At 41.4% G+C, this 135,000-nt stretch overlaps 2 protein-coding genes, 1 long non-coding RNA gene and 1 pseudogene across 4 annotated transcripts; 3 read left to right on the forward strand and 1 right to left on the reverse strand.

Annotated features, from left to right (window-relative positions):
• The first annotated feature begins 19,271 nt into the window (after positions 1–19,271).
• LOC146498694 (uncharacterized) lies at positions 19,272–23,253 on the forward strand. Its single transcript, XR_014870331.1, has 2 exons — positions 19,272–21,656; positions 22,043–23,253. It is a non-coding gene; the product is annotated as an uncharacterized LOC146498694 (long non-coding RNA).
• A 17,015-nt stretch (positions 23,254–40,268) lies between these two features.
• On the forward strand, positions 40,269–64,486 carry nap1l1 (nucleosome assembly protein 1-like 1). 2 transcript variants are annotated; one of them, XM_085137822.1, is made up of 16 exons: positions 40,269–40,412; positions 44,375–44,413; positions 45,414–45,502; positions 49,095–49,197; positions 51,290–51,431; positions 52,592–52,672; positions 53,000–53,128; positions 53,262–53,333; positions 53,406–53,545; positions 53,960–54,105; positions 54,204–54,223; positions 54,697–54,819; positions 54,941–54,973; positions 55,049–55,099; positions 58,809–58,845; positions 62,634–64,486. In XM_085137822.1, exons 2-15 carry the CDS (start codon positions 44,397–44,399, stop codon positions 58,812–58,814), a joined length of 1,152 nt encoding a protein of 383 aa, XP_084993948.1. In that variant the 5' UTR covers positions 40,269–40,412; positions 44,375–44,396; the 3' UTR covers positions 58,815–58,845; positions 62,634–64,486. The 2 variants fall into 2 exon arrangements, with proteins under 2 accessions (XP_084993948.1, XP_084993947.1); XM_085137821.1 differs by lacking the exon at positions 58,809–58,845.
• A 123-nt stretch (positions 64,487–64,609) lies between these two features.
• On the forward strand, positions 64,610–69,663 carry phlda1 (pleckstrin homology-like domain, family A, member 1). Its single transcript, XM_085137823.1, has 2 exons — positions 64,610–66,252; positions 67,408–69,663. Exon 1 carries the CDS (start codon positions 65,761–65,763, stop codon positions 66,211–66,213), a length of 453 nt encoding a protein of 150 aa, XP_084993949.1. The 5' UTR covers positions 64,610–65,760; the 3' UTR covers positions 66,214–66,252; positions 67,408–69,663.
• Positions 69,664–116,177: 46,514 nt separating this feature from the next.
• Positions 116,178–135,000, reverse strand: part of LOC146498697 (general transcription factor II-I repeat domain-containing protein 2 pseudogene) — a 28,357-nt pseudogene continuing 9,534 nt past the window's right edge.

The raw sequence follows: 135,000 nt of genomic DNA on the forward strand, positions 1-135,000 counted from the left end.
CTTTGGATCCTACCAACTCTATTTTTATATGTGAAAACAAGGAAAGCTCTCCTTCACCACTAACTAAAGTTCTGCTGCTCATGTTTATGTTGTGTTAAGTTTGATATACTGTATATTTTTAAGGAGAGTTCTTTGTTCTAGGATTAAACAAACTGACAAACAAATATGTACAAACAAGCTGCTGACCTTCTTCAAATGGATTTTACTCTTACCAGGACACTGACATCTGGACTACATTATCCAGAAAGAGTAAGGAACCACCACTGCTTTCAGTCTTTATCTATTAGCACAGCCTTTCTGTTTTCTTCCCAACCAGGGGACATTTTTAATGCTTATTCGAGCTAGTGAGAATTTCTTTTCAGATCTTTGGAAAGAGTTGTTTATTTGCCAGCAGGAGTTCCTGTTCCTGCAAAAACAAACAAAAAGTATCTTTGGGTATTATGCTTCTGAGGTAATTATTTCTTTGCTTAGTGGTTACTGTCTTATGCAAAATACTGAACAAGGGATTCATGGACTAGGTTTAACGAAAGCATCTGAGGAAAGCTGCCACCCATGCAGCGCTGTTGAATGCTAAGATTGAAGATGGGGTACTGACATTAAAAGCTGATCCCTTCAACCCCCTCCTCTACTCTCCTTTCCACTCTGTCCAATCACAATCTCTTCCCTCTTCATCCAAAAATTAATTTTGGCTCATCTTGATGCTGAATGGGTGGGATGTCACTGTTGCTAGGATACATCATTCTGGCAACTGGGTGCTTTCCTTGGAGGCTCAGAGGAATAAGAGAGGAGGGAATAAGAAAGGGCAGGTAATGATTGCAGGCGGAAAAGAAGCAAGGAGGACAGCAGTAAAAATAATCGTTTAAAGGAGATGAGGGGTAAAAGCAACAAAGAGAAAGTAAGGAAAGAACAAATGACCTGACAGAAGGAGTAATCGGAAAGGAAGGAGGGCATAAAGAGTCTGAAAAAGCACTTGCATTATGATGCTTTGGCAATTTTGTCCTGCCATTAAAAGCCCTGTTTGAGAGTGAGAGGTGGAGTAGGACAAAAGGACAAAAAAAGGAGTGATTAAATAGTAAAGTGATATCAGAAGCAGGAAAAGAACAAAGTGGAAAGAGGGGGAGGTGATAAATAATAATGGAAACAACTTGTGTTTGTTTTATCATTATGCAATCTGCCTTTGTGTAGTCATCATCCTTGTCCTTTGCACAGAATCCTCCCCTTTGGCATTTTCCTGGCAACTGGCTGTCAGACTGATGTTGCTGAGAGTGACTCAACAGTAATATTTTGCATTGCTAAGTGCTGTGAAACAGGTCAGGTACACATGCTGGCTCGCTGGATTGAGATTAGAAAACCACTGATGCTGTTAAAATACAGTGGGGAAAATAATTCATTGATCCTGTAATGAATGTGTAAGTTTTCTTACTTACAAAGAAATCCATCCATCCATCTTCTTCAGCTTTTCCGGGGCATGGAGAGACATAATCTCTCCGTGTGTCCTGGGTCTGCCCCGGCGCCTCCTCCCGGTGGGACATGCCCAGAAAACCTCACCCAGGAGGCATCCTTGTGAGATGCCCGACTCAATCCCCTCTGCAATTCGCTTCCTTATCGTGGTGAAGGGGTTTTCTTCTCCCAGGAATTCCATGGGTTACGTTGTCTCGTGTAGGGTTTCCCATGGCAAACTGGTCCTGAGTGAGGGAACAGACGAAGAATACCCCAATGAGTAGAACACCAAGGGAGCAGTTCACCCTGCCCAGGATAGGGTTACTGGGGTCCTACAATCTTGAAAAAACACATTGCATAAAAGTCAGATATTGATTTGCATCTCATTAAGTATGAGAACTAAGTATTTTAACCTAGAAAGAACTACTGATTACAATCAATTACAGACATCCCTGATCTCAGCCCAGTATGTATTTAAATCACACCTGTCCACAGAATCAATTTCTTCCACTGTAGACTCTCCACACCACAGGACAAGACCAAAGAGCTGTCCATGGACAACAGGGACTGTAGACCTGCACAAGGCCAGAATGAGCTTCATGACCAAGCAAGATTATTGGTGAGAAGGTCACAACTGCTGGTACAATTATTTAGAAATCAGTTGCTCTTGGTGTGGAGCAACATGCAAGATCTTCTCTCGTGAGGTGAGAAAGATCATGAGAACTACATAGGAGGAAATGGTTAATGTTCTGATGGCAGATGGAACCACATCGGTAACCAGTGTTGGGGAGTAACGGAATACATGTACCGCCGTTACGTATTTAAAATACAAAATATGAGTAACTGTATTCCGTTACAGTTACCGTTTAAAAAGGTGGTATTTAGAATACAGTTACTTTGTTGAAATAAATGGATTACACGGCGGTACTTCCCTGTTTCATATTGTGGCGGGTCAGGACTGTTTGGGTTTTGTTTGACAGCTACGTTCTGTTGTTCCAGGCAGCGTTACAGTTGCCATGGTTACAGGGTGACACTCTCTCTCTGCGTGTTTCCTGGGTGAGAGAGGCCTTTTTGTTGTTGTTGTGCTAAGCTAACAGGCAGAATGCTACAGGTATAGCTCTAAAGAATGTAGCATCATAGGCAGTGTAGTCCGTGCTGCAGGGAGAATGGACTGCCATACGTGTCTGTGAGCGAGGGAGGGAGAAAAAGGAAAAGTACGAGCTGTCATTGAGCAGAAACGGGAGCTGGAAGCATGTAAATATAATAATAACCACTGCAGCCAAGAAGAGAGCCTGACGAGCCCAGTTGTAAGTAAGCTATTAAAACTCGACTGTACACCGTGTTCGTGTTTTCCTCTGAAACAATAAGTTCTGTTGGAGCAGCCTTTCAACGCCTCTCTCTGTCTCTCGCTAGCAAAGTTGACCCAGACAACAAAGTAAAGCTAGTTTTCAGCTACGAGCCCGACACAGAACCCACCGTATTAGCCAGAGGTCCCTTTACTACGGTTCGGAGCCGCGGACCTTCAGTAACAGTAATAAATCACAGCAATAGTACATTCATGTAGTTGTAAACAGCATGATAATATATTAAGTAATCCAAAGTATTCAGAATACGTTACTCTCATTGAGTAATGTAACGGAATACGTTACAGAATACATTTTGGGGCATGTATTCTGTAATCTGTAATGGAATACATTTTAAAAGTAACCTTCCCAACACTGATGGTAACACATTTCACCGCAATGGACCGCACGGTCCTCGTGCTCAAAAAGACACATCTACAAGCCCATCTTAAGTTTGACAGTAAGCATTTAATGATTCAGGGAAGGCGTTGATCTGTTCTGGTCAAATGAAACTACATTTGAGGTCTTTGATGTCAGCAACTCCTGTTTAGAGGAAGAAAAATACTGAGAATGACACAGTACAACACAGTCAAGCACGGAGGTAGAAACTCTCTAAACACCTGCAAATAGTATCAGTGCAAATTAGAAATGAAAAGAAGCTTAGTAGCTGGTAAGCGACTGGAGTGTTGTGGCAAGACGTCTTTGCCTCAATACTGTATTTCAAAAATATAATAGTAAGAGCAGAAGCCTAATAGAAGCACAATTCAAAATAATACTAGAACCAACAGAAACTCAAAGCTCATGAGTTAACTAAGAATTCAAAATACAAGAACACCACAAATAATCGTATTAAAAAGTTGTAGTTGTTGTCTTTATGCAGCTTTCTGTGTCATTCTGGAACAAGATCTGTATCACAGCTCACAGTCAGTCAGTGTAAACGGCTAAAATAAAAGCGGTGAGCGGTGGGAGACATCAAGCATGGCCGCCAGAGGGTGTTTTCCATCACCCGAGCCCCCTCTGCCCACGTTGGCAGCTGTACTAGTCAGTAGGCTTAAATGGGTTAACAGACATAAAATGAGGTAATCTACAGTGTTTGCAGTGCAGCGGGGTTGGTGAGGTTGCGATGGGTGCTGGCTCAGCGTTGTGTTGATCCCCCTGTGCTGTCGACAGAGCATAAAAGAACTGCTGCAGCGAGCCGCTCTCATTCACCGCCGGATTAGTGGAGCATTTAGTCGTCGTTTTATTATGATTTTTTCCTTCTTTCTTTTTTTTCTTTACCCTGCGTGGCTTGACAGCACACAGATGAATACATTACTGAGTGACCTAGGCAACTAGAGGCAGTGCTGTCCATAACACCACCTCTGTATGCTCCATCCAGCTTTCACATCTCCTCCTGAAACATCTGGGGCAAAGATAAGAAAATGTGACATTACATTCCAAATATATACATATATATTTGAATATATATGTATATTTGAAAGTCATTTTTGTAGAACTTTTTGTAGATTAATATTATATATACATTTTTCTTTGACAAATGAGTTCAGGTCCTGCCTCTGTCCCTCTCTCTCTCATTTGAATGCATGCTTCGGATAATGATTTTCCCCCTCTTGTCCAGGTTGGCAGAGCTGCAGCTATTTTTAGAAAGAGGAATTGCTTTGGGGAACCCCTGTAAGTACAGCTGCCTTCCTCTCCATCTCTCCTCTCCCTCCCTGAACACAAAGTATACTCTCGAGCAAAACCCTTCCTGGGATTTCTTACTTTATGCAGCATAAAAAAACACCACCTAATAAAAAGGTTTGTTAAACCTGCAAAATGCAATGTATTGCATGTACAATGTTTGGCAAAACATATGCATCACCTGAGGACCGTCTGCTCCGAAGCACAGACGATGTTTATCCTCCTGAAAGTGTTGGACTGACTGGCTGAGAAAGCTGTCGGGCTAATAAGTTACTCAGACGTTTCTGCTTGGCACACGGCTGCTCATGAACACACACCAGCTGCTGTGAAGCTGCAAAACGTTACGCTGCTCACAAAAAGAGTTTGTCTGCAAAATAGCAGATGATGGAAATAGTACACACAGTAAATACACTGGTGAGAAATGGCAAAGAATGATATAGATATTACGCAGATTCATATGTAAGATTAATTGCTTAAAATCTTATTTTATAATGCAAAACACTGTGACTGTTCTCCCTGAAATGTGCTATATAAATAAATTACTTACCTACATTACAGTATTTGATTATCATTCATTCATTACACTTCAATGTAACATTATTTAATTTATTATAATGACACAATGAGCTGAGAGCACACATGCAGGAGAGACGACGGCAACAACAACATCAATGACGAGACAATGAACTGATGAAACCGAGGAACTTAAATACACAGAATGATTGGTGTTTAGAGACCAGTGAGTGAACAGCTGAACTTAATCTCACTAATGACACATGGAAGCAACTGGAACAGCAAAACAGGAAATGTGAACGAGTGAGAAATAAACTGAACACGACTGAACCGAAAACACTGGGTCAGCGACACAGGAACCGGTCAATGTACTTCTTTAAAAAGCTGAAGTCAATTTATAACCCATCACCAACTCCATGGTGTTGGGCATTAGTGCGTAAAAATGAATTTAATTCTGTGCTAATCCATCAAGTAATCGGTCTCTAAACGTTCAGCATTGACCTGTTGGTTGTGATGGTTAAAAAGTGAAGGGATGCCCAAGTTATTAGAATTTAATCAGTCCTAGATCAATGCTGCGAGCACTGCCAAACGGCCATCTTTTTTATCATTTTACTTCCATTTCGACAGGGAATCCATAATTATTGTGTCATGAACTACATCGTTCATTCCTGTGCTGAAACAGAAACATCACCGAAGACAAAATCTTTGCATACATCGTCATCCTCTCTGTTTCATTAATAGACTCCTGGCTCCTTTCTCAGGTTTCCATCGTTTAGCTTTGCATAAGAACAAAAGCTGACCTAATGTTGGCGTAAAGGCAGAGATCATCAACGCTGCACAGTTTGCTCAGATTGGGTTTCACTGCTCCAGCATTTTAGCAGAGGCCTTGGACGGTGTGTTATACCTGATCTGCATGTCCACAACCGGGACGGGATTTTGCCTGGCTGGTGAATTTTAACCTCTGAGGATGCTGGAGAATGCATACAGACACAGATGCTCACTTGCTTTTTCACGCAGCGCCGGGCAGATTTGGTTTGAAAACATCATTTACTCGTTTGTCTAATATTAAACATGTGACTGTGATGAGTGAAAAGAAACGCTACTTTGGTACTGTTTGCAAACACATTTGGAATGAAGCTCATTGGAGTAAAAAAAGTGTCAGAAATCAAATCATTAGAGATCACGATATTATGAATTTCTTCCCCCCCCCCCCAAAACACTGGCTCCGACAATTCCCATAATGCAACATAATGTCACACAACACTGAAATCAAATGCTTTGTCATCGTCTGCCACATTCCTTTTGACAACTAGAATATGTGTAATTTCCTGTGATAAAAAGTATGTAAGCTGGAGGTTCTTGCCTTATGCAAATATAAGTCTGACTCTCTCACAGGGGGAATCTTAGCCCGAGTAAACACTTTCTTTGTCTTTATCTCGTCTTTCTCCTGGCTGGCAGTCAGTGGCTGCATTAATGGAGCATGCTGCTATAAATAGACCAATCGCTTTCACGTCGCTGGTGATTTTGTCTGTGTTTGAGTTGTTGACATATTTTGTGTGGGTTCGCACATCGTTTCCGCCCCAGTCTGTGAGAAAAGTGGAATCTGCTCAGATTTGTATCTCCCATATCATTTCTTAATCCAGACCTGTCGAGAACTACTTAATGACAGAAAGGTCAGCTTGCTCTTTTTCACCAATATTCTGATTCCCATTCAGCTTCAAGTATTTTTCCACTGTACTTTTGGGCTTTCTTTTCTCTGCAGAGTGCTGTTCTCTCGTATGACAAAGGATATAGAGATCACTACACGCTTACTGCCGTTAAATCCCTGCTGTGCCCTTTCAAACCTCTCACCCCGTGCCCACTCTGCACTTGCTAATGAACTGCCTGAACTGTCAGAGTTGTCTCTGTTCCCCTCCTCTACTCATGCGCGCTGAAATCTTCTCCCAGTTAGCTGATGTGCACGGCTGCTGCCTGACTCCTAACAGCTCTATCTGCACGCGCTGTCAGTGAGACTGATGGCTGACACAACAGAGAGGGATCGGGAGGAGGGGAGGTGGTGGTACTGTTTGGAAGTGTGTGTGTCTGTGTGTGTGTGTGTGTATGGGGTGGCAATCAAAGGAGGCCAGGCGATGACTCAGAGATTTTGAAGCGCAGCCTCCTCTGGTTGCCAGCCTGCCTGTCTGTGTGGCTGACAATATGCTGACTCCTCGCCACCTTATCGGATACCCTGGTCGGTCTCGGCTCGGCTTGGTTACGCTCTGTCCTGACCCAGAGCCTTTCTTGCATGCTCACATTTTGGACCAATTTAGGGGCCAACTGTGTTGCTATAAATACAGGAATATATGATGTATGTTATCGTCTGCATATGCTCATAAAAAGTTTAGGCTGACCCTAAAAGGAAATTTCTAAGCTACATCTGTCACTGCTGTCCAGACATTACACAGCATGTTATCATCAAGTATCGGTGCATCTACCTGTGTGTTTAGTTTGGTGTCAAACATTGTTAGGCTAACAATATTTAAGTTCCTTTTGTAAAAAACAATGTGATTACATTTCTTGCAGTAAGTTAGATGAAAAGAGTGCTCTCCCATCTAAGCACAAAGAGATGGATCTTTAAGGTAATTATCTTAGCTTATCTTAGCATAATAAACGGAGCTAGCTAGGAACAGCTAGCTTGGCTTTTTCCATAGATCAACAGTACACCTGCTAGCACCTTTAAACTCACTATTTCAAACACTGAGTCTTCTGTGTATAACTCACACACTAACACAAACACTAAAAATGACTGTTTGTCATCAGCTAAGAAATGCTGTGGGGACAAAATTACATACTGGCATTCTGTACAATGTAAATGTTCACTAATGTGTTAGCTTATCTTAGCATAATAAACGGAGCTAGCTAGGAACAGCTAGCTTGGCTTTTCCTGCTAGCACCTTTAAACTCACTATTTCAAACACTGAGTCTTCTGTGTATTACTCACACACTAACACAAACACTAAAAATGACTAAAAATGCTGTGGGGACAAAATCACATACTGGCATTTTGTACAATGTAAATGTTCACTAATGTGGTAATAGGGCCAGGCTACTCCATTATGCTTTTTATGCTAACATACCCTGTCTTTCTACTTTTTTTCTAGAGTGGTATTGATCTTTCATGACCTGTCTTTTAAACACTCACTCCTGGGAAGTTTGAAAGAACTGCAGGTGGTCTGAACTTTTTATTCTCTTCATTATCAGGGAACTGACCTCCCAGTACATTGTTCCTTCAGCAGTGCTAGTTTCAATCATTATGCAAATGTACTTTTTATAAGATTGGGGAAACCTGCAGTTAACTGAGACTTCCTTACAAAGTGCAAAGACATGCATATAAGATGCATGTAAAGCTAGGACTTAGCAACAAATGCCTAGGGATCATTTGGGAACGATCTGGCAAGCATAGTCTTGAGAAAATATATGGTATATTCTGGCCAGATGACCAGTGGTTGCTGGAGGATGCTGGCAGTTGCTTGGATGAAATTGGTTCCAAACAAGTATACAGCGGTGCACAGAAAACTTCCTTGTGATTCCTTTGGTCACCAGTAGATTACCGCAACCACCAGCAGAATGCATGCAAGACAATGAATTGTCTGCAGATACTCGCTAATTAACCCCCAATTGGTACTGAAACTGTGAAAAGTGTGGCATAAACCAGAAATAGGGAACCTTCAAAATAAAGCTTGTACCTTTTGAAATGTTTTGGTTGTAATGGTAAGGCACAAGCTTTACTTTGAAGGCGAACATGCTCGATTTCTGTTTTTGTCACACTTTTACAAATTTCACTACAGCTTGGAGAGTGTGCCAACAAGTTAGCGTCTCCCATGCAAACTGTGGGTGACTTAAGCCAACTTTAAGTTGGCTTAAGTCACTCCTCAGAAACAGAAGATTTAAACAACAGGTGGGTTGGGTTTCTGTGCTCACAGCCAGAGCTGTGTGCCTTGCATGAAATGTTAAACTTAGCTGTTTATTTAATAATTACATGGATAATCTTTTCAAGTACTTACTTTTCAAGTAATTGTTTCAAGTATTTCTTGTTCTTTGGAATTAATTTACTTCCAAACAACAAGTTTGTCAGTAAAACAACACAATAAAGTTAAAGTTTTAACTTAAAGGCTTTGTCTGACCCACTACAAAACATATTGTTTTAGCAGAAATGTCAGTAGAAATGCAGTGCAGTACTCCTCATAGTATTTAATATCCTCATAGTAGCTGCAAAGTAATTGACGCCTTCATATACAACATGTGTTTTCCTTTCATTTGAGTCTATTTAACGGAAACATGAACTATGATCAGTTATGTGTATGCAGCATCTATGTTTTTATATTTAGGTTCTGCTTTGGCTCAGAATGAAAAATATCACATATCACACACGCAGAGCATATTTTCTGTACACAGTGTTATTTCCCAGGTGCCATGGTTACTAACAGAGTTATGTTTACATAACCACCTTTCTTTTTCTCACCAAGCTGACAACCTGTGAAAGAAGAAAATGGAGCTTTTCAGTCTACTCTCCTGTCTAAGGTATTCAACAGCAAGGTGCCACCTGTCAGGCTGTGAAATCATTATTACTTCATGTTTGATACAAGGAGAGAAAAGACTGCTAAAGACGTGGACTTGTTGCAAGAATGGTGTTTTTTTGTGCCTGTTAACGACTGTACAGGTGTCCATGAGGGAGGTGCTGACAGCAAGGAGCCAGACAGTGCTACACCAGGGATGTCCCAGGTGTAAGAGACAAGTGTTCAGTTAACTTTTCTTTGATTAAAATTTGGATTACATTAGAAGTGGGTTCAACAAATGCAATTTTTGCACTCTGACCACAAGGTCCTTTTCCACAAATGATGAAAACACTTGAGACAGTGACCTGCAAGGTGTAGTGCTGAGATTAAGACACAAAAGAGAGAATGCAAATTTAAAAAAATCTAATCTCCAGTGACACTCTGAGTGACTCTGCTGTCTGAACCAGAATATAGCGAATTTAGCAAACATACTTTTCTATCCATCCATCCCTCCTTTTGTCCCACTCCTCCTTTGCAGATAGGCTCAAGCCCATCCCAGCTGCCATAGGTTGAGAGGTGGGGTACACCCTGGACAGGTTACCAGTCTGTCGCAGGTCTACAGAGAGACAGACAACCACTCGCACCGACATTCACACCTATGCACAATTCAAAATGACCAGTTAAACTAACCCCACTGTATTTTCTGTACTTTGCACCACTTCCCTCAGAGCACAGGCTCGCAGCATCATCCAGCCAATCCAGTTCTGATTTCTTCAAGAAGGCCAAAACCAAGCGAGTCTGCATAGATTCCCATGTTTAAAGTCTAGGTTTGTGATTACATCTCGTGATGAAAAAGCTGATAGGATCTTACCCACAGCATGCACTTGAAAGGTTGTGAATCTCTTTTGGTCTTTTTGTGTTTCCTGGTGGTCATTTCCCAACACATCATGTTCAGGCTTTTCCTGGCTCAAAATGGGCCTTTGCACATATGCACTATGCACAGTTATGGCATCTGCTACCTTGATTAACAAGAACCTATACATTTTTCCACCATTTTTAACAGTTTTCTTTGCAAAATTCTCAGTTGAATGAGTGTATGTTTGTTACTTGCATTAAAGAGATATAGAGATCTGCCATTGTAGGTGGAACACTGTGAGCTCAATGGGCAGGATGACTCAGTCAGAGTGGAGGAAATCCATGTGGGAGGAAAGGTTGGGAGAGGACACTCCTGTGGACCAGGGAAGCTTTTCATTACCAAAGCTCCAGACGCTTCTACAGTCCTGCGGCAAACAGCAGCATGTTTCAGCAGTATCAGTGTTAGAATTTAAGAATCTGAATATTATTTTTGATTAATTTGAGCCTTTTTTAGGCAGTGGAGAGTTTCAGAAGGTGGGTGTAGATACAATAGAGAGAAGTTCCAGACCCCTAAACTATCCGTGTGTCTTGTTTGGGTGGTATGCTATGCAGTATGTGGTGACTGATGATGGGCACTTATCTCACAGGTTGAGGGAAAGATAACAGCAGCTCTAAAAGAAGTGTTGGTTTGGAATAGCAGGAACTATTTTTAACGTGGTGGGTGTTGTGGAAACAGATACAAATCCATCGTTAGCAGCTGAATATGTAGGTGCTTGGCTTAAAGACTGCAAAATTAAATTTAACAACTTCTCATTACTGAAATATCAGCACCACATATTACTGCTGTGTATAGTACATATACAGGGAAGCAGACTCGTTTTATCCCAAAAGATTTCTTTTAAAGGACTTTAATAATACTCTTTCATCCATCCATCCATCTGCTGCTGTTTATCTGGGTCTAGTTTGCGGGAGCAGCAGTCTAAGTAGAAACGCAGGCCACCTCATCAGTCTCTTCTGGGGGAACACTTAAGCATTTCCAAGCTAGTTGTTACAACCCGGCACAAAAGCTGCAACATAAATAAGGAGAAGAATGCCAGCGTATCTGTGAGAAGAGGTTTGATCTTAAAATGCATAGCAGGTTGGCTCAAATGGCTGGTACCACCAAGGCAAAGACCAGCGAGCCTTCTTGAAAGCCTGCTTCAGGTATGCTTTTATCCACACCTGACTAGGTGTGGTCAATTAGCACCAGCTGAACACACTGAGGAGATTAGGGGCTGCAGAGGGGCGTAACACTAGTCAGGAGATATAATCTTTCCAGTGTGGCTTGGGTCTGGCCTGGTAGGACATCCCTGAAACACCTCACCCTAGGAGGTCCCAGAAGGCATCCAAGTCAGATGCCTGAACTACCTACCTTGGATGTGGAGGAATGACTCTGAGTTCCTTATAAATGACGCAGCTCCTCTCGCTATCTCCAAGCCAGGTGCCAATTCTTATCCCAAACACTTCTCACGCAGCTGGATGAACCCAACAGAACCACACTATCCTCAAAAAAGCAGACACAGGATCCTGGTCTTTCTCAGGTCAAAAATGTAGTCCACAAGAATTCTGTACTTTAGGCCAGTCCGAATCGGTCATTGTGGACATGTAAGCATAACAGCCTCCACCACTCGCTGCCATGTTGTACAATATTTACACCACAGTGATGGCTAGTGAAAAACAAACCATGGGCATCATGTCAGTGAGTGCACATGTTGCAAGCTGCTTTGTTAAACGTTGAATATATCAGAGAACCTCATTAGCGTTTGTTTGTAGCAGTAATAACAGTGATAAATGTGCTCTCAGGTGTTATCTCTGAAACGATAAGTGATGTTTTTCATAAAAGAAAAGGCCTTGGTGGGCAGCTGTGCCATCTGTGTGAAAACAGTGACTCATTTTTCCCTGTTTGACTCTGACCTCACTCACTTCCTGCATTACACAGCTTTACACTTTGCCTTTTTTGTATTGATTCAAAAATTGCACCTATACTTGTGCATTTTTCCGATCCTTTTTCAGGAGCCTTTTTGTGTACTTTACTTACACAACAGCCTGCATGTTTGCAGTGTTCAGCACCAGCTCTGGATGTAGCGTGAGAATACTCTCAACCAACCAACCACAACCCACATGCCACTGACAATGACATCGCTCTGCCCGAACCAGCCGATGAAGCGCTTTTCATTGAACATGAGGATTAGAATCCAGTGGTCCCTCGCTTCCTCAGAGGCCCATCCAACTCACACAACACACATAACATCACATAAGACCAGTGGGAAAAGCCATAGATGGATACAGTGTTGCTGTGTATTTTATTTGGCTTAACGCTTTTAAAGAGGGTAAAAGTGACTTCCAAGTCAGAATGTTTGGATATATTTCTGTTCCTTCTATTGTGACACAATTGTGTGTAGTATTAGGTACAGCTAAATGCTTGCTAACAAGTTAACATCCCAGTGTTAATGTAGTAGTAGTGCAGTAGTGGCATGCAGAGATTGGATTTTCTGCTGCAGAAGAAGAAAAACAAATCTTCCTCCACTGATTAACAAGACAAACTGGACCAGATGGAAACAAAACTTGTCCTGATTTTGTGCTGCCCGTCTTATTATTTTATGTGCTGCACTGCATGGATATCTTCATTTTTTCCGCTCCTTCTGGGAGCTAACTAATTCTCTAACAATGGCAAGTGCAGGAAAAAACATCAAAAGTTTTTTCATCAAATATATAAAGCAAGATATATGGAATTATGTAGCAAAAACAAATTCATAAATAACTCTAAGTCTTATATTTTAGATTCCACAAGGTAGCGACTCTTTGCTTTGTTGATAGTGCTGCAAACCTTCGGCCTTCTCTCAATGAGCTTCATGTTGTAGTCACCTGTCAGGGTTCTTGTCTTCTTAATGGGGTTGGGACCATCAGTTGTGTTGTGCAGAAGTCAGGTTGGTAAACAGCTGACAGCCTATTTGACAACTGTTAGAATTCATATTATGACCTAGCAACCAGTCAACTAAGTAAAGACAAATGACAGTCCAAGAACTGAAGGTCAGTCAGTCGGAAAATTGCTACAACTTTGAACGTGTCCTCATGTGAAGTTGCAAAAACCATCAAACTGGCTCACATGAGGACCGCCCTGGGAAAGGACGACCAAGAGTCGACCTGCTGAGGATAAATCCATCCAAGTCACCAGCCTCAGAAATGGCAAGTTCTATCTGTCAAACTCTTTTTTCACTTTCCCCTCATTCCTTGAACAAGACCTCAATATACTTTAACTTTTCCGCTTTGCATAGCAATTAGTTCCCGAACTGGAAGGGGCACTCCATCTTTCCATATCTGCACCTCAGATTAGAGTCCAGATAAATGCCACACAGAGTTCCAGCAGCAGACACATCTGCACATCAACTGTTCAGAGGAGACGAATGTGGTCTTCACGGTCATATAGCTGCTAAAACACCACGACTAAGGAAAAGCAACAAGCAGAAGAGATTTGTTTAGATTGGTGGAAATGATGAGTCCAGATTTGAGATCTTTGGTTCCACCTGAGGTGTGTTTGTGTGATACAGAAAAGGTGAACTGATGGTCTCTACAAGCATGGAGGAGGAGGTGTGATGGTTTGCTGGTGACACTGTTGAGTATTTATGAACCAGCATGGCTACCACAGCATCCTGCAGCGACGTGCCATCAGTTTGTGTTTAGTTGGATCGTTTATTTTTCAACAGGACAATGACCCCAAACACACCTCCAGGCGGTGTGTGTGAGGGCTATTTGACCAAGAAGGAGAGTGATGGAGTGGCCTGGCCTCCACAGTCACCTGACCTAAACCCAGTCAAGATGGTTTGGGATGAGATGGACCGCAGGGTGAAGGCAAAAGGGCCAACAAGTGCTCAGCATCTCTGGGAACTCCTTCAAAAGTGTTGGAAACCATTTCAGGTGACGACCTCATGGAGCTCATTGAGAGGATGCCAAGAATGTGCAAAGCAATTTACACACACACACACATCTATATATCTATGTATATACACTACTACTACTGTTCAGCTTGCTGCTTTGGGAGTTGCCATCGTTTTTTGGTTTTTTTTTTGCTTGTTTGTTTTTTATAACCAAATGTGACTATATTTGGATAAGATGGTATTAAGTAGCGCTAGTTCTGGGTAGCTGACGTGTGACTAAAAGCAGCAGCTACATACAGTTTGTAAGAAGTGGGAAAATAGATTTCTTAGGTTTTGTATCAGATTGTATATTTTGTTTTTTGTTTTGTTTGTTTTTTGTTCTTTTACTGTAAAGATTATTGTAAAGGGAATTTTAACATCTGGGCTGTGGGGACAAACTTTAGCATAAATTTGCTAATTTTGTGTCAGTTTTGTTTTCATTTTTGAGGAACTACAGTTTCACTGACGTTTTCTCCATCCCGAGGTTACTGCTTGTTAAAAAGCAATCCAAATGTAATGATCTAATCTTGGTATGAGTTTTTATTATCAACACTATAATTACACGATCCATTAATCAGCCACAGCCAGGTTAAAAAAAGCCCAGCTGTTCCTCATTGTTGTTATTGTGTAAGAGGCTTTGAATGGATTCATGTGCCTGTGAGGCGGCTTATAGATGAGCCTTGGCACTTCACCGTTCACGGCTAATGGATTCACGAGTGGCTCTAAATAGGCCATGGCACACGAGCAGTCCAATGGCAGCAGCCAGGCCATGAATAATGCATGGAGGTAGATTCAAAAATGACTTCCGGCTTCAAGGTTTTTACTGAAACACTGCTTTTGAAGAAGTAAAGAGGCAGAACTTTTAATGTTCTTGTTAAAAATGCCAGATACATTTTGCCATCATCAAATGATTCTTCGCTTTACTGTCTTCTTTTATTATTTACACTGATATATGAGGGCGTTTAGCAAGTATCAGTCACCACAACCTGCATTGCTTTTTAAATCAAATGATTTTCATCATGTTTTCCTCTTACTGGTTTGTCTGTCTTCACACTGCAGCTGGAAATAACCGAGCTGAAAGGGCTTAAACCCTTCTCAAGTACATAATATGCATACACACACACACACACACACACACACACACACACACACACACACACACACACACACACACACACTTCAATCATGGCTTGACATTTTAAAATAGCAACATCCATAAGGTCATTTTAATATTCTCACAGTCATCCTTGTCGGCTTCACAGATTAATGTCAGTGGAGCAGGGCTTACAGGAGTGACGCCGGCCTCTTATTCCGCTGGCCAGCGATGATGGAGGCAACTTATTGTAGTGACAGTGGTGAATAGGATTACAGAGGAGCTTCGTGGCACAAACCAGAGCTCTGGAAGAGAGGGTTTTTCATTTCACTGAAGAGCTATTTTTAAGTGTTGTCAAACCTGCCTGCAAAGAGCGCAGTCCTCTGATGATTATGAAAGCTGTGTTTTTGTAGAGATGACAGTGAAAAAAAGGGATTTTTTTGTTGCCATTAGTCCATTTTTCTTTCTTATAAACTCAGAAACATTGGATTGGAAACATTGGACATAATGGCATCTAGTGTCTGATAAAGTCATGCCAGTGTGCACAAAAGAGCAGTGAGATCAAACTGGTACAGTGTTATCAGATAATATCAGCCAACATTTGCTTATTATCGTTAGGCAGGAACAAAGCAACATCAGCATTTCTTGTGTCCGGTACAATCATCAAATGTACTGCAGCTCTGACCTATTCTGTGAAGTTTATTACCTGTTGCCAACAACAGATTCTAATTAAATGCTAATTTCTTTATTATTCATTCAGTAATTGTTAACTTTCTGCATATATTTCAGTGCTGGAGATGTAGTATACAGAAGGTAAGGCTTCTAGGTAGATCAATATTTTACTTCCTTTTAACCCCTGAAAGAATTTAGGTCTTTAGCTGCTAAATGTTAGACTATGTTCATCAGTCAGTCATTATCTTTACTGCTATTTTGGTTTCTCAGTGGGGTTATAAGACGCTTTCGGGGGGAAAAGTGGTAAAAGGACCAGTTCTTATGTAACGCTTTTCTACTCTAACTGAGCATTCGAAGTGCTTTATACAACAACAATAATGTATGAATAACACCGTTGGTGCAAAAACGTTAGTTGCCTGTCAAACTGTGTTACCCTCAGCATTTGTTATAGATTCAGCTAAACAAAAACCACAAAACAACCACAAGATGTGTTTTGTGACGCAATTTGTTTCTGTGTTAAGCTGTCATCCTTGTAGTGCATGTAGATATAACACTGGTTTATCATTTTAGTTTTTTTATGCTTCAATGATTCATATGTCAGTGTTAAGCACTTTAGTAAACAAGCACACAAACAAACACTTTTTCACTGAAAATGAGTGAAAAAGAAGCCAGTAAAAGCCTGGAGAACTATTGCTCAACACCACTGTAAACATGAAACATACAAGAAAGTCAGTTTCCTTGGAAGCAGTATATGTAGTATATACAAGAAATATAGATCATAGACTGAATTTGTCACGGCGGGGTGTGTTTGTGATACAGACCCAAAAGCAGACACTAGAGAGATGAACTGCAGTTTAACGCAAAGGCAAGACTAAAACCTGAACTGGGATAAACTAAACTCAACATGAACACATTGACCGTGACGTGAATCTGAACGGGCACCTGTGAAAACTATGACTCGAAATATGAACAAGGACCCGAACAAACGCATGAAAACAATCCTGAAACCTACTGTGACGTGAGATAAGCAGACAGACCAACACTGAACAGAGGAAGACAGAGGACTTAAATACACAGAAGGGTAATAAGGGAAGTGGAAACACCTGGGAAAACACAGCTGACACAAATAATCATGACGTCACAGGGAAAAGTAAAACTAAGCACATAGAACATAATTCAATTCAATTCAATTCAATTTTATTTATATAGCGCCAAATCACAACAAAAGTCGCCTCAAGCCGCTTCATAGATACAGAGAAAAACAGTGGGAAGGAAAAACTCCCTTTTAACAGGAAGAAACCTCCGGCAGAACCAGGCTCAGGGAGGGGCGGCCATCTGCTGCGACCGGTTGGGGTGAGCGAAGGAAGAAGACATAGAAACAAGACTTTCAAAATAAAACAGGAAACATGAAGAGACATGAACTGGGACACAAGAGACAGAGGGAAGGAGAGAGGGACACAGGAGAGAGACACAAGGGGAACCTACATAGATGAGGAAGCAAACCCGTCTAAAACTCAGCCAAGACAAACTAATAATAAGAATAAGAATACTAGCACATGATTTTAACATAATATTAACACAAGAGATCAACAATACAAAATAACACAAAACACTGGGTCACAGATCCAGTTCAGTTCATTTTTATTTCAAACATATACATTCACCAACATTTCATAATATCTTTCCATGCAGTTGTTTGAAAAGGCAGAAGTGTTTAGCCCCACTCCCTTATGTTTACATTATTTCCTCATCATCTAAATTTGAACAACAAAACTAATACAATGGTTTCAACTTAGAACATAACATCACAAATAATATTTTCTCACATTCAAATAAAAACATGTTTAGATTTACTGATTTGCAAAAGAAAATAAACATCACTTTGACTGCTGTCTTGGGTTAATTGCATTTTCTTATACTTATTTAAAATTTATTTTTTGAGTTTTATTTTAAACTGGTTTATATCACTACTGACCTTTATTTCTTCTTCTAACTCATTCCAGAATTTAACTCCTGCTAGAAACAGACATCCTTTTCAAAGTTGTTCTTACTCTTTGTATTTTTAAATTCCACTTCCCTCTAAAATTATACCTCCCTTCTCACTCTAAGAACCATTTACTTATTTCGATTGGGAGCATCCCTTTCCTTGCCTTATATATTATTTGCACTGTTTTAAACTTCACCAGCCCTATACCCCTCCTGATTTATTAATCTAATAGCCCTTTTCTGCATTATGATTATAGTCTGAATATTACTTTTATATGTATTTCCCCAAACCTCTACACAATAACTCATGTATGGTGATAGTAAAGCATAATATAACATCTACAATGTTTTCCTATCCAGGAATTGTTTTGCTTTCCCCAAGACAGCAATGCCCCGAGCTAACTTTCCCCTCACATGAGTGATGTGTGATTTCCAACAGGCCTTATGATCAATGATCACACCAAGAAATGTTATGATTGATAGATAGATAGATAGATAGATAGTAGGGGTGCAACAATACTCGTATCGATATTGAACCGTTCGATACAGTGCTTTGTACGCATATGTATCGAACAATACAACATTTTTGAATTTATTTTATCAACTTTTCTTCTGACGATGCTGTTTGTGTTGAGCGCTCAGTGGATCTGCGCTCGACAGTGCAGCCTAGGCGGAGTAGTCAAACGCAGATTCACTGAGCGCAGTGCAAGCTAGTGAGACAGAAGCTAAGCTCGTTGCAACATGGCAAATTGAACCTCCCCCACCCTCATTCAGATCTGGCGTTTGGAACTATTTTGGTTTTCATGTGAGGTATGACCCTGAAGGTAAGCGAGTCATGGACTAAAGTAAAACAGTATGTTGGATGTGCCACGCAATGCTCAATTACATGGGTGGGAACTAGTGTGTTAGCGCAGTTAGCTCGTTAACGTGTTGACGCAGTCCAGCCCCACGCACGGGGTGATCCGCGGTAGCTCGTTAACGGAGATTTGCCGTGTTGTGGCGTTAACATCATTTCAGATTAACGCTGACAGCACTAGTGGGAACACAACGAATATGACTGCACATTTACTCCGACATCATCCTCGTGCAAAGACAAGTGGAAGCAGACAACAACAACAAGCACGCATGCTACAAGCTTTACCCGAGTCATTTAGACAGCCGTTAGCACATGATTCTCCTTATGGGGACCTGATATGTAGGGATGGGTACCGGTATCCGGTGCCATCATGGCACCGGTTCTGACATAAACGGTAGTAACCAGACCGAAAAGCAGCGAACATTTCGGTGCTTTATTTCGGTGCTTTTTTTTCCTGAGCTGTGATACACTTTCTTCTTCCTTACATTTGTATTGGCGGTTGGCAAACAACTGAAAGGTGCATTACCGCCACCAACTGGTATGGAATGATACACTTTAGATTCTAGCCAATCATTTTACGTTTCCGAGGATAGTAGGCGGGTCCAGGTACGTACGTTCTTTTAGAGCAGAGCTACAGATTAAAAATGCCCAAGGCGAAGCGGTCAAAAGTCTGGCTGTACTCCACAGCAAAAGATGCAAACTCAGCAGCTGCAACAACTGCTTTAAGGTGATACTGTGATACTGTCAAAGGAAGTAACACCTCAAATCCGATGAAACACCTGGCGATGCATAGCGGGTTTTTTTAAAGCCGAGAAATGCACCGTATTTGATAGCTTGCTGCGAGACCTCACACCGAGCACATCTACTGCGGGTGTGGTGCCTGTTATCGGACCAAGAGTTAGCAACATCCCCCAAAAACCCGAAGAGGAGAGTCCTGGCCCCTAGCCCTGCCAGTGTAGCAGAAATGATGAGGATGATGATGCAGCAGCAGCCGTTCTTCTCTGCGTGAGTAGCTTAATGTTGTTCATGTGTAATTTACGTTGAGTAGGCTAACCACGTTATTACATTAATGCAGTAAGGTGAACTAGCAAACATCATCATAGCTACATGCGGCTGTCTTCTTGTTTGATGGCAGATACTCCCTTCACCCTGGCCAAAAAGGCTAAAATGACCAAAGAAAAAGTGGAAAACAGCTAAACATGAGAGGTTTTTGGACAAAGTTTGTGTTTTTTCCATTGTTTAAACACTGCTTCCAGCCAAGAGTGATACCATATATGCCCCATAGCTGCAGAAAAGGCTAACATTGTTATCTTTATACAAAAAAACAGCTGAACATGAGAGGTTTTTGGACCAATTTTGTGTTTTCCATTCTTTAAGCACCGTTTAAGCACCGGCACCGTTTCAAAAGTACCGGTTTGGCACCGGTATCGGATAAAACCTAAACGATACCCATCCCTACTGATATGTTTAATATGCTGCTGAGAATATAGCCCAGAAGAAGCGTATAGTATAGCTTTTATTTTGGAAAGAGCCATTTCTCTGTAATAAACTCTCTTTTCCAAAGATGAGGGATTCCTCAATCAGATTTATTTTTTTTTATTACTTTGTTGTTTCAGCAACATTAAATTAAAAAAACTGTACTTTTGAGTTAAAATATATATTTATAATTTTAATAAATGACAAATTAAAAAGGCATGAACATTTTTTTTGTATCGAAAAAATATCGAACCGTGACACCAAAGTATCGAACCGAACCGTGAATTTTGTGTATCGTTGCACCCCTAATAGATAGATAGATACTTTGGGAAATTTTGTTTTAAGTGGACATTACATGATCATTACATGTGGCTTTTCTTATTTAGTTTCTGTACCTGTTAGGTTTGTTTGTGCTGCTGCAGAGAATCTGGTGATTATCGTGGTGCAGGCGTGAGGCTGTGATGCAACATCAGAATAATGTCCTGAAGATCACAGCTGGAAGCTCTGCACAGACACAAACAGGCAGAGGATGTGACACAGTAGATGTAACCTCTCAGAACATTTCCCCCTCTTCCTCGTCCCTGACCTGCACCATGCTGTCAGCCTCCCGTGCTTTATTCACTGATTGTTATCCAACAGGGGTTTATGCCATGTGCTACAAGCTAGTTAAGTATTTATCAAGCTTCTTGTGTAAGCTGCGGATGGCATGCACCTGCCAGTTGCTTCTCTCTCTTCTATGTCTCCTGCCAAGCTCAATCTATTTTTCTTCCAATTTGCTGACTATGTGTGTGTTTACAGGATACCCAGATGTCACCACCAGATCTTCCAATTCAGCTGCGGTGTGTGCCGCCGCATGTGTTGAACTCAAGATGTGATATTTCATGATAATGCTTGATTCTGATGCAGCATCATAACTTTAACCTCCTGCCGTCCTCTGAGCGATGTGCCACGTTCCTCGTAATGTGAGCTTAAGCCCAGCTGTAAATCACCACGGGACAAGTAGAAGCCGAGACAGAAAATCTAACAAGTAGTGATTGAGCTCCTCTGCTGCCACAAGTCAAGGTGGTTTTTACAGCGCTGGTTTGTGATGAAAATCTCGGCTGGCAGATCAAACTGAAATTCCCATTGTGCTCTGTGGTGGTAGATGGGGAGAGCAGGCCAGGATCCAGTCTGTCAAGAGACCAGTGGATTATACCCATCACAAGTCCTGTCAGCAGAGCCATTTGGAGAAGGGGCAGAGCAGTGAGTTAGAAGGTAAAACTCATCCCCAGGGTTCGGCTTCGTCTTATTGATGCAGTATGAGCAAGGCGAGGACAAAGGTTGTCCTATAGGAGCATTTGTAGAGGAATTAAAACTGTCTTGTAAAGATGTGGGCAGCCTGGTTGACCAAAGAAGAGAAAAAAAACAGAACTAAGTTGTTAATGGGCTAGTTTAAGGCTCTACTTATGTTTTCACTCACTTTATAACTCTTATACCTCTGTGCATCAATCAGAATTAGGTAATCATGAACGACTGTGTGTCTGTACCTGCAAAATAAGACTATTGGAGAATAATGTGGCTATAATTCATCTAGCACATTACTGTGCAAGTTTTGAGTCATGCCACATTTATTTGCAAAAACACTGTACTTCTCTGTATAGCACTTCCAGAACCAACCTGAGGAGGGCATTAAACAGGCAAAGGAAGCCTACAGGAGGAGGACAGGGGGGTTCTTCACTGATAACAACCCCCACCAAGTGTGGAGTGGCATCCAAGCATTCACCAACTGCAAAGGCCAAAGCCCTGCATCCTCCAAAGCAGCCTCAAACTCACTGAGAAGCTAAACACCTTCTTTACGTGGTTTAAGACCACCCCTCCAGCTTGATTCAAGTATTAAAAAGGGCACCTTAATCAAGGGATGGACCAATGTTCTGTCTACTATCTTGGGATTTATTGGCAGCCTGCCAATAAATAAAAAAATAAATAGAATTTCTAATGTTTCCCATTTCTTTCATTGTATCTATAAAATATGCCAACGATACCACAGTCTGACAGCCACTAAATAGTATTTATTTGAAAACCTAATGTATGTCAACACGGTGTTCAGTGTGAAGAAGAGATAGCTGTAATAAAACATCTATAGCAGATGAACAATATTTGAGAGAAATAGGAAAAAACCAGCAAAGACCTGACACAGGACCTAAGAGATGATTCTGGCCTTTCCACTGATCCATCTGCTTCTTGCTAAAGCCACATCAGTGATGGTCTCAGTGGTCAAGTAGCTGTCAAGAAGCAATTATTAAGAAAGGCAACTGGACTAAAAACCAGTGGTAACAGAAAGTGATCAATGTAAATGTAACTTTTTGGTTTAAATTATCATCAATATGTACAGAGGAGGTCTGAAGAGAGGTGCAACAGTTAGTCTACAGCTGTGTGTAAAGCATGGTAGAGGCTCTATCATGGTTTGGGACTGCCTTTCTAAATAGAGTTAGGAACACAGAGTACAGTCAGATTTTGATCCACTGTGGAATAGCATCTGGAAAGTGTCTGTTTGTCCATGGCTGGACAATGATTCCAAACACACTGGCAATGGAGTAAACGCATACTTGGATAATGGAACATCGGTCATGGATTGGCCACCCCAGAGACCAGGGCTCAACGTTACTGAAACAGGATTGGATCATCGTGTGAGGTAACAGAACCAAAGCCAACATCCAAAGAAGAGTTTTGTAAAGTCCTTCAAGACAGAATTACACGTTACTTGCTTAAGAGAGTTCAGGCTGTGTTGAAGAATAAAGGTGGTCATACCAAATGTTGACTCTGGGGTTGAGCCATGAAGGGTAAGTGCAGCCAGATGAAACATGCAGACCTACCTGTTTGTGAACCGGGGAACCGAGAAAAGTAACTGCTAAATGAAGTTTCTGCTTGATAATCTGTGTTTGCATGTATGTTTGGACATGTTTCAATAAATAGGTCCACCTATTTCCCATTTCCTAGCAAAATATCAAAAAATGAGGGATGGGTCCAGTTTTGCACAGTACTGTCGGCACAAAAGCAACCTGGTTACTGATGAAGGAAAGATCAAAGTTTGGTTAATAGATATAAACGTGTGAATGGTTGCCTGCTTGTCACAGACTCCTGACCTGTTGAGGGTTTACCCTGCCTCTCGCCTCATGATAGCTGACATATGTTCCACCTGTTCAATTTATAGCCCTAAATAAAGGGACGAAAATGAACGATCACTCAAGGTTTGGGTTAAGATACTGAACACATGTTGTCATATTTTTACAGGTTACAGGGCTTTCATGATTAAATGGGAGACCAAACACCTTCTCTGTTGAAGTTTAATGTTTTGTTGACCCATTCATCCACCCCCACCCCAACATAGTGAGTGAGTTTGTCACTCTATCAATAGTCCTAATAGCTCTAGAACTTAGTGAAGTCCTGAGATGAACTATTTCTGACTTTGGTGACCTCTTGGCTTATTATAACACTACCAAAATATGTCGTTTTTAGGTTTTAGACTGTGATACCACCCTGCTATTGTTGAGATTTTGGATTTGGGGGAGATGTGCTCGTTGCCTTTTAGGTGAGCCTCTGCACCCTGTGGTCACACTCTGATCTGTGTGTAAGTTTCTTTGTTGGTTTTTTAGTTCAGGCACAATTCCATTGTTAAACTTGTATGGTTGCATCTTAATCTCCATTAATGAACCAAATAAAGTTAATTACTAAGAATAAAATGAAGTTAATTTATTGTCTATGAAGCTTTTAAAAGTTCAACTTTGGCCATATCTACATATTTCAATATGTAGTTTTCAAGGCAAACATTAACCCTTTAAAGCCGGCCGGAGCGGGCACGCTCTGTTTTGCGTAACTATTTTTAAATCCCGGTAGCTCTGCAACCACGTGAGCTAGCGCAATAATTTTTTTGGAATATGAAACCGGAGGAGTTGTACTTACATCTTATGCCATCAGCTTGTCCTCGGTCACAGTTTTCTTCCACATACAGCTTTGCAAAAACTGCATAAAAAGCACTTGCAGCAACAAAAACATAATATTCCAGAAACACGCTTTGCCGATCCGATCAGCTGTTTGTAACACTTCCTACGTTGGAATAGACATCAGCGTGAACTTTTGCATGTCCTCCATGTCCTGCCCGAAACCGGAAGTGACGTCATTTTGTGGAAATGTAGTTTCTTACCATCAGGGCCTCATGAGCCTATACTGGTGTTTTTAAAAGTTATGTTTGACTTTATGACTTTCTGTGTCGTTTCTGGGATGCTTAGGACTCATATTGCACTGCTGGAAATAGTTTATTTTGATGCATATGCTGCTTTTTTGATAATTTGCATTATAATATTTATTTTCGCTTTTCCTGCAGTATATAAAAATTGGTGTATTTCAAAAATAAAACTATGAAGACACTCAAAATAAATTTCCTGTGGTGGGAAACTATTTTGTGCAACTTTTTTGTATTTACAGTTTTGAGGGATAAGCCTCTTAAATTTCTCTAACTAGAAATATATGTAAAAAAAAACAAAAACGATTTTCAATTTTTTTGTAGTTTATTGCACTTTTTTGCAATTTATGTAATTACTATGCACTTAATGCAGACATATTATTAAAATTTAGGCTGTAATGGTTGTATTGATGTATATCAACTTAAAATGCTCCGAAAAATGGCTCCACAGCATGTAAAAATATAATATAAGCTCTGGCGGACTTGGTTCTATGGTAGGTCTTAAAGGGTTAATATAATAAAAAATCTGCATGTCCTACAATTCAACCTTTCCTGCCCTTAGTGGGTGGAATTCTTGTGGTGGATGCTTGTCACTCATCTTAATGAGATAAGTGTTCAGTCAGCTTGGCTGTGCCTTGTGGTTTTTGGTATCCATCTGAATAAGTTTGCAGATACTTTGTCCAGATATTATATAGAAAATCTATTTCATTTTTCCAAGAGTCCATTTGTTTTTGTTTTTTTTAAGCATCCATTAATGAACTATAGGGCTGCTGCTGATAACATAGCACCATCTTCATTACCTCCTGCTTGTTCATTCAGCAAATAACAGGTTTTCACCAGGCCAGTAATATCTATTATTGCTGTGGGAAAGAGAGGACGTTGAAAGCTGGGGGAAAGGGAGCTTTTAATTGCCATTAATATTTAAATATGCCTCGTCAAAGGCCATCTCTCCTTACAGCATCCACGAAGACGTCGAGTGACATCTTTGCACTCGATGACAGTGGTGTCATCAGTTCCATCCTGCAGAGCCAAAGACCAAGACTCTAAAAATAACTTCTGTTTACCAAGACTGACCTGTGTCACTGTGCACCCTGTGTCAGGGTTTGTATCCTGAAACGTCCTGAAAGTATAATTGTGAAAATGCACTAAAACATGTTGGACTTAGCTTACCTTGATGCCATGGTAACAATAATTAACATGCAGTTAACGTTGTTTTCTGGGTACAAACCTAATTCAAATACCTCATTTTTGTTCACTACTTGCCAAGACGTTGATATACAGACAGAAACATGGCATGCAAAGTCAATTTTTGCCTTATAGTTACAAACTGTGGAGAAATGTTGGAAATGCATAATTTTATATCAGTTTATTTGCCCACAGTTATTTGTGATGTAGAGTTGTGTTTTAACCATTAGCTGCTGTCCATTTAGAGCGACCTAAATAAGTAATAAGAGGTCATTATTAGCAGCAATGCTGATAACAAGTTAGGTTAAGATAATATTGCTTCGATATTTAATGGATATAGCTGTTATTGTGTTATTTTACCCATTTACCTAACGTCAAGAGATCTTCTGAGCTTTATCATCTGTACATGTGTATGCTTCCACAGCATGTCTTTATCCTGTCTTCCTTCTCTCACCCCAACCAATCACAGCAGATGGCCCCGCCCCTCCCTGAGCCTGGTTCTGCTGGAGGTTTCTTCCTGTTAAAAGGGAGTTTTTCCTTCCCACTGTCGCCAAAGTGCTTGCTCATAGGGGGTCATGTGATTGTTGGGTTTTCATTGAGCCAATTGTTGTTTGGTGCTGTATAGATAAAATGTTATTTAATGGAATTAAACATTGGGTTAATAGAGCTAATAAGCAAGTGTTAGCATGCCAGTACACCAAGAGGCAACCTTCAGTACTAGATGGGTACTTCCGGGCCCCCGTGGTCTAAGGCATCATGACAAGTACAGACCATCATCTCAGCAGATTAATAAAATTAAACTTTTATTTTATTTGCTTGATGTTTATGAACAGCTGTTGTTGCCATCTCTCACTATATACAGTGATATAATGAACATAAAAATAATTAACATAATAAATTAATATACATGTCTGTGTCTTCATACATGATGGAAGTGAACAAGCGCTTCTGGCCTGGCAAAGCTTCCAGTGGGGAGGTAATTTATACAGACTCGATGAGGCATTTTTTCCCCAGGTAAGAAAAATAGAAGGCTGACTCTAAACAGACTGTGAGCAGATGGTGGATTACTGTGTCAAGAATTAGCACTGCTAAATTTTACAAATGAGATTCAACACACACACACACGCTCGCAGATAGGCTACTGAGAAAGATGCTAGCTATCGATCAGCTGGGATTTGAGTCTTCCTTTATGATTACTGTGACAGCAGTGCTTATCACTGTGCAATAACACCAGTCTGTGCTTCCCACAGTAATCACTCTGGAGCCAAGTGTTATGTCTACTAGCTGAATGGAAAATTGCAGAGGTGGAATATTCACCCCCACACACTCTCGAGCAGAATGCTTTGCCTGGGTGCTCAAGACTCACAACTAAGGTCCCATTTGCATTTGATGGTCTCATTAAACAGCCCATTAGGAAGCCTTGCTATGCGGACAGGAGACTTTTCGTGGCAATTTGCAGTCTGGTGGCCATGGTGTGCTCTACCAGGTGACCTTGAGAAGTTGATGGCATTTCTCCTCCTGATGAAGCTTCACAGTTAGCATTTGGGAACAATGTTTAGTCTGAGAGGTTAATATCAGGCTGCACTTTGGACACAATTACAAATTCTGCCTCTGATAATGATGTCATCTAATTAGCATTAATAAATATATTATAAAGCTGCACTACAGCCAGGCTATGACAGTGCTTTTGTACTATCTTCCTCTAGATTCGAGTAATAGCCCAAGTTCTATATTTTAAGTGTGCTTGTGGCAGAATTTGAGTCCCATTGTTAATCCATAATGTTTAGCATGATGCCGGCCACCCTTTGTAGCTATAACAGGTTCTACTATTCTGGGAAAGCTTTCCACTAGGTTTAGGAGTGTGTTTGTGGGAATATTTGACCAGAAGGCATCCAGAAACTTTAAATAATGAAGTTATGAGGACAAAAAAAAGCCTGGCTTACAATCTCTGCTCTAATTATTCTGTATCGGGTTTACGACGAGGACTCTGTGCAGGCCAGTCAAGTTCTTCCACACCACACCAAACTCTCTTATCCATGTCTTTAAGGACATTTGCTTTTTACACTGATGTGTATTAGGAACATATTGGAAGAGGAATGGGCCAGGCCCACACTTTTCCCACAAATTTGGGAGTCATGAATGGACTTGTTGCACAGGTGGCATCCTATAACACTGGAATTCACTGAGTTCCTGACAGCGATCCCGTTCTTTCCCAGATATTTGCTAAACAGTTTGCTTGATTTTTATACGGGCGACCGTGGCTCAGGGGGGTTGGGAAGCGTATCTGTAACCGGAAGGTCGCCGGTTCAATCCCTGGGCTCTCTGTCCTGGTCGTTGTGTCCTTGGGCAAGACACTTCACCTACCGCCTACTGGTGTTGGCCAGAGGGGCCGATGGCACGATATGGCAGCCTCGCTTCTGTCAGTCTGCCCCAGGGCAGCTATGGCTACAACCGTAGCTGCCTCCACCAGTGTGTGACTGTGAGAGTGAATGAAAGCGCTATATAAATCCAATCCATTATTATTATACACCTGTGTCCATGAGAATGAGTGGAAGCACAGTTAAACTGTCTCTGTGCTGTTTGGGTAATCTAATGCAGAGGTTTTGTACTTGAACTAATCATTTAAAGTAACTACAGATCTCAGATAATTGCAATGAGTTAAAAATGTTTTAAATGAAATATGCTTGCACCAGACAGTTTATTAATTGCTCGTGGCAGCAAATATTTAAACAGCCAATCAGCATGCATTTAGTGGACTTAAGGCTTACAGAAATTGTCTGATTAATATCCACTGAGTGGTGGTTCTCTTTGTTGGTGGTGGCGGTGAAAGAGGAAAGGTGAGACACATTTATGCTGACAGAAAGGCTACACTCATTACAGTCAATTTATGCCAATGAGCCTACCAATGTACAACACATTTAACCCTTAAGGAGGTAGGCAACAGCAGCAGGTGCCACTTTTTCAGATATGAACAGGAAACTGAAGGTACCTGGTCTGATACAGCTTAATTTGTGCTGTACGAATAGTTCAGTTAGTGGATGAAGTTCTAATCATGTGGTGGATGACCAGTTTTGCACCAAATACTAATCAATGCCTTTACGGCTTACCCAGCTTCTATTGGTTATTTTCATTAGGAAATCATCTTGTGTCATGCATGACTGACCTCCACAGCCACCAGAAAAATGTCATGGTGAGTAGTAGTGAAGGGACAATGAACACAAAGCGAAGCCTGGAGTCAGGGTCACCTTGTTAGATGCCCTTTGCTCAGGGAGCAGAACATTTTCGTGTGGGTCACTGCTTTCAGCCAATAGCAATTAATTCATGGGAGGAAAAAGTTCACATCACAGGCCGACTTGTCAAACTCACTATTCTTTCTCACATAATTAAAGAGAGCTTAATTTTTTCTTGTAACCAACTATAGTCTAATACTTTTTTGTACAAAATTCTGTAGAGCAATGCCTTAGCAATAGAATGAAAGACAGAAATACAGGGAGAAACTTCAAAAAGCATCACTGTGTCACTTCTAAGAGGCCATAGTAAATAAGCAGCATTTGAGCTGTAAACTGCCCATCTGGGCCAGCACATGTGACAAGACACATGCTGGGAAGCAAAGCAGCGTAGAAGAGTGAGTCAGGCCTATTAAGAGAGCAGTTCTTTAGAGTTTTCTAAGTGGACTAGGTTAAGAAACACATCATATTAATTAGGCAGGTCTCTGAAGTTGTGAGAAATGCCACAGCAGCAGTACTTCAGTCAGTTCGTCTCTTTTTTTAGATCCACTATCATATTAATGACAATTCAACAGAGCTATCAAGTGTTATGTCTGTGAAGAGTCCTGCTTTGTTTGCACACACTGACAGTGAGCTGACTGTGCGAGGAGGGGAGTGCACACCAGTTAGTTACTGCAAATGCACTCGAGTTGAAAATTAAAGTTCCACCAACCCCCACAGTATTACTAACAGAGGAAGGACACCGTGTGACTGAGAGGAGGCACGCCTGCAAGCTTCGGCAGCTAATTATGCATCAAATGAAGAATAACGTGTTGACAGTGTGCAAAAATTGTGACGTTATTCCTCTCCAATAAGCAGTAATATAATTACTTCTAGCAAGAACAGCCCTCTTATCTGGCTCAAGAGTTGAATAGCTTCAGCCTATAAAACACTCACAAGTTTCACAGATGTATAGTATATCTGTAGTTATTAAGTAACTTTTAAAATGCATTGTTAAAAATAAATTACCCAGGTTTTAACTTGGGCCCTACTCACACAGGTATAGATACCCGTCAGTGACGTTTATGGGCGGTTGCTAGGGTGAAATTGCTTGCAAAGCCTCCTTGCAGTTGTTGGTAGCCTTGGTCACCATCGTTAGGAGACCTGGGTCGCTGACCCAGAGTTTTGAGTTTTCTTTACTATTGTACTTTGATTCTGCCATTATTTATTGTTTCTAGTCTTTTGCTTTCTTTGTTGATGTTCTGGTTTCTGTCTAAGTTTCTTAGTTGCTCTGTCTGTCCGTCTTTGGGTTATGTTTCCTGTTTTACTTTGAAAGTCCGTGTCTCATGTTAATGTATCTGGTTTTGTTTCCCTTGTCTCATTAGCCGTGATTTGCCCCGGCTGTGTTTCCCTCCTGTCTCTCATTCCGTGATTGCTCCCTCTGTGTATTTAAGCCTTGTGTTTCTCTGTGTCGTGATCCATCCTCATTCATGCTGTGTTTTGGCTCCCTGCCTGAGTTTATTCTTTGTATTTTGAAGTTTATTACTTTTCAGTCCATGTTTTGTCTCTGGAGTCTGCACTTTAGGTCTTCCATTTCACCACTCCTGCCTACACACAGCCTACACATGACACCAGTAGCTTGCATGGAAGATGCCGACTTCTTTGCAAAAACTTACAAACTCCTCACCAAGCGGAAAAAGACCACTGACTCTTTGAAACTGATTTATCTGCAAACTCCAGAAACTGGTCAGAGAAATCATTTTTCCCATCAAAAGGAGATTGGCGGCCAGTGTCTACGCCTGACCATGAAGTTACTCTATTTCCATGATTGTGGGGGGCTCTTGGGGCTTGTTCCAAATATGAGTCACTCTATGTGCCATGTTGAAATGCCCAATATTAGAGCAGAACTAACTAGGGTTTAAAGTGGTCAAAGGAGCTTGCAAAGAAAAGCGTCTGGACTTCTTTAAGTTGCTTGAAGAATTTGAACTTAGAACTGAAGAAGCTTCTCGGATGAGAGGTGATACATCTTCAAGCAACTTAAAGAAGTCCAGACGCTTTTCTTTGCAAGCTCCTTTGACTACAATGACCTGGATGACTGAGAACCTTCACAGACATAGGGTTTAAAGTCTTGGAACCCTAAGAACTACTGTAGCAGGTAAAATAACTTGCATCAAAGTAACAAACCTGTGAGTTCTGGCTAACATGTGATCTGTGCTACTTTTGGGACTTTTAGCGATTTATCCACTCCAACCCAATCCAATACAGTGTATTTACAGATGTTACAAGAGCTATTCAAACTGCTGAAAAAACCATCAGCTCATGTTAAAATTAAGGAACAAACCTCTGACTTATTGGGAAAGGTTTGGAGTCCTCTTTTTCTTCTTCTTCTTCTTCTTTCTCTATAATTCAGAGTAAATACCCTGAGCCTAGCTCTGCTGGAGGTTTCTTCCTGTTAAGAGGGAGTTTTTCCTTCCCACTGTCACTAAAGCCCTTGATTATAAGCGGTCATATGATTGTTGGGGTTACTGTAGGGTCTTTATCTCACAATATAAAGGGCCTTGAGTTAAGAAGTTCAGTCTTGATTTGTGATAGTGTTGTGATTTGGCGCTATATAAATAAAATTGAACTTCTTAGCTATTCTTACAGCGGTGATGCTTCCTGGAGATTTTTCATAAATTTTTCTGACATTTTTAATTTTTCTTTTTATGCTTGTCTGGTTAACTTAATGACGTTTTCTCAGTGAATAAAATCAACTGTTAGTTTCACGAACTATGTTAGCATCTGTTTGTGTGCAATGCATCCCAAGGTTACAGTGTATATATAGTCCTTACTAAAATAACATTAGAAAAATTAAGCACATCCTCACTTTAAGAGGAAAAGTAGCAGCTGGTGTATTCAGGTGTGTCTAAATACAGGGCAATAATCTTTCCAGAAGTGGACATTCTTGCAAATCCAACCCAAGGTAAGATTGTGCAATGCTTAGAAAAACTGCAAAATACCTAAGAGCTACATCTCAGATTCTGAGGGCCCCAGTTAAACTAGAAAAGGTCTGAACGAATATGGGTTGTTTGGAAAGACTGCTGGGAGAAACAGACAAAAATGCCAAACTTAAGGCTTCAACATCTGGTCCCCTCCCCAATCAGACCAGGAGTGACATGTTTAGCCGCATGTTCTCCTTAAATTGCTGGCTGTCTGAGTGGTGTCCCAGAAACGATGTGGGCTTCATAGATAATTGGCAAACCTTCTGGAGGAAACCTGGTCTTGTTAGGAGAGATGGCATCCATCCCACTTTGGATGGAGCAGCTCTCATTTCTAGAAATATCGACAAATTTATTAAACCCCTCAAAACATGACTATCCAGAGTTGGGACCAGGAAGCAGAGTTGCAGTCTTACACGCCTCTCTGCAGCTTCTCTCCTCCTGCTACCCCCCCAAAAACCCATCTCCATAGAGACTGTGTCTGCTTCCAAAAAGACAAAAAACAAACTAAAAACCAGCAACAAACAACTTAAACAATCACAAAGAAAGAACAATACAGTATCCACATCTGAACCAAAGAATAAAACAGTGAAATGTGGATTATTAAATATTAGGTCTCTCTCCTCCAAGTCTCTGTTAGTACATGACTTAATAATTGATCAACAAATTGATTTACTCTGCCTTACAGAAACCTGGTTGCAGCAGGATGATTATGTTAGTTTAAATGAATCAACACCCCCGAGTCATTCTAACTACCAGAAATCTCGAAGCACAGGTCGAGGGGGTGGTGTGGCAGCAATTTTTCACACCAGTCTATTAATTAATGAAAGACCAAGACAGACTTTTAATTCATTTGAAAGCCTGATGCTTAGCATTGTCCACCCCAGCTGTGAAACTCAGAAACCAGTCTTACTTGTTATCATCTATCGTCCACCTGGGCCTTACACAGAGTTTCTGTCTGATTTCTCAGACTTTATATCTAATTTAGTTCTGAGCTCAGATAAAATAATTATTGTGGGTGATTTTAACATCCATGTAGATGCTAAAAATGACAGCCTCAACATGGCATTTAATCTGTTGTTAGACTCAATTGGTTTCTCTCAAAATGTAAAAGAACCCACCCACCACTTTAATCACACTCTAGATCTTGTTTTAACATATGGCATAGAAACTGAACATTTAACAGTGTTTCCTGAAAACCCTCTCCTGTCTGATCATTTCTTGATAACATTTACATTTACAATAATTGATTACGCAGCAGTGGAGAGTGGACTTTATCAAAGTAGATGTCTTTCTGAAAGCGCTGTAACTAAGTTTAAGAATATAATCCAGCCACTGTTATCATCGTCAATGCCCTGTACCAACACAGAGCAGAGCAGCTATCTGAACGCTACCCCAACAGAGGTCGATTATCTTGTTAATAATTTCACCTCCTCACTACATACGACTCTGGATACTGTAGCTCCAGTGAAAACTAAGGTCTCTAATCAGAAGTACCTGACCCCGTGGTATAATTCTCAAACACGTACCCTAAAGCAGATGACTCGTAATCTGGAGAGGAAATGGCGTGTCACAAATTTAGAGGATCATCATTTAGCCTGGAGAAATAGTTTGTTGCTTTATAAGAAAGCCCTCCGCAAAGCCAGAACAGCTTACTACTCATCACTGATTGAAGAAAATAAGAACAACCCCAGGTTTCTCTTCAGCACTGTAGCCAGGCTGACAAAAAGTCAGAGCTCTGTTGAGCCAACCATCCCTTTAACGTTAACTAGTGATGACTTCATGAACTTCTTCACAAATAAAATTTTTATCATTAGAGAAAAAATTACCAATAATCATCCCACAGATGTAATATTATCTACAGCTACTCTTAGTTCCATTGATGTTAAGTTAGACTCTTTTTCTCCAATCGATCTTTCTGAGTTAACTTCAATAATTACTTCCTCCAAACCATCAACGTGTCTTTTAGACCCCATTCCTACAAAACTGCTCAAAGAAGTCCTGCCATTGATTAATTCTTCGATCTTATATATGATCAACCTATCTCTAATAATCGGCTATGTACCACAGGCCTTCAAGGTGGCTGCAGTTAAACCTTTACTCAAAAAGCCATCTCTAGACCCAGCAGTCTTAGCTAATTATAGGCCAATCTCCAACCTTCCTTTCATATCAAAAATCCTTGAAAGAGTAGTTGTCAAACAGCTAACAGATCATCTGCAGAGGAATGGTTTATTTGAAGAGTTTCAGTCAGGTTTCAGAGTTCATCACAGCACAGAAACAGCTTTATTGAAGGTTACAAATGATCTTCTTATGGCCTCTGACAGTGGACTCATCTCTGTGCTTGTCCTTCTTGACCTTAGTGCAGCATTCGATACTGTTGACCATAATATTCTATTAGAGCGATTAGAACATGCTGTAGGTATTACAGGTATTGCACTGCAGTGGTTTGTATCATATCTATCTAATAGACTCCAATTTGTGCATGTAAATGGAGAGTCCTCTTCACACACTGAGGTTAATTATGGAGTTCCACAGGGTTCGGTGCTAGGACCAATTCTGTTTACATTATACATGCTTCCCCTAGGCAGCATCATTAGAAGACATAGCATACATTTTCACTGCTATGCAGATGACACCCAGCTCTATCTGTCCATGAAGCCAGATAACACACACCAATTAGTTAAACTGCAGGAATGTCTTAAAGACATAAAGACTTGGATGGCCACTAACTTTCTGCTTCTTAACTCAGATAAAACTGAGGTCATTGTACTCGGCGCTGAAAAGCTTAGAAATATGGTATCTAACCAGATTCTTACTCTGGATGGCATTACCTTGGCCTCCAGTAACACTGTGAGGAACCTTGGAGTCATTTTTGACCAGGATATGTCCTTCAACGCACATATTAAACAAATATGTAAGACTGCGTTCTTCCATTTGCGCAACATCTCTAAAATTAGAAATATCCTGTCTCAGAGTGACGCTGAAAAACTAGTTCATGCATTTATTACTTCCAGGCTAGACTACTGCAATTCATTATTATCAGGATGTCCAAAAAACTCACTGAAAAGCCTTCAGTTAATCCAAAATGCTGCAGCAAGAGTACTGACAGGGACTAGAAGGAGAGAGCATATTTCTCCTGTTTTGGCTTCCCTTCATTGGCTTCCTGTTAAATCCAGAATTGAATTCAAAATCCTGCTCCTCACATACAAGGTCTTAAATAATCAGGCCCCATCTTATCTTAATGACCTTGTAGTACCATATCACCCTATTAGAGCACTTCGCTCCCGCTCTGCAGGCCTACTTGTTGTTCCTAGAGTATTTAAAAGTAGAATGGGAGGGAGAGCCTTCAGTTTTCAGGCCCCTCTTCTGTGGAACCAGCTTCCAGTTTGGATTCAGGAGACAGACACTATCTCTACTTTTAAGATTAGGCTTAAAACCTTCCTTTTTGCTAAAGCATATAGTTAGGGCTGGACCAGGTGACCCTGAATCCTCCCTTAGTTATGCTGCAATAGATGTAGGCTGCCGGGGGATTCCCATGATGCATTGAGTTTTTCCTTTCCAGTCACCTTTCTCACTCACTATGTATTAACAGACCTCTCTGTATTGAATCGTATCTGTTATTAATCTCTGTCTCTCTTCCACAGCATGTCTTTATCCTGTCTTCCTTCTCTCACCCCAACCGGTCGCAGCAGATGGCCGCCCCTCCCTGAGCCTGGTTCTGCCGGAGGTTTCTTCCTGTTAAAAGGGAGTTTTTCCTTCCCACTGTCGCCAAAGTGCTTGCTCATAGGGGGTCATATGATTGTTGGGCTTTTCTCTGTATCTATGAAGCGCCTTGAGGCGACATTTGTTGTGATTTGGCGCTATATAAATAAAATTGAATTGAATTGAATTGAATTGAACATTTCAAATAGTACAGTCAGGTTCATCTGCTGGTGCTTTTACTGGAAAAACATGCATTCAAATTCAGAAATGCCACAAATTAAAGTCTTAAGCTGGACCATCCCAGGCATAAAGATGCTACTGTGCCCCATCTCTGGTCAAGGTACATGTTATGCTTTGGAATAATACTTTTTTTGGGGCAGATCAACCACAGCTATCATATGGTTCCTTCAATCAATCAATCAATCAATCAATCAATCAATCCATCAATCAATCAATAAGCACATTTAAAAACAACACAGGTTGGCCAAAGTGCTGTACATAGTAAAAAAGTAAAAAGTAGATCAAACACGCACAAAGAACAAAACAAAACTCAGTCACAATTAAAAGCTAGAGAGTAAAAATGTGGTTGCCTCTAACTTGTGTCTGATGCTGACTTGACTTGCTCAGGTGTGCAGTTCAGCCTGTTTTTACTTTTTCTAGAGGAATGATTCTCAACAGCATGTGGTGGGGTCAGTGGTCTGTGGGTTTACTTTGTACTGTCTGGATCTGCATGGTGGCTCAAAATCTGATTGTATTTTTCTGCATTAATAATTCTGTCAATTTTAAAAGATCCCTCAAAATCACTGACTGAAATGCAGACAGACTCTTCACCATATCTGTAGACACTCTCTGCTGTGTCCTCTCTCCCAAACTCCTCCATACATATTGACGACAATTTAAACCAAAAGTTTCAAATTTGGATTCATCACTTCATAAGACCTCTTGTTTATATATAATCTTTGCTGAGATTTTTCCCGAATCTTAATGCCACGACTCTCAGATGCTGTAGAATCTTAGGCCTGCCACTTCCACTGTCCTCTACTGCACACCCATGATGAGATATGCCAAGTTTTTATCAAGAAGCTCTTTGGGAATCTAAAATGCTATTTTATGCCTGTCAAATTCTGTTATTTTTAGTCTTAACCTCCTAAGACCCAAACTCTTCCATCGCATGCATTTTTAATTTCTCTCTGATATTTGGGCTGATTGGCACCTGATAACTGTAAAAACAAAGAATTACCAGATTTTTTTTTTACCAAATTTTGTTTCTGAGAAAAATGAGATCCAGATATGAGCATATTTGTTTAAAATTTTAATAGAACAGTGGCAGTATGATGTCCTCGTAAGTGGATATCAGGCCCTTGTAGAGCAAAATGCAGTATTTTTGTCTGTGATGTGATGTCCACATTTGTGGACGCCAGGTCCTAGGAGGACAAAAAAAAAAGATTTAACTGAAGAAATGGGAACAAATGTGTTTTTGCACCAGGCTGCTAATGACATAAAAATAAAGTCTCCTTGGAAGCAGGATATGAAGAAATGATGGCTGGCTTTTTCACAATACTGTATTCCTACTGACTGGGAAAAATGCTAAAAAATGGTTTGGGTCTTATTGACTGGTGGATATGTCAGCAGATAACAGTCAGTGGTGTGAAAAACGATGACAAGAACAGGGCAGTTTCTTTGCAAACTCCCATTTGTTGGAGCAGATTTGCGGTCTGGAGTCCCATATCCACACTCCAGCTAAAAGAGCATGTGGTGATATATTCAAATGTTAGTGAATAATCATTCCTGTACAACATAAAATGGATGAATAAAAATATAATGAAATGTAATTATTGTTTATAGAAATGCTGCTAACAGCGCAATGGAATAAGACATCATAGGACGCCAGCGGGTCAGCCCCTGTTGGCTGGTTGACTACAGTTTTTAATGATGACCATTTTTTTGACATCAAAGCTCACTCGCTCGGCTTTATTTACTTTTAAGGCAATAGTAGAATATTTCGTATATAAACATAATGTAGGAGTAGGAACTTAATATTGATTTGTAAATAACTGGACATGAATAACTTGAGTTTATTATATAAAATGATACTACAGTATATTTCTAGGCAGCTCATTCCCTAGTCAAGGTTCTCTTTAAGGATATGACACATTTTGGGATCAACGTGACAGGAAGCCAGAAATGGTGAGGTCAGAGGTCAAAGGTGACATGATATTTGGATGTAAATTATGTCTAATGTTTTAAAAATAAAAGGCATTTCATGAAAGTTTGACTTTATTTGACCTTAAAGAAGATGTAAGAGGTCCAAAGTAATGTGATATTTAAATTCCCCTATATGCCTTATGCCTATATGTTGTAATTACAAACTATGGGAGTAAGAATTAAATAGCTTTACATCTAATTTATATAGAATCATTTTGACCTTCGGATTAATCTGCTGACCTTGAAGGAGAGATAAGAAGTCAAACACTCATAGTTTCTAAATTTAAGGCTTTTTGTCAATTTTTGACCAATGAATAGTTACGCTGCCCTTGAAGACCTTGGTGGATGTAAAGCAAATTTTAATGGAGTTTTAACATCACCCCACTCTACAAAGTTTACCAGAATTAATTTAGAACTTTTTGAAATCCCACATTTACAGACAGAATGAAACACATGCACACAAACACGACCAAAAACACAACCTCTCTGGCAGAAGTAATTGCTAACATTAATGGTGGTTACATTCAGGGAGCAACTTTAAGGCCCCTGGTGTGAACTGTTTGTATAAAACTAGTAACTTAAGACACTGCACAAAACAGGAAAAAGAAAAGTCTTCAGCAGTAACAAAGAAACACAAGACAACAAACTGGAAAGCAGTAGGCAGGGCAGAAAAATAGAAGGACACACAAGAGGACAAAAACAGAGACACAGAGACAGGAAGGAAAAGCGCAGAAGATGCATAATGTAAGTGACTTTTCAAAAGATGAAGGAAGTCACTGAAAAGAGAGAAGAAACAGAAAATACAAGCAAAGCACAAAAGTTGCAAGAAAAAAGTAACACTAGAAATAAAAATGAATTAATATAACAGAAACGGATATAGGTGTCCTTAGGGGGGAAAGGCTTTTGGTAGGTTTAGACAATAAAAATACACGTGTTTCAAAGTGGGCTTTACCTGGCAGCTCTCGCGTGGAACTACAATGTGAACGCTGGAAAACAATTCCTCTCACTGTTTTTATCCGCTTTCTGTTCCTGCGCTTCTGGCTGGCATGACTCAGGGAAATATTCACTTTTGAGTTTTGTGCTGTCAAAGACACATGTGGGAAGGCTTTGTCTTCTGGGAAAGTGTGGAATGAGAGAGATCCGACCTCTGGGCTGGTGCCAGGTATTGCTCAGAGGAGGGTAGAAGCCAAGCAGTGTGCCTGGTGTTAGTAACACTGAGTCCGGTGCTGCCTGATGGATGAATCACAGTGAAATCCTTCCAGTCTTTGCTTCTGGCTTCATTATGGGTCACTGGGAAGAGGTTTTCTATCCAGCTGTCTCTGTTTTGAGATATGTCATCACTCAAATGTTTGTAGGCTATTTTTTTAACCGGTATACACTTTCCCTTGAAAACCACCTGATAAATTTTCGCTTATATGGTGGGACATTGATAGACAGAATCAACACTGGACCTAACCCCACTAACTGCATGCCTTTAGACTGTGGGAGGAACCAGAGCACCCAGAGGGAGAACTCACACAGACAAAGGGAGAACATGCAAACTCCACACAGGAAGGCCCTGGCCAGATGGTGGATTTGAACCCAGCACCTACTTGCTGCCAGGCAAGAGTGCTAACCACCGCACCCCATTACCTATCTCAGATTTTAAGTCCTCAATCTATAGAAAAAACTTTTTTGGGTGTGCTATTGTTCAGTGTAACAGCGGTGTACACACAGTTCATTTTTAAGCAAACCACCATAAAGTGTGAGTACGTTGTTGGGTCACCATGTAAGTGAAGTAAAAAGTAAGCAAAATTTTTTGCATAACACCTTTCAAGATACAAATGACAAAGTGCTTCACAGAAAAGCTAAAACATAGCTAGAACAGCTGAAACACACATTAGCATTGAAGTCTGAGAGTTTTTATGACTAAAACAGATACCGCCAATAAAAGGTCCCAAAGTGTGGTTTGTTGTAGTCAAAGAGGCTGGGATGCTGGTGAAGACGTGGTGATTTAACAAGGGGAGCACGAGTCTTGCTGGGGAAACTGAGAATGAAGATTATGGCAAAAGGACGAGCGTCACAACGTCCATGATGAGTGTAATCAGTTCCCCAGGTAGTGATGATGAAGACAATGGAGCTGGTAGCTGCTATCATGACAATCGTGGTATAAGATAATAACAGGAAATGACATGGTGAAGAAGTTTAAGACGCTGATTAAGAGAGAGTTGTGACGATAATGAATGAATGAGGTGATGAAGAGCAAAACCAGATGATTAGAAGACTATAAGGAGGACTGGAACGATGTTTCCTCATCCTCTGCTTTCCCCCCAAGGGGCAACCTCACCGCCGCCCCTCCCATGCACAGCGTTGCCCCGGTGATTGCCGGTTTACGTGATGACGTCGGATGTATATGAGCGCAGGCGGCGGGATCTCTCTCCCTTTTACCGCCATCGGAGCGGAGTCTCTTTCTTCCTCGAGACCGCTTCACTGCGTAGCGCCGCTAACCAAACCAGCCTCCGGCTAGACAGCGAAGGTAAGAGACGGGAGTTGGAAATGGCTTCGGCGCTAACGCCCCAAACTTGGTCGTCGTCCCCGAAGTTGAATTTCAGTCCCACTGTATGAGCGAACGGTGGCAAGAGGGTGACAGCGCTGCTTTTGCTAATGCTAGTCAAGTCAGACAGTGGCAGCAGCCATTGAGACTGGCTCCACCATGATGTGTGTTAACGTTACACGCGATTTGGAAAAAACAATAAAACAGCGTTTATGTTCGTCCGCTTCCACCGGACTGTTTGACCGGTCATTGCATTCGCAGAGAGGACAAAACGCTGGCCAAGTCCGGCACTTGTCGGCGTTTTTCGACATTTGTTGACACGTGTCTCCTATCTTGTAATTTTGGACTTGACCTTATTTTTATTTTTGTGGAGGATGGGTGGGTGGAGGTGGAGGGGGACTGTTCACGAGACTGAGCTTTACTGATAACGGCACGCGGCGTTTGGTTGAATTGGATAGTTGTTTCTATTACATAAGGGGAAGCTGGTTAAAACGTGGTGCTGGAGCGTTGACACCACTTCCTAACTGGCCCATATTTTCTAGTTACAGCACCGTGTCTGTCGAAGCTGTTCCTCCCACTTGCTCTGCCCGAGTAGTGCGCATCGAGCTAGCAGCACGCAAGCTAGCTTTAACTAGCAGCGCACACACAAGAGCTCTTTGATACTAGACTGAGGCAGGCCGGCTAAAGTTGGTCTGTACACTAGCCGGGGTCCGGCTTGTTTTATGTAGGTAAAATGAGTAAACGTTTCAACAGGTTGGCTGCCAAATGAAGCCGAAATGTGGTTTCAGCAGGCAGGCATCCACCCGGGGCTTTTTGTTAGTCATGAATGGGTCGACATGACTTCAGCATGCAACACGTGGTCGCTGGGCAGGGATAGTAGAAATGGCTATCTTGAGTAAGGGTCTGCCTTTGGGCCAGTTTGATGTTTTTAGGAGAATGTAATCAATTAGCTGCTCCGTGTTGCCATTAGTCTTCTCTGGGAAGACGTAGGTGGGTTTAAGTTGTCTTTTTTTAATGGCAATTACACACTAAACAAGGTGGCAGCAGCTTAAATCTGTTTTTTTGTTCAAATGAATCGCCACATATAGCTCTGGAAGCGCTGATGTTGTTATCACTTTTCACAGTGAAAAAACAAGTTGAGGTATTTTAGGGACTTAAACAATGAGGCATGCTGTTGATATTGACGCAGGTCGGCCTGGGCAATTTGATAGAAAATGCTCCAGACTGGTATTATCCTGTGCGTAATATGCCCAGGTCTTTTTTTCGTGCATTATAAGCCAACTACCCCAGCTAAAAACACTGTCATCTCATTCTGCACAGTGGAAGTTTTTTTTGTCCTAAGAGCTTTCTCCAGTACTTATCAATAATTTGGAGAAATAGAGAGTTGGTAGGGATGGTGGGTGTCATCCTAGAGTCCCATAAAGCACATGTGCTCTTATTATTCCTAGACACTTTCCGATTTATTCATTTGTCAGTGTAAACTTAAAAAGTGAAAGCCTGAAAAACGTTTCTTGCTATTCCAAAAGTGGCAGCCTGCAGGTTTCATTTGAAAAATGGGATGTAATTAAAATCACAAACCAGCCATCAAGGCAGGCTTCTCCCTAAATCAGTTATCCTCGGCAAGAGGGAAGAAACACATTGATCTGTCATGTGACTTTTCCAAGCTAAAAGTGTCACACCAGCTCTGCAGCTGAATAATCTTGGCGTATCGGCTGAATATAGCCCACCTGAGATAAACGGTTATGATATGCTGCTTTGTTGAAATAATTTCCTTGCTCGGTTGAAAGACCTACATAGATTTTTGGTTTCGATTCTAATTTGTCAAAAGTTAAGTGTAATAGATTATAAGCTCCTGGGCTTTAGTTCTTGAAGCCCTGCAGCTGCTAGTGTTACAGGCTAACAAGGGACAGATTTGCCCCTGGGATGACAGGTGAATGTAGTTAATGAGCTGATGAGTTGGGACAGCAGCAAGAACATGGCAGTCAGGAAAAGGATTATGGAGCTTTTACCATCATCTGCACTCTGCTGAAATGCTGTCGTGTCATTCATGTGTTGCTAGGTCAGTGATGATTCTTATAAAATGTGTCTTGTAACGTTGTCATGATAAAGTAGTGGTAGTCAAAGTCCATTAGACTTTTAAAAAATTGAATTTTTTTTTTCTTAATGGGGAAAAATACTTTGGCTCATGTGTTCCTCCATGGCACTCAGCTGCCTCTTCAGTGAGTCTCGGGTCCATCCTTTATGGGTTTTAGCAGTTCTTTTCCTGTTCCCTGGGACATAATTGCATGCAAGTCGCATCCTAGAGCTGGTGGAGAACTGGTTCCTGTAGTGCTAAGCCAAACTGTACCAGGCTACAGGAGTAGAAAAGGGACTGCTGTCAAGCAGCTAAACTCCTAGCTGGTGGAGTTGGAATATGTCTGTAGGGAGAGGCAACTGAATTGCATCACGGACCCCTAATCAGTCTCTCAGGGGAAGGTGGCCTTGGCTGAGTGGCAAGGGGGTGGGTGGCTAACAGCCAGGGTTGATCCCATGTAGACTGGGATGGGACTCTTAAAATAAGCATGTGATGGATTTAGACAAATCCTGAGTCTTTAATAAAAAAAATTTGAAAAAAGATGTTAATTATTTATTAACTTAATTATTTGGGGATGGGTGTGTTTGTAGAGATTAGTAAAGTTTATTTGAATATAGATCATAGCAGCTAATAGTAGCCACAGTGCTAAACAGACGGCTGTACTGATCGGCAAAGGACTAATGAGGGAAAATGACATTCATATGCACTAAAGTCATTTTCAGTCTTTTGTTTTTAATCAGTGTGTGAATGCCTCATAAGGCTCTGCTCTCTTTGATCTTTCATGAGATGCTGTCAGTGCTGTGTTGACTGCAGCCCAGGGTTCCTTTTATATGCATTTTTCATGCATTTCCTCTGGAGTGGAGGGTAGTGCTGTGTGTGCACTATTTTCAGGAGTAGCATTACTTATACAGCCAGTTTAGTTTCATTTGCATCAAAATGGTGAGGCTGCAGTTTTACATTTTTAAAATTATACAATAAAAACTATATCACTTTAGTTCTTTTGTGGCAATAAGAAGGGAAGAGGACTTGATATGAAGTAACTCGAGTTTTTGTGGTTTATTATTAGCGTTCTCTAACATCATTGTGGGGCGCTTATTGCAGAAATTTGTTTCTATTTATTTTTTTTTACTGTGGAGGTGCTCAGTAACATTCCAGTAGCTGTTTAACAACACGATGAATGACTGTTAAATTTAAACCAGTATCTTTATATTAGCTTAGTATTTGGTTGTAAACAGTGTTCAACGGAAATCTTAGTGTACTAATTAAAAACATGAATGCACATTAATATCCTCAATGCGCCCGCAGATACCTTTCCTTTCTGCAAGTTCTTAATATTAGTGGAAATGCCAGGCTTTTTGTTTTTAAGTATATTACATAAAATTGTTCAAAGTGATGGTATTCACCCTTTAACTGCTTACTAGAAAAAGATGTGTAAAGGTAGAGATGAGGCTCAACAGACGGATGAACTACTAAGAGCCGTATTTTGGTTGTGGTCATCACTCCTGAACTTTCCACTGTGAGAACAGAAGTTGCATAACATAAAGTGTGCTATAGCTCAATCATGTGTAACCTCATGCATGTCTCTTTGGTGCCCTCTGGTACTTTTACTAATTGCACTACACCTTTGTGTATGAACTTTCTGCCTATTGTCATTAAATGATTTACTCTTTGCAGCCAGTTTTTAAACTGAAACTAGTCATTTTGAGCAGGTTGTGTTAATAAGTTGTCATCTCCTAACCTGGTTAGGATAGATGCAGCTTTGCCTTTAGGCTGAACAATGTTGCAAAAAGCCTGTGTAGTGCACCCCTCTGGTAACAATAACGTTTCATCCAGGATTTCTAAGCTAACTGGTTCTGTTCTTTCTTTCTAGCATCACTTGAGACTCGGTTAATATGGCAGACATTGACAAGTAAGTACATTATGTGGTGTTGGTAACTAAAATTAAACATTTGGCCTCTCTGTCAACTCGTTTTTTTCTTTTCTAAGTTGAAGGTGACATTTTTGCGCTTGTAAGGTAAACCTTGAATATACCAAAAGCAGAACCATGGAGGGGTCCAGATTAGTTGCGGTAAAGCCTGACAAAGGGTTTGCTACAGGTGCTTCTGTTGGGACACCTGTCAAAGCATCCACACCCCAGCCTTTTATTCTAAAATTCCTGTGTCGTGGTTACAAAAGATATGAAATCGGACTTTTTAACATGAAGCCTACAGTAGTTGGACTTGTTTTTGGAGCCAGCTTCATGTGGTCATTGGAGGAACTGCAGTTTCTGGTACTGAGTTTTCAGATTCAGAAAGTGCCCCTCAGGTTAACTCTAAGGGTGCAGTGCAGTAGGAGCTCCTCCACACACCTCTCCAACAGCTAGGGCTACTTTTTTTCCCCCTTTAAATGTGTGTTTTACAGGCCACCTTTAAAACATGTATGGCTCTGTAACAATGGCCCAATCGGATGGAAGCTGTCTCTCTGACTCTTAAATTCTTCCACTCTTGGGCATTGATTTTTCACAACAGTCTGCAGCCTGATGGAAGGATGAGACGGGCTAGTGAAGCTGTGTTATGTTCAGTATTGAACTGTGATAGTGCTGCGTCTTGAAGTTGGGCATCATGTTTCACTGCTTTGAGCAGCATCATGGGTAAAGGCAGACTCCAGTTTTGTTTACTAGTGAATTTTTAGAGCTGCACCGCATCACTGCTGGCCCTCACTCAGTATCAGGATGATCTTGGGCAAGGTGTGTCAGCATGGCAGTTGGCTCTTCGTTGTTAGTCATGCTATTACTGCCACATGTGGCTGGCATAGTGGTCAGCCAAAAGATGCCAGGAGTAATTTGGCCAATCTTAAATGTTCCTTCATAAGTACTGCTTTGTTTTGGCTAACATTTCCACCTTCTGTCCTCCCCCTCTCTCCTTGAGCAGCAAAGATCAGGCTGAGATGGACCCAGCAGATATGGAGGATGTTGAGGAAGTGGAAGAGGAGGAGACGGGAGAAGATGAAAACAGCAAAGGTAAGGCAGTCTCAGTATACTTACAGTCTAGAGTTGAATTGTGCATATTCTGTGGTTTGGGTGAAATGTAGAAGTGGGGGAATGTGGGGTCACATGTGCCCCCCTCCCCCCAAAAAAGCTATTTAGCCAGTGCCAAAGGAATATCAATAGCCAAGTGATAACATTGAGAAGATGACAATTCAAACACTATCAGTGGGAGAACAAAGTGCCACATAAACTTGAATACAGCATAATAGACTTAACAGTTGAGAGCGCTGATCCGTTTTATTTTGGGATCTCGATGCTGTTTATGTATTCTTTGATCCTCAATGGATCCGACGACTCCACATATTGGCCTACTCCCAGCTTATTGTGGCTAGATATAGATTGCTGCTCGGGTCTATCTTTTTATAGCTAGTTTGAGCAGTCTTTTAAAAGCCAGACTTGAAAGAAGACTGATTCTGGCTGCCTACGTCTGATCTGTCACAGCTGCCGCACTTTAAGGAAATCTGTACACAAGACCTAGAAGCTGGGGGTGGATTATAAATGCGTGAGTAATACATGGTTGCAGCCTGCTGGCGTTAACATGCAGTGTAGACCCTCATTAAGAAATCTTTTGAGGTTTCACACATGCTGTTGTGGAACACCTGTAACTTGGGAATCACAAGCTCTGAACATGTTTGAGCTGAATGTAAATCTATTGATTACATGAAGCACCCCACGCCCTGCAGATACTCCTGTGCTTTATTGGAGGGTTTCAGTAATGCTGTAGCTTCTATCTTCAGTTTATCTGTAGTGTGTGGATGCACTATAGAACAGTTCCTGTGGTTGGTAGATTTGGTAATGATTAAAAACAAGTTTTTATTGCTGGTTGTGTATTAGTGGCACCTTGGTTGAAATTCAGTTACTACTACAGGTAGGGCTGTGCGATATGACCAAAATCTCATATCCCGATATAAGACATCTATCGTCCCGATAACGAAATAAATCACAAAAATGTAACATTTTCTGTAACTTCTGTGAATCTCGGGCAGCTCGACTTCCGTTAAGTGTTTCCAGCTGCGCGTCATGTAGCTGGAGTCGAGTGTTTTAACTGATGCATGAAACGATACATTTTTAGACATAAGTTGTAACGGCCGCCGTTTCCTTTGAGTATTTATTACACGGCGTGCTGCGGGGAAAAGCCTGTTCTAACGTTTGAGTCTAAGGTTTATTTTTTAGCACCTGGCGGCTCTTTTTTACTTCATCTGTAAATAATCTGCTCTTTAACGTGATTCAGTTTATTTTGAAAAGTCTCAACAGGATCTTGAGCTTTATTGTGAAAAGTTTATGTGGAACATAAACAAGCGGACATGCGATGGTGTTGCTGTCGTTGTTGCTAACGACAACGCATAAAAACAGGCGCTTGTCCGTCCGTAGTGTGGTTATATAAAATATAAGAGAAAGAAGAAATTAATGTAGCCACTACAGTGACCATCAAAACGATGAAAAAACATCGCCATAAACAGTTTATTTTGTGACACACGAAACAAACGATGGCGTAAAATGAAACGATATACGTTTTTATATCGTCATCCGATATATATCGTTATATCGAACAGCCCTAACTACAGTCGTTCCAGTAAGCTGAGCCGATAGACTTTGACTTGAGGTTTTGTTTGTTTTGGTGTGTTTAACAACATGGGCAGTTATAGTTGCTGAACTTGCCCCTGCATTTACATAACTTGAGGAATGTGCTACAACTGCTAGTTAACTTAATTCTGACAGTGCTGCAAATGGGTTTTAACATAATTCAAATCCCCCTCAGTGAGCCAGTTTAAGTGTGTATCCTCAAACCTCAAATGTAACAATTGAAGACTACAGGGGGATCAGTGTGTAATGGTGTAGTGATGCTTCTCTAAAACAATCTAATGTGGTGGTTTACACACAGGTCAGTGGTTCAGTTTCAGCCAGAGACACAAATCCATTTTCAGGTTTCTTCAGGAAGGTTATCCAGGGTTAAACTATACCAAATAAAAACATGTGGCGCTGCCTGCTGCGGTGACCCCTTGTCACAAGGGGAGCAACATTTGTTTTGTCACTTCATAACAGCCCCCTTCTTGTGTTTTTGCTCTACTACAGAATTCTACATTAAAGCGTCTGCTTAAGGAGCTGACTTTGTCTAAATTCAGAGAAGCTTATTTCTTTATTTGACTCAGTGCAGCATCCCAGACAGCTCACTGATTTTTGGCTTGTAACACAAGGGACATGTCCAGGATGTGCCAGCAGAGAAAAGTGACTTCCAGTCTTTTTAATCTTCTCACCTGCCAGCAGCAATCTGACTGAGCTTTGATAGGTGTGAGCAATGTGTCGGACACTTGGGTTGTACCATCTGTCACCTGTCTGGCTGCACAAAGGAAGAGCACTCTTTGACTGCTGAGCATATATGTATATGCAACATTCATAATGCACATAACCACACATCAACCTCTGTTTCCACACTTTAACCCTTTAAGACCTACCATAGAACCAAGTCCGCCAGAGCTTATATTATATTTTTACATGCTGTGGAGCCATTTTTGGGAGCATTTCAAGTTGCTATACATCAATACAACCGTTATAGCCCAAATTTTAATAATATGTCTGCATTAAGTGCATAGTAATTACATAAATTGCAAAAAAGTGCAATAAACTACAAAAAAATTGAAAATCGTTTTTGTTTTTTTAACATATTTCTAGTTAGAGAAATTTAAGAGGCTTATCCCTCAAAACTGTAAATACAAAAAAGTTGCATAAAATAGTTTCCCACCACAGGAAATTTATTTTGAGTGTCTTCATAGTTTTATTGAAATACACCAATTTTTATATACTGCAGGAAAAACAAAAATGAATATTATTGTGCAAATTTGCAAAAAAGCAGCATATTCATCAAAATAAACTATTTCCAGCAGTGCAATATGAGTCCTAAGCATCCCAGAAACGACACAGAAAGTCATAAAGTCAAACATAACTTTTAAAAACACCAGTATAGGCTCATGAGGCCCTGATGGTAAAAAAACTACATTTCCGCGAAAATGACGTCACTCCCAGTTTTAGGCAGGACATGGAGGACATGCGATAGTTCGCTCTGATGTCTACTCCAACGTAGGAAGTGTTATGAACAGCTGATCGGATCGGCAAAGCATGTTTCTGGAATATTATGTTTTTGTTGCTGCAAGTGCTTTTTATGCAGTTTTTGCAAAGCTGTATGTGGAAGGAAACTGTGACCGAGGACAAGCTGATGGCATAAGATGTAAGTACAACTCCTCCGGTTTCTAATGTAAAAAAAAATTATTGCACTAGCTCACGTGGTTGCAGAGCTACTGGGATTTAAAAATAGTTACGCAAAACAGAGCGTGCCCGCTCCGACCGGTTTTAAAGGGTTAAAGCATACAACAAGCAAAGTACTTAAGAGCACTCCCCCGAGCAGTGATGCAATGGTTACAAAAACATTCATAAAATTGTTATTGTGCAGCTCCTGATTTGGGTTTCAATTATAAATCTGTATATTTGAGTGTAGTTTTAACTCAACATCAGTTCTGAGATGATGCTCAAGTTCTGCTCAAAGATTTCTTTTCACTGTTTTTCTCTTCAGCTCGTCAGCTGACTGTCCAGATGATGCAGAATCCACAGATCCTGGCTGCGCTGCAGGAGAGGCTGGATGGTTTGAATGGCTCACCATCAGGGTACATGGAGAGGTGAGGGATGGCTCATTTGTCTTGCCTGAGCAGCACACAGGCAGCTCTGAATTGAGAATAATGTACAGACTTTGTTTTTATATAAAGGTTTTTATGCAAGAGTGGTATTCACTAAATTTTGTTCAGTAGATCCTGCTTTTTTCTTTAAGTCTGGCTGTTGGCAACTGTTGCTGTGGGCTTTCCATCAGTTACAGCAATCACATCCACCTACAATCTACATGCTTTAGCATACTGATGAGTATCTGAAATGGTGACTACACCTTGTTGAGTAGAAATGCAAATGAGATTGAAGTTGAGGTCAGCCACACCAGCGGTTAGCATCATCGGTACAGTCAAAACAAGCGAGTCATGAGTTGATGAGCATCTACCAGTGTGACACTACATGGCCCAAGAAATCCAACCGGGTTTCAGTGTGAAGCAGGTGGGCTTCTTACATTGAAGTGGGAAGCCTCAGCCCCTGGCGAGGTCAGCTATTATCATCTCAGATGCAATGAAGGAAGAACGCATGTTGAGTTTCAAACATCACTTTGTAAGGACAGCTGGTTTTAAATTGGGTATGCTGAGGCACATTACGGTGAGATGTATGGTAATAGGAAAACCATTTTAATGTGTTGGACCACTTCCAGACTGTAGGCAGTGAAACATTAAACAGAAGTTCAAACAAGACAAAATTGTCTGTTCGTATTAAAATGCAAAATCCAAAGTCTAGCACTGCTTTCTCAGTGTAAGTGGCTGTGAGCACCTGGTGTCCTTCAGAAAACAGCAAACCAGAGAGCCTTTAAAATAAATGCATACAAGGATGTTGTGGAAAAAGGACAGTGGGGCACTGCATTTCAGGGCATAGTACTGACATCAGTTGTAAATGAGGGCTGCTTTAGTGGGCGAATAGCTGCACAATGACTTTATTTTGTGTAGTCACTTGAGTTAACATGGATCAATTTGTTGCCTGAGTCCAGGAAATGTGATCACAGCTGATGTGAGTCATAGTTAAAATGAAAATAATCCAAGTGGAGGAGATACTTTTAACAAAAACCACTCTGAAGGATGCTTGCTGAAACGGCCACAGCTCAGTCAGTGGATGGGGCTTCTGAGATGCTAGGTTGTTAGCGTCGCTGTGCGTCTTGGCTACGGGGCTGAGCCACCCACTGCTCTCTTCAGCAAAACCATCAGCAAGCAGCTCTTTAATCAACATGTCGAGTGTTTGGCAGTCACCAAACTCACCGGTTGCATCCCAGTACTTGGGACTCAAACACGCGTTCCCCTGCCAGGCTAGTGCAGGCGTCTCTAATTTACCACGCTGCAGAGAAACTGGACTCTCTCTCTGCACTTCTGAGTCTGGTTAACTGTTCTGAGATCATTCAACAGATTCTAAAGATATAATTAGGATGTTAAAGTTGCAGGGTGTCCAAATGGGACCGCAGAGATGTGCACCTTCAAATGCAGAAACATGTGGTCTGATGTGAAAGAACAAGCAGAAAGAGCAGATTTGCAGGAGAATTTATTCCACCATCAGATAAATGCACTATATTGAAAGCTAGCTGAATGGAATCGGTAGCATCCTACAAAATAAGTCTGCGACGAGAAGCATGGATGTGATGAAATGGTTTCATATTTATTTCAGTTTACGTCTTAAAAATATAAACTGTCTGTCATTAAATGCAAACATGGAAGTGACCTTGTAAGACATGAGGAGGAACCCCTCCGTCTACAGCAAGAACCAGGCTACAAGTTCCCCAAGTGTCCACCAATAAATCTGCTAAAAAACGACGCTGATGTTAAGTGAAGCAAATCTGAATAAAAGCAGTTCTCAGCATCGTTTTACTGTGTTTAAAATGTTTTCTTGGAAGGCCATCCTGACTCACCATGGATCCTCTGGGGAGAGTATGTCTGTGCACTCTCTGCAGATTAACTTCTGAAGAGGGGGCCACTATTTGCCTCAATCACTTTCCCCCCGTGACTTAAAATTTTTTGTAAGGGCTCGAAAACGAATGCCAATCAAGTTGATATCCATTTTTTTTAACTTGGAGTTTAAATATTACTTTTCAATAACCAGGATTGTCCTCATGTCTTCTGTTCATGTGTCCTCCCTCAGTTTACCAAAGGTCGTAAAGAGACGTGTCAATGCTCTCAAGAACCTGCAGGTCAAATGCGCCCACATTGAAGCGAAGTTCTACGAGGAAGTACATGAGCTGGAAAGAAAGTATGCTGCCCTCTACCAGCCCCTCTTCGACAAAGTATGTTTTTGGTCTTGTGTATACTATGTAAAGAAGTCATGGTTTGTCACCACAAAGTCAAACTTACTGCGTATTATGTGTTCCAGCGTGATGCAGCCACTCTTTAGTCACTCACAGTAAGACCAGAAGCCTAATTTTGTATGGCTCTTTACAGAGACGTATGACATAAATGACAATTTAAAAACGGTCTTTTTAGAATGTATTTATTTTTATGAAGAACTGTTGAATCACAAATTCTGCTCTTCAGAAGAAACTCTCATAAGCCTACAGGTTGCATATACATTTACCTAAATATTGATTAAATACAAGAATCTGCTGAGTGCTTGATGAGGGCCAAAGCACTCGATTTGAACAAGACTTGCAGCTCTCACGTTGTAACTGGACATGAGTAGGTTTAGACCTGCATTGATGCCGATGTGTTTGACGCTTTCTCCTTGAGCATCATTTGCCTCGAGTGCACACTTCTGTGAAGCTACATCAGGATTTAGAAGCAGCTCAGGGAACTTAGAGCTTGCATAGAAAACGTATGGCTCTGGTCTGCTGTTTGAGCACGCTCCATGTGTGTAAGTGTATCTATAGTAACCATAGCTCTTTCATCATTCTTCCATCTGTGGTGGAGCCAAGAAAGCGGCTTTTCTCAGATATGCTGCAAACCTTTGATAATCTGGGACCAGAATTTTTCTGGGAAATGAAACGAGTTGTTTTCTCAACTATAAAAACAGTTCCTCTTAAATGTTAACTGATAGTGAAGTAAATGCTTTAAGCTGACTTGTGTTGAAAGGTTTGCTTTGTGTTGCATCAGAAGGTGATGAAAGAGGAGGTTGTAAAAAGCCCCTTTATGGATTTGGATCACACTGTTGTACTGCGTGTAACACAAGTGCACGATCCTTCACCTTTGCAGTGAGGTCTGCTTTCAAGCTGCTGTTCTGGGTTTTTCTGATGTCACTAATGCAGTGTTAAAGGCACCTTTTCCTGTAAAATAACACTGTTTGAAATGACTACTCTGCCATTAGCATCCAGAGGTCGCTTGTTCTCATACAACTCACAGAATGCAGGATTTGTTTATTTTGTAAGGACTGATTTGCTGTGGTATAACTTGCAGTGTAAAACAAATGCATGTGTAAATTTGTAATTCAGATGGTTCTCTCGTTTCCTCACAGAGAAGCGACATAGTGAAAGCAGCTTATGAGCCCACAGATGAGGAATGTGAATGGAAAGCGGATGAAGAGGAAGAGCTGACAGTACGTAAGCAGGGACAATGACAAACACACCTGCATGCTTACTGCATTTTTCTGCTTTCACATTTCGTACGTGGACCCAATTGTCTTCCCAAAGTGACGGCACAGCATCCAACCATCACTGATTTCAGACATCTGCTCTCAAAGAGTGGATTAAATCTGTACTATGGTGCTGCTTGTGAAGCTGGGTTGTTTTTTTTAAACATCCCCTTTTGGTCATTATTGTTCAGTGCTGTGTGGTTGTATATGTGGACAGGGCGTAAAATATTTTTTGGTTTGTTTATTCACCAAACACACACAAATATTTAGAAGAAACCCTCTTTTAACCAGGATGAGATGAAGGAGAAGGCCAAGTTGGAGGAAGAGAAGAAGGATGAGGAAAAAGAAGACCCCAAAGGCATTCCTGAATTCTGGTTAACGGTTTTCAAAAATGTGGACCTGCTCAGTGACATGCTGCAGGTATGTTTGCACACACAGAAAATGGGTCACAGACAGCGACGACTTCTCTAATTCAATGATCAGGGTTTGCTTCCACCTCCTGGCCATTAGCTGTATAACAGCTTTTCTGTGTTTGCTTCTTCCCTCCCCTCAGGAACATGATGAACCCATCCTTAAGCATTTACAAGACATTAAAGTAAAATTCTCAGATCCAGGACAGCCAATGGTAAGTGTGCTTCATACTTTAAATTGCTGAAACCAGTCTGTCTGTTTGCTCATCAGCCTCTTGTGTTCACAGAGCTTCACATTAGAGTTCCACTTTGAGCCAAACGACTTCTTCACAAACACAGTGCTGACAAAAACCTACAAGATGAGGTCAGAGCCCGATGAGAACGACCCCTTCTCCTTCGACGGGCCAGAGATCATGAGCTGCACAGGGTGAGTGTCGGCCATTCTTTCTTCTTTGCAGGTTTTTGTTTTCGAAACAACTTTCGATGCACATAATGAAATGCTGCCAAAGAGCTTATCAGTTCTTCAGTTTGGCACCTCAGCTGTCACAGGCTGATGGAGTGGTGCTGTTGAGTGGGCAACGTGGCAGCTTGTGAACTGACAGGACTTTGAAAGTCATACCATAGGTGCATCTACCAAATATCTGAGATGAGTCTGAACTCTGTGACCTCGACGTCACAATTTATAAATCAAATGTATACCAAACTGGTTGTTCTCCAACCAGAGAGGCAGAGGATAATTGAAAGTCCTTACTGGATAACTCATCCCAGATGCTTTTTAGATTTGCCACTTCCAATGCTGCCTCCTGACCTTGTTTCCATTGCTCCTTGTTTTTGACAACAGCTGCACGATTGAGTGGACAAAGGGCAAGAACGTCACATTGAAAACAATCAAAAAGAAACAAAAGCACAAGGGCCGCGGCACGGTCAGGACGGTCACCAAAACGGTCCCCAACGACTCCTTTTTCAACTTCTTCACCCCACCAGAGGGTAAGAGTGACATGGCAGAAATACCGTTGCTATGCAGAGTTTGCTCCAGTCTGAGTTTTGTTTGCATCGTTTCATTTTGATCTGTGCTTTCTTTGCAGTCCCAGAAAACGGCGAGTTGGTAAGTTGGTGCTTTTACACTGTTTCACCTGGGATGTCTTTTGATATTAACTTGAGCTTCTTTATATGAGACACTTCCATTAACCTCAAACATCATGTAGTGACTTAAAAACATGATTTGGTGACCCAGATAAGTAACTACAGTCAAGGTTGCCAGAGGGGCTGTGAATCTTAATATTGAGTAATACTAGAAGCAAAGCCGCTAGAGTTTGGCAACAAACTGTTTTCTCAACTTTTGATTTTGACAAAATTCAGATTTGATCACAAACTAACTCCAGCTGCATCCTGGCACATCTTAAAGGCAAACCTTAGAGACTGACAGGCCAGAGGATTTGTAATCATTTCTGTACCCCTTCTTCCCTCCAAGGAGGAAACGCACTTCAGATGCCATTTGTATAGAAATGCTGAATCAGGGGGGCTCTGGTTGCTTCTCACTTTGTTCAGGAAATGCATGAATAAACTGTCTGATTTCAGGATGAGGATTCGGAAGCCATTCTGGCTGCTGACTTCGAAATCGGCCACTTCATCCGCGAACGTATCGTACCCCGAGCGGTGCTGTATTTCACAGGAGAGGCCATAGAGGATGATGACGATGATGTGAGTGTGGGCATTTGATATCTTGGGTGGGGTTACAAAGTGATTGAGTTGTAAGAATTAATTCAACTTAAATAAGCATTTTAATTTGGCATGATCCTTAACAAATGTTTTTCTTTTACAGTATGATGAAGAGGGAGAGGAGGCAGATGATGAGGTAAAACTACCACAGCCCACTAAAGCTTACATTTTGGAAGTTGTAGACTGAAGTTGCCCTGTGCTGTGTGTTCAGGAAGGTGAAGAGGAGGCTGACGAGGAGAACGACCCCGACTATGATCCCAAGGTGAGAGGACATGTCTAAAGATCTCTGGTGCTGTGAGAAAAGACCTTACTCAGCAGTTCTCAACTTGGATGGCTCAGGATTTTCTTACTTAAGGCGATGGGTAGCTTCATGAGTCACTGCGTTCAGAATCTTTCTGCATAATTTTCTGTCACTGAGGATCCTGAGCTGCAGGTGGAGAACAGCTGATTTCAACATACAGAATACATACTGTCAACAAATGCATCTCATTTTACACCAGCTTTAATTTGCTTCAGCTTCTGTTCTGTTGTGACCTTGGTTTGGTCCTCTGGTTAAGACACAAAATGCATCCAGTTGATATTTTGTCTTTTCAGTGCTCCATTTTGACTTTTACAAGTTGTTGAAATTTGAATGCTGCATGTTGTTGTTAAAGCTGAAGTAACACAGAGTATGCCAGAAACAAAAGGACACGAGGAAAAAAAATCCTTCAAGTTTGTACAGAGTTTTAGCCAATAGGCTTTCTGCCATTTTTCTGCCACATTTGGACAAGATTTTACCTCATTTTTTGGTCACTGCCCAGAAACGTATCAAAATCTGCCAGTAAGCAGTTTACTTCATCACCTAATAAACAAATTCATCTGGAAACCACGTCAATCTTAGTCTAAACCAGGGGTCGGCAACCCTAGGCCCGGCACGCGACGGGTTTACTGATGGCACGACCATAGCTGCACTGGCCAGATTTTTATTTTATTTTTTTGTAATGGTGTAAACAATGAAAGGTGGTGGATGCTGGCCGGTGTGTAAAAATAACTCAGTAGTTTGGTGGCATCGCGGAGCTTCCACAGATTCAGTAACATTAGCAAGTGGTGGAGGCAGCAGGTGGATGAGGGAAGGGGAGGCAGGAGGAGAGACCCAAGGCGGTGAACTGAACTTCAGGTAAGAAGTTATGACCTGCAGTCTATCTGGGTCAGATATAAACCAAGTTTAGGTGGAGTTTATTTTCGTTGTGCTGACTTTTTACAGTCGGTTACAATAACTCGTACTGCGTGCTAGCTAGCATGACGGAGTTTCTATTCAGCTGGGTGGTGCTGTGATGTTACTGATAGTGAACTTTATTTTATTCATAAGGTTAGTTCGTAGAGTTGCCAACCGTCCTGTACAGACGGAATCATCCCGCATTCAGAGAAAATATTACGCGTTTTGTGTTGAGCTGAGAGGGGACGCAGTTTGTCCCGGACTTCAGCTACAATGAAAAAGACACAAAGCTGGAGTTTTTCTGTCGTTACGCTGCAGCTGTTCTTCTCTCTTTCTCTCCCCCTCCCTCTCCTGTTGCTACTTCAACCATAAAACTGATCAATGATCAGCTTTTCTCTCTTGTTTGTTTATCGCCCACTTTGCGCCAGAAAGAGGAAACCGGATGTCGCACTAAACAGCAGCATGTTTGATCAGCTGTTGTTAGAATTTATTTAATATTAATTTCAAGTATCAGCTGATGTTTGCTGGAGCCACAGCTGTAAAGCTGCTGGTCATGATATCGGTTTGGATATGTGGTGAGAGGGAAACATGAAGATGAAACCAGGAGATGTCCTTACTGAATCATCAGAGCTGAGCAGGTGATGGAGAAACAGGTTTACCTTTTAGGTGACATGGATGAGTTGAAGGGAAGTTATGAACTATTTCTGAGAGACAAATAACACCAGGATCCTTTTCTAAGTAGCTGACAGCTGGTAACTGTGCAGGGGCGGGTCTAGCAAAGTGTTGCCAGGGGGGCCAGGTAGGGCATTAACAGGGAGAGGGGGGCACAAAGAAATACTTTCTTATTTTCATTTAAAAAAATGTCTCGCTGTTATTAAATAATTATCTGAAGCTTACAACCAAAGTTTTTATCTGATGTAAAATGTATAGAAATCATACACATACCAACACGACTGAATGAAAACAAACGCTGTTGTGACAGTGATGTACAAAGGCTTTATGGCTTTCCTATAATACCTGGTGGGCCGGTCTCTAGTTAAAATGATTTTTTGTCCCAGTCCTTAACTAACAACCCCAACTACCAGATTCAACTTGTAATTGGCTAAAAATAACTTAGAGGGACGTTGTTAGCTTTCCATATTCCGACACTTCAAAAGCTTCAGGAGCTGTCCGCTCAGCACAGCATCAGCACCGCGGAGATACACGGATACATCCGTAGACTTGAGACACAATGTGTTTTTGGGACTTTCAGGTGTTTAGACCAATGTTTTCTTTTCTGATCAAACCAGAAATCTTTAATGAGCAGCTGGATTTGTCTCGCATTAACTGGCTGAGTTAATGCAACATCGAAGCAGCTGGAATCCACAGCTGTGCGTGTTCATGGAGCTGCATGTTCACCTGCTGGACATCACTACCTGACAAGTTTAACTGTCTTCAGAACATTGCAGAGGCCTTATTGACAGTATTTGGCTCTACATATCTGTGTGAGCAGATTTTCTCTCACATGAGTCCTCAGGTCTGAATGCTGGACACTGGGAGACCAGAGATCACATTAACATGTGTGTCTCTGTATTAACAAACATGCCAAATTGGCCCAGTTTATTTTTCTTATCATTGTTGTGAGGAGACCATAGATAGCATTTGAATTTTATGTTGTACAGTTCATTTGTTGTTATGGATAAAAAGTATTTTTTTTGTTTTTATTGTGTAACTTCATATAGTGTTATTAAATTTATTGCTAATGGAAATTTTAAATGGCACTCGCCATCAGAAAGGTTGCCGACCCCTGGTCTAAACCTTAGACTGGATATAAAACATTAATTTAAGTCACAAATGACTGCAATATTAAAGTCATAAATCAAGTTAAAGTAGGTGCTTTTCCCCCTCCTCATCCCATAGACACAATCAGACATCCCCCCCTCCCCCCCCACCCAGAGCTGCTGATGCTGCCTACGCCCCTGAACACACCAGCTGTGTTTATTGTGACAGTCCAATTATTACTACTATGTATCTTCACTACATTATGGTTACTCAGCACAGCGGTGAGCCAGACCACTTTGACTGAGAGTGACTGAGAGCCAGGGGTCCTTCATCACCTGTCAGTAAACATTCACTGCATTAGAAATAAACTTGAAAATGCATTTAATGTAAAGACAACATTATACAGTATTTATCAGTTTAACGTTGCTTGAACCAGCCGTCATGGTCAGCAGCTTTTAATGGGCCAGAAATTCTGTACCCATCTTTAACCATTTGAATAGAAGTGGGCATGCACACACCAAATGAAGTGCAAATCTGATGAGATTTGGTCCCACTGAGACACAATAACAGGTTGTCTCCTGCGGGGCTCTTTGTTCACTGAGATTCTCTGCATCCTTCTTGATGAAGGTAAAAAAACAAACAAACAGAGTAAACAAAAGCACTGGAAACGGCAGCAAGATGCATGAACGTCTGTGATCAATGGACTCAAAGTGTCCTTTTGTAGGTAGTCGTATTTGTAAGGCTGGGTTTTTGAGGGTTACCTGCATGACCTTGCGTGTTGACTCATTTGGCCTGAGACGAGTAACTTTGAATTACACCAAACTGAAGAAGCTGAGTTTGACACCACAGCATGTAAACAAGCATGAGCTCTGCTGCTGCTTTGCTCGACTAAAACATCTGACATTCTGTATTCTGCGAGTTTGGCTTTTTTTTTTTCTCCTATTCATTGATGTGTCTTCATCACCTGTCACTTTGGCATATTTTGTCAGCTACTCTTTAAATTTTTCCTCACTAGGTTTAAGTGGTGACTGTAGAAAAATAACCCTATCCTGGTAGGTACAGCTCATTAATTGTCAGCTTTCCCACCATCACACCCCCACCACCCTCCACCCCCACACCTTTTGGTTTTGGGTTATGGCTTTTCCATCTTTGTCTCTCTCCACCCTTCCTCGGCTGCTGTGTTAACACTATCCTGACTTACTAACTCACTGGTTTGGCTTTTTAAATTTTATTTTCATGAAGTTTAACCCATATTAGAGCTCTGCATTTGCACCTGTATCATTTCTGTATGTTGAAGCGAGCCCAACCTGCTTTGTTTTGTCCTCACCATGTTGAACTCTTCCCATGCACAAACACAGGCTCGTTCATCAGGGTGATGATTTGTTTGGCAAAAATGTCCTTTTTGTTTGTGTGTGAGTTCCCATTTAAATGTCATTGGTCTGTTCGTCCATGAACGTCCTTTGTTTTCCTTCATGACCTCTGTTCATCTACATGCCCCCAATACAAGGCTGCTGTGATGTCTTAATGTCTGGTTAAATGGCTCTCAAATGTCCCCAAAAGTGCTTTTAATTCTAAAGGACCTGTTACAATCCATTAGAAACTGGAGCTCCGGTAGTATGTGGAGAAAGAAGCTCAGTGGTGCAGCAGTGGTGTTGTTACAGACACGGCATTCGTTTCTTGAATGCGTACTTTGAATCGCTCATTAAAAGCCACGTGTGTTGAACGGTGGCAGCAATGACCTCACTCTGTAGTAATGTGTGTGGCATCAGGCCATGAACAGCTGCAGCGTGCCATCATCACCTCTGCAAGTGTGTAATGTCTACTCCAAGGACGTCCCACCCTGAGTGTGCCGGGGGCTTAATCATCCTCTGTGTGCTTTTTAAACCTTAATTTTTCCCAGTGTTTCATTTATTTGGCAGCTAATTGATTTGATCTAAAGTCCCTGAGTTTGTTTAAAGTGTCGACATTTGTTATTTTGAAAGGGCTAATGGAAAACGGGCTCCTATGGCAGATGTTTGGGTCTCTCCCAAGTTTGTACTGTGGATACGGAGTCCCATTATTCAACTTTGCTGCTTTAAAAATATATATATATTGGGGATGCACCGATACGGGTATCGGGGCCGATACTGTAAAATGTGTGTGTACTCATACTCGTAAAAGTTAACCGATACCATGAACCGATACCAACTTATTTCATTAGTCAGAGAGTGGCTTGTCATTTCTGTTGTAGTTGTTTAGATTGGCCACTAGGGGGACATCCCGCGCTAAACAGGCAAGGTTAGGCGAGTGAGACTGGCAGCTCCAGATAAAAAAGAGAAACTGGAGGCTGCTGTAGCTAGGCTAAACAAAATGTCAGCAGTGTGGAACAGCCAACTTTAATTCAGGTTTTGGAAAAGCGAAGAATTTATTTATTTATTTTTTTTATGTGGTCATTTTTTATTAAGATTTTATTTTTTATTGGCAGAGAATAAAATAAAACTTGTCTGCATTTATGTGTGTGTTAGAAGTATCGGTTTTTGTACTCTGTATCTGCAAGTACTCAGATCCAAGTATCGGTTTGAAAAATCCCAATTTATGCATCCCTAATATATATACCCCAACCATTAATTTAATTAACCAGTGGAGATTTGGAAGCTAAATTTTCAGTCACTGAATATCTGGCAGTTAGCTGGTTTGATGTTGGTATATCAGCCTCTAATCAACAAGTTACACAGAAATGTCTGATTTCTTTTTGTTTTAGTGAACAAACATTCTCATTATTTTGTCCTCCACAGGACTCATTATGAGATTATCTCACACGGTGATGGAGGCCTCGAACTGCAGTATTTGTCTGCATTTGTTGAAGATTACTGAGCTGAGTTTCTTTCCTCGCCATAAGTTAAACTGAGGACAGCAGATTGTTCTGTTGACACACCCCATCAAGAAGATCCACCAGCTCGTCTTAAAATGAGATCTATCATGTCTGTAATGTTTCAGAGAGATCTGCAAGCTGTCATTTCCTAAAGCACCAAGATACATTTCGGCGTTCTCAAACGGCGACGTTTAAGTCTCAGAAAAATGAGCAAACTGTTTATCTCATGAGAAATTACCTTTACCGGTCGTTTCTGGTTGCTCAGAATGCATCAAGTAGATGAGTAGAAATGCGTTTGCTGGATGAATGTGCTGATAAATGGAACAGAATAATCCTTTAATCCTTTGGCACAGCTGACAATAAGAATCAAAGTGTATTCTATGATGTTGGAAACTCTAAGATTTTAGGCTCACACTGATTTCTGAAGTGCTCAGTAACATGTGAGGGCTGAAAGATGGTTAATGTCTGAGGGTTTAAGAGTTGCATTAGATTGACATGCTCCTGGTAGATGCCGACTAATGTGCGTTAAAGCAGGAACTGTAATATTGCTGAAACTAGCAGGTTAGGCTGGCGTGTTGGGGATGCTGGCAGCTGATGGTTTTTGTGCAGTAGAGGCTGGTGGGTGGTAGTGGTCCTTACTCAGACATGAGCGCACAGCCCCCTGAAGTTTCCCAGCCACGACTGGGGTGAAGTAAAAATGACAGGAACCTCCTAGCTGTGTAAAATAAACACTTGCAATACCTACAGCTCACTCAGGGCTCTATAAGGCTACGTCCACACGTACCCGGGTATTTTTTGAAAACGCAGATTTTTCTATGCGTTTGCACCTTTCATCCACACGTAAACGGTGTTTTCGGTCACTGAAAACTGAGATTTTTTTAAAACTCCGGCCAGGGTGGATATTTTTGAAAACTCCGTTTTTGCATTTACGTGTGGACGAGAAAAACGGAGAAAACGCAGCGTCAAAGGTGTGCGCCTTTTTTGACGTCACACTGTACGCCACGTTATTGTTTCGGTGAAATGAATTTCTACAATACTGTTACTGTTAATTGTTCTCTCTGCAGTGTTTAAATGCTTACATATACACACACAGTTACTGTCCCTCCACACATACGACTCAGTTCTGCTTTTATGCCCCAGCTTTGTTTACTTTTTCCCACCGAGGCTTCTAGACTTCTGATTGGCCAACATTTCTGCACGGTTAGGAATATAGCGCCACCTGCTGCTTTGGCATGTTCCTAGCAGCGTTTTCCTTCATTTCTGCCTTTACGTGTGGACGGGATTATTTTTTTAAAACGAAAAATCTCAGTTTTCAAAAATACCCGTGTACGTGTGGACGTAGCCTAAAACTCCAAGCCATACACGTCGGGCTTTATTTGATCCATTTAAGCACTTTATCTGATCCATTTAAGCACTTTATCTCCCTCACACCTGTGGTCAGCTTAGCTTTCATCATGAGTGCTCTTACTCTTACACTCCAGAAGAAAAACTTGAAATGGCCATCTAAGGTTTGTCATTATTTTGCCTCATGCTGATACAAAAAGACATGGGGAAAGATTTATATGAAGCACTTAAAGGTCACAAGTTGCATATGATAATTAGAAGAAATGTTAGCTTAGCAGAGCCAGCCTGCTGCTAAGCTAACCTGCTGCTGGAGCGTCCCACGGGAGCACGCGATCCTCTGAAAGTCATGTCGCTTAGACTTTCAAATGTCTCACCAGCACCCTGAAGAATCCCTGGCCTGATGTTTATTTGCATCGATACTGTTTAACGAAAAGTATTTTCACACTGTCTGTCTGTGAACGTGTCAGTCATCACGTGAACGTGTCAGTCATCACGTCCGTGTCGTTTCTGTTGCATTTAAAAATAGCTGAGGTGAGAAGTTTGTAGCTGCTTGAGTGGTGGAGTGGCGTGACTGCGTACGTGCCATTTGAATGAGTCTGTGTGGAGCGGCCTTCATCTTAACACCCACCATCCTGTTTCTTACAGAAGGATGCAGCCCCCCCAGCTGAGTGCAAGCAGCAGTGAAGCCTGACCCGGCTGCCTCGAGGATCAACTGCACTGTAACGGCTTCTCAAAAGAAGAAATATATAAATAAAAAATTAAAAAAAATAGTTACTTACCGCCTTATAATGTTTTGTATTTTTCTTGGTAGAGAACTTGGAGAAAAAAAGGTTTCAAGATTTTTGTTACAAAAACTCATGGTAATATACTGGGAGCAGCGTGGCTCGATATACATAGTATTTTACTAGACCTGTTTTCCCCTCTCTTCCTTCTCTGTACAATAGTTAGACTGCAGGAAGATAACCTCCCTCAAAAAGCATGAACTTGTTTCTTCACTGCTAAACTAGTTTGGGTTCTTGTGAAGTCTTTTGTTGTATTTGCTCTTAGACAACAGCTGTGGTTTAGACGGTCATTGCGGCGACTCCGGTCTATATATCCTCTCCTCCGAGCTAAATTCCAGGTTGTCCCAGTGATTTATTTTAGCTTTTGTTTTCTAAACTCTTAGCGGGACTTGAGCACTTAAAAGAGAACACACAAAGCACTGTAGCATTTCCAGACAGGACGGATGTGTTAGCTGCACCTGAGTGTCCAGTCCAGTTTATTCTGTGGGATCCACAGTTGCCACCCCCTCACCTGACTTTTCTTTTTCTCCCACTCCCCCACAATTTCTTTGGGAATTCCTGTGCCACCTGTCAGCTGCTTTTGCTTAAACATTCTGGTAAACGGACTGGCTGGCCCCATTAGTGAACCTCTTAAAGAGTCTGCCATTCTTCCTCCGGACGGACTGTTAAAATGATATCAAAACTGACGTTTGCAGTGACGACTTCGCTCCTATGGCTCTCTACAGCCGACTCGAACATTCCTTATCTTAAGAAAACTCTGGAAGGTGGGGTGAGTTTGTCAGGATGGCGTCGTTTGAGGACATAGCCCCAATAACCTCACGCTTCAGGCTCCTCGAAGGCTCGCAGTAGTGTGGCTGTCGTCTTTTTCTATAGCACTTTGTTACTCGTGTGGTGTACCAGTGGTGTCCTGTCCAATTATTCAATGTGAGCAGCCCTTTGACTCCTCCCACCCCACACCTGAGGGGATGTGAGGGGGTGCTGCTGTAGCCCCGCTCTGTAGAGTTCAAGTTGTGCTATTTGGTTTAAAGTGCATTACCGTTGTCGAGGGAGGCACACGCGTCCCATTCAGGGAAGCTTTATAGGAACAGTGTTGGGCAGATGTAGCGCAGTGGATGACAAGGGGAGGGGGTGGAGTGTCAAGATTGGGCTCACGCCTCACTTTTTCCCTCTTCGGTTTGTTTACCCCCCCCCCCCCCCCCCCCCCCCCCCCCCCTGTAACCAATTCATGTCTCATGTGAACCTGAGCCCAGTAGCTGAGGTCACGGTTCATTTTTATCACTGTGAAAGAAAGGGGGGAGTGTGATAATGGCTCATGACCCACCCTGCCCACCAAACCTGCTTCCTTTGTTACCCAGAATGCCTTGGAAAAGGTTGTCTGAGCAATACTTAAAGCCAGGAGAGGAACTGAAATAAAACAGTAGCCTTGCTCCCCCCCAGTCCTTCAGCGTCCCCCCCCCCCCCCCTTTCTCTCCCCTCGGTTGTGAGAACAGCCATGTGTTGGTTGTCATTGGGGCATCATCATGTCCACTGTGGAGATCCAGGGTACTTGGCATTTTGCAGGGAGTATCCAGATCATGTTCATTGGAAATGGACTGACTGGATGTCTGTGGGGGCGTCCTTCTGAGCAGCTGTTGTCAAGGCAAAATGCTATGCTACAAAATACTAATGTACTCAATAACTGTACGTGTATGTTCATGAATAAATTGGTTAAACATGTATGTGATGGCTGGTTTGTAGAATATTTAAATCTGTCATTCACATCAACACAATGCTTTGCTTGTTACAGCATGGTTATTAGGCTGCCAAAGTAAATTTGCATGCCCTGGCACTTTTATTTTAACTTGTTGCGCATCATAAAATATCACAAATGGTCCTGACAAAGTATTGTGTGTTTAAAATAAGAGTTCCAATTTAAACTGTCTTATGCACGCGAGTTGGCTTCATTTAGTGCCTTGAATATACCTGTTCTTTGGGAAAGTGACTCGTATTTCCTTCATTTATCCTGTTAAATTCTCATTGACATGAAAAAATGTCTTTTGTCAAAACGGATTTGGCCAAGAGTGTCAGATTCTGAATAACAAATATCACAGCAGTTTTATAAATGTAATTGAAGGGACCAAAAAAAAGAACTGGACTGATTATAATGAAGCCATCATACTTGAAAAGCAGGTGATGTATTTGTGTTATAAATAACCCACTCATTACCAACAAAACATAGTGAATTAAAAAAAAAAAAACAAGCCCCAGAAATTACTTTTCAAACTACACTGGGACTGTGGCCTATGAAGTGCTTGTTCCAGCAGATGGCGCAGTTGTGCAACATTTGAAACCATGTCCCCCGGGGAGTGTGGTTGTAATAGAAACTGAGCATGAGCACACAAAACCCCACACAAGAACCAAAAGGTCAATTGAATGGAGAGTAAAGGGCAGCAGTGGTGATGCAAATGAAAACTGAATGCATGTAAAGCAGACTGCAGGTGCTCACTGTCACCGTGATTCAAGGGAGGGCCGTGAATCTGAATGACTGACTACAAGAATCTGCCTGCGTCTCAGTCTGGGCGGTGTTACAGTGTTTATGCATGAAGGAGAAATCTCAGCTCTGCGCAGCGCAACTTAAAGCACCTCTGATGCGTCTGCACATACTGGCAGACTTTCAGTCTCTTCTTCCTGAAGACACTGAAGATACTGACGTTATCAGTACTCTGCTTTGTGCTCATCCCAGGAGGCTGGATGTTACTCAGGGGGGCGGTGCACCTCTTCAGACCCCTCCCGCCCCCAACCCACTTCTCTCTCTCTCTCTCACACACACACACAACACACAAACACCGCAAGCAGACAGGCAGGCTGGCAGCCTTCTCACTACAGCCAGCGCTTCTTGGAGCCGCAGTCACAAGCAGCATCCCATGCCTTTCACCTGCTTGGGAGTAAAACACGCGTCCAGTCCGTGAAGCAGCCACGAAGGGCAGGAGCACCGAGGCGTCCGGGTAAACATGCTGGAAAACGGGAGGAAAGTGTTCAAGGAGGGTCTGCTGGAGAAACGGAGCGACGGGCTGCTGCAGCTCTGGAAGAAGAAACACTGCGTCCTGACCGAGGACGGCGTGCTGCTGCTGCCGCCCAAGCAACACGACCACCAGCAGCACCACGGCGGCGGCGGGGACGCGGGCAAAGTCAAGGAGCTCCACTTCGCCAATATGAAGACGGTGGACTGCGTGGAGCGGAAGGGTAAATACGTGTACTTCACGGTGGTCATGACGGAGGGGAAGGAGATCGACTTCAGGTGCCCGCAAGACGAGGGCTGGAACGCGGAGATCACGCTGCAGATGGTCCAGTACAAGAACCGGCAGGCGATCCTGGCCGTCAAGTCCACCCGGCAGAAGCAGCAGCTGCTCGTGGTGCAGATGCCTGGACAGAAGACCGTGCGCAGCTCTCCGAACGTAGCGTGACCTGCGGCGAGTCCCGCAGACACCGGTGCACGATTTGCGGTAAGACAGCTACAGGAGAAAGCGGTGGAGGGGGCTCCCCCGGGTCCGCGGACCACCCGGGGGTACCCTTTAAATTAAAAAGCGTTTATCTTCTGGATGTTTGAACCAAGAGCAGGGACGCGTGTTTTACCGTCAGCGGTCCAACTAATCCCACGAAACCAGGATTTATTTTGGCGAAACAAAAAAAAAAAAGTTTAGGAGCCCCCCGCGCGCTTTAGGCCTCCTTGTACCCCCCCCCCCCCCCCCTTCGTGGAGGTGAATTCGCTCGCAAGAAAAGAGACTTCGACGGCAGGTTTGACATTTTACAAAAGGGTATCTCACCAAAACTTACCTTTCGCTCTGATAACCGTAAAATGAAATGATGCCCCTGACATAATCACAGTTAAAGTAATTCACTTTATCCACACATAACCGAAAGACTCGTGTGCGATTTAAAAAAAAAAAGTCCATCTGTCTAAATCTAAATTTAAACTAACTTTAAACTGGTGTAAAGATTCGTGCACTAAAGTTTAAGTAAAGCTAAAGTGAAACATCGCGCGCCAAATTACGCGTAGATATGCGCAGACTTTGCAGCCGTCAGGCGTATTCGTGAAGGTGCGCGCGCACATGTCGTGAAGCCCACAAACGAGTCTTAAAGTGATCTGTAGGAGCAGCTGGACGGAGCACGTGCAGCTTTTGGTCCAGTCAAACACTCAAACCCAGCCCGAATCAACACAGATGTTTGTTTTTCCCAATTCACGGTGAAAAATAATCAGCATCAATTACAAATATGGCGCAAACCCTCTTACTGAAGAGTCAGAGTGCATCATCTTTAGTTTAGACCCAAACTGCTATTAAAACACATTCACTGGTTTTGTAAGAGGAATAGATTTCAAAAGCGATCCTCCCCCCACAGTAAATGTCCACAGATCAGGATTTTGCTGTTCTGTGGTCTTTAAGTGCACTAGAGGAGCAGACTAAGGACATTATTTGGGGATTATCGCATTTGCTGATGCTAATACAGTTAGACTATGTGACAGCAGAAAAACTCAGCAGAAATATGACTTTTTGTATATTTTGCTATTTGTGTGTCTTTCTTTCTTTTCCATGCAAAAGCATAATGATATAAATAATGCATACACGTGCAACAGCCCGACTAACTGATTGCATCTGCAGGTTAACTGGACACTCAGCTGGTGGATGAATCTGAACCCGAGGTGCATCTCCCCCTGCCGCTTCCCCACCGAGCCTCCATTCTCCAGGAGAACCCCTCTTCCATGCAGTGGTTTCCACAGACCTGCGCCTCGCCCTTTTTCAGTACAGAGACTTGTTTCACAAAAGACTCATGGACAAAAAGCATGTGAGAAAAAAGAGCCATGCGATGGGTTTATCTCTTATTTATTAGAAGTGTGTATATATATATTTTCTATAAAAATGTTACGTTGTTGATAAATGGAAGAGGAAGGAGTGGCTTTGCGGTTCATAGCCTACAAGGCCATTGGAAACAAGCTTGCATATGTATTAGGATGGATATCGTAGGTTAGCCAAACCAGTTCACTATTAGTAGAATGTGTCATTGTTCATTGTTTTATTTTTCAACTGAACCAAAGACTCATTTCAAAACAATTTTTTTCTCTTGTGCAGTGTTATAACTCACAATACTGAAGATCTGTAGGGAGTCTATAAGCTGATATACCTGCTCAGTATATACAAGCATTATTTTCCGCTCTTCATCTGTATAGCGGCAGCATATGGGAGTGTTTTACAGTGTAAATCGATCATCATTTTGTTTTTGTTTTTTTGCTGCATTCATAGATACAGAAGTTGTCTGATATCTTTGCTTCCTGTGAGTCTTAAAACTAAAGAAGATGCTAGCTCATCACACTTAGTTGGTTTTCAGTGGTTACAGAGCAGAGCTTAGTAACAGCAGAAGATTATTAGTGCGAAGTAAAGTGTGTGTGTGTGTTACAACACCAGTGTGCAAAATCTGAGCTGCAATCTGAGACAGGTTCAGTGGTTGTGTTAAATCCTTTCTGGCATGGCTGAAACACAGAGAAGGAAAACTTAAAGAAACAGCAGACAGTCCCGATGTTGAAACTGTAAAGCTTCTGTTTTTGAGTTTTACCGTCCTGTTAGGGGCCAAGCGAGTCTTTGCACAGAGCTCATGTGGCTTTTAAGTTATATTAAGTTTCTTACCAACTTCTGAAATTTCAGGTTCATAGGAAATCCAAGTCCTTATTACTTGGCGTATTAAGTGACTTTACATAAGCATGATTAACAGTATTACTATAGTGATTGTAGTATGAACCCTACCTCCTCCTTCAGGGGCGGGCCCATCTGAACGAAACTTTGCACAGACATCGTCACTCATACAGAGATTATTGACATTTATACATTAAAAAAAGACCTATTTTAAATGCCAGGTCTTTGGATTTTCATATTCATAGTCTCCCCAAATGCAATGTTACCTTCTCCACTTGCAATTAGTTTCATGTGTCACGTTAAACCTACTTGGCCCGTGTAAAACTTAATGATCATCAGAGTTTGATTCTTTCAGAAACTTTGTAACTGAAAGAATCAACTAGTAAAAACGAGTAAAGCGCTACACAAATACATTTACCATTTGTTCAAATCACTGCTGAAGATGGAGAAATTGAAAAAAGTGCTGCAGGTCCAGATTTTGAGTTGTTCACTGTGATACTTACTATCAGTAAGTAATGTATCAACAAGCATTGTAGTTGTGCAACAAAAGATTGTGGCATTTAGACCTGATAGGTTTTGTTTTCCCAGTTAGCTGCATTTTGATAGGAGTTTGTGAATTTAAGCTAGCCAGCCATCCAAGTCATTCGCTGTGCTAACAGACATTTATCACGACCACTGAGATTCTCTCTGTCTCTGTAGCAGCTCTGCCTCTGAGAAAAGTTTGTAAAACCACAACAAAGTTTTAATAGGCACGACATACTTTTCATGTGAGAGCAAACAGACCGATAATACTTTGAAACAGTGTGGTACATGGCAACATTTACAGGGACGTGCTGGGTAATGGGCTCAGAAATGTCCTTTATTGGTCACGATGGAGGAATATCTGTCAGGAAACATTTTCTCTCACTGTGGCTCGTGTCGTTTCCTGTTAGCTGGCAGTTTCCCTCTGCTATCCCCACTTGCCAGCGTTTCACCGGCAGACCAGCACATGTCTCCGTGTTGTTGTCATCTCCCACACAGGGTCCCAGCTTTGCCCTTTATCTAATGCAACTGGTGTGATGCTTCTCTGACATTCCTTCCTGTTGCCATCATTACACACACAGTTATAGCTGTGCCCTTTGTAGCCACTGTTCAATTTCTTATTTCAACGTGAGATCTATTTTCATACCTCGATACAAGATACATTCCATTAAAAAAAAACAAAAAAGCAAGAAAAAACCAAAAAGCAAACTCAGTCTGTTGTCTCCTGTGCTTTCTTCTCCTCCTGCAGCGGCAGATGAATGTCAGAGCCCTGCAGGGTCTTTTCCTCACCTGTTTAACGAGCTGCTGCTCTGTCCGTCTCCAGCCTTTCAGTGCTTTACAACCCCTGAACCTCTCACCCCATGTTTCCTGCTCTAAAAGTAGAAACCACAGAGAGAATTGGGTTTCACTGGCAGTTGGCGTCGCTCAGATAAACTGAGCGTGTAATGTCAAAAGCGCACGTGGCTCCAGCCTCTCCTCTGTTCAAAGCAGAGTTAATTTCATTAAACATGGTGCATGTGACAGGCAGCACTCTCTCCAACACAGGAATGCTGGACTACTCTGTGTGAACCACGTCCTTCTTTACCTGTTCTACTCAATGTTCTTATCAAACAGAGCAGAAGCTCTAAGGTGAAGGCTAAATATGTTTTTATTTGATGATCAGTGCTACAAGCTGTGACGACAGCAGTACAGGCAGAATGGTTGCGTAATTATCAGTAAGTTTGTGACATTAGCCCACTGGTCGTACCAGGATAAGTTTGGAACAACAAAAACACTTAAGTTTAAAGGTTCTGTTGCTTCTGAGCCGAACTTGTACTTTCATTGTTGTTTTTGGCAATTTACACGTTATTCTGAACACCAACTTTGAACAAGAAGAGATAGAAAAGGGTAACAAACTCAGCGTTTGGCACTACTTATGCATACAGTTTTGAAAATACTCAGTTTGCCGAAGGAAAGAATAAAGTTTAACAAGTATCCAGAACGAGCTTTCTCGTTAAAGACATCGCATTGTTAATTTCCATCCAGTAACACCTTAATTCCAGAGTTTTACTGCTAACAATAAGTGCATCACAGTCAATGGTAAATGTTTTCTTTTTAACCTAACAAAAGTGGTTAGCTTCTGTGTTCATTTGTAGCTCTGTGTTCAGACTGTCCTACAAAGCAGAGAAAGGATCAACAAGGATACGATTACAGTTCTTGCTGTCGTTGGCGACCGTCCAACATGGCAGCCGGCCCCTCTGAACTAGCCGCGGCAGCTGCTCTTCAAACATTACTTAAGAAGCCTCTGTAGTTCCGTCTTGGCATGTAGGATGACCGCTAACTCATTCCTCACCGTCAGCGGCTCTTTGATCTGGAGCAGGACGTGGGGGACTTGGTTTTCACGATGGAGGAATATGGTGCCACATGTAGGTGCATGTGGCTGCGAGTGATTTAGGAAGAGCATCTAATCCAAACTTGTGGGGTCCCTTCGGGATACTCCGCTGCCATTGTTCCACCACCGGGCTACTCACAGGAAAGGACAATTAAAAAGAATAAAAAGGTTTCTTCTGTATCCAGCCTATTTATCAAGATGCTCACTCAATATCTCCAAACAAGAAGCTGGTTCAAAACTATTTTGAGCGACTGGATTCTTTCTTTTCCTTTATATGTCAAGTCCAGAAGTTAAAAGTTGACGCGTATTACAGAGATATGAATTGAATCAGTATATCAGTGTCACATTTCGATACCTTCACCAGAGTTCTCTGTATTCTGTATTTTCCTACAGACAAATATGGGAATAATGAATAATTTCAGTTGTGACAAAAGGAAACAGAACAAAATCACGCACATTGTACTGAAACTTGAAGCTCATCTTTGGTGCTGATGGAAGTAATACAAGTTTTGAGGTGTTGCACAAGCAATGCAATAAACAACGCAGCATAGCAATTTAAGACTGAAGAGAGTAAGACACTAAATTAACTCGTTGACAGTCTTTATATGTTAAAAAAAGAACAGCTAATAGGATTTAAAGGTAGAAACTAAGCCAGCTAAGATATTCAGGTCTATTTCCCAGACTTGAAGTTCACAGACAAATATATGTTTAAAGGTTTCATGTCCGACCACCTGCACAGGTTAAGATGGATGAAGACAGTGCAGGATTTTGTATGTTAAGTTTGAAAGGAGCCTGCTTGTTTCAGGTGAATAGCAGCTTTCATAATTTGGTAGGTGATGCTGTGTTGAAGTTCAGCTGGCAGACATGCCTAGAAGTCTTTATCCCCTTCCCTTCTATAGTATAAACATGTAAAAAGAGCATAAACTCATCACTTAATGTGTGTCTGTGTGTCCTTATCTGTTGCGTTTAGTTTGTGTTGGATTTTCTGCCTACAACGCTTCAAGTCTTAAAAGTACATTCTTTACGAGATGCCTTCCAAAGCCGAGTCTTATATATTGCATTTGGAGCAGGTACACTCTGGCCCTGGATCTTTAAGCAGACCATTTGTATGTATGCCACAATACTGGCACTCAAATGGTGTATAAAAATTGTCAGGCCTTGTTGATTTTATAGTAGTGAATTCATGTGTCCATAAATTGCAGAATATTCCGGGTAACCAGCAACCTTCCCTGGATCCACTATTATATGATTGGGCTAAATGACTTTGTGAGAACTGCAGTACAAGAGTGCCTCGAGCAGGCGTTGATCCTCAGACTGCATCACTCATGTACAGTAGCTTACACTCTTGTTGAGAAAGTAGATTTAATTGAACCTAAGCTACAGTTCAGGTTAGCTTAGTATAGCTTAGTATTCTAAATTGGTGTGACCACTTTAAGTTGTTACAAATTTGCTACATTGTCTGTTTTACTTTAGCAGACAGTCGGGGGTTGTCTGCTCCTGCCACCAACTCTGTAAGGAAACAGTTCCAGGTGAGTAAAAGCTGTGGAGCCGTGTTTCTGACCACCAGATGAATTTACGTTATTAGTAAACTTGTTTCCTCCATAATGTTCTTTAGCTATATTTGCTATTATCTTACTGGAAGTGGTGGCACTGGTTCCTGTCCACAAAAAGAGCAAGTGACTTGTCACACACTCTTCCGATTCTTTTACAGGGTTGCCAATCAATATATGCCAGTCAGTGGTTTTCTTTACTCCCATTGGTTGTGGCTTCAATTGCAGCTCCTAGATGAAGGTAGTTTGACTGTTTAGTTTGTGTCGCGAACGATTGTGTAACCTGTTTTTGCTACAAGTCACTGAGGCTACATTCACACGTACACGGGTATTTTTGAAAACTGAGATTTTCCCTTTTCAATCAGAAGTCTAGGAGCCTTGGAGGGAAAGAGTAAACAGGGTTTTGTACCCTCACAAAACCTTAAGTACTTCTGAAAAGTTGCCTTAGTGCCAGCTCACCTCCACCGCTGCCTCTTGTGCCCTGTCCAAAAATGAGGGGTCCTCGGTGATGAAAAAAGGATTATGAATAGGCTCACACCGGAGGACTCTTTTTTTCATTCTTCTTCTTTTTTTGTTTTAGTTTCTGGGTTTTCTTGACTACGGGCGGAAAAGCTGGCCCACGATGGCCTAGGATGCTGTGCAGCTTGTTGGAGTTTCCGTGCCTGTGCTCATCCGAGGCTTCTGCAGCTCCTTGAGCCCTCTCTTCCCAGGGGAAACGAGGGTGCACCCTGTCGCCTGCTGGGACTGCTCCCCGATTTTGGCTCAACTTCCTGAACAGAGTAACAGGCCAGACTGGAACTGTCCATCTTGGGGTTACTATAATGTTCAGCTAAATGATATGCTGCAGGTTTACAAAGACATGCAACATGGATACAACTAATCTCATTTCATCTGCAAATTGAGGAGTGTGGATTTGCATGTTGATGCGTGGTGAAGAGGGAGCTGAGTGTAAAAGCGAAGCTCTCAATTTACCGGTCGATCTACGTCCCTACCCTCACCTGTGGCCACGAGCTGTGGGTAGTGACCAAAAGAAAGAGATCGCGGATACAAGCGGGAGAAATGAGCTTCCTCCGAAGGGTGGCTGGCCTCTCCCTTAGAGATAGGGTGAGAAGTTCGGCCATCCGGGAGGGGCTCAGAGTAGAGCCGCTGCTGCTCCACATTGAAAGGAGCCAGCTGAGGTGGTTTGGGCATCTGACAAGGATGCCTCCTGGGCGCCTCCTGGGTGAGGTGTTCCAGGCATGTCCCACCGGGAGGAGGCCCCGCGGCAGACCCAGGACACGCTGGAGAGATTATATCTCTCGGCTGGCCTGGGAACGCCTTGGTGTTCCCCCGGATAAGCTGGAGGAGGTGGCTGGGGAGAGGGAGGTCTGGGCCTCTTTGCTTAGGCTGCTGCCCCCGCGACCCGGCCTCGGATAAAGCGGATGAAGATGGATGGATGGATTTGCATGTTTGTTAGACTTCAGGCATCTGAAACACCTCTGACACCTTCATACTTTAATACATAGAGCATATTTTTCCCTTTGATTGTTAGTTTTTAAGGATTTTTTTCTTTATGCTCAGCAGTTATGAAAACGTGAGGTCAGCAGACCAGGCAACCTCTGATTATATATTTATGAGCCACACATCCTGCCACTGGACCAGCAAACCAGTTTTCTTCCTCATGTAGTAACTATGCCCCGCCTTCATATAACATTTTGATTTTGCTAATGTGCCTCTGTTATCTGACGCACACAGCATACTTTAACTCACTGTTTATACTGTGTGCAGAAATATGGCACGATTTTTACAAGTGACAGCATTTCACAAGCAGTATTGTGCTTTTCTTCGTAAGCAGTCTGAGAGTCAGATGCTCTACTGCTTTACGCTTCCTCTGAACATTTCCTGGTTTGTTTTTATTCTGATATTTGTTTGCTTGATCATAGAAAAAGGTTTGGTCCACAAGTGTTCTTAACCACCGTCTAAAAGCCACAATCATCCTCAGCTGCCACTCTTATTGTGCTACATCAACGTCGCATCACAGCTCGTGTGGCAGCTGCTCAGATTGCTTCGTTATTCAAAGTGGCGAAGCGATAACAGGTACACAAAGAAAGGCCCATTATTCTGGGACATCTGGCGTCGGCCCGACTCCACGGGCTCCGTCAGACGGGGAAACGGCTCATCAGCGGAGAGAACGGAGTGCAGATTGTTCACACGGTAGCTGTTTTATTTTCTCCCTGCTGTGTGGGTGGGAGATAGATAGGTGTAAGACTGCTATCCGGCGCTTTGTTCATGCTGCACGTTACAATCAGAGCCGACTTGTTTGAGCTTTTGTCTGTATTTCTGATGAACTGCACACCACGAGCGCTCCACTCAAGTTGCTGTTTTTTTTGTTTGTTTGTTTAATCGAAGTTTCATTATTCTGTAGTCAGAACGCAAAATAAATACCGCCATATTTTAGACCTTCATTTGAACTATTGAGCATTTTTAAACCATTATGCTTTATGTGATTAGCTATTAGCCGGCTGTGCAGTGTGGTAAAGCCATACAAAGAATCCAGGAATACCGAACCATCTGTTCAGTAGTGTGTTTTATAATTTCTATGTAAATGACCCAAATGGAAAGAAAAAAATGATAATTATAATGAGCAAGGCAAGCTGGCTCTTTGAGAAAGTATTTCAGCTTGTCAGTTTGCCCATTTCATTCCATGTGTGTATGTGTGGGCACAGACTGGAGTTTCAGCAAACATGTCTCCAGGCAAAAGTGCCGTGGAATATAAAATCATCGCTGGGCTTCTCTGTGATTCATAGACACTGTGACGTGTTTGGGGCTCAGTTGGTTTTTATCAGATAGCTACAGCTTTATATTCCTTATAGCCTCTTTGCTTGAGTTATATCACAGATTTTCTTGTTAGAGAATGTTAGGTTAGGATAAAAGAGAAATAAGCAGCAACCTGAGAAGTGAAGCCAACATTGAAGTGTTGGAAATAGCTGTTGCTCTAGTGGCTACTTGAGGTAGGCTCCAAAAGCAATCGATCCCCGTTAAAATGTCGCACAGTTACAGCCTGATCCAAAACAAACAAACAGTTTTCGCATCTATGCATCATTTTAACGTCCCATATTCTGTACTAGCACTTCAGCTGTTGCAGTGTACTCTGTCCCTCATAATTACAGCAGTGAACAGCAGCCTGGTCAACCTGTGCATCGTCACAAAGCCATGGACAGAACGCAGAGGCTCCACAAAGATGCTAAACTGAAAAGAAGCATGCACCATGGCCAAGATATATTTCTTCAATGCTCAAACTTCAAAATGTGACTTATCAAGGCAAGTTTCATCAAAGCAGAGGAAGCAGCTGAGTCCAGCGTTTTCAGACAAACTGCAGCTTTGCAATATTTGCCTTTTCAGTGCTGCCAGTTTGAGTTGTGATATTCAGGCTGTGAAAAATATGTGCAGCAACAAAATGAATATTTATTATTTTGCTTTTACATCTCAATACAGTGTTTCATCGATTGCTCCGAACTAGAACTGTGAGCTGGTTACAGATGAGGACGGAATCATTAGCCTGCTTCTCGTGTAAAATGTGAAATTCATTAAAAACATGCTGTTCAACAGAGCAGGACGTTTTGAGCTCTGCTTTTCCAAACATCTTGATTTTATTTCAGATGCTTATATTTTACTTTTATTTTATTTTGCAGAAAGAAACAAAATGATCCGCCCCACAGGACGTCACGGGACTCTCCAGGTTGTCCTTGGCATACTTCAGCCTCCCCTGAAGGTGTCTCTTCTGGAGAAGTGGATTTTTTATTTGGTCTGCAACCTTGCAGTCCATTCCCGTGCAGGGTTCTGGTGAACATCTCTGTGACACTACAAAGTCACTCACTACTGTCTCGGCAGTTATTCCGGGTCTTTAGAGACATCTCTTCCTTCCAGAGTCTTTGAAGTCTTTCCTTTCCTACCCTCTGCCAAGCTTGTTCTAAACTGTACGGCTTTCTTTGAATTTCATCTAGGAACACTTGAAGCCCTTTCCCACTAGTACCTACTCCTGCCGAGTACTAAAAACTACTACCTAATGGAAAACCCTAAAAACTGAGTCAAGTTGAGGCGAGCGAGCCAAGTAAGTGCTGGGACAACAATGGAGTAAATACATCTTTTAATTTTGCGGGTGTTTTTGGGTTGTTGTCATCAGCTTGATTCTCTTGTTGATTCACTTTTTTGTAACTTGCATGTGACGGTGCCAAATATTTCTTTTGAAAAAAGTGTTTTGGAAATCCAGACGATGTAAAGGAGTTATTATTTTTGAACATTTAACAGCGTGCCTTTATCTCTGCTTTTATGTTTGCTACTCAAATACACCTTTTCTCTGTGTCCCAAAAGTGACGCTGCTTTGCAACAGTTTAGTGGCCTTTCATGCGATCAATAAAAAAAGCATGACTTTTAGATTAGAATTGAATAATGACACGGCACATTGAATAATTAAAGCCAGAAGGAAGTAGATTTTCTTTATCGACTCAGACAAATGTAATTTGTAAAATTCTACACAGTCGGGTCACCTTTAATGCACCTGTGGGTCTTTTTCTATTCAAACTCGTGCTGCTCTGTTTTCAAGCCTGTTTCTTTTATATTTGGACCAAAATGCATTTTCAGTCATTGCACCTTGTTAGATGGTCGACATGCCCTCTTTAAATAAGTAAATACTGTGTCCTTAAATAGGAAAAGATGGTGTTTTTTTTGCTCCTGGGTGGTGTTGGTGTAATTCAAACTGTTCTTTACTCTGTGTATGTGTTGAGTCTGTAGATTTGGCTTTCCTACCTGTCTCTGCCCTTCAACCCTCTCTGACCTCCCACACACAGCAGCACCTGTTGCCAAACCACCCAGCAGAGGCAGAGCTGGTCAGCTGGCTCAGCTCTCCTTTCTCAGTGATTAGAGAAGAAAGTTGGTGATAAGAGTAGAAATGTCACCTTGGTCCTTCTTCCTGCTAAAAAACTCCATAAAATCCCGAGTGAGGGTTTACAGACACAGAGATGTGTTGGCTGTAAAACCGAACTTTATGAGATCAGAGTTTTTATGACCAACCAACCTTTGGGAGTTACAGAAATCACAGAACCTGCAGTTTAGCTTCAGCACGGATCCGTCTCATCAAAGCTATTTTGTAAGAGGGCTACGAAATCAGTATTTCAGTTTAGTGATTTGAAAAAGCAGATTCCAACCGGCTCCTTAATTAGGTTAATCAGTGTGGCCCTTATGCGATTAAGGGGAAAAAAATACAAAATAATCAAAATGTGAAGAAGGAAACTATCCACAGAGAGCAGAACTGTGATATGCGTGTAAGTGCTGCTGAGGCTATGGGCTGTGACTAGAGGAACTGCAGCTTTTGTCACTTTGGTGCTTTATTTTTCAGCTCCTTGGCCATGACTGAGTGGGTGTTAGGGGAAGGGAAAAAAACCGAGAAACATAGTGAGATATTTTTACTGACACATGTAGGTGATCTAAATTGAGCCAACACACTGACTTACCAAAGTCTCATGGTGATATTTATCAAATGAAGTTAACTAACCTGTTGACCTTCTCCCCACACATATTTAAATCCTTTGTAAGTGCTGCGTCACACAGACTGGTTTAAATAAAAGACTGTTACAAAACTTTGAAATCATGTCATTTCAGGTCTATTGCAGTAATAAAGAAAATCCAATCACTTGGTACATGTTTGGTCTCGTCTGTCTCTTCTTCTTTTGTTGGGTGTTTTTTTTCACACAGGCAGGTTTTTGACATATTGAAATATAGAAAGTCCAAAATGTTTGCAGATCTGAATAATGTTGTATTGTGGACATTTATGTGCTTTTCTGTGCAGAGGAGTTTTTTTGTTTCCTGCTCTCATGCTGTCCTCCTGTAGCCCAGCATGAGCAGAGGTCTCTTTTTTTCCTCTTGTACTTTCCCATTGTAGTGTATATTTCAGTGGTTTTTCTGTAATGCAACCGTTCTCTGACTTGTATCCCCATGTGATGTCTGTGTTGTGTGTAAGGTCGGGGGCGGGTTCATTCCACTGCAGGGCAACCTGCCACTGCATGTGGCGAATAAAATTTGAACTTGAACAACAAAAAACCGTCATAAGTAGACACACAGCACTGAGGAAGGGCAAAGGGCGGGGAGACACTCAGACAACATAAACACAAGGTAATAAGACGAGTGGAAAACAAGTTAAATTCAATACAAGGCACACAAGATCAGAGATGATCAAAATAAAACTAGAAGCAGCTTACACTGAGAGGAGAGGACTGGAGGAACAGAGTGAAAAGGGCACAAATAACAGAGCAAGAGAAAAACATGATACACACAAAACCCAAAAGAAATCACAAACCCATAAAACGTTAAACTCGGGGTTCATGACACTCCCTCTCTTTTCCCTGAACCTGGCTCTGCAGGAGGTTTCATCCTGTTAAAAGGGAGTTTTTCCTTCCCACTGTTTCCCGGTGACTCCTGACAGGGCTTTGACTGTTGAGGTTTGGATGATCTGATATCGTCCTGTTGGTGTTGTTCCCAGATCATCATGAAAATGTTGCTCCAGGTCCAACATTGCAAGTGACCAATCACATTGTTGTGATGTTATTCTTTTGTGCACCAAGCCATTCCTGCATTTATGAAATTCCAGTGTTGCAAGGACAATATCAATTCTGCTTACCGTTTATTAAAGGGTTAGGGTCAGGGTTAGGGTCAGGGTTAGGGTCAGGGTTAGGGTCATGGTCCGTTGATCGGCGGACAGAGGCAGTTTCGTGCAGCTTAAGTACAGTTTTTTGTTTTACGGCGTTTTTTCCCGAAGTCGCAAAACAATAACAATAATAATATTTATATTTATAACAAGGTGCAATAATAACAGTGTGCAATACAAATACACTTATTCTTCTTTTTTATTACTAAGTTATTATACTGTGTTGTGTTGTTTGTGTTGCGTTGTGATGTGTCATATCGTGTCGTGTTGTGTTATATGTAGTGCCGACGTAGGACAGTTTTCCAATTTCATTGTACTACTGTACTATGTATGACTGTGCAATGACAATAAAGAGTTATCTTATCTTATCTTATCTTAAAAGTATGACGTCACAGCATTCTGATTGGTCACTTGCAATGTTGATCCTGGAACTACATTTAGTATGATGATCTGGGAACAACACCAACACGACGATATCAGATCGTGCGTTGAGGTTTACCTAAAGCACCTTGAGGTGACTGTTATTGCAAATGGCTGCTTATATAGGAGAACTGAATCGAACTGATAGAAGTAGAGCTGAACAGCAAGTGTCATATTATAGAGTGTGCTCTTTTATTTTTAATAGTATAGCAAAACTCAAAATATGTTTTTTGCATTGTCTTTGTGTGTGTTTTGTCCAGTACTGTGCGTACATGGGTGAGAAGAATGAAGTAAATCCTTCTGAAAATTATAGTGTTTTTCTTCCCTTTTAGCTGAGCAGTAATGAAAACATGATCAAATGTATTTATGTGACATTTATGTCCTCTAATGTAGGCAGGAGGCCAGTTGGGTGCACACACACACACACACACACACACACACACACACACACACACACACTAAGTATTCATTCCTTTATCAGAATGAATATGCAGCTGGTGTAAGCTTTAGACTCGTGAATGCAAATATACACCAACAGTCTGTTTGACAGGGAAACACACACACACACACACACACACAGGTTATACCGTGTCTGCCTATGATAACAGCAGTCCAGCAGCTGAGCTGACTCAACCTTCCTTCCACCATCAAGGTCAGCGATAGGCCTGCAACAGCAGGCACAGCTGTGTCTCAGCCAATGACGTACCTCCTTTGTTTGTGTGAAAAGCACACTTCCTTTTTTGCATGAGATAATGTTGTCGTTATACTGGGATTATCTCCTGCCAGTAGCCAAATGGCAGTTTCTGAATAATGTAAACTGAGACACCAAAGCACTTTGCAGGTAAATTAATCGGGGAATATATGTTGGCCAGAACCCGTTTGGCAACTAAAGATGCAACGTTTTCATGATTACAACTGCAGGATTTATTTTTATAGATATTGGCAGCAGGTGTTAATCAAATAATCAAATACTTTTTGCGGTTCATGCATTTCCTAAATGCAAGAACCATGAAATTGCTCTAAACAAAAATGGAGACAAGTAAACAGACATGTTTCTGTTTCAAACACTATAAGATCAGGTAAAGAAGACGGTGAAGCTGGGCTCATTCAATGTCCTGCCTTCATTAAAATCCCCCTCAGTGCTCGAGATGCACTTTAATGCATTGGTTATATAGAATCTTATTCTAACACACAGCAGTTGGTATGATTTCCCTAATATGACTTTCATATCTTCACCTGGAACACTAATAGTGGCTCGTGGTAGATCTAAGGAGGAAATGTGTGAGTGCTGTGATGCTGTTTACTTCAGTGGGAGGAATTCCCACTCGCAAAAAGTGTGCAAGATGTGAGCATCCAACCATGGGATTAAAAGACACTTTAATCTGCTTAACCCCCCTCATGCCGTATCTGTGCCAGTTTTAACAGATGTTAAAGGTGTGTGTGTGTTATGCTGCATGCTATGCTGTCATCAATAAATGCCACAACACTCCTATGTTATGAAGAAAAAGCTCTAAGATGAGCACTGATGTTAGATACCAACTAGTCCGTGTAGACAGCGTGGTCGTCAGGCATCCATAACTGGGATTACTCTCATTCATATTATTTGATAAGTCTGGCATCAGCAGGTCTCCTTCTTTGCAGCAGAGCAGTGAGCACAGAGCCAACATGCTCCATCTTTCAGATCAGCCCGTCTTCTGTGTGCCTCTGAGCCTCATTTTCTATTTGATTTAGCCCCGTTTTTAATGAATGCAACCAACCATCAAACTGAAATGACTTTTGACTGTCCTCATAATGGTGCACCGGTTGATTTCCCATTGTCTTTCGAGGGCTACTAGCTTGGCTGTGCTGCAGCGAGATTTCTGTTCATTTTCAAAACTGTCTGCACATTCAGAAATATGTCGCACATATCTAAGTTTTGTTTTTGGTTGTTTTTAAAGTAGGCTCAAAAGTAGCAGGCTTGGGCAACATTACCTTAACTTTACTTCACAAACAACAACAAATCCTAAGTCAGAAACCAGTAGGTCACAACCAGTGTTGGGTTATTACAGGAAAAAAGTAACGTATTAGACCTTATCTGCTAGTTTTCTAGTGCAGTAAATTAGGAATTTGTTACACTACTTGTTACATTACTTTCTTGTTACAGTGCAAAATGACCTGAAACGTCACATAAGAAGCAGTTAGCAATATAAACCTATAGGCTACAGTCCCCCACACCAACACGATCCCTATCCTAATAAGGACACGTGTACAATCTTTTATTTTTCACACATTTTCACACAAAGCTGACACTAAATCACCACAATGACTCTGCTGTAGAAAAATGTACAGACCTGCATGATTCTGGGTTCTCATCTCGCTTTGCCTTAGCATGTGATCTATGCAGATGCTTATGGAACGCCAGGACTGCCATAATGAATTAATTAAATACACCATTAAATAATTAATTAAAATCGGAAATAATTAATTACATAAATATTTACGACACATGTAATAAATTATTGACATATTTAATTAATTAATGACACATTTAATTAATTAATGACACATTTAATTAATTATTTATTTATTTCCGATTTTAATTAATTATTGACACATTTAATTAATTATTGACATATTCAATTAATTAATGACACATTTAATTAATTATTTATTTATTTCCGATTTTAATTAATTATTGACACATTTAATTAATTATTGACATATTTAATTAATTATTGCCACATTTAATTAATTATTGACATATTCAATTAATTAATGACACATTTAATTAATTATTTATTTATTTCCGATTTTAATTAATTATTGACACATTTAATTAATTATTGACATATTTAATTAATTATTGCCACATTTAATTAATTATTGACATATTCAATTAATTATTGACATATTTAATTAATTATTTATTTATTTCCGATTTTAATTAATTATTGACACATTTAATTAATTATTGACATATTTAATTAATTATTGCCACATTTAATTAATTATTGACATATTCAATTAATTATTGACATATTTAATTAATTATTTATTTATTTCCGATTTTAATTAATTATTGACGCATTTAATTAATTATTTATTTATTTCCGATTTTAATTAATTATTGACACATTTAATTAATTATTGACATATTTAATTAATTATTGCCACATTTAATTAATTATTGACATATTCAATTAATTAATGACACATTGAATTAATTATTTATTTATTTCCGATTTTAATTAATTATTGACACATTTAATTAATTATTGACATATTTAATTAATTATTGCCACATTTAATTAATTATTTAATGGTGTATTTAATTAATTCATTATGGCAGTCCTGGTGTTCCATAGTTGCTCTAAAAGAGCTGAAGTTGTAACAGCAGGTTTATGGTTTTACATCCAGTTTCACCATCGCATTCTTACCCTTTTGTGCAATAAAAATAAGCGTGCCCGTATCGCCACTCCACAAAGCTGTGACCGCTCCATCGTTTTCCTCCATCTGCACATTAACTTAAATCAGCTGACTGTGGTCAGGAAGAAAAAAACATATTTGTTGATTTTTTTTTCTTTTTACCCACCTGGTGTGCGGATAACTGAAGAAACTTTGCAAGACAAGTAGTAAAGTACCTTTCAAATTGAATACAGTAATACATTACAATATAGCATGACTGAGAAATGTAATATGATTACAGATACCCATAGTTGTCCACCTTCATCAGTCTATAATCTACCTTATCAGTTAGTTTTCGTAAAGAAAGTGCGTGCACATGCACTGGCCAGGTCTGCATCATAATATGATAAACAGTCTGCTTCTACTTGAGTCTATCAGGTAACATTAGTGTTTGCTACCGTGCAGTGGTGCTCCACTAACACAGCGATACAGCCTGTTTGTGCTCCCTGAGATGTCACCTTGTTGGAAAGCAAATGTTCTTTTTGTACTGTGCTTGGAAGGTTTGTTAGTAAAGTTGGCAGCTGGAAGTGTACTTTGGAAACAAAAAGTGGTTCAGTCCTGGACCTGTTTTATGACTGGGAAAATTCTTCCGCTGTCACCGTAAAGCTTTGTTAAATCTGTGGAGATTTTAACGTTAGCTTAAATCGCATCTTATTTTTTGTGACTCCTGGTGGGACTGTGAGTTTTTTGTTTTTCAAAGATGTAAACACAGAACAAGACACAGGAGATTATGTGTAATTTTAGGGTGTACCGACAGTAGCCGACTTGACATTTGCCAAATCTGTATGATTACCCAACCTTTTGTCCTTAAAAAGCAACAACATTTTCCACTCAATCCTCTCCAATTACGGCTAATCTTTATTGCTTTTCCTGGCAGGAGGCCCCCCTGTGTGTTACATATCGTCATGATAAACACAGACATTGTTCAGTCTCCAGGAATGCGAATAAGCGGTGACGCACACTGTGAATCAGCACCCAAGCTGATACACAAGTAGTCTGACTGTGGCTTACAGCACACAGTTAGGCTTGTAATTTGTGTGTGTGTGTGTGTAATGAGACGGATGCTTCTGATACCACCTTGTGTATATTTCAAGGCTAAACAATGTGGTGAAAGAAAACAGCCCCAGGACAAAGTTTCCTTTTGTTCCAGTGACTGTTTGTTGTCTTTTGTTATGGATGCTCTAATAAAGAAATATGATGGTAATCAATACTGATATTTTCATATGAATAAGAATAAGCTACACAAACAGTACCTTACTGAAGTTGATGTAATCTTTTAAGTCTTAGAGTCTTATTAAAGCACTTTATAACATGGTAGAGTTTTGTCATTTATTATTAATTGCACTTATTGCATTGAGTTGTATTGTTTGAGTGGGGATGTAAAATGTGAAGGAATGTTTTACAACAAATCCTATGTTGCTGTTTGAAATGTCAGCTTGTCCTGTTTACCAATAAATTTGAGCTACAGTCACTTTTAATTTAACCGTCCACCACTGGAGACGCTGCTCCAGAAAAGAGGGAAGAGTTTGTTTTTTTATAGTTACAAAGCAGGAATTCATAAGATCTTTCACCATCTTACAATGCTGTGATTGCAGCCATTCCCCAACTCTCTGTGAATGGTACTCATGGCCATTGATCAGTGGGTTTTGGTCAGTGGTTGTTGATCAATGATCATGAGAATTTGCATAATTCTGATTAAGGAACTGACCTCACAGCCCATTGTTCCTTCAGTGGGCTGGTTTCAGTCATTATGCAAATGTACTGTTTATAAGAATGGAAACCTGCAGTCAGCTGAGACTGAAGAAGTCACCTGGATGAGTGACGAAATGTTTCTCCCACAAAACGCTACGTCCAGATGAACAGAATCAACTTTTGGACAGGAATTCATATATTCAGAATAATCGAGCACTTCTGTTGACATCTATATAAACAAATATTCCTTTTTGCCAATAATACTTTCTGAACTCATTACTCTGGCAACCTTGATGGTGCAGCTTACAACAACAATAATAATACAACTGTATTTATATAGCACTCTTCAAATAAACGCACTGAACTGCCCTTCCAAGTCTGCGACTGAGTTCACCTGCCTTGGTCTACATGACATAAACATGTCCCACAGGTATGAAAACAGGTGAGTTTTGAGTACAGATCCCTGAGGTACCCCACAGATCCTCTTCATAGAAGATGGCAGTGACTGTCCAATACTAAAAGACTGATCCTGTAAGTAAGAATAAAGGCACCTTAAAAGTCAACCAGAAATGGCTTTGCTTTAGTCCTCAAAGTGGACTGTGATCTGAAGTTTGATAATCAGATAAAAGCAGTGGTAAAATCTAGCTTCTTTCAGCTCAGGCAGCTGCAAAAATAAAGCCAATTCTTTCACGGCAGCACTTTGAGACAGTGATCCACGCCTTTGTTAGCACTCGGCTGGATTACTGTAATGCACTTTATATTGGGGTCAGCACATTATATATTAGTCATCTACAGAGGGTGCAAAATGCCGCAGCTCATCTTTGAACTGGCACTCGAAAGTTTGAGCACATTTCCCCTGTTTTAGCTTCACTTCACTGGCTGCCCATTTCTTTTAGGATTCCTTTTAAAATTATTTTATTTACTTTTAAAGCTCTCCATGGCCTCGTTCCATCATATCTCTCTGAGCTGCTACAGCCTTATACACCCACCCGCTCTCTCAGGTCAGCTGATCAGCTGCTCCTGAAGATACCCAGGACTGGGCGTAAACTTAGAGGAGATCGTGCTTTTGCTGTAGCAGCTCCAAAACTGTGGAACGAGCTTCCTTTAGAGATTAGACAGGCCACTTCTTTACCTGTTTTTAAGTCACTCTTGAAAACCCACCTCTTTACCCTGACCTTTGACACCACGTGAGATGTTGGTTTTTATTTTTATTTTTATTTTAGTTGTTTTTAGGTGATTCGATGCTGTTTTATCTTGTTTTGTTTTAATATAGGGCTGTTTTAATTTTATGTTTTATGTGTTTTATTTATTTATTTTGCTGTTTTCTGTTATTCTATTGTTTTAACTTATTTTCTGTACAGCACTTTGTTCCTGTGCTGGGTATTTTAAAGTGCTTTATAAATAAAATTGGATTGGATTGGAGTCCTATATTCAATATTTTACCTTTTATATTAAATCTCGTTCACTGGGGTTTTTGTGTTTTCTTGATGTTTGGCTGTTCCAAATACTGAAACGTTTTGTAAAAATGGTTGCTTATAACCCATCCCTACATAAATCAGTAGCAGGAAATTAAGAGGTTTATTAGCTTGGTGCTAGCAACACCATGCCAGTACATTTTAAATCCATGGCTTCCCTCCTCAGTTAACGTAATACACACTAAAGGTTTGGAGTAATGGCAAGAGTTTATGCGCACATAAATAAAGATTATACATGAGTCTTCTTACAATATATAACCTAATAATATTTTCAGTGGGTATCAGTACCTGTTGACTAAGCCATACTAACTTAGTCATATAAAAAACTGCTCAAGAAAAAAGTTGCTTTTGTAGTTTTTGAAAGTTTACGTGTTGTTGCGAGTTCAGAGCTGGTTGAAGCTCCCAGGCTGTCACCTGATAATGTGGAACAATAAAAGTCGTTCTTTCAAAGGCAAACAGAACGTCGTGGAAACAGCTTCAACTCTTTGTTTGCTGTAGCATCTGATATCAGGCCTGTAATGCTGATATGGGTGATTGTTGTTCCAGCCTGCTAGAGTGTTTAATATTCAGACGACACTATCAGCATCCTGGAACTGAACACTGGCATCAAGCAGATTCATTTCTTCTTCATTTCATAACAGTGCAGATAAGCTTGTTGATGATAAACATCTGTTACAGATTAAACACACCTATATAGATTTATTTAGAAGAAAATTGAGGCTGTAACAGGTCAAATGATGATTTTTTAAAACTTCTTCAGAGGGCTAAGTCTTCATAGGTGGTAATCCTAAACCGAACCCTATCGTATTTTGATAAAGTGGCAATAAATAAAAAGAATAAATAAATAAAATGAATGTTTCTCCCACTGAAACCACTACGTCCAGATGAACAGTATCAACTTCTGAGAAATAAAATTAAGTAAAAGAATAGTTTTTGATGTGTGTCAGTTTGAATGATTATTTTCTTTGTTCCCAAGTTTGCTAAAATGGGTTTCCAACTGCACTCCACTTGAGGTGGATGACCTATGTGTCGGCTGACTGCTGTTTGGGTTAACAAGTGGGCTTCACTCCCTTCACAAAGGCAGTGAAGGCAGACTTCAACAGAAATGGGATCAATATGAAAACAACATGAAAGACCAAAAATACAGCATGAACAGTAGAGACAGTGGCTGCAGTGAATTGTTCACTGTTTTTAACACTCAGTTTCTCTTGATGTCCTTGTTATCAGACTGCTTCCACAAACATTTGTGAAAGAATTGTTTGCTCTCAGGAACTCAGTGAACTCCAGTGTGGTACCACCTGTGCAGGTCCAGCTGTTAACTTTCCTCCCTAAGCTAAATATTCCATAGCACACCACCACTGGACTCTAGATGTGTTCTCTGCTTCTAAATCTGGAACGTTGATGGATGAGTCATTGTGCCATGTTCAAAATTTAGTGGAGGGGGAATTATGGTGTGGCGCTGGCTCTGGCTCTGCACCTTAGCTCCAGTGAAATAAGCTCTTAATGGTTCAGCATACCAAAACATTTTGGACATTCTCATGCTTCCAGTTTGGAGATGGCCCCTTCGTGTTGCATCATGACTGTGCACCAGTGCACAAAGCAAGGTCCATAAAGACACGGATGAGCAAGTTTGGTGTGGAAGAACTTGACTGGCCTGACTTCAACTTGTTGGAACATCTTTGGGATGAATTAGAGCAGATTGTGAGCCAGGCCTTCTTGTCCAACATCAGTGTCTGACCTTACAAAAGTAATTCTGGAAAAATAGCCACAACAAGTCACAAATGTACTTGAATTTCATTCCTACAAGATATATTTAGTGTGTCCTTTCCTTTAATGCTGCAGTGTACTCTGGGAGACTTCCAAAGTTCATGGTAATTCAAAGTACTTCAGGGCCTGTTGCAGATATGGAAGAATCCAGCTCAAGCCATTCACTGAATGTCCCCATAAACTAAGATATGACAGAAGATTTCAGCAATCTAGGCACTTCTTTCAGAGCATCAGGCAAGTAACCAGACTGCTAACTATGGCTTTTAAAATGACTCTGCAAAAACAGCAGCCAAATAGTGCCCTTTAATAATATATAGTATTATGTGTACAGTACATATGTCTTTTTCCAGAGAGGTGACCTTTTTAAATTCACCATTAAAGTACCCACTGGAGATTCACTTGTACAGGACAATTTAGAAGGTGAGAGCAGTTTTACTTTGATTCTCGTTTGTTTCCTTCACCAGAAAGCCAAGAAAACTCAGATGAGGTTGGTCGTGGATGCAATGGAGAGGGCAGAGAAAGAGGACCAGGCTTAGGGAAGCATAGTTCCCGATGTTCAAAGGGCGCTTTTGTTGTAGGTACTAAAATATCCACTGACACTGAAACAGGATTAATCAGCATCTAAATGCCAATTACCTGTACCTGTTATTAACCTCTGTCTCTCTTCCACAGCATGTCTCCTGTCCTTCTTCTCTCACCCCAACCAATCACAGCAGATGGCCCCGCCCCTCCCTGAGCCTGGTTCTGCTGGAGGTTTCTTCCTGTTAAAAGGGAGTTTTTCCTTCCCACTGTCGTCAAAGTGCTGCTCATAGGGGATCATATGATTGTTGGGTTTTTCTCTGTATCTATTAATACAGCACCCTGACCCACTGGTGTCAAGACAACCATCTCACCCTCAACGTTGCAAAGACAAAGGAGCTGATAGTGGACTTCCGGAGGTGCAGAGAAGTACACACCCCCATCACCATCAACGGCGCTGCTGTGGAGAGAGTGAGCAGCTTCCGCTTCCTTGGTGTACATCTGGCTGAGGATCTTACGTGGTCAGCAGTGTTGGTCAAGTTACTTGAAAAAAGTAATCAGTAACTAATTACTGATTACTTCCCCCAAAAAGTAATCCAGTTACTTTACTGATTACTTATTTTCAAAAGTAATTAATTACTTAGTTACTTAGTTACTTTTTAAAAACACGATTTACAACCTGAATAGGTGATAAAGTGATAGATCTTTCAGCCCAATTCTACTTTTTCTACATAATCATCATACAAAATGTAATCAAATGGAAAAGTCTCTTTTTAAAACTTGTTTTATTAGTTTTAATCTTTTAACTTTATACATCAAGCAAAAATTTAATTATCTGCAACATTCTCTGACTGGAAGAAATTAGTTTAACGTTTAAACCTATTTTCTGCACATTCCAGCACATAAAATAAAATATTTTGTGTGTTTACACTCAGTCTTTCAAATAGATGCAAGTAAAACACAGCAGAAAATAAATAAAGTCAAAGACTAGCGGTCCTGTTGCTCTATTTTCACCTGTAAAGCAGGAGTGAGGCAGGCGGAGGTTTACCCTGGTGCAGGTGTGCTGCGGTCAGTGGAAGAATCCGCGAGTTTCTCTGTGAGTTTCCCATTACGTCGTAGCTACTCGGTGCTTGCTCGGAAATTTAGGGGTTTTTTTCGGTGTAAAAAGAAGTTTTCTTCCCACACACAACGGACACTAATGTTTTTGCCACTTTTTATGGAATCAAACTCAAAGTAAGGTCAGTACTTCCACGCTTTAAACGCTGCACGCTCATACTCTCTCTGCACTCGATATATGATCCATTGTTGATCTGCACACAGCTGTTGTCACAAATGTCGCACTCGCTTACGTCACTGTCATGAGACATTCTCGCAAAAAAATCACGGTTTTAGTAACGCAGTAACGCAGCGTTCCTACGAGAAAGTAACGGTAATCTAATTACCGTCTTTGCAATAGTAATCCCTTACTTTACTCGTTACTTGAAAAAAGTAATCAGATTACAGTAACGCGTTACAAGTAACGCGTTACTGCCCATCTCTGGTGGTCAGTACACATAAACAAAACAGTGAAGAAGGCGCAGCAGCTCCTCTTCTTTCTCAGGAGACTGAAAAGATTCGGCATGAGCCCCCGCATCCTCAGGACCTTCTATCGCTGTGCCATTGAGAGCATCCTCACTGGATGCATCACCACCTGGTACGGCAACAGCACCACTTACAACCGCAAAGCTCTCCAGAGAGTAGTGCAGTGCTCTGAACGGATAATTGGAGGTGAGCTTCCCTCCCTCCAGGACATCTACAGGAAGTGGTGCCTGAGGAAAGCGGGGAGGATCATCAAGGACTCGAGTCACCCCAGCCATGAACTGTTCAGACTACTTCCATCAGGAGGTTCTGCAGCATCCGGTCCTGAACCAGCAGACTGAGAGACAGCTTCTTCCACCAGGCCATCAGACTGCTGAACACTTTATAGACACCTCACCTTCACTACTGGAACTTCAACATTATGCACTCCATACTGTATATAAGTGCAACTTGTTTTGCACAATATCCAACTACCAACCTCTGTATATTTTATATATTTATTTTATTTTTACTCTATTTAATTTGTAAAATATGTATACACACACACACACATGTAGAAAAACATATTTAGTATACACACCCAGTAATGCATATACTATTATATATTGTACATATATTTATAATTCTCAGATTTAGCCAACTTATATTTTGCTTGTTTTACGTTATTGTATTTTTGCACAACTCTCGCACACAAGAATTTCACTCTCATGTACCAGTGCACCTGCACATGTGATGTGACAATAAAAGTGATTTGATTTGATTTGATGTAGGATCTACTGTTCATTAAAAAGCACTTTGAGGCGACTGTTGTTGTGATTTGGCGCTGTATAAATAAAATTGAATTGATTTAATTACACTGTATTATGGTTGCACCTCAGTAACTAGCTGATAATTCACCAGCTGTCCCAAAACGTCCAAATATTTTCATGTCTATTTCAAAAAAAGGGGGAAAAAATGAAGATGGTGATGGCCCACTTGCCAAACAGCAATCCACACACCAGCAGATGATCTGATGTCTGTGTCTTTACTCTTTACTCCATCTACACATCTCTGATCCATGTTCCTTTTTCTACCTTTCTTTTTATCCTTTAATCTTACACCCCCCATTTTCTCTTCCTCAAAGTATTTCTGTTATTTTTCATCCTGTCATTGTTGCTCGTTTTATTTCTTGTCTGCTCAGCTCCCCCAACCTTTCAAAACAGCTCTTTCCAATTGTTCATCATTTTCTCCTCATTTCCTCTCCTTTCCCTCCTCTCGTCTTCTCACCTTTCCTTGCCACCATTTGTTTTAATTCCTTATTCTTCTCCTTTGAAGACTCATCATCTTTTCTATCAGCCATTGCAGTTTTTCTCCTCCTACCCTCTTTTCGTCCTCTCCCATTTTCCAATTCTCTTCCTTCTTCCCTGTCGTCTCATTCCCTCCCGTTTCCTGTTAGTTCACCTTTCATTTTCATGCCACATTCCTTCTCCTCACCCCTCCCCAGGCCGTCCTCCTGTACGCCGCTGTGTCGAAGGACAATGATCTCATTCACGCCCACCTTGGGAAAATGTTTGACGCTCCCGAGTGCTGACAGGTACTCGTGCAATGCCACTGGATGGCTGGGGGACCCTCACTGATGGGGAAAAATTGAGATGGGGGGGAGTCAGTGTGTTGAGATGGATGATGTGTGGGAAGTGAAGAGTGCACAGAGAGTGAATCATGGGATAGAAAGATGGAGTGAAAAGGGACAGAGAGGCTTCTTTCAATGTCACCCTGTAATCCCACACACTTCATCGTCGCCTCTCCACCCCCACTTTATTTCTTTCCCTCTCTCTCTTTCACTTACATACCCCCTCTTCATATTCCCCCTCACAGACAGGTACATGCATTTTTCTCACAGCAATTCTGTCACATTTATGAATGTTCAGAGACTGCAGAGTGAGGTACGTGAGCGAGAAAGAGGCCGTCTGAGTGAAATTAAAGTAATTGTCACTGCGAGGGGCTGCTGCCAGTGACGATTCAGCTACAGCTCAACGACCCGGAACTGCTTGATTTTACCAGTTTTAATCCAGAGTGTGTCTAATTGCACGAACTGAAGAAGAAGTCTTTCTCACTCACCTCTTGTCCCTCTCTATATCTTTATATACCACTCTGCATTTATTATTATGAAGAAAAGCATCATTTCTATGTGTGAATTTATACACGTGTTTACTAAAAGTAGTTCAGTTATTATTAATCTCTGGCTCTCTTCCACAGTGGGCCTTTTGTCCTGTGTCCCTCCCCTCACCTCCAAGCGGTCGTGGCAGATGGCCTCCCCTCCCTGAGCCTGGTTCTGTGGAGGTTTCTTCTTTTAAAAAACAGTTTTTCCTCGAGGCAGCTGTTGTTGGGATCTGGTGCTATATAAATTAAACTGAACTGGATTGAAGTGAAATGTGTTTGGGGCTGGACCCAACTGAGTCCACAGTTTTCTTAGTTATCTTTAGTTTTGTCATCTTCAAGTTTGAGCTTTCACATTTATGTTTTACATTTTTCTCCAGCTTTTAAATTTTGTCCAGACTGCAACTAGTCTGCAGTGAACCACTGTTGCAATGACAAATCAAAACAAACCTGGACTCTTAACCCTTTAAAACCGGTCAGAGCAGCACGCTCTGTTTTGCGTAACTATTTTTAAATCCCGGTAGCTCTGCAACCACGTGAGCTAGCGCAATAATTTTTTTTGCATATGAAACCGGAGGAGTTGTACTTACATCTTATGCCATCAGCTTGTCCTCGGTCACAGTTTCCTTCCACATATAGCTTTGCAAAAACTGCATAAAAAGCATTTGCAGCAACAAAAACATAATATTCCAGAAACAGGCTTTGCCGATCCGATCAGCTGTTCATAACACTTCCTACGTTGGAGTAGACGTTAGCGCGAACTTTTGCATGTCCGCCATGACCTGCCCGAAACCGCAAGTGACGTCATTTTCACGGAAATGTAGTTTTTTTTTTTACCATCAGGGCCTCATGAGCCTATACTGGTGTTTTTAAAAGTTATGTTTGACTTTATGACTTTCTGTGTCGTTTCTGGGATGCTTAGGACTCATATTGCACTGCTGGAAATAGTTTATTTTGATGCATATGCTGCTTTTTTGCAAATTTGCATCATAATATTTATTTTCATTTTTCCTGCAGTGTATAAAAATTGGTGTATTTCAAAAATAAAACTATGAAGACACTCAAAATAAATTTCCTGTGGTGGGAAACAACTTTTTTGTATTTACAGTTTTGAGGGATAAGCCTCTTAAATTTCTCTGACTAGAAATATATGTTAAAAAAACAAAAACAATTTTCAATTTTTTTGTAGTTTATTGCACTTTTTTGCAATTTATGTAATTACTATGCACTTAATGCAGACATATTATTAAAATCTGGTCTATAATGGTTGTATTGATGTATAGCAACTTGAAATGCTCACAAAAATGGCTCCACAGCATGTAAACATATAATATAAGCTCTGGCAGACTTGGTTCTATGGTAGGTCTTAAAGGGTTAAACTGTTTAACCGTTTCACGACTCAGTTGATCATCACATACTGGAAGCACCGAGCTATGAGAAACTTGGATTTTTGTAACTTTACCAAAAAAGTATCTTCAAATTTCAAGCAAAACAAGAAGAAAGACAGGACGGAGCGAGGCTGCTGCAGTCAGCATTTAGAGAACTTAACGCCGACACATGCAAGAGTCATCCTACAGTAAAACACTGAACCTGAACCAGTCTGTGGGAGTCATTCGTACATCTCCAAGTTCTTTCAGCAAAAATCCCATTTCATGCTGCTTTAAACTCAATTCTTCAGCAAGACATCGATGAATTTCAGCTCACATTTACATCCCTGAAATATTCTGAAACTCTCCAGCTGCAAGCTGATTCCCCACCACATGCTGTAACCTTTTTGAAACAGTAATGACTCTAAATGGTTATGGCATTTTTCTCTGAAAATCTAAAACATTTGGGAGCCCTAGACACACTGACATGCAGTCAGTGCGCATATACCCCATGTATAATTCATCCTCCTCTCTGAAGCCTTTTCTGCACATCTATCAACACAACGTTTCTCACTTTAAACTCATTCTGTTTAGGCTGCTGCATCAAACATTTCTGTTTTCAAGCGCGCCCTGCTGCAAATACGCGAAAGTGACGTCTCATTGTCTGTAACTGAAGTGCTCTGTTTATTTCAGCGTTCCTGTGGAACGAAGACGCGGAAACAGGACAAGCGACAGTTACATCACAACTTCATATGTTGTGAAATTGTAAATGCAGCATGTGTGTGCTCTGGGCATGGCTGCTACACACTTGCGATGCAGGCAGTGTTTGGTAAATGAGCTCTCAGACAACGTGCACACTCCGACTGCGAGTGTGAGATCAAAATTAAACCAGCGTATTCTGAAACAGGGGCAAGCCATTCATTATTGATGATCCCGTCCCTCTGAAGATGCCCTAAATAGGCTTGTGTGGTTGCATAACAAATGTGTAGCCTGCGAGGCCCTGATGAGACTTCACTGCCATCAGCAGCTTTTATGAATGAGAGCAACATGTCACACCTAGCTGCAACTCGATAAAAGTAAGGAGCCCCTTTTCTCCATTGAATTTGTTCATTTCTGCTCTGTTAGCCAGTTAGCTCGTGATTGCCTACCTCCTTTTTGTCTGTGTTAAAAACGAACATATGCTCTTTATGCTGCGCTCTTTTCCCTTCCTGCTTGCTGCTTTAATGCTTCTTCAAAGACTCTTTTTGAGTCTTTGAACAAAGAAAAAAGAAGCAGGCTTTGCTTTCCTTTCAGCGAGAACTTACAACAAACCGGTGACTGACAGGCGGCTAAAATTTGAGCTTCGATTTTACGGCATATCTCCCCAAAACCCAGCTGCCTGCAGTGCAAGGATAAACGCAGAGGAGTGGGACCACTGCGATGACTGTTGTTGTGTTACAAAAGCTTTGGTGGCAAAGCTCGAAACCTTTATTTATGCTGTGAAATTCGACATAACAGGCTTACACTTTTCCAGCAGTGCCCTGGGTGTGTATCAAACTGCTCCCACACTAATGCAATAGTTGGATATTCACTTTCTGGCAGAGAACAACAAGCCACCGTCAGGTGTATGTTAACTTGGCTCACATCATGAGTGAGGAAAGATAGTCGCTATGCAAGTATATCAGAGTAGTATTCCTGCCAGTACTAACACTGGTATGAATACTATCAGTATCTGGAACCAGTCTCAGGAAAACTCCCTGAAAAGCCTTCAGCTAATCCAAAATGCTGCAGCAAGAGTCCTGACAGGGACTAGAAAGAGAGAGCAGATTTCTCCTGTTTTGGCTTCCTGTTAAATCCAGAATTGAATTCAAAATCCTGCTCCTCACATACAAGGTCTTAAATAATCAGGCCCCATCTTATCTTAATGACCTTGTAGTACCATATCACCCTATTAGAGCACTTCGCTCTCGCTCTGCAGGCCTACTTGTTGTTCCTAGAGTATTTAAAAGTAGAATGGGAGGGAGAGCCTTCAGTTTTCAGGCCCCTCTTCTGTGGAACCAGCTTCCAGTTTGGATTCAGGAGACAGACACTATCTCTACTTTTAAGATTAGGCTTAAAACTTTCCTTTTTGCTAAAGCATATAGTTAGGGCTGGACCAGGTGACCCTGAATCCTCCCTTAGTTATGCTGCAATAGACGTAGGCTGCCGGGGGATTCCCATGATGCATTGAGTTTTTCCTTTCCAGTCACCTTTCTCACTCACTATGTGTTAACAGACCTCTCTGTATTGAATCATATCTGTTATTAATCTCTGTCTCTCTTCCACAGCATGTCTTTTATCCTGTCTTCCTTCTCTCACCCCAACCAATCACAGCAGATGGCCCCGCCCCTCCCTGAGCCTGGTTCTGCCGGAGGTTTCTTCCTGTTAAAAGGGAGTTTTTCCTTCCCACTGTCACCAAAGTGCTGCTCATAGGGGGTCATATGATTGTTGGGCTTTTCTCTGTATCTATGAAGCGCCTTGAGGCGACTTTTGTTGTGATTTGGCGCTATATAAATAAAATTGAATTGAATTGAATCTGGAACCAGTCTGTGCTGGTCTCACTTGTGCTGGTGTCGGTCCATCAGCCAGCTGGAAAGAAGAGCTGACATTTATTTTAATGTTGTTTTCCTGTTTCTCCCATTCACAGCGATCTGTGATGGGATTTCGGAGGACTACACTGGACCAAGTTTTGTTTGCTGTCCAACCGGAAATGCATACGCAGACAGACACATGTTTGTGGGGGCATAAATTACGGCATGTGGGTCATCTGCTCTGCCTGGTCAGCTCAACCAGCACTCAGAATGCATGTTTTAATTGCTCTTTTCAAGTCTTGAATTGAATACACAGAATTGCTAATTAGTTAAATTATGGTCTCTGTTACTGATCAGAAATCCTTTTACATGACTGTGAGCTTGCAGTAGCCCTCGGTGAGAGCCATACATAAAAACAAGACTGTGAGATGGTGAGGCTTCAGTATGGAACCTTACTGATAAATTGTTGCCTATGTCCATCTTTTATATCTACGAGCAAAACACATGCAAACAGTTGCAAAAAGTTGTAATGTGCAAGCTTGTGTTGCATCTTCCTCCAGAATTGTTTTTGGTTTTGCAAATGTAATTTAACTGATTTTTTTTCTTATCTTGATCACACGCAGTTCCACCCTACTCATATTTATTTAGTGGAAACATGTGACAGAAAAATGCGAGCGTATTGGACTGCTACGCTCTAGTTTCCTAGCTGTAGACATGCAACGGTTGTCCGATACAAAACAAGCCTGACTGTGCCTGAAACATTTAAACCGCTCGTGTACTTTCTGCACTACATGCTGTTCCTGGATGTCTGGGTGGAAGGGAATTGCTTTTGTGTTATTACTGTTATTACTTCAAACTTTAATGTTCTAAAACCTCCAGAACCTTCTGATTATCCGGACATCAGCAGTAGGCAAAAATTTCTTTGTTGTTTCAGATAACACCAAGGATCCTCAGACCCTTTTTCACAGCTGCCTCGCAGTGTGGCATGGCCAACTATCGCTGTCCTTTACCCAGACAATCCACTCACTTGTACTTTTCCACAGCCATCGGTTTCTATGGCAACTAAAGGGGAGGAAGATGATGCTGGGGCTTGACAGAGCACTGTCAAGCAGACAGCACAGGAGCGGCTGGGATCGCTGAGAGGTAGGAGAATACCCACAGGGAGGACGGGAAGGAGGAAGAAAACAGGGAACTGGTTAGAGAAAGAGAGCTCAGGAGAAACAGAGCTGCATGATCAAGCTTGTTCTGAGCTCTTTGCCGACCTTATGCAATATCAGTCAAATCTGACTCTCAGTTTTATATCATATAAATAGATCTAGTGCTCAGTGGAAGTGCAAACCTAGCAAAAAATCCCAGTCTGCAGACATGTTAACATCAAAGTGCCGTGGCTTTTTGCACTTTCACTTGGCTAATTATCAAAGCGAGACAGAGAGGTTGAAAAGTACACAGCCCATCAGGTATCAAGGGTACAATTTTTTATAATTGCGTGCACAAAGTAGCAATTTGTTCCCTCAAATTAATAATTTGCAGTTTCCAATTAAATTACCAGGTCCTTCAAATGACTCATTTCCTCAAATGAATGGCACGAGGTTTTGATAGTAGTTGGTCGTAGCAGTTGGTGCTGGTCTGACAGAAAGGAGAACCCAGAGTGTTAGCAGGAGCCAAGCAGATGTTTTTTAATGTGAACTAAAACACTTCAGACATGTAAGAACCTTGGAGTGGAGCGATAAACAGAACACTTTGAAGGTCAGCAGCAGTGATAACTCATTCCCCCAACGCGTCTCATCAAGTTCAGCTAGAACTGCAACTTGCTCATCCAGCTGCTTATCATCACACTAAACGTTTTAATTTTAATTCTGCATTATGTGGCGGTTATGGTGGTTATAAATCTAAAGTGCTCTATGAAAACAAAATACATTTAAATGTTTATCTAAAGATGATGTTTTAGATCTGTGTAGTTACAATGTTCAGGCCCTTTGCTCTGCTGAGCAGGACAACAGGACAGTGAACCCACACAAAAGACTCAGGGTGATGGAAAGGCCCAGTCCAAGTCCAGACTGCAGTCTGATTGAAATGCTGTTGTTTGAGACCTCTGCATAAATGGAGCTCACTGAACTGAAGCATAGGCCACTATTCTTCCACAGTAATGTAAGAGGCTGATAAGAGTCACATTCTTACTTTGTGTTACTTCAATAAAGGAAGTTCTCCAAGCTGCAGAATCACGGGGTGTACTTAGTTGTTCACAGGACTTTTTCTGCAAATATCAGTGTGAGAGTGATTGACAAATTCAAAGTAATAGTATCAATATTCTCACTCACTATGTGTTAACAGACCTCTCTGCATTGAATCATATCTGTTATTAACCTCTGTCTCTCTTCCACAGCATGTTGGCCCCGCCCCTCCCTGAGCCTGGTTCTGCCGGAGGTTTCTTCCTGTTAAAAGGGAGTTTTTCCTTCCCACTGTTGCCAAAGTGCTGCTCATAGGGGGTCATATGATAGTTGGGTTTTTCTCTGTATCTATGAAGCGCCTTGAGGAGACTTTTGTTGTGATTTGGCGCTATATAAATAAAATTGAATTGAATTGAATATTAGTACAAGTAATACTGGCCCTGTTTTTACTTGGTACTCTGTACTTGGTATTTGCAGTATTGCACACTAATGGATTATATAATATATTATATATATTATATATTATTATAATAATGGATTGTATTTATATAGCGCTTTCCAAGGCACCCAAAGCGCTTTACAATGCCACTATTCATTCACTCTCACATTCACACACTGGTGAAGGCAGCTACAGTTGTAGCCACAGCTGCCCTGCAGACTGACAGAGGCGAGGCTGCCATATCGCGCCATCGGCCCCTCTGGCCAACACCAGTAGGCGGTAGGTGAAGTGTCTTGCCCAAGGACACAACGACCAGGACAGAGAGCCCAGGGATCGAACCGGCGACCTTCCGGTTACAGATACACTTCCCAAGCCCCTGAGTCACGGTCGCCCCCTCATCTCATAAATCATGACAAATTAAAAGTAATAGTATCAGTATTCTCACTCACTATGTATTAACAGACCTCTCTGTATTGAATCGTATCTGTTATTAATCTCTGTCTCTCTTCCACAGCATGTCTTTATCCTGTCTTCCTTCTCTCACCCCAACCAATCACAGCAGATGGCCCCGCCCCTCCCTGAGCCTGGTTCTGCCGGAGGTTTCTTCCTGTTAAAAGGGAGTTTTTCCTTCCCACTGTCGCCAAAGTGCTTGCTCATAGGGGGTCATATGATTGTTGGGTTTTTCTCTGTATCTTTGAAGCGCCTTGAGGTGACTTTTGTTGTGATTTGGCGCTATATAAATAAAATTGAATTGAATTGAATATTACTACAAGTAATACTGGCCCTGTATTTACTCGGTACTCTGTACTTGGTATTTGCAGTATTGCACACCACTAGTGCTCATTACACAAACAAATTGCTCTTCTCAGTAGGTTCTGATGACTTTTTTAAAGTATTTTGTTACAGTGTAATGTGGTAAGTTACTGTTAAAAGTAATATACCCAACACTGGTTACCTGCAATAAAAAAACACCTTTTTGAAATGCTAAAAGAGGAAGCTGCTTCTATATTTTTTAGCAGCTAGCACATGATTGGCTTAGGTGTGAGATCTGCAGGTCACGTACACGGCTATTTAGGTCACTACAAATGTGGCTTTTGAAAAACTTCCAGTGGAAAAAGTAAAGCTTCTGTCTTGCAGGGTCAATAATAATTGCTGTGTGACTGTGTGTCACACGGCACACACAAACACATTTATATACATCCAACTTGTAACCCCCCTCCCCGGCTTCCAGACCTGTTCTGCCTCTGAAGAGCTTTAACATGAACAGGAAGTGAAGGCAACATGTGACAGCCGCTGGCCAGCAGGCAGCTGTCAGGGAGCAGCGGCGAACACTCCAGAATTTTAATTACTTTTATTTCTTCCCCCCCTGTCCTCAGTTTTCTCAGCTTCATATCTGCCCACTTGATAACAAGCTAGTTAAAATCAAACTGGGAGGGGGAGGGGAGGGGGGATCTCAGAGAGAGGGAGCTCTGAAATGAACATCAGATTGGTGCGGTCTGTAAATTTCTGAAGTTGTTTTTGATCCTTTGTGCTGCCTACATGTGCACAGAACAAACCTGCATCTGTTATGATCATAGATGTCTTAATGAGTTTCTTTATTGTAGTAAACACACCGCTGTGTTTGTGTAACACAGGCGCTACAAACTGTTGAAATGAAAATTAAGCATATGAGTCACTGGGAAGCGTGACTTGCCTGAGCACTGCTAACTCTGCCTGAGCTTATATTACACTGGAAGTGTATCAGTGGCTTTTCAAGCTCTCAGAGGATTTTATGTTTTTGCTCCTGCTCTCTAATTCAACAAATGCAGATCTGATTTTTTTTCTTTTTTTCTGTAGTCAAAAAGTTTGTCTCCTTTAAATTTGTGACCATTAAGAGAGCTGAACATATCCTCCTCTGTAGATGTATTGTGGAATATCAATTATGGCATTCCTGAGATTACGATGATGTGACAGAAGTCCACAAAAATGAACCTCTGACGGGACCGCCTGCATGTCATGGAAACAGTCACATTATGTAAAACGTGTAAGAAAACAAAAGCAGGATATTATAGAGCATACAGATTTCTGTCGTACTTCATATTTGGAGAAGTACCAGCGAGCTAAAAATAGCTCCGTAACAATTGTGGCGTGGCCTACTGAAGAAGGAATAATGACACTACAGCTCTGAAAGAGAGCTTTCAGCTCATTTAACCCGACCTCTTCCAGAGCATGCATTTTTAATTTCTCTTTGATCTTTGGGCATATTGGGGCCCGATGAATGTAAAAACAAAGAATTCTCAAATGTTATTTTTATTTTACCTGATTTTTGTTTCTAAGAAAAATGAGAGCCACAAATGAGGATATTTGTTAGAATTTTGATAGAACAGTGGCAGCATAATGTCCTTGTAAGTGGATATCAGGCCCTTGTAGAGCAAAACTGAGTATTTTGGTCTAAATAATCCAAAATGTGATGACCACATATGTGGACGCAGGTCCTAGGAGGTTTAAAGTTGCGACTCTGAAGAAATGCTACTGATATGGGCAGCACAGTCAGTAAGTTTAAAGGTTATACTGGCAGAACCACTAAGAGGTGCTCATTAGGGGTGGGCCGACTGAGCCAAATAATGATGATATCAGAGCGATACTAGCACCATAGGGTCAATACTTTACTTCCAATAAGTTCAGTAGCTTTTTCCCATTCAGCAGAAAGTAGACATGTCTGTGCAAACACCTCTCCTCCCATGTATTCATAGTTTGCTTCATTGTGTTTAGTTGTGCGGCCACATGACTCAGTGTCGCCAGTAGGCTCCAGTGAGTGAGAAAGCAAAGCATTATGCTTCAGGGATGTGAAAGAAAAAAACTGGAAACAACGATACATGCTGGAAGGAAATTCTCCACTGTGGAAACACCATCGACTTGTATAAAGACACAAAAGACCATGAAAAAGAAAAAAAAGAGGGGTTTGCCCAGAACAAACAGCAATGAAATGAAGAGAGGAAGAAGGAAATCCCTCACACAGACCCCAGTAATTAGACAGAGCCCACTGTCACAGTCAGAGACAGAGAGGCAAAGAATAACCAGGTAGCTCTTACAGTGGTGAAAGTAATGTTTCAGTCATGACTGCATTAGTTATTGGTCATCATAGTTGTTACAGGCATAGAAATTCAATTAATATATTCAACCAACTGAATTGTTTTAATTTACTACATTAAAATAAGTTATTTTATTGGAAATTAATTAATTACCCCAAATAGAAACAACTATATTTAAAAATATCTGAATGTAATTTCCTTTTTATGTTGTCAACAAGTGCAATCAACAGACGTTAACTCAAAGTGCTGTAAAGACCGGCACGTTTACATTCCAGGTCTTTGAATACATGAAAAGATGTGTTAACTTATGTCTATGAGAAAATCACAGTGGGTCGGTAAATGTGTTGGACTGGTTCTTATATAGTGCTTTTCTACTCTATCTGAGCACTCAAAGCACTTTATACAACTTGCCCCATTCACCTATTCACACAATAGCTTTTTTCTTTCTATCTGACATCCACATGCATTCCTACTCCAATGGATGCCATTAAATTGTGTTTAGATTTGGCAAAGTGATGATGATTCATAATAATGGATTGTATTTATATAGCGCTTTCCAAGGCACCCAAAGCGCTTTACAATGCCACTATTCATTCACTCTCACATTCACACACTGGTGAAGGCAGCTACAGTTGTAGCCACAGCTGCCCTGCAGACTGACAGAGGCGAGGCTGCCATATCGCGCCATCGGCCCCTCTGGCCAACACCAGTAGGCGGTAGGTGAAGTGTCTTGCCCAAGGACACAACGACCAGGACAGAGAGCCCAGGGATCGAACCGGCGACCTTCCGGTTACAGATACACTTCCCAAGCCCCTGAGTCACGGTCGCCCCCTCATCTCATAAATCATGACAAATTAAAAGTAATAGTATCAGTATTCTCACTCACTATGTGTTAACAGACCTCTCTGCATTGAATCATATCTGTTATTAATCTCTGTCTCTCTTCCACAGCATGTCTTTATCCTGTCTTCCTTCTCTCACCCCAACCAATCACAGCAGATGGCCCCGCCCCTCCCTGAGCCTGGTTCTGCCGGAGGTTTCTTCCTGTTAAAAGGGAGTTTTTCCTTCCCACTGTCGCCAAAGTGCTTGCTCATAGGGGGTCATATGATTGTTGGGTTTTTCTCTGTATCTTTGAAGCGCCTTGAGGTGACTTTTGTTGTGATTTGGCGCTATATAAATAAAATTGAATTGAATTGAATATTACTACAAGTAATACTGGCCCTGTATTTACTCGGTACTCTGTACTTGGTATTTGCAGTATTGCACACCACTAGTGCTCATTACACAAACAAATTGCTCTTCTCAGTAGGTTCTGATGACTTTTTTAAAGTATTTTGTTACAGTGTAATGTGGTAAGTTACTGTTAAAAGTAATATACCCAACACTGGTTACCTGCAATAAAAAAACACCTTTTTGAAATGCTAAAAGAGGAAGCTGCTTCTATATTTTTTAGCAGCTAGCACATGATTGGCTTAGGTGTGAGATCTGCAGGTCACGTACACGGCTATTTAGGTCACTACAAATGTGGCTTTTGAAAAACTTCCAGTGGAAAAAGTAAAGATTCTGTCTTGCAGGGTCAATAATAATTGCTGTGTGACTGTGCGTCACACGGCACACACAAACACATTTATATACATCCAACTTGTAACCCCCCTCCCCGGCTTGCAGACCTGTTCTGCCTCTGAAGAGCTTTGACATGAACAGGAAGTGAAGGCAACATGTGACAGCCGCTGGCCAGCAGGCAGCTGTCAGGGAGCAGCGGCGAACACTCCAGAATTAGATCAGACAGAGCCGACACGCTCATACTTACATAGGGGGAAGCACAAACAGAGAAGAAAGGAAGCAGAAGGCCAGTTAGAGCCATTTCCTCTACTGCTGAGTGGGCTAATTGGTAAGTAAAGTCGTTAATCTGCTCCAGGGCTCTGGTTGCACCCTCTATAAACAGTGTGTGTGTGTGAGTGTGTGCTCACACATTTGAATTTGCACTATAGCTGTCTCTATCCATCAGCACCAACCAGGCATTTGTGTTGGCTTGTACTGCAGGAGCTTGCAGTGTTCGACAGGTAGATGGGAGGAGAGTGGAGGAAAAAGGCAGATCTGAAGAACACGTCTACAGCTCGAACAGTCTGCGAAAATATAACCTGGGGCGCCAGAACACAGGCTATAACACTTTGCTAGGAATCACGAATCCACCTTGATACATCATAGATAAGAGTTAACATCCTCGAGGCCATTGCCGGCACTTAGTTCTGGCCGGAAGACGGCAGATATCTGTTTTAAATACCCTCTTCAGGGATTCTATCGAAAGACTCATCATTTAGTTACTGTCATCTGTGCAGCGGTCAGCTCAGGCCTCAGATCGATATTTCACCACAGCCCTCCATGAAGCCGAGGGGGCTGAGTGGAGCTGGGCCAGGTAATTTAATAAAAATGAGCTTGTCCATGCTTTGGTCTTCGCATTATGTAGTGCTTTTCTACTGTGCTTGGGCGCACAAAGTGTTTTATACAGCATCCCTCATTTACCTGTGATCACACATGTGCTGACTGGAGAAGCCAGGGATCGAACCACCAACTTTCCAATTAGGTGATGACCTGTTCACCTCCTGAGCCATGGCTACCCAGTGGACAGCGGAGATAAGCAGAAATGCTGTAATCTGATTACTTTTTCAAGTAATGAGTAAAGTAAGGGATTACTATAGCAAAAAAGTAATTAGATTACTGTTACTTTCCCTTTAGCAAACTGCGTTACTGTGTTACTAAACCGTGATTTTGTTTGTGAGAGTGTCTCATGACAATGACATACGAGTGTGCGACGTCTGTGGTAACAGACGTGTGCAGATCAACAACAATATGGAGTGTGGGAGAGAGTACAACCATTCAGTGTTTAAAGCTTGGAAGCACTGACATTATATATATATATATATATATATATATATATATATATATATATATATATATATATAAAATCCCCACTCGCCCCTGTGGGCGGTCAATCCTTCAAGCTCGGGTCCTCTACCAGAGGCCTGGGAGCTTGAGGGTCCTGCGCAGTATCTTAGCTGTTCCCAGGACTGCGCTCTTCTGGACAGAGATCTCCGATGTTGTTCCCGGGATCTGCTGGAGCCACTCTCCTAGTTTGGGAGTCACCGCACCTAGTGCTCCGATTACCACGGGGACCACCGTCACCTTCACCCTCCACACCCTCTCGAGCTCTTCTCTGAGCCCTTGGTATTTCTCGAGCTTCTCGTGTTCCTTCTTTCTGATATTGCTGTCATTCGGAACCGCTACATCAATCTACGGCCGTCTTCTTCTGTTTGTCTACCACCACTATGTCCGGTTGGTTAGCCACCACCATTTTGTCCGTCTGTATCTGGAAGTCCCACAGGATCTTAGCTCGGTCATTCTCCACCACCCTTGGGGGCATTTCCCATTTTGACCTCGGGACTTCCAGGTTATACTCGGCACAGATGTTCCTGTACACTAGGCCGGCCACTTGGTTATGGCGTTCCATGTATACCTTGCCTGCTAGCATCTTACACCCTGCTGTTAAGTGCTGGATTGTCTCTGGGGCATCTTTGCACAGCCTGCACCTGGGGTCTTGCCTGGTGTGATAGACCCCAGCCTCAATGGATCTTGTACTCAGAGCTTGTTCTTGTGCTGCCATGATTAGTGCCTCTGTGCTGTGTTTCAATCCAGCTTTGTCCAGCCACTGGTAGGATTTCTGGATATCAGCCACCTCCTCTATCTGCCGGTGGTACATACCGTGCAGGGGCCTGTCCTTCCATGATGGTTCCTCGCCTTCCACCTCTTTCTTGGGTTTCTGCTGCCTGAGGTATTCACTGAGCACGCTGTCAGTTGGGGCCATCTTTGTGATGTATTCTTGGATGTTCATTGTCTCATCCTGGATTGTGGTGCTGACACTCACCAGTCCCCAGTAAAGTAACTGTATTACTTTCTTGGAGAAGTAATCAGTACTTACTATTTTCAAGTACCATAGCCAACACTGGTGGACGGTGCATGAAATCACGAAAAAACCCAGAATGCTATAATTCAATGATTCAAGATGGCGCCGGTGATGTCGGCTGCCGCCACGACTGCTCCGACCACCTTTTCTTTGTTTTTGTTTTTTAAGTTAGTTTTCAGCGTTTTTAAATCGGCAAAATCATCACCATTGGGTACATTAAGTTTGACAGTGACACTCTTGTTTCTATTGGTATACAATGTACTCACAATTCGAAGTTTTTAACTCCGGATCCGAGCTGCCCAAGTGAGATCTTGAGGGAGAACAAAGGACACGATGCGAAGCAGCGGCCTCGAGAGAAACGAGCCGGCGTCATGAACAGGGTGAGAGCTCGTGCACACCGCACACCTCTGCCTAGCATCCTGCTCACCAATGTCCAGTCACTGGAGAACAAGCTTGATGACCTCAGGGCCAGGATAAAGTTCCAGAGAGACATTCGGGACTGCAATCTCCTCTGCTTCACCGAGACATGGCTGAACCCAGCGGTGCCGGACCACGCCTTCCAGCCGGCCGAGTTCTTCTCGGTTCACCGCATGGACAGGACACGGGACTCGGGGAAGTCAAGGGGAGGCGGCGTGTGTTTAATGGTGAACAACAATTGGTGCAACAGTGCGAACGTTGTTCCTCTCACACGCTCCTACACACCAAATCTGGAACTACTGTCCATCATGTGTCGTCCTTTTTATCTACCTCGAGAGTTTACATCGGTCATTATAAGTGCCGTTTATATTCCACCACAAGCGGACACGGTCACCGCCTTATGCGAGCTGCATGAGGCACTCACACAGCACCAGACACAACACCGGGACGCTGCGCTTATTGTAACGGGGGACTTTAATAGTGCCAACCTCAAACGTGCAGCGCCGAACTTTTATCAACATATCACCTGCCCCACCAGAGGTGAAAGGACACTGGACCACTGCTACACTACGGTCAAGGACGGCTACAAGGCACAATCCCGCCCTCCGTTTGGCAAATCCGATCACGCTGCCATCTTCCTCATGCCAAAATACAAACAAAGGCTGAAACAGGAAGTTCCAGTTCAGAGGAAGGTCGCACGCTGGATGGATCAATCGGTGGCCGCGTTACAGGATGCACTCGATGACGCAGACTGGGACGTGTTCAGAAACAGCTCCGATGATGACGTCAACATGTTTACGGAAGCGGTTGTGGGATTCATCGGGAAACTAGCGGATGATACCGCAGAGACAAAGACTATCACAACGTTTCCCAACCAGAAGCCGTGGATGGATAAAACCATCCGCGACGCTCTGAGATCCCGCACCGCTGCCTACAACACGGGACTCACGACGGGGGACATGGACCCGTACAAAGCCGCGTCATATAATGTGCGGAAGGCGGTGAAAGAGGCGAAGCAGCGCTACGGGAGGAAACTAGAGTCACAACTCCAACAGAGTGACTCTAGGAGCCTGTGGCGGGGACTAAGGACAATAACGGATTATAAAGCACCAACAACCGGTATGACGAACGCAGACGTGACTCTGGCAGACGAGCTGAACACTTTCTATGCTCGCTTCGAGGCTGCAGCTAAGGAATCTGGAGAACTGGTGCCAGAGGAACAACCTCCTTCTAAACATCAGTAAGACAAAGGAGTTGATAGTGGACTTCAGCACTAAGCAGGAGAGGAACTACCAGACCCCCGTCATCAACGAGTGCCCAGTGGAGAGAGTGGACAGCTTCAAATACCTCGGAGTTCACATCACGCAGGACCTGTCATGGTCCTGTCACATCAACACCGTGGTGAAAAAGGCCCGTCAGCGTCTCTACCACCTCAGACGCTTGAGAGACTTCCAACTGCCCTCCAAGGTGCTCAGGAACTTTTACTCGTGCACCATAGAGAGCATCCTGACGGGAAACATCTTAACCTGGTTCGGGAACAGCACCATGGAGGACAGACGAGCTCTACAGAGGGTTGTGCGATCAGCTGAGCGCACCATCCGCTCCGAGCTCCCTGACCTGCACTCAATCTACAGCAGGCGGTGCTGGACCAAGGCCAGGAAGATTGTGAAGGACCTCAGCCATCCCAACAACGGACTGTTCTCTCTGTTGAGGTCAGGAAAGCGATTCCGCTCCCTGAAGACCAACACAGAGAGACTGAGGAGGAGCTTCTTCCCGCAGGCGATACGGTCTCTCAATCACACCACCACACAGTACTGACCCACACATATAGTTCTTACACACACACTGGACATTCTGGACATTGTTTTCACTTCATCATTTAAATCACTTTAAGCATATTTGCACTGCACAAGACACTTACAAATGTGGACTGCACAACATGGACATTATATTCTTCATTTCCAGTTAATACTCGTATAGCTGCTGTTATTGTGTGTATATATATATTTATATTTCTTCATACATTCTTATATATTTCTATACTGTGTATTGTGTATTTTGTTGTACAGTTATTTTATTTTCAACTTTAATTTATATATTTTATCTTATTCTTTCCCAGTTAAATTTACCCTTCATTCTAATTTGTGCTGTACAGTTATTTCATTTTTAACTTTAATTTATATATTTTATTTTATTTTATTCCTTCCTAGTTAAATTTACCCTTTTTATCTTATCTTATTCATAGCCTTTTCTTTTTTCTTTAGGTCACGAGCAGTTGTCTAAGCATTTCACTGCATATCGTACTGTGTATGACTGTGTATGTGACAAATAAAATTTGAATTTGAATTTTCAGATCTCATAAAGCCATATTTGATTCACAATAGAGTGAAATAAACCCACATAAAATAATATGAATATCAGCTCTTCTTGAATTTTGATGGCAACAAAATTCATCTAAAAGGAAACAGCTTGAGAACCATGCTGTAGCTAATTTGGTGAGTTGGCATTAGGACAGCAAAATGATTGGATATAAAAAAGAGCATCTTAGACAGAGGTTCATCAGTCTGTGAAAAATGTGAGCAGAATGTTTGTCAGTGTAAAACTGGGAAACTGGGAAGAATGCCGTGTTAACTACACTACATAATATTATCAAAAATCTGTGTGTACAGGACAAACTGAGAATCAGTTTGGTAATGATAGATATGATTCTGTAATGGAAATCACTGCATGGACTCAGGAACACTGAAGCAAAATGGATAACTGTTCAAACAAACCAAAGTTTGAAATTTGTTTTGGAAAACTGAAAAGTAAAGTGACCATTTGGCTTGTTATTAGCACTCAGCTAAATAGCCAGCAGCTCTGATGGTGTATCAGTGTTTATAGAACTGGCAGCTTGCACATGTGGAACGTCACCAAAATGCTGAAAAATACACATGGGTTTCAGATAAACACATGCTCCAGCCCAGACAGCTCCCTTTTAGTGAAGGCCTTCCATATTTCAACAAGACAACCCTAAACCTCATGCTGGACCTGTTAAAACAGGCTTCATAGAAGAAGGGTCCAGGCAATACATATTTTGCATCAAATCACAACAACACAGAACACTTAAGGTGCTTCATATTGCAAAGACCTTACACTGGAGAAAACCCCAACAATCAAAGGAGCTTCTTTGAGCAAGCATTTGTTGTTGTTGTCCAGTCTGTGTGCCAAATATCCTTGGGCAAGATACTAACACCAAGTTGCTCTCCAATGCATCTATTGGAGTATAAATGTGTGTGAATGTTAAGAATCACTCAAGCATAAGAAGAAGAGCTTATGTCAATGAGGCATATTGCATAAAGCGTTTTGACTGCTCCAGGAGTGCTATATAAGAATCAGTCCATTTACCATTTGCACTTTGCAACAGTGGGACTATAAAAAGCATCAAAAACGAAAGCTTTGACTGTATTTGCATTTGCCAAGAGTCTGTTTGTAGCTGGCATGGATTTGTTTGTGCTTGACAGTCCAGTTTGTCAAAATGTTTCTTATCTCTGGAAATTTGTGAAACAATCCCAAATTCAAAAATCCCACATCTGCGCACCAGATATCTCTTGTACCCTGAAAAAATTCAAACAATATTAATGAGCTAGCTGTTTAATTGGATGTGTATCAGAAAAACACAGTGTAGTTTATTTTTAGTCAAACCACACTGAAATACACGGACCTGCAGCTAAAAATACTTGAAGGAAAAACAAAACTGGGATACAACATTCTTCATATTTGAGTAACAGTCTCCAGCAGTTGTAAGAAATGACTAGTAATGAAACTGTTAATAACAACATTTGTAAACGACTTCTGTTGTCATGAGCAGAAATAATAGCAATGACCTCGAGGAAATGGCTTTGTAACCCTTTCCAGGCCGAGAGAAGTTACTTTGTTTCTCAGTTGTTTCTTTCGATCGTGCTGTGATGTTTTATGAGCTCTTCTAACCTACTTAACTTTGTGAGGCGTGTCTTGTTTATCTGGGTGTGGCTACTGAGACTGAACTCAGGGATTCAATTCAATTCAATTCAATTCAATTTTATTTATATAGCGCCAAATCACAACAAATGTCGCCTCAAGGCGCTTCATAGATACAGAGAAAAACCCAACAATCATATGACCCCCTATGAGCAGCACTTTGGTGACAGTGGGAAGGAAAAACTCCCTTTTAACAGGAAGAAACCTCCGGCAGAACCAGGCTCAGGGAGGGGCGGGGCCATCTGCTGTGATTGGTTGGGGTGAGAGAAGGAAGACAGGATAAAGACATGCTGTGGAAGAGAGACAGAGGTTAATAACAGATATGATTCAATACAGAGAGGTCTGTTAATACATAGTGAGTGAGAAAGGTGACTGGAAAGGAAAAACTCAATGCATCATGGGAATCCCCGGCAGCCTACGTCTATTGCAGCATAACTAAGGGAGGATTCAGGGTCACCTGGTCCAGCCCTAACTATATGCTTTAGCAAAAAGGAAAGTTTGAAGCCTAATCTTAAAAGTAGAGATAGTGTCTGTCTCCTGAATCCAAACTGGAAGCTGGTTCCACAGAAGAGGGGCCTGAAAACTGAAGGCTCTGCCTCCCATTCTACTTTTAAATACTCTAGGAACAACAAGTAGGCCTGCAGAGCGAGGTGCTCTAATAGGGTGATATGGTACTACAAGGTCATTAAGATAAGATGGGGCCTGATTATTTAAGACCTTGTATGTGAGGAGCAGGATTTTAAATTCAATTCTGGATTTAACAGGAAGCCAATGAAGGGCAAACAAATGTCATTCAGGGTTAATTTATGAGTTAACAAAAACACTGCACCACCATCAGAAAGACCCCATCAGGCCGGGGTCTTTCTGTGTGGAGTTTGCATGTTCTCCCCGTGTTTGCGTGGGTTCTCTCCGGGTACTCCGGCTTCCTCCCACCGCCCAAAGACATGCAGTTTGTGGGGATAGGTTAATTGGATAATCCAAATTGCCACTAGGTGTGAATGTGCGAGTGAATGTGAGCGCGAATGGTTGTCTGTCTCTGTGTGTTGGCCCTGCGACAGACTGGCGACCTGTCCAGGGTGTACCCCGCCTCTCGCCCTATGACAGCTGGGATAGGCTCCAGCGCCCCCCGCGACCCTGAAAAGGATAAGCGGAAGCGAATGGATGGATGGACAAAAACACTGCCTTTTGTATTTACTCAGGCTATTTTTGTCTAATAGTAACTTTGATTTAATGATCTAAAATAAAACGTTCAATCTCCACATTTCAGCTTTTTTCTCTTACTGTGACCCTAATGCTCCTTTTTACATGTAAGACTCACAAATATGCCAAAAGAACAAACAAACTCCAAAACAAAAAACAAACAAATATAAAGAACATTGAGAAGTGGGCAAATACTTTTTCGCAGCACCATGAAGCTGAACTTTTCGCTCTCAGCTGGAGATAGATGATTCGTCCTGCCATCAGTGCAGTGTGAGGAGTTTATATGCAGAGAAGACACCTGAGAACATAACGAGAAGCTGGACGGAAGCTAAAAGTGGAAGCTTGTACTTATTCCTCCCACTACCAGTCAGCCCGTCTCCGACTCCATAAAAGAAAGCAGCAGCATGTGTTTACAGTTACTGTCAGCTACAGTCATAAAACACATGGACACCGGGTGTTTACAGCGCAAGACTGCACCACACATCACAGGAGGCCGAGGCCTGTGTGCAACATTGTGGAAACCTTTGTGTCCTGTGTATTTGTGAGCATTGCAGCCTTTTGTTTAACATGAACTAAACTTTGACCGAGGCCTTGTGAGTTCGGTTTTAAAGCGGAGAGTTGTAGAACAATTTTTGCATCACTCATGTACAAATATATGTGTTTGCATGTGTGTGTGTGACAGAGTCCTTCTGTTATCAGTGCTGACTCTTCCTGAGACCTGTTTTAATGAGATAAACTCCCCCAAAATAAATGACAAAAACACAGCTGGATGTCAGATGTATGGAAACGCTGAGTATGCTGCACAGTGGGGACGGTGGCTCCTTCTGACTCATCAGCTCCTTTGATCACTCAGGAAATATGGAGGCCTACAGTTCCTTTATCACCCTCATTAATCTCTCTCTCTCACACACAGCCAATAAATCCACAAACAGAATTACAGAGAAGATGATGACTTATGGGGATGTGGTGATTCTGATTCTCAGAAGTGAGTGACAGTAACAATTTGTGACTGAAGGCTGTGGACAGCGAGAGCATAGCTATCGTATTCTGATTATATTCTGGTCTCAGTGAAGAGAAAGCTCCTATGGGAGCCATGTTTGCTTGTCTGGGCATGAAGGACAGATGGTGCTGGAAGGAGATATTTGACAAAACTGTGATGTGATATGATGCGACGTGTTGGACAGCCCTACAGGCCAAAGCACTGGATCTTTATTTTAATAATGTGTGTGTGTTTCATGACAGGAAATATTTAGAGTACAGGAATTTAAATTAAAAGCAGAGGGAAATGAAGATCTAGTTTGTGTACTGGAGGCCCTTCTTGTATATTGGCTGGTTGAGTGTGCCTGAGCTTGTGTGTGTTTGTTGTACGCTGTAACACTCCTGTGGCTCCACCTGCCTCTCCTGCTGTCTTTCAGCAGCTGTGGCTCAGCAGGTAGAGCAGTAGACAGCAGTAGATGGCAGTTTAAGTCCCTGGTTCCTCCACTCCACATTGCCTTGAGCAAGACATTCAGCCGCCCAAGCAGCTCTGCAGGCAAGACATGCATGTTAGCACATGTGTATGAAGGAGAGGAAAATTGCTCAGCATTCCATCCAGCGAGGCTGAAACACTACTAAGATTGGCCAAAATAATACAAGCACATGCCTTCAGTTGTGTATTGTGGTTTCTGTAGGTGTTGCTTGTTCTGGCAAATCCTGTGACTGTTCAAGTTGGAATTTGGAGGGTTTGGAGGACAGGTTAGTATCTTGGGTTTTTTGTCATGTTTCTTGAGTCAGTTTTTGCAGTATAGACACATTCGCTCGTAACAATTTGGGAAAGTAAAGTGATTTTTGTCAAGTGCCCATGAAATGTTTAGATATGGTGAACATGCACACTACAAGAACTCCACTAGTGAACGCTCCAGAAAACAGAAAACCTTCTCCGTGGTCTAATTCGCTTTTAACATAACATCCATCCTTTTTCTTCCATCCAATCCAATTTAGGGTCACTATAGTATATATACATACTAGATCCTGATCTCCTGCTATTATATATATATATATATATATATATATATATATATATTGATCTCTCTGAGGTAACTTCAGCAATTTCTGATCAAGTCGTCTAAATCAGCGGTCTCCAACCTTTTTTGCACCACGGACCAGTTCATGCCCGACAATATTTTCACGGACCGGCCTTTAAAGTGTTGCGTATAAATACAACAAAATAAAACTAGTACCGGTACCGGAAAAAAGAAGATTTATTCATTTCACACGTGAAAAGACCCAGGAAAACCGAGTTAACGATAAAAACGATAACAAAATAACGCTGAAAACCGATAAAAACCCTGAAAACTATACATTTCACACCCGAGCCTCAACTCTCGCGGCCCGGTACCAAATGACTCACGGACCGGTCCGAGGCCCGGGGATTGGGGACTGCTGGTCTAAACCCACCCTAACTGGACTGCTCAAGGATGTTTTACCATTGATCCAATATTGTTGATATGCTGCATATAGCAAACTTTACATTTAACTGCAACGAACCTCTTAAATATTTGCAAAATCCTTAAAAATGAATTTTGGTTAATTAATTTCAGCCAGGATTTAAAGTACATGAAAAAGTGTACAAAAAGCACAAGTGTCTCCAAATGCCTTACATAATTTAAGTTTCTCTCTTCTATCAAATCTCACAACTGCGTTTGAAACCAACATTTTGCTAAAGATGCAAAAAATCAGTGAGATTAGAGGCTGAAGTCATATTTATGTGATAGATTTCAGTTTGTTGAATGATGTGTCTTCCTCAGACACAAAGGTTACCCGCGGAGTTCCACATGGATGTTTTAGGACTGATACTTTTCATCTGTTACAGTCCTCCACTGCTATGCAGATGACAATCAAGTGTATTTATCTATGTTGCTAGGTGATGCAAATAACAGGGATTGCTTAAAAACATAAAGGCTTTGATGACCCATGATTTTCTACTTCTGAAGCTATGGAACTTGGCCCTAAAAGCTCCAAAACACACTTTAAAAATGGATTTTTGATTTTAGTACTGCTGTGAGAAACCTTGGAATTATTTTTTGATTAGGATTTCTTTCTTAATTCACACATAAAACAAGTATCTTAGTCTGTCTTTGCTTGCATGCACTGTATTGTCAGATTTAGGAACATCATGTCTAAAGCAATGATAAAAAAGTAGTTCATACTAAATAGGGTTGTAATTAGTCAATATCCACATTTTTAGAAAAGTCTCCAGAAAGCCCGTTGTTGATCTAATGCTGCAGTGAAAATACTTAGAGAGAGAAATTATAGTTCTTCGTCTATATTACAGTGGGGCAAAAAAGTATTTAGTCAGCCACCGATTGTGCAAGTTCCCCCACTTAAAATGATGACAGAGGTCAGTAATTTGCACCAGAGGTACACTTCAACTGTGAGAGACAGAATGTGAAAAAAAAAATCCATGAATTCACATGGTAGGATTTGTAAAGAATTTATTTGTAAATCAGGGTGGAAAATAAGTATTTGGTCAATAACAAAAATACAACTCAATACTTTGTAACATAACCTTTGTTGGCAATAACAGAGGTCAAACGTTTACTATAGGTCTTTACCAGGTTTGCACACACAGTAGCTGGTATTTTGGCCCATTCCTCCATGCAGATCTTCTCAAGAGCAGTGATGTTTTGGGGCTGTCGCCGAGCAACACGGACTTTCAACTCCCGCCACAGATTTTCTATGGGGTTGAGGTCTGGAGACTGGCTAGGCCACTCCAGGACTTTCAAATGCTTCTTACGGAGCCACTCCTTTGTTGCCCGGGCGGTGTGTTTTGGATCATTGTCATGTTGGAAGACCCAGCCTCGTTTCATCTTCAAAGTTCTCACTGATGGAAGGAGGTTTTGGCTCAAAATCTCACGATACTTGGCCCCATTCATTCTGTCCTTAACACGGATCAGTGGTCCTGTCCCCTTGGCAGAAAAACAGCCCCATAGCATGATGTTTCCACCCCCATGCTTCACAGTAGGTATGGTGTTCTTGGGATGCAACTCAGTATTCTTCTTCCTCCAAACACGACGAGTTGAGTTTATACCAAAAAGTTCTACTTTGGTTTCATCTGACCACATGACATTCTCCCAATCCTCTGCTGTATCATCCATGTGCTCTCTGGCAAACTTCAGACGGGCCTGGACATGCACTGGCTTCAGCAGCGGAACACGTCTGGCACTGCGGGATTTGATTCCCTGCCGTTGTAGTGTGTTACTGATGGTGACCTTTGTTACTTTGGTCCCAGCTCTCTGCAGGTCATTCACCAGGTCCCCCCGTGTGGTTCTGGGATCTTTGCTCACCGTTCTCATGATCATTTTGACCCCACGGGATGAGATCTTGCGTGGAGCCCCAGATCGAGGGAGATTATCAGTGGTCTTGTATGTCTTCCATTTTCTGATGATTGCTCCCACAGTTGATTTTTTCACACCAAGCTGCTTGCCTATTGTAGATTCACTCTTCCCAGTCTGGTGCAGGTCTACAATTCTTTTCCTGGTGTCCTTCGAAAGCTCTTTGGTCTTGGCCATGGCGGAGTTTGGAGTCTGACTGGTTGAGGCTGTGGACAGGTGTCTTTTATACAGATGATGAGGTCAAACAGGTGCCATTCATACAGGTAACGAGTGGGGGACAGAAAAGCTTCTTACAGAAGACGTTACAGGTCTGTGAGAGCCAGGGATTTTCCTTGTTTGAGGTGACCAAATACTTATTTTCCACCCTGATTTACGAATAAATTCTTTACAAATCCTACCATGTGAATTCATGGATTTTTTTTTCACATTCTGTCTCTCACAGTTGAAGTGTACCTCTGGTGCAAATTACTGACCTCTGTCATCATTTTAAGTGGGGGAACTTGCACAATCGGTGGCTGACTAAATACTTTTTTGCCCCACTGTAGCTACTCTTCACTGGCTGCCTCTGATACAAAATTAACAATGATTTTCGTCACATAATGAGCCCTTAATGACAAAGCTCTTTCACACCTTAAAGACCTCATACTATCCAGAGATCAGTGATCAGGTCCCTCTCTTGTAAGCCAGATTCAAGTTTATGAGGTAGACACTGTCTCTACATTTCAATTAGACTTCAAACTTTTCTTGTTAATAACATTTTTTGCTAGTGGTACAGATAATGGAGGTGTCTTTGAAGCATCCCTTAGTTATGCTTTTGTCAGGGTGCCAAGCAACTTTCCATGATGCACCGAGCACCTCTTTATATGCCAATAATTGTCTTCTCGCTCACGTTTGATGGTTTTTCTGTCTTTTCTCTCTTTTTTTGCAGGTATTTGTGATTCCACAGCTGATGGTTCCAGAATCTTTGATCTGTGCTTGATCACACCGGTCGTTCTTGTTGCATTGCTGTTTCACATCTTTCTTTTTTGTAGATTTTTTTTTAAATAATAGCACACTATGTAACTTTATGTTGTTGTTGTGTTTCAAGCAGTGTGGGAGCAATCTACGGTTAGTTTTTACAGGCAAACCATGGAAAAAAATATAATTAAAGAGATTATAGAGATTATGTTGCGGTTTCAAAACACTAGCTTGGCAAACATACACCAAAAGTGTTAACATGTGAAACCTGGAACACTTTCTTGAGTTTCCTTTAAAAAGCATGGATCACTGTGTCCTGAAATAAAAAGGAACCTTAAAAAAAGATTCATCTGGTTTCAGTGTCCAGTTATGTCACAGCCCATCAATGCCTGCCTTTAAAGCCTGTTTACGCCATGTGTGCTTTTCTCTCATTCACTGCCAGCCCTTCAATTTTGCTGTCATTATTTGAGGCAGTGTGTTGATGTGAGGGTTTGAGCCCTTCGCTCTCAGTAGAAAGAAGGAAACAAGAGGCATCATTGTGCGACTTACCACTGTGCTTTGATCCAAAGATGATGGCGTTCAGTTCAACAGCTGCTGTTCTCTGTTTTCAGATTTTAGAGGGTTAAGCTCTCCCTCTCTCTCCTTTAGTTAATGTCCAGCTAATGACCAGTCTAGTATCAAATTACTTTCAGATTTCTACCATCTCTGTCTACTGTGGCAGCTGTTGCACGTGTTTAACATTTAGTAGGTGGAATTAATGCACACTGGTTACCATATTTGGAGACTAGGTAACTGCTTAGTCAGTCTTTGTTACTAAGTGGAATTCCAGTCTAATTATGGTCAAAATCTCTGATGCATTAAGAGGTATTTGTAGCCTTAATTTTGCAAGGCGAGCTGGTATTCTGACATCAGCTTATTGTGAGTTAATTGCCTGAAAACTATTTTCTTCAGAAGTTGGTTCAAATCTTTTCTTGACATCTTTAAATACAGATAAACCATGAAGCAAATGTAAACGAACTAAAAAAGAAACAAAAGACAGAAATTACAGCTGTCGTGGATGATGAACTCCAAGAGTCTGGAGATGAGTCCGAGAGAAAGATTTGGAAAAAATTATTCAAAGTGAGAGAGGAATCAGTTCAACTGGCCGTTGGCTCCGTTTATGTCTTTGGACATGAAAAATTTTATGGAAATGTTAGTAATCAATCAAATGCTGTTGCTCTGTAGGACACCCCAACACCATATATTTAAAAACTGATAGAACTTCCCTCATAATACTGTTACTGCAGCTTTTTCATAGCAATAACACACTTCATTACCACAAACCACATATTGTTATTATGAACGTTAGCTGCAGACAGACAGAGATGGCCCAGTAATCGTTCCGGTTATACTTCTTTTAAATCCACAAATCAATATCAACATTCTCGCTTAAAGTTCTAATAATAATACTCAGAATTTTGTATACACACATCTTTGTACACGTTTTTTAAAGTGACAGTTTAGCTCTACAAATATTCCAAAAGGATGCTGTTTATGTAGTTCCTATTTTAGCAGCTGAGCACCGGTACATTCTAGTAAATGAAGCCATGATGAGAGACGGTGGAAGTTTCTGGAACATTTTGTGCCTGTGGGATGCACCGTGGTGTGTCCTGCTGGTATATTACTACCTCCAAAATCCACCGTTGGAGAAGGAAGCACAGAGACAGATGCAGCAGCCCTGAAAAGTGTGTCCCCATGTGTGTGTGTGAGAGAGAAAAAGGACGGTCTGAATGCTGAATCTTGCTGCATGGTAATTAACATTTCCCTAGCATCAGCGGCTAGTGCTCAGGGCTAAAATGATCCACAGAGACCTCCCGAAAACTCTAGTGAACCCCATACACTTCTTCACTGACAAAAATGAAAGTTGAAGCAGATAAAGAGAAATCACCTACAGTATGCTAAGTATTCCAACAGGAAAGTATCCAAAAAAACGTAATCCTAGAAAATAGCAGTAGGAACTTACTTCATAGTATCAGCCTTTTGAGCAGTTTCTCAGTATGGTTTCCAGTGCAAATAAGTGAATGACAGGGTGAACTTATAAGCCAACCGAATCACTTGGAGAAAAATACAACAAGTTTTCCTGACCAGGATCATTTAGATACTCTAATGAACATGTAACCATTAGAGTAAAACAAAACAAAACAAAGCTGTAAAAATACAGTACAGTGTATTGTTTTCAAATGCAGGAGTTTTCCATCTTATGTTTTTTTTTAACCACACATTGAATTTTACCATTTAACACTTTTGGAAATGCCCATAAATAAATTCCATAATCCAGTCTTTAAGTCAGGGGTGTCAAACTCATTTTGGTCTGGGGGCCGCATACAGCTTAATCTGATCTCAAGGGGGCCAGACCAGTAAACTCATTCCAAAATTACATAGAACTAACAGTAAGTCCACTTTTTTTCTTAGTATTAGTGCAAAGAAGAAATAAATTATAAAAATCTTTACATTAAATTAGTTGTCCTTTTACACTTTTACTCAGTTTAACATTTATTTAAGTGCATTATACATAAAAATCTGATCACAGTGATTACACAATGTTTTAAAACATTTAGTCAACAAACAGTTTTGTGGAACTTAAAAACACTGCCCTGCATGTTAAAATACATCAAACATATCTAAATTTAGAAACGAATGAATTTAAAATCCATTTTCCACATCTAGGAAGCAATTCTGAACACATAAATTGAGGCCACACACTTGAAACCTTAAGTGGTAGCTGTTTTAAACAGACATTTGATGAAGTAAATTTGGCTCCTTCCTTGTTAATGCATAAAATGTAAACAAAAAAAACTCACATAGATAACATATGTGGCATGCATAAGACATAATATTTTACTTAACAATACTCATTCTTCTCTTGTAAATCTGTTTCTGACTACCACTGACTTTCACAGCAATTACTAGAGCAAATATTCACATTTGTTTATTTTTTAGTGCAACGTTCAAAGCACATAGAATTTAGTCTTGCTCAGTATTTGCCCCTGAAACTTGGCATCTTTTAGCCTGCACAAGTGCATCAATATCAGGCATCATATCCTGAGTAGCAGCCAGTTTCAGAATCTCATTTAAGTGCTTATGTGTGAGCTTTGAGCGTAGCTTTGTTTTATTAATGGTCATGAGTGAGAAAACTTGCTCACAAAGGTAGGTAGTCCCAAACATGGACAACATTTTTGCAGCCAGTGCTGTCAATTTAGGATAGCCTGGTAGGAGATACTTGTAAAATGTGTCCAAGCCCACAGAGGCAAATTTGTCCTTCAATTCTACATCACACTGCAAATCAATGATTTCAAGTTGCATGTCAACGGGCACATCAGAAGCTCTGACTGTGAATGGTGAGCGAAAAACTGCGAATTCTGTCTCGAGTTCGCTAAAGACCTGAAATCGTTTCTCAAATTCCCTCAGCAACCCTGAAATCTTGTCTTTTTACTGTTTCACGTCAGGATTAACACTTGCTGCGCACACATCTCAGAGACAGGGAAAATGAGCAGGGTCTCCGCTTGCTATCTGCGTCTCCCATAACGTGAGCTTTAACTTGAATGCATGTATGCTGTCATAATACTGTGTTACAATTTTTTTGCGTCCCTGAAACATTCTGTTCAGATTATTCAAGTGCTCTGTAATATCAACCATAAATGCAAGGTCCTGCAGCCAAAGTGGGCACTGTAATTCCTTAACAGGTTTTCCTTTTTTCTCCATAAATTGTCCGATTTCCCCACGTAGATCAAAGAAGCGCTTCAGCACAGCACCTCTGCTTAACCATCTTACCTCAGTGTGGTATGGCAGACCATGGGTAATGTTACAGTCACTGAGAAGGCTGTCAAACTGACGATGATTGAGACCTCTGGCTCGGATAAAATTAACAGTTCGGACAACCACCTCCATGACGTGATCCATTTTTAAGGACTTGCAGCATAATGCCTCCTGATGCAAAATGCAATGAAATGTCCAAAAATCACCCTCTCTATTTGCGGCTTGTACTTTCTCTCTGAACTTGGTCACAACACCTGCTTTTTTTCCCGATCATTGACGGGGCGCCATTAGTGGCCAGGCTTACGGCGCGGGACCAGTCCGCCCCGACCCTGTCCAGTGCTCCAACTACGGAGCGGAAAATGTCCTCAGCTGTTGTGGTGTCGATCATAGGCACCAACTCGAGAAACTCCTCTGTGACAGTCAAAGTATCATCAACTCCACGAATGAATATGGCCAGTTGAGCGACGTCTGTAATATCAATTGCAACAGAAAATGCCAGAAATGACTCCACTTTGCGTTTCAGTTGGCGGTCCAAATCTGCCGATTGTTCCGAAATCCTGTCTGCCACGGTATTTCTCGTCAGCCTAATATTGGCAAAAGCTTGTCGCTTCTCAGGACACACAATTTCAGCAGCCTTCAGCATGCAGTTTTTGACGAACTCCCCCTCAGAGTACGGCTTTGATGCTAATTCTACTTGGCTAGCAATTACGTAGCTGGCTTTCACCGCAGCATCACTGACCTCTCTGCTCTAGGTGAAAACAGATTGCTGTTTCCTCAGACCAACCAACATTTCATTTGTCTTCTGTTTTCTCAGTTCTCCGTGCAAGCTGTTGTATTTTTCACCATGTTGAGTTTCATAGTGGCGCCGAATATTGTACTCCTTAAGCACCGAAACTTGCCGCATGCACACTAGGCTCACGGGTTTCCCATTCACCTCCGTGAACATATAGGAAGAAGTCCATTTTTCTTGAAAAATCTGACACTCTGTGTCCACTTTTCTCTTTTTTGACAAAGACATTTCGCTGATGAGGGTGCCCGTTCCAAGAGAAAAAGCGGGTAAAGCGATTGAACTGACTAAACCACAACGCCCCCTAGTGAACAACATAGGAACTGCAGATTTTAAAGAAAATTAAGTTTATTCTTTTTTTTTAATAATGCAAATTTATCCCCGGGCAGACTAAACCCCCTGGCGGGCCGGTTCCGGCCTGCGGGCTGTATGTTTGACACCCCTGCTTTAAGTGATGACGTGGCGAGTCCTGCTAGAGTTAGAGTTCCAGGCCCCTAAAAACAGTCAGTGATCACTGTCTCTCTCTCGGTTTGTATTACCGCGATTTATTCTAAAGCTCAGTTTTTAAAACCTTACGATGTAACTACAGCCCAGCCCATGCAGCAGTATATGAATGACTAACCTCTTGTTGTGGATGGATTATCTCAGTTGTTCTCCTGACTGAAGTTTGGTCCGTTTACAGCATCCTCCCTTGCATTTGTCCCTAACCATCGGGAACCCTCACGTTAACTTTTATCAAGTGGAAAAAAAAGTTAGCGTTCATCCTCCAGCTTCACTGTTTATATTATGCTAACATAGCTGTGTTGCTAGCGATCACATAGCACATCGGTATATAGGCAAACTTCAGTAACCCTACAAACGTCACTGCTGTTTAGTTTTCTGCCTTCATTTATGTCGGAAGTGATAGCAGAGCTGTACGTTTTGCTTTGTTTCCGAAACCCCGCAGTCAGGACATGCTATATTGTATTTAGATGGAAGCTAGCGAGCTAACTCCCTGCTAACTTCTAACTTTGTTAAATTAAATAAATTCTGTTTTCATGGATGCCTGGATGTTAAACTTAATTGTTACACCTGGTAAAGCAGCAACGCTGATCGTTTTATTACCGATGAAAGAATTTAGACAGTTTTTAACTCTTAGTGATGCTGCAGTGATCGTTTGACTTACGGACCTGCAGCGGAGTTTGGGCCCAGACACGAGTAATGACTGAATGAATTGCCAGCACATTTTCCTTTTTTTTTAAGAGTTTTTTTTGTCTCACTGATTCTAAAAACACATATACAAATCATGTCTATATTTTCAGATGTGTAATTGTAAAAGTGTAATTTATTTAGGGTTTAAGAAGGTTCAAGGTCTAGTCTAATGTCTTCTGAACCTTCCCTAAAACTCTAAGTATGCAGAATAATAAAAGTAGAAGAACGAGTAAACCATAACAATGAAATTTATACCTCATGCCTTCACACCAAAGAAAACCCAGCAGTCTGTCTTGTGCACACATTTCCATCCTGCACCCTCTTATCCAGAAAACCAGGCTTTGGAATATTTTTTTTCCCTTTTGTGAACATTAAACACAAACAGCTTCCAATACCATTTGTCGGAATAGTCAAGCATCCTTGTTCATTTGGTTTCAGTTCCAGAAGTTAATTCATATTTATTCAAGTTATTCTTCATTCCACGTCCCTCTGGGCTAATAACTGATCCACAAATTAATTCCTCACTGGGAATAATAAGATTCTACATCAACTCACTTTACCTCAATTTGCTCAGCTATCTCAGTTTTCTGACTGCAGGCTGTTTGTTTGGTTTTGGCAGGGAGCTCCAACAGGGTTAGAGCACTCATTAGTTTTCCTAGTCGCGTCCTGTGATTTCTGACGTCCAGGTCTCAGTTTTCCATCCATCATATTCTGTGATAAATGATTCAGCAGAGGTTAGTTTATCTGAAGGTGACCTCCCCTTGCAGTTTCTGTTCTTATCAGCCTGTCAGCTGAAGGGATCATTTTTCAGTCTCCAAGCTGGCAGTTAAAGGGACTTGGCCATTTTTCTTCCTCTCTCTGTCCCTCCACACACACACACACACACACACACACACACACACACACACACACACACATATATGTATATATTAGGGGTGCAACGATACACAAAATTCACAGTTCGATATTTTTTGATACAAAAATATGTTCATACCTTTTTAATTTGTCATTTATTAAAATTATAAATATATATTTTAACTCAAAAGTACAGTTTTTAAATTTAATGTTGCTGAAACAACAAAGTAATAAAAAAATAAATCTATCTGATCGAGAAATCACTCATCTTTGGAAAAGAAAGTTTCCATCCATCCATCCATCCATCCATCCTCCGTGAATCGCAACCTTATCGTGGTGGAGGGGTTTGTGTGTCCCAGGGATCCCAGGGGCTATGTTGTCTGGGGGCTTTTGCCCCCTGGTAGGGTCTCCCATGGCAAATTGGTCCTGGGTGAGGGACCAGACAAAGAGCGATTCAGAAGACCCTTATGAAATGAACATCGAGGGAACAGTTTACCCTGCCCGGGATAGGGTTACCGGAGCCCTGGAACCCTGGAGCCAGGCCCGGGTAGGGTGCCCGAGGGCGAGCGTCTGGTGGCCGGGCCTTAGTCCATGGGGCCCGGCTGGGCACAGCCCGAAGAAGAGACATGGGCCCATCCTCCCGCAGGCCCACCACCCGCAGGAGGCGCCATAGTGGTCGGGTGCATTGTGTGCCGGGTGGCGGCCAGGAGCGGAGGCCCTGGCGGACTGACCCCCGGCTGCCAAGACTGGCAAAAGAGAGTTTATTACAGAGAAACGTCTCTTTCCAAAATAAAAGCTATACTATACGCTTCTTCTGGGCTATATTCTCAGCAGCATATTAAACATATCAGGTCCCCATAAGGAGAATCATGTGCTAACTGCTGTCTAAATGACTCGGGTAAAGTTTGTAGCATGCGTGCTTGTTGTTTTTGTCTGCTTCCACTTGTCTTTGCACGAGGATGATGTCGGAGTAAATGTGCAGTCATATTCGTTGTGTTCCCACTAGTGCTGTCAGCGTTAATCTGAAATGACGTTAACGCCACAACACGGCAAATCTCCGTTAACGAGCTAACTGCGCTAACGCACTAGTTCCCACCAATTGAGCATTGCGTGGCACATCCAACATACTGTTTTACTTTTGTCCATGATGCGCTTACCTTCAGGGTCATACGTCACATGAAAACCAAAATAGTTCCAAACGCCAGATCTGAATGAGGGTGGGGGAGGTTCAATTTGCCATGTTGCAACGAGCTTAGCTTCTGTCTTGCTAGCTTGTGCTGCGCTCAGTGGATCTGCACTCGACAGTGCAGCCTAGGCGGAGTAGTCGAACGCAGATCCACTGAGCGCTCAACACAGACAGCATCGTCAGAAGAAAAGTTGATAAAATAAATTTAAAATTTTGTATTGTTCGATACATATGCGTACTGAACCAAAAGCACTGTATCGAACGGTTCAATATCGATACGAGTATCGTTGCACCCGTTGTTCTAAGAATGTCTAAATCTCAACAGTCGAGTAATGTAATGCAAAACCGGTAACATCTAAATTGAATCAGAACTACACATTTTGTGTGTCCGGGGCTGGGCGCTCAGGTCATGTGCCAGCTCACTCCCGGTGGCTACTTGGCGGGGCCTGGCGCCTGCTGCTCGGTCAGGCCTCTTCCGGGGCGCGGGGGGCCCTCGGGCCTCCGGCCTTTGTGCCTGCGGCTCGGTTCACTCTGGCACAGCTGGCTGCCGGCGGAGCCGGCGGGCACGCCGGTGCAGCCCCCTCTAGCTTCTGTCCGGTGGCTACTGGGTGACCCCTCGTCTGGGGATCCTCAGCCCTTCCCATGAAGGTGGCACGGATGCCCCTCCGGTGGTCCTCCTTGGGCTCTTGCACTCTGGGGCCTCTGGATGTCTGGGGCCTGGATCTCCTCCATGCCTGCTTCATGCCCTGGGGGACAGGGCTATGGCTCTCTACATCCTCTAGCAGACCATTACATGGGGAAACCATTTGAATACAAGTGCGCAGATCCACACAGGTGTGCACATGGGTGTTCACTGTTCGTAGACTTAAATCACACCTTTCTTGGCTGCTACTTCAAAGCACATTGTGCGCTGTCTGTGCTGCACAACAACATTCAATATTTAGTATTTACTGCTGTTTACACTTAGCTAGATTAATGCGATGGTGTTGTGTATAGTATGTTGCTTTGTTTTGTTTTTTTTGCTTGTTTTCTATTCTTTTTCTCTCAACAGGTGATTCCGGAGATATTTTTTCTTCCCCCCTTTCTCACTGTCCCTCTCCCCTTCTGTTTTTCTTTTCCTTCCTCTTTCTTTCTCCCTTTCCTATCCCTCACTCATGTCTGTCCCGTCTGTAACAACTGAAAATAAAATAAATAATAAAAACAAAGGTCGATCAAATGGACCAATACGGCAATGCCATGATGATCCATTTGGCAAAATAAATCCATTGGGTATCCTTGTTGGTCTTCAGACAACAATTCTGACGGCTAAAGAACCAAATGGGACAGGCGGAAAAAAAAAAAAAAAAAAAAAAAAAAAAAAAAGAACTACACATTTTGGTAAATTTATGCATATAGTAGGCGCTGAGATCCTGCCTTCCTCAGTTCTAGCCTTCAAGCATGCAGTGCAGAAGAAACAAAAACAAGGTGACATATTTGTCACTGACTGGCTCACTGGGGGAATCTATCATTCCTTTGGGAAACCACGTTTACCGCTGCCTTATTACCAAAAGCAGTGTGCTTCAAAAAGATACAAAAAACAAAAAGCTCATCTGTTTTCAAAGTCAAAGATAAAAGCTGTCCCTGGTAATTCAAAAAATACTCACATGAAGCTTATCTAATATAGCCGGCCCTGTCTGCACACTGCATTTCATACACGTTAGCATTTTAATTAACAGCAACAAGCACCTCTACCAGAAATGTAAAACAGGGACTTTCTCTCTGTGTCTCGGTGTGTGACTCTGCTGCAGACACCGGACTCCATCTGGCCCCCACCTGGCTCCCGAGGCCTTTCTGCTGCCTTATCGTGCATCATCGATTAGGCTCGGGGATGAAGCTGTCCGGGGACCACCCATTTGTTTCACTCCTGCTGTTGTTTACGATCACTACAACCCCCTATCATTCTCTCGCTCCATCTCTCTCTCTCTCTCTCTCTCTCTCTCTCTCTCCCTCGCACACACACACACACACACACACACACACACACACACACAGCTTCCAGTCCCCTGGAGGAGACAAGAGAGAGTGTGGCTCCAGAAGTGACAGAAGTGGGTTGTGTTGGTGCATTACTGTGTGTTGTGCCTATACAAAAATTTTAATTGAAAAAACACTTTTGCATTAAGATATCAGGATATGTCATGTTTGTTATTCATTCAAGACTGTAAATACAAAAACAATGCTTTGACGGCATTATATAAATCTCAAGTATTCATAAAACCTTTCTTTTTGTAAAGCAGTACAAATACTGTACTAACGTTGCTGATTGTTTAGTTGGAAACAGCACTGTCTTCAATGTTAGCTAGCTTCCTGCTTACTGAACGTGTTTGTGCATTAGGTCCTCTACAGAACGCTGACCAGCTAATGTACCATCTACGTCCACACAGGAACCATTCAGTACCACTTGGTACGCTGTACTTGCACACCTAAAATATCAGAAAAAGCTTAGAAGATCAAACATAAGTGATACATCCATTTTTTTAACTTAATGTACATGTATATTTGTGCAGTTTGTTACTAGCAGCCTGTTGCAAAAACATATCATTTGTTCCCATTCCTTAAGTGAAATCTATGAAATCTATGCCAACGATAACACAGTTTGACAGGCATAAAATAGTATTTTTGTACCACCAAGGTTAATCCCAAAGAATCATTAGCCAAAGTGGCAGTTCTATGAAAACTATGAACAATATCTGAAGGTCATATCCTTAAGAATTAGGGAAAAAATCCAGCAAAGACCAGACAGAGGACCAGAGAGATCTGGCACTTCAGCTGATCCATCTGTTGTTCACCAAAGCCTCATCAGACGTGGTCTCAGTAAAAGGCTGTCAAGAAGCCCATCTTAAGGAAGGGAAGCAGGGAGAAGAACTGGATTGAAATCAGTGTAGTGATTAGGGCTGTCACGATTAGTCGACTAGTCACGATTACTTCGACTATCAAAATCGTTGACGACTAATTTAATAGTCGACGCATCGTTTGAAGCTTTGTAAGATCCCAAAAGACGCAGGAATAAGTAGTAGGATTTAAGAGTGTAATAACGGACTGAAACAGAAGATGGCAGCACTGCATGTACAAGGATGCCAGCTGCCGTTAAACCCCGAAGAAGAAGAAGCTGTGTCCCAGAATTCATAGCGCAGCCCAGCTCAGTTTCCAAAAATGGTGGCAGCTAGTTAGTTTTAATATTACTCTTATTATTCTTTCTGGGTCACAAAATAAATGTTTAACATATTTTCATGCGAGAATGTAGCTGTGTAAACCTCAAATATCTGCTCAGTTTATCAAGACACCACATATTTTCAAAAGCGCTCCGACGTTTTCGGAGACGTCTGTTACCCACTAGCTCGATAGCTAGCCGGGGGCTAGGCTCACTAGAGCCGTGAGAACACCGGACTCCGGAAAATCGTCTTCAAACCCACCGCCCTCTTTCGCTACTCAGGTTAAATATATATAAGTCACTTAGATAACTTAAAAATGTTATTGTTTGGCTTTTTTTAGTATTTTATTTGTTCCTGAGTAAATCGGTTTGGCTGAGATTAAAGTTATAGTTTTTACACAGCTGAATAAACGTCAAGCAGACAGCTGATTATCAGAAGTGTGAGATGCTCGAGAATTTACTCCGGTGTCCTGTTATATTTTAGATAGCAAGGAGTTTATTAAACTTCACTGAAACAATCTGCAAATTTCATTAAAATTTAATAAACTATCATCTTGTCTTTATTTTTAGTTAGCACATACCTTAAACACTTAAAGCTGTAAGCTAATGATAGTTATATAAGAGCAGATGCTGCTGGTGCAATAAGCTGTACGTTGTACGTCCAATGGATGATGATCTGATCAGTTGACTAATCGCAAAAATAATCGGTGACTAGTCGACTATCAAAAGAATCGTTTGTGGCAGCCCTAGTAGTGATGAATCTAAATTTGAAAATTTTGGTTAATATCATCATCCACACGTATGGACAAACCTCAATAGAACAAACAATAGAACTGATCTGTCAGTTATCCTCTTTAGAGCTCATATCCCAACATTACTGAAGCACTGCAGTACTGTCCTGACAGAGAGTGCAACAAAATTCAGCCGTCAAAGACGAACTTTGAATGCCCTTCAAGTATTCTGGAAAACTAATCCCTATGACTATTTAAAGAAATTACAAAAAAAAAGCTATATCAAAGGGTTAAAGTGAACAATCCAGGTACAGATATCCATAAGCTGTGGTATCAGTACCTCAGCATGAAGTAATAAAGGCAGTAATGTTTTTAAGTGTAATATCTCCTCATATGTTCTTGAATTCAGTTGGGATCACAGCCTGGAGACTGCTACTCAAAAAAATTAAATGAAAGCTTGCCTAAGGGAGTTGAGACTGTGTTGAAATAAATAGGTGGTCATGTTAAATACTGACTTTCAAAATCATTAAACAAACTCTGTTTTTGCTTTATATGAGCATAAAAATAATTTGCCAAACCTATTTCCGACTTGCCTAAAAAATATAAAGAAAAGAGGGGTAGCTCAAGACTTCAACACCATACTGTCAATACAGCTGATGTACAGTAAATTTGTTTAATTTAATTTGTTTTTTCATATATTTAGTATAAATATCATTAGATGTAATATTCTTGTGAAATAAAGTAAGTATGAGGCACCATCAGGCACTGGGTCGTAGCTGGGTACACTTCACTTGGTGGCCTGCCTGCCCTGACACTGTGGACAACTTTGTGTAAGCATATTGCACAGCCTGATAATGGTTTGTTCAAAACTGGGATTGTGTAGAAAAAGTCTAGACATAAATGGGAACTGGTACAGCTGAATCAATTCTAGGGATTTATATTTACACATTTAATTTTCTGTATGATTAATCCTTTTTTTAAAATTACTTATGAAAGTGAGTGCAAAAATGTCACTCCATAGCGTTCCAACGGCAGAGTTCTTTTTGTGTTGGTTCCATGTCTTACCAATAAAGGGCTGTAGTGGAAATCAAATCTGTTATAGAAAGTCTGTCAAGTCCAAACATGGAGGAATCTCATCAAGAGGAATTCTTCCAAACCAGATTAGTCAGGCTGCTGTAAAGTCATTTACAACTTGCAGGTATTTCGTGTCTTTTTATTAGAGATGGCACGATACCACTTTTTTATGTCCGATACGATACCGATATCATAAATTTGGATATCTGCCGATACCGATACGAATCCGATATAGTGTGTTTTTTAATCAATAAAACGTTTTTTTAATATCTTGCTGCATTTTGTATAAGTTTATACTCAAGTTCAAATAAATAACAACACTAAAGCTATTCTGTTAAACCTTTATGTAAAAAATACACTGCGCCCAAAATATTTCATAGTTCAGCAATACTGATCAATCTAATAAACTTAAACCTGCTCCATCCTCCCTATTCTGGTATGAGTACTATACTAATAGGGTTGCAAACTCCCAGCAAAAAAAAAAAGGGAACCACCCTCCACCTCATGATGCTTAATCGATGTAATCAAAATTAATTTGATGCAGGGGGGAAAATGCACAAAAATAAATTATTTTTCAAGAATAATTAAATAGATTCAACATCTTTCTTCAACAGAATTGTAGACTGCACGGATGGTATCTTCCCGAAGGAAAAAGTAGTATAGCTTACTATATTAGACTTAACAGTTACTATATACAGTAATGGACTTCTATATATTTTACAACAGATTAAAACTTTGGGTGTAAGAGTCAGATAATTATTTATTAAAAGCTAGACATTTTAAATGAGAATAAGAAAGAAAAGTATGTCTTTGTGCCCCCTTTTGCCTGTTCATGCCCTATCGGCCCCCCCTGGCTACACTTTGCTAGATCCGCCCCTGCACAGTTACCAGCCGTCAGCTGCGTAGAAAAAGATCCTGGTGTAGAAAATAATATTAAATAAATTCTAACAACAGCATATCAAGCTTAAACGTGCTGCTGTTGTTCAGCCGCTGGTTTCCTCTTTCTGGTGAGAAGTGGGCCAAAAACAAACAAGAGAGACGGACTCGCGACAGAAAAGCCGATCAGCTGATCATTAAGCAGTTTCACGATTGAAGCAGCAGCAGGAGAGGGAGAGAGAGAGGCAGTCGCTCCATATATCTGTTGTTAAGCTTAACGTGGAAACGCTTTACAAACATTCAGAGATGAACTTACACACTTGCTTTACTTCTCTCTGGGATAACTTCCTCGGAGATGAAATGCTGGTTTGCTAGCAAGGCTACAAATACACACAGCTGCTCTATCACGTGATGCATACTGCTGCTACGTGCTACAGTTATGAGCCGAGTTACGCCTTGTCGCAAGTTTTGTGAGGTGCTTTTTTGATATTTAATGGATCGGATTACATTTTTTATTTCTCACCGATATCCGATCCAGTAATTTGGATCAGTATCGGACCGATACCGATACGTAATATCGGATCGGTCCATCTCTACTTTTTATTCACGGTCTCATCGCTGACTGGTTAGTAGACTTCCCTGCATGCCACTCAAGTGTGCTTCAAGTCCACGCGTCAAGTCCACCCCCTTGTAAAGTGCTTTTGACCAGAACCTGCAGCTGCTGTATAATTGGTTAAGGCTATCACCGAGGCTGCAGAGTGACAAGACTGACCTTGATTTCGGTAGAGCAGTCCCATATGGTCTACTGGTTAGGATTCCTGGTTTTCACCCAGCTGTTCAACTCCCGGTATGGAAGCATGACTTTAATGTGGCCATAAGTTGATGTGTTCTTTTTGCTATTGCCATGCTGGATTAAATGGGGAAAGGTGTTGGCTGAAGTCCAACAAACCTCTGGCTAAGCACATGGTATAAAACAGCTAACTGTTCAGATCAGTACTCTACAGTCCAGTGACTATCAATGATGAGGATGTACACATCCTGGACAAGCAGGACTGCTAGTTTGCGCGGGGAGTCAAGGTGGCTGTTTTATGTGAAAAGCAAATGACCATCTTCGAACTGAGGGAGGGGGCATTAATAACACTCTGGATTTGGTCGTAACACTTGGCATAGAAACTGAACAGTTATCACAACCCAGCACTGGACAATAAATGTCATCACAGTAGATGCCATTCTGAAAGTGCTGTATCTGAAAGTATCTACAGTAGGTTACAAAACTGATTCCACGAGAATATAGAGCAGCCACCTAAACTTTACTCCCACAGAGGTTTTGTTATAAACTGGCAGGATTGGACCCAAACGCAGACTTGCAGAGAGGAATTAAACTCAAAGCACAGCTTTATTGTTGGGGAATACAAATGAATTTAAACTGGAATACAGGAACCTAAACTAAACACACAGAAAAACACACAGCCACGAGGAAGATTGCGACGCAGACATAAATACACACAAACAAACCACAGGAGGGAACACAGATGAACATGATTTAACTAACTAGACAAACAAAACTGAACATGACACACACCAGACAGGAGAGTATCAAAGTAAAACAGGAAGCACTAAGACTCATACTAATTCACACACCATGACACGGGAGCTGGGAGGAAAGAACACTCAGGGAAACGAGGGGAACAAGGGCGATAACGGAAGGAAACAAAGAGGGCGACACGGAAACAGTTAAGGGAGACGAGACACAGACATGCAGATAACATGCTAACTGGAGGGGAAATGGCATCGCACTCATTTAGAAAAACTGTTTATTACTCGAATACCTTAATATTCACTCATCACTGATGACTTTTCTTCCCCATTCTGATGCCCATTTTGCATTTCCACGTCCACATATCTAAATGCACTGAATTTCTGCCATCTAATTTGCTATACATACAATATACATGAAAAGAATGTCCGGTAAGTGTTTGTGGTTCATGTCATTATGTTAAATAGATTCATATAGATTCAGTGTATGCAGCTTGTGCACACGCAAATTTAGGGCTGAATGTAAATACAGGTTATTGTCCTTTTTAAATGGAGGTTCTGTCTCCCACAACTGTCCTGTGCTCCAAATGGAAATCTCCTACATGGCAAGCATACTGATAGACTGTAATAACCTCATCCTGTGACCTGTCAGCTTTGACAAGTGCACCAGGTGCACTGCAAAGTGTCGCCTCCACACTTTAGTGTTTTTCACAAGGTTTTGGAATCTGATTGTTTGGTCCATTTGCACAGGGACACAACTGACAGGGGACTGCGGTAATTGGATTGATGTTGGAATGTGTGTGGCCATCAGTTTCTTAGATAATTCCCCTGACTCACTCATTAGACTTGGAAGCAGGTCTTTAATTAATTATATTTCAGCTCCAGCTAATTAAGGGTGGAAATACGGTATGAATGAAAATAAATGAAAGGTGGGAATCAGCTTGTTCTTGTTGATGGCATCATAAATTTTCCATTTCAAAACAAGAAGTAGAGTGGAACATTTTTAAATTGCAAAGTGGAAAAATAAGGTAATGTTTTCAGCAGGGTAAATAATCCTGGCTGACACTAGAGTGATATAAATGGGAAATGCTTCACAGTTATATGGCTGTTTTTTTACCTTAGCTAGATTCTACAAAGCACTTTAGAATATGTTTATTACTCAACAGTTCATACACGCTCACGCACCAGTTGCTTATTTAGTATTTGTAAAATAAAACGAATGAAAATGTGAAAAATGAACAACAGTGGGCAATAACAATAACTTTTAGTTCCCACTGAGAGAGACTGGCTTTTCTTTCCTACTATTAGTTTCTTAATATATCCATTTACTGTGATGCATTTATTCATGGATATCAGGGGTGGGCAGCATTTCTTTTCTCAGAATGCCAGCATGACTTAGATACAGTAAGCCAAAGGCCACAGCTAGTGCTGTAGTTATAGTATTAAATATGTTGAAATAGTGGCACATTTATATATTAAGGTCAGTGTAGGGACTTATTAAGTAACGCGTTACAGTAACTACGTTATTATTGTGGTAACGAGCACGGTAACTAGTTATTATGCCAAAATCAGGAACGCGTTAGTCGTTACTGGGATTTAGATAGGCTCGTTACTCGTTACTTCGTGTGGTGGCATCGCGGAGCTTCCACAGATTCAGTAACATTAGCAAGTGGTGGAGGCAGCAGGTGGATGAGGGAAGGGGGAGGCAGGAGGAGGAGCAGAGACCCGAGGCGGCCGCCGGTCCGAGTGTCAGGTGAACTGAACTTCAGGATCTGTGATCCCAACTGAATTTAAGAAGATATAAGTAGATGTTACATTTAAAAAACATTACTCCCTTTATGCTCCCTAAAGTACTGCTACCACAGTTTATGGAGATTTAGGCTCTGGGGAAGCCAGGTATGTGCAGGTATGGTTTTACTGATATGTAGTGTGGGTTGAGTGTCATGCTGAAGCTGTTGGAAACCAGGTGCTTTCCATATGGTATTGCATGGTGAATCTGATGGTGCTTTTCTGTGTTTATAATTCAATGAATTTTGACAAAATGCAGCCCTGGATCATGACAGCATCACTGTGTTTTACAGATGTCTGCAGACACTCACTGTTGAGCGTTCTCTCCTGATATTCTTTGTATTTGAATTAATTTTAATAAACTTTTAACCAAATATGTAAAATTTGGATTCACCACTCTGTCAGGCATGGATTTTAGTTTCAGTTCTTATAGAAATCTGCCTTTTCTCCCCATTTCCTTTCCTAAAAAATGGCTTCTTGAGGCCACCCTTTCACTGAGACCATTTGTGGTGAGGTTTTGGTGAACAGTACATGGATCTACTGAAGGTCCAGATGTATCTCTCAGGTCCTGTGTCATTTTTTTTCCCTGTTTCTTAAGTACATGGCTTTCAGATACTGTTCATAGTTTGTTTTTTGTTTGTTTTAGGTCTGTCACTTCTTTTGTCCTCCTCTTGTACAGTTTTCTCTAATTTATTAAGGACACGCTGCATACCACAGTGAGGTATGCCAGGTTTTTGCCTTTTTTTGAGAATCACCTTGTTGGTGTCTGCCAAGTTGTGTTATCTTTGGCTAAAGAAATTGGAATAAATGTGTTTTTGCAACAGGCTGCTAGTAATAGAGTGCCTAAAGATACAATTTAAAATCTGGTATTTTCTCTGTTATGTGTAGACACAACACTTGCAGATCCCTTTTTCATGCTTTAATGATACATAGGTCAGTATTTAGTGGTTAAACAAAAAACATTCCTTTCAAAAAGGTGTCTTGAGACTTTTGTACAACATTATCATGAGCCTTTATATTCTAAAACCCACCTGCTGAACTCTAATTGCCCAGTTGTCTATATAACAACAGCTAAGCTCATAGTGATGGGATTTCTGGCTCTTTTTAGAGAACCGGCTCTTTTGGCTCCGAACCGGCTCTTCAGGTTGTTTTGTTGCTTTAATTAATTTATTATTAACAATAATATAAAATTATGCACAAAAGGAATTACTAATGTAAAAAAAGTGGTTTTATTTACATATGTTTATATATAAATATATGTGGTGGCCCCTAGAGACAAAACACGTACAAACTCCAAAACACATTTCGAGCGTTAACTGAACTTCCAAAACAGAGCTACTAGATCACTTAAGTTACACAATTGAAAGCACATGTGTATTGTTTGTGTATTTATACACAAGCATTCATA

The sequence above is a fragment of the Neolamprologus multifasciatus genome, chromosome 17 (genome assembly GCF_963576455.1).
Source record: "Neolamprologus multifasciatus chromosome 17, fNeoMul1.2, whole genome shotgun sequence".
NCBI lineage: Eukaryota > Metazoa > Chordata > Actinopteri > Cichliformes > Cichlidae > Neolamprologus > Neolamprologus multifasciatus.

Coding starts and splice junctions, on each gene's coding strand:
- nap1l1 (XM_085137821.1), top strand. Junction 51,432..52,591: donor ACCAGCCCCTCTTCGACAAA/GTATGTTTTTGG, acceptor GTTTCCTCACAG/AGAAGCGACATAGTGAAAGC. Junction 53,129..53,261: donor TGCTCAGTGACATGCTGCAG/GTATGTTTGCAC, acceptor CCCTCCCCTCAG/GAACATGATGAACCCATCCT.
- phlda1 (XM_085137823.1), top strand. CDS start 65,761: ATGCTGGAAAACGGGAGGAAAGTGTTCAAGGAGGGTCTGCTGGAGAAA.